Source organism: Aquarana catesbeiana, linkage group LG07 (genome assembly GCF_042186555.1).
Source record: "Aquarana catesbeiana isolate 2022-GZ linkage group LG07, ASM4218655v1, whole genome shotgun sequence".
Taxonomy (NCBI): domain Eukaryota; kingdom Metazoa; phylum Chordata; class Amphibia; order Anura; family Ranidae; genus Aquarana; species Aquarana catesbeiana.
Genome location: NC_133330.1, coordinates 317,532,596 through 317,636,014, shown reverse-complemented (window position 1 = coordinate 317,636,014; position 103,419 = coordinate 317,532,596). Strand labels below are relative to the sequence as shown.

The following is a 103,419-nucleotide window of genomic DNA, read 5'->3' as shown; positions in this document are numbered from 1 at the left end:
CCACTTGAAGACCACGCATTTTACGGCTTTTTTTTTTTTTTTTGCTAGACAATTTCTTAAAACCCTAGAACCCCCCCCCCCCCAGATATTATATATTTTTTCAAAGCAGAGGCCCCAGAGAATAAATTGGTGGGTTTTACAATTTTTGTTGTCACACGGTATTTGTGCAGCGTTTTTTTTTTTTTAAAACGCAATTTTTTGGTGGAAAAAAATACACTTTTTTAAATTTGAATGCAAAAAAAAAAAAAAACAATACATAACCCACTTTTTTTGTATAATGTGAAACAAAATTGACGTCCTTTTTTTCCCACAAATAGAGATTTCTTTTGGTGGTATTTGATCGCTTCTGCGGTTTTTATTTTTTGCACTGTAAACAAAAAATAAGTGCCAATTTCGAAAAAAAAAAAAACAATACTTTTGCTATAATAAATATCCCCCAATTTAAAAAAAAAAAAAATAATTTCTTCCTCAGTTTAGGCCGATATGTATTCTTCTACATATTTTTGGTAAAAAAAATCCCAATAAACATATATTGATTGTTTTGTGCAAAAGTTATAGCGTCTACAAAATAGGGGAAACATTTCTGGCATTTTTTATTCTTTTTATTTTTTTTTTTCACTAGTAATGGCGGTAATCTGCGATTTTTAGCGGTATTGTGGCGGACAGATCGGACACTTTTGACACATTTTTGGGACCATTGACAATTATACAGCGATCAGTGCTATAAATATGCACTGATTACTGTATAAATGTCACTGGTAGGGAAGGGGTTAACACTAGGGGGCGGCCCCTTACCATGTGATCAACTGTCAGCCAATGACAGCTGGTCACATGATGTAAACAAAAGCTCGGTGATCGGTTTCGTTTTCTCCTCACGCTGACAGCGTGAGGAGGAAAAAAAAAGCCGATCACCGGCTTATGTCAAAGGGACATCGGTCCCGAAGAGGAAGGAGGCACAGATGCCTCATCTGTGCCTCCAAGTGCCATCTGCCAGTGCCCACAAGTGCCACCTATCAATGCCCACAAGTGCCACCTATTAGTGCCACCTAGCAGTGCTGCCATCAATCAGTGCCCAATCAGTGCCCAACACTGCCACCCATCAGTGCCCATAACCACCACCCATCAGTGCCCATCACTGCCACCTATCGGTGCCCATCAGTGCCGCCTCATCAGCGTACATCAGCGAAGGAGAAAAATTAACTGTTTGCAAAAACTGATAACAAAATATAAAAAAAATATAATTTTTTTAAAAAAATTCTGTCTTTTTCAATCTTTTTAACAAAAAATAAAAACCGTAGAGGTGATCAAATACCATCAAAAGAAAGCTCTATTTGTGGGAAAAAAATGATAAAAATTTCATTTGGGTACAGTGTTGTATGACCGCGCAATTGTCATTCAAAGTGCGACAGCGCTGAAAGCTGAACATTGGTCTGGACAGGAGGGGGGTTTAAGTGCCCAGTAAGCAAGTGGTTAAATTGTAACCATAGCCAAACTTATCTAAGGCCCCTTCAAATCACCACAGCTGAACGCCATCTGCCAGGGGAAGTCAGAGACTTTGTTACTGTGTATCTCATAGTTATTTCATTAACCTCCCTGGCGGTATGATTATTTCGGATTTTAGGTGCTGAAAGCGGTACAATTATTTTGCATGGAAATTTGGCGTTTTATATTGTAGGCCTGTAATTCTTAACACACTTAAATCTGTCCAAACAAGAGTTTAGTAGATATCCCGGGTATGATGAAGTTTGAAACACAAAAACATAAATTATAATATAATAAATAAATATAAATAATTAAAAAAAATAATAATATAATAATAATAAAATAAATTTCCCCACGATTCACTATCGCTCAATTCTGCAAGTGTTCTAATTTACTATCGCTGTTTTCTAGCTGATCTAAAGCCACTTTTGACGTAAAGGGACACTTTTTGGTTGCTATGGACAATCTCAAGTTTCCAGGCAGAAAGAACAGTATATATAATATAAAACTGCATGCAGGGCATTGGACAAAGCACTGGGGACAAAAGGGATGTGAAATACTTTAATACAGTACTGTAATCTATAAGATTACAGTACTGTACGTGTTATGATTTTTACATTTTTTTGAATTTGCCGCCAGGCTCCGCCCCCGTGCGTCGCGCTGCTCGCAGGGAACTGAGCCTGGCACAGAGAGGCTTGGGAGGAGACAGAGCCCACGGACACAGCGGGGGACATCGCAGGATCCCGGGGACAAGGTACGTAACGACGCACCAGGATCCTGCAATGTAATCCCGAGTGTGGCTCGGGGTTACCGCTAATGGGACTGAAATTTAACCCCGAGCCACACTCGGGATTACCGTCAGGGAGGCTACTGTTTAAGATTGCTGTAAAGACTTTCTATTCTTTAATAAAATAAATCTTTTTGGGGGAAAAAAAAAAATGCCATAAACATATCCCCTATTTCTAGACGCTATAACTTTTGCGCAAACCAATCAATATACGCTTATTGTGATTTTTTTTTACCAAAAACATGTAGAAGAATACGTATCAGCCTAAACTGGTGAAGAATTTTTTTTTTTTTTTACTTGTTTTTTGGATATTTATTATAGCAAAAAGTAAAAAATATTTTTCTTAAAAAAATAAAAACCACAGAGGTGATCAAATACCACCAAATGAAAGCTCTATTTGTGGGAAAAAAAAAGGCGTCAACTTTGGGTACAACGCCGCACGACCGGGCAAGTGTCAGTTAAAGCGACTTGGTGCCGCATCGCAAAAAATGGCCTGGTCAGGAAGGGGGTAAATTCTTCTGGAGCTGAAGTGGTTACAGCCTTTTTTTTTTTTTTCTCTCTTTTTTTTTTTTACAAAAATATTCACTATATTGTCTTATATCTGTACTTTTTTCCAACAGTAGATCACACTTGCCCCCAATAGGAAAACAACAGCAACACAAATTGACAAACAACCGAATGTTCTGACCCCTCTCTACTGCAGCTGAAACAACACAAGGATGTTGGACCATTTTTGTGCTCAGTATACTGTATTATATCCTTCCCCTGTATATGGTGATACGTGGATTGGAGCAGTTTGTGTAACGGGGGACACATGGTTAGATAAACAGCAGGAGAAGGGAGATTAGAGAAGGGGGGGGGGGGATTCACAGTTAGCTTTCACACATGAAACAAACATTCTGCAGAGGCTCCCTGTGCACATCATCCACACCGAAAACAGGTGTCAGGAAAATTCAGAAAAATTCACAAGAGTATTTAAGAAAATCGCACAACAGACGCCAAATACGAAGTGTAAATAAAAATAAGAAATAAAAAAAAAAAGCAGTAGAAATCAAACTAAAAACACGCTCTCTGTACTAACAATGTGACACTTTGTACTAACGACGTGACTTGGTACAAATTTGTGTTTTATGGTGGGGGGATTAGTGCCTCGGCACCGCTTTATCCTAAAATTCTGATTCACGTTGCCCCAGGGGGCCCAGAAACAACGTATTCAGGGGCATAGCTCAATGTGTGTTGGGAGAACTGGGTGCTTCGCTATGTGCTGCACCAACAGGTAATAAAAGAGGCGTTTATGTGTATTATTGCTGCAGCCATCATTTATCTTAAAGCGATATTAACCACTTCAGCCCCGGAAGGTTTAACCCCCCCCCCCCTTCATGACCAGGCCATTTTTTGCAATACGGCACTGCTTTACTTTAACTGACAGTTGCACGGTCATGCAACGCTGTACAGAAATACAATTTAGTCCCTTTTTTCCCCACAAATTGAGCTTTCTTTTGGCGGTATTTGATCACCTCTGCGGTTTTTATTTTATGCGCTATAAACAGACAAGCAAATGACAATTTTGAAAAAAAAAAAATATATATATATATATATATTTTACTTTATGCTATAAAATATATCCAATAAAAAAATTGTAAAAAAATCTAATTTTTTCATCAGTTTAGGCCAATATGTATTCTGCTGCATATTTTTGGTAAAAAAAAAAAAAAAATCGCAAAAAGCATATATTAATTGGTGTGAGCAAAAGTTATAGCGTTCTTTCTTTCTTTCTCCCTTCGTCTTTCTTTCTTTCTTTCTCTTTCTTTCTTTCTCCCTTCGTCTTTCTTTCTTTCTTTCTTTCTTTCTTTCTTTCTCTCTTTCTCTCTTTCTTTTTCTTTCTTTCTTTCTTTCTTTCTCCCTTCGTCTTTCTTTTTCTTTCTTTCTTTCTTTCTTTCTTTCTTTCTTTCTTTCTTTCTTTCTTTCTTTCTTTCTTTCCTTCTCCCTTCGTCTTTCTTTCTTTCTTTCTCTTTCTTTCTTTCTTTCTTTCTTTCTTTCTTTCTTTCTTTCTTTCTTTCTTTCTTTCTTTCTTTCTCTTTCTTTCTTTCTTTCTTTCTTTCTTTCTTTCTTTCTTTCTTTCTTTCTTTCTTTCTTTCTTTCTTTCTTTCTTTCCTTCTCCCTTCGTCTTTCTTTCTTTCTTTCTTTCTTTCTTTCTTTCTTTCTTTCTTTCTTTCTCTCTTTCTTTTTCTTTCTTTCTTTCTCTCTTTCTCTCTTTCTCTCTTTCTTTCTTTCTTTCTTTCTTTCTTTCTTTCTTTCTTTCTTTCTTTCTTTCTTTCTTTCTTTCTTTCTTTCCCGATTGGCCAAAGTGTCAGGCGTTTATTTTGGATGACAAGCGCTCTGGTGGAAGAGGAGACACTGCGGTGGAAGCTGGAAGCTGGAGGAGCGGACACCGGAGCTGCCGTGGCTGCTGCCCCCACTCCAGGAGTGCAGGAGAGGACACCACAGCCCCGCCACATGAGCGGGTAAGTGACAGATGGACCGAACCGCGAGGAGGGGGGTGCTGTTTCAGTGCTGTGCCACGCCGCTGGGGAGGGAGGTGTTGTTTGTTTGCCGCCCCCCCAAAAGAAGAACCCACCAGCCACTACTGGGACACACCCTCTTCACACAGGAACAAAGCTGAGGCTGTCAATCACAGGCTGTGTGCTAGAGATCCCTCCCATGTCACCATTGTCAGGAAAACTTGTGCTGAGACAAGGTGAACGACATGGCTTGCAGTTGATTGGACTAAAAATGGAGCGTGACTTTGATGTTTAGAGCTCTTTCACACTGCCAGTGCGGGGGCATGTCGGTGGTAAAGCGGCGCTTTACTGTCGTTTTTGCGAGGCTTTTCGGGGCGCTTTTAACCCCCGCTAGCAGCTGAATAAAGGGTTAAAGCGCTGCTGCCGAGGCAGTTTTTACAGGTGCTTTGGCGGCGCCTCAAAGAAGCTGCTTGCGGGACTTTTTTTGACGTCCTGCCAGCGCAGCGCCCCAGATGAGGCTTTTTTTTAAGGCACTATTTTTAGCACTAAAGCACCTGAAAAACGCCTCCAGTGTGAAAGGGGTCTTAGATAGAGATGAGTTTGGAGGATGCCCAGAAGTTGCATCACGTGCACCAAATATTATGTGTGGCCCTTTGGTGATGTCAGGTGCCATACCTGAAGGGCCCCTTTATCTAGAAAGTTGTCCACCACTGACCTACACAATGATTTTAAATTAAACTTATGCCACGTACACACGATCTGGATTTTGGTCGGAAAAAGATATGATGGCTTTTCCGACGGGATTCGCTCAAGCTTGTCTTGCATACACACGGCCACACAAAAGTTCGCTGAACTTTTGGCCGCTAAGAAAGCGGTGACGTACAACACTACGACGAGCCGAGAAAATGAAGTTCAATGCTTCCGAGCATGCGTAGGAATTTTGCGCGTCAGAATTGCTACAGACGATCACATTTTCGGGTAGGAACTTTTTCCGACCGAAAAATTGAGAACATGCTCTCAATCTTTTGCTGGCTGGAATTCAGCCAGCAAAAGTCCGATGGAGCATACGCACGGTCACATTTTACGACCAAAAGCTCTCATCTGTCTTTTGCTGGCCGAATTTCCGATCGTGTGTACGCGGCATTAGGAGCAACAACCTTTTTCAGAGACGGTGTAAACAATGCTCACTATAAAAAAAAAAAAAAAAATGCAATACATAGCAATGTAAATACATTTAAACTGATGTCCTGTCTTATCATATAAATGTAGCAAAACTGTTATAGTGTAATAAAAATAAAGTGTGACTTTATTTATTCTATTGTTATCTAATCATTTGCCTTGTTATCAAAGCAGATGGTGACATTGTTAAAAAAAAAAAAAAAAAAAAAAAAAAGGATTTTACAATTTGATAATCTCTGAAGTGTGAACATTCATCTTAACTATTTGCATACTGGTAGAGCAGGGTGAGCCCTGGTGAAGTGTGCGCCGTCAGTCTGGTTGTGTCACTTTAAGGCTGGCGGTTTCCATAGCAGCAGAGTGCAACACATATCATGGATCCGCACAGCCCAGGGAGAGACTAGCAGGCTGTAGAGGAGCCGAGAGCCACAGGTAATTGTAGACAACACTCAGAAAGTGTCACCTGGGAGAGAAAATATATCCGCTCAGCTTTCCTATAATGTAAGGGGGGCTCAGCACAGGGAGATCTTTTCTCTCTTACCGAAAAAGTCCACAATAATTTCTGCAAAGCGACCCCCTGATCTGCCCCCCTCCTGTCTCTGCTTCTCTGCCTCTCCCTGATTGTGTTCTCTCACCCTCCTCTCCGCAACCCTCACCCTCCCCTCTGCCCCCCTCACCCTCCCCTCAGCACCCCTCACCCTCCCCTCTGCCCCCCTCCCCTCAGCACCCCTCACCCTCCCCTCTGCACCCCTCACCCTCCCCTCTGCACCCCTTACCCTCCCCTCCGCACCCCTCACCCTCCCCTCTGCCCCCCTCACCCTCCCCTCCGCACCCCTCACCCTCCCCTCTGCACCCCTCACCCTCCCCTCCGCACCCCTCACCCTCCCCTCTGCACCCCTCACCCTCCCCTCCGCACCCCTCCTATATCCCTCTCTACATGTCAATTTATTCTTGATTCCTTTCCTTTTTTCTTCTATGAGTTTAGTCTCTTTCCTAATCTTTCTTCTTCCTTCCTCCTTGTTTTCTGTCTCTCCATCTAGACTTTCTTTCTTTCTTTTTTTCTCCCTGTCTTATTTATACCTTTCTTACTCTTTCCTTTCCCATTCACTTTTCTCTTTCATGATTTCATCCTTCCTTCTTCTACCTCTCATAATGTATTCCTCTTCCATTGCCTATTTTTATTATCCTTCCTGATCTTATCCTATTCTTCCTCTTTCCTTCCTTCCTTCCATCCTTCTCTCTCTTATCTCTCACAGTGTATTCCTCTCTTCCCCTTATCTATATTTTTGTCTTTTCTGATCTCCTATTTTTTCTTTCCCTTCCTTCTTTTCTTTCTTCCCCACTTCCTTCCTTCGTTTCTCTTGTGTCGATCTCTCATTTATGCCTTTCTTTCTCTTTCCTTCCCCATTGTTATTCTTTTTCCTGATTTCTCTATTCCATTTTCCTTCTCTTGTGCTGTATTCCTCTCTTCCTCTTTCCTTGGCCATCTTTATTATCTTTCTTACTTTTATCACTTCCCTCCTCCCTCTCTCAATGTATTCCTCTATTTCTCTTTCCTCAACTATCTTTATTATCTTTCCTGATCTCTCATTTCCTTCCTTCCTTCCTTCCTTCCTTCCTTCCTTCCTTCCTTCCTTCCTTCCCTCTCTCACAGTGTATTCCTCTCTTCCTCCTTATCTATCTTTTTGTCTTTCCTGATCTTCTCCTATTTTTCTTTCCCTTCCTTCTTTTCTTTCTTCCACACTTCCTTCCTTCGTTTCTCTTGTGTCTATCTCTCATTTATGCCTTTCTTTCTCTTTCCTTTCCCATTTTTATTCTTTTTCCTGATTTCTCCATTCCATTTTCCTTCTCTTGTGCTGTATTCCTCTCTTCCTCTTTCCTTGGCCATCTTTATTATCTTTCTTACTTTTATCTCTTCCTTCCTCTCTCTCTCAATGTATTCCTCTATTTCTCTTTCCTCATCTATCATTATTATCTTTCCTGATCATCTACTATTCTTCCTCTCTCCCTTCATTTTTCCTTCTTTCTGACTTTTCTATCTGTTTATTATTATTATTACAATACGGGATTTATATAACGCCAACAGTGTACGCAGCGCTTTACAATATAAAAGGGAGACAATATAGTTACAATACAATAAAATATAGCAGGATTAAGAGGGGCCTGCTCAGAAGAGCTCACAATCTAATACCTCTCACCTATGTCTCTCTTTCTCTTTCCTTCTCCATCTCTATTCTCTGTCCTGATGTCTTCCTTCCTTCTTGTTCCCCTGTCCTTTCCATTCCTTACTTCCACCATCCACCTCTAACAATACTTTTCTCTCTTTCTCTTTCTGGTCCATCTTTATTAACTTTCCTGATCTCTCATTTATTTGCTTCCTTCCTTCCCTCTTTCCCTTCATTGTCCATCTTTATTATCTTCCCTTATCTCTCATTCTTCTCTCCCTTCCTCTTTTTCATTTCTTCCAGTCAATCTCTTATTTATGCCTTACTAACTCTTTTCTTCCCCATCCCTATTCCTTTTCCCGGTTACCACTTTCCTCTCTTTCAGTTTTTTGGGATATTTATGATCAGCGACAGACTCTATATAAGAGTCCAATCTTTAATGAAAAGCTACACACAGTGCAGACGTGGTCAGGGTCAGGTTTCATATTGTCATAGATTTACTTTAGAGCAGCAGAGGGAGGAATTGATAAATCAAGCTGCAATCCTGGATTCATTCTGTCCCTCTGCTCCTCTACAGCTTTGACTTGCCCAGTGACGGCATGGATAAATGTCCCCCATTGTATTTTACAGGACAAGAAATAGAAATAGACAGCACAGTATTTTTTTTTCCAGAAAAGGGGACATTAAAGCAGGGGTGCCCAACCTATGGAAGAGCGAAGGCCACATTAGTGACTTGGTAACTGGTCGCAGGCCACAATGAGCGAAGCTGGCAGATGACAGGTCCACATGACACGGACACAGCCTGCTCTACTCTATGGGCCCTCCGATCCGCTCAGACAGAAGGAGACTGATCCCCTTCAGTTTTTTTTTAAGTGGATTGGATTGGAGATAGGGGGGTGTAAAAGGACACAAGTCAGTTTATATCTGCCGCTATATAAAGGTGAATGGAGGGTCCAATTGGGTCCACCTGAAAAACAGACAGGCGGACCCGATCGTGTGAAAGTAGGGTTGCCACCTTTTTTTCAAGTTAAACCCGAACACTTTAGCGGCGCACAGCAATTTTTTTATAGTATAAACTATACATATGTTTTGCGATTAATTGATTTACATCTGAATCAAAAGAGTTCCCCTTTTACCTCTGAATCCGCAGAGTCCCCCTTTAAATCTGAACTCGCAGTGTTCCCTTACACTGTAAGGGGGATCTCTGGGGACTCTGACATAATGGATGCTCTGGGAACCCTGATTTAAGGGGAGACACTGGGAACTCTGATGTACGGAGAGGACTCTGATGTGATGGAAACACTGTGGCCTCTGGTGTAAAGGGGAACTCTGATGTAAAGGGGTGCTCTAAGAACCCTGATTTACCTTAGTGTACTCACTCAGAGGCAGGGGAGAGAAGGGGGGAGACTTCACTCACAGACAGGGATGGATGGTGAGCTCACTCACCCCTTGGCAGTCAGCACCTCTCATCCAGATGTATCTGCAGCTGCTGGACTTTAAATATCCGACCCCCACTTTCCTTTTCTGAGGCACAGTGCCGGGGATTGGAGTGTGAGCAGACACAGATGGAGCAAGACGAGCAGATGGAGCCCTTTCTCCTCTCCCGTCAGTGTGGGGAGTTGGGGGGGGGGATTGTTAGTATTGTTATTTCTGGCTTTGGGCAGTGTGATAGAGAGTGTAACAGACACTCTCGGCTTAGACAACCGCAGATAGTAACCCTGCTGGGAAGCCATAGTCCGGTCTAAATAATGTGTCCGGGTTTCAGGCAGTCTGAAACCCGGAAACAGGATTCAAAACCCGAACTGTCCGGGTGAATTCTGGACAGGTGGCAACACTGTTTACCTGCACCTCAACTGACCTCAATCTTCACTTCTTCCTCAGGATTCCTGCAGGTATCACCAACTGCTGCTGTCCCCTAGGCGGGGTATGGCTGGTGGCTGCTGCTGGCTGTCCTCCAGGGCTGGTACTGCTGGTGGGTACTGCTGGCTGGTACTGCTAGCGGGTACTGCTGGCTGGTACTGCTGGTTGGTACTGCTGGCTTGTACTGCTTGTTGGTACAGCTTGCTGGTACTGCTGGTTGGTACTGTTGGTTGTCAAGTCTTCTGGGAGACACACAGGTCCCAGAAGACAGCAGGGACCATTCAGAACACGCAGCGTGACTCGCTCATGCGTAGTAGGGAGCCAGGAGTTAAGCCGAAAGTCTTCACTGCCTGGTTCCTGTACCAGGAATGGCGGCGGCAGCACCCGTGAGTCGATCCAAAGATCAGCTTCGGGTGCTGACATCATGGGCTCCCTGGACTAGACATGTGCAGAACAAAAACTTTTGTTCAGTTTCGATTCGTTATTTACATAAATTCGTTTAGTTAAATTTGTTTTGTTTGTTTAATTCGTTTTCGGAATTCGTTTCATTTATTCGTTTTCAAATTTTTTGAATTTGAATCGATCCAAAAAGTTTTCGAATCAATTTTGAATAGTTTTCAAATTCAAAAATTTTTTGAATTCGAAAAGTTTTCAAATTCGAATCGTTTTCCAATTTCTAAAGAGAATAAAATAGAATATAAAATAAAGGAATAGAATAGAAAAAAAAAGAGGACTAGAAAAGAAACTATAACAGAAAATAAAAAAATATAATATACTAGAGTAAAACAGAACAAAATAGGATAGAAAATAAAAGAACAGAAAAGAATAGAAAGAAATAGACTAGAATAAAAAAAAAGAATAAAATAGAAAGATTATAACCATCTTCTGAAATTTGAATAGAATAAATAGAATAGAATAGAATAAAGAAAGAATAGAATAGAAATAATATAACCATTTTCCAAAATTCAAATAAAATCAATTTGAATTTGAATAGAAAAGAATAGAGTAGAATAGAATAGAAAATAACATAATAGTATAGAAAAAAACAACAGAATAGAATAGAATGAAGCTAACCATCTTCCTATTCCAATCTATTCTTTTCTATTGATTTGAATTGAATTGATTCTTTTTGAATTTTGGGAAATGGTTATATTCTGTCTATGCTATTCTATTCTTTTTTTTTTTAATTCTATTATTTTCTATTCTATTATAGTCTATCCTATTCTTTTTTCTTCTATACTATTCTTTTCTTATGTATTCTAAGTCAAATTTATTCTATTTAAAATTTGAATTTCAGAAGATGGTTATATTCTTTCTATGTTATTCTATTCTATTTGTTTATATTATATTCTAGTCTATTCTGTTCTTTTGTTTTCTATTCTATTTTGTTCTGTTTTACTCTATTATCTTCTATTCTTTTTTTTTCTTTTATTTTCTGCTATATTCTTTTCTAGCCTATTATTTTTTTTCTATTCTATTCCTTTATTTTCTATTCTATTTTATTCTTTTATTCTTTGGAAATTGGAAAGCTATTCGAATTCGAAAACTTTTCGAATTCGAATTTAAAAACTATTTGAATTTGAAAAGTATTCGAAAAGTATTCGAATTTTGTCTGAATTTTTTTTCGTTATTTCTGATTCGTTTAAATTCGATACTATTGTAATTCGGAAATTTGGATACATCCGAATTAGATTTGAGACCTGATCAAAGCTGATTTTGGCTTTGTTCAGGTCTCCGGCCAGCTGGCGGACGTGCCGGCTGGTTGCTCGGGCCTCTGGGTGGGATGGTAGAGCCCGGGAGAGCTGGAAAGGTGGGGGGGGGGGGAGGTCCCTTCCCAATGCTTGTAATAACAGATGGGTGGGATGGTAGAGCCCGGGAGAGCTGCGAATGGCGGCGGGGGGGGCCCTTCCCAATGCTTGTAATAACAGATGGGTGGGATGGTAGAGCCCGGGAGAGCTGCGAATGGCGACGGGGGGGGCCCTTCCCAATGCTTGTAATAACAGATGGGTGGGATGGTAGAGCCCGGGAGAGCTGCGAATGGCGGCGGGGGGGGGCCTTCCCAATGCTTGTAATAACAGATGGGTGGGCTTTTAGCCTCATTGGTTGTTATTACAAGAAAGCCAACTGCCCGCTCTAGAAAACGGTACTGGGGGGGGGATGTTTGCAGCTGCAGGCATCACCCCGGTACAAACCCTTCAAGCCGAAGGCCGCATATTTGCGTTACGTTGGCGTGAAGGGGTTAAGCCTTGATTCACATCAATGCAGTCCCCGACTCGTTCGTAAAATCGTGCTGCATCAAATTAAAGAGGTAATAAACCATTTTCCCATCTATTTTCACCTGGTGATTTGGCCAGCAACATACCTCCTGTCTTAGAATGCCTTCACTCTGGATGAAGGAGCACAGGGGGCACCTTTGAATAGCAGCATTGGTAATCTGGGGTGAGGGGAGTGTTAGATGTATTAGCAGATTTAGATACACTAACAAATTAAAGCTGAACTCCAGCTAACACTTTTTAGGGCCCTTTGGATACTGATCAGTTTTTCAGCTTAAAAAAGCAGAAGAAAAATGCATGAAAAATGCATCCCTCTTAAATTCTCTGGAACTCTTCACACCGGTCACTTGCGTTTCAGTTGCATTTTTAAAAGTCCCACTTGCTGCATTTTCATACCTCCCAACTTTTTGAGATGGGAATGAGGGACACCTACCAGCAAAAGTATGCAGGCATAGGACACACCCCTTGCCACACCCCCTTAAAGGAGAATCATACAAAAAAAAAAAAAACAAGATTGGTTAAACCCACAAGTGCTTTTTTAACACTTCTATTCCTTTATATTGGCTTTTGGAATTTACAAATGCAGAAATGTAGAAATCAGATGAAAGGTTTAGCGCTGGAAAGCACTTTTTGAAAGATAAAAAGTGCATTTTTTATACAACTATATAGATCAGACCAAAATGAGGGACCAATGAGGAGCTATGAGGGACAGAGGGACAATCCCTCCAAATCAGGGAAAGTTGGGAGCTATGCAATTTAGCTGTGCTTTTCAAAACCCCACCAAAAGCACAGCTGTCCATTGAAAAAAACACATCAAAACTGCACCACTTTTACATTTTTGGCACGTTTTTGTTAAAGAGGAACTGCAGTCTGCTGACATAATTTGCAATAAAAACCATTTGCCATTCTGAAGCTTCCCTCCAACCACTATGCATATTATATTATATATACTGTTATTCTGTACTTGCCAAATATGCTGCAGAAATTTCCCTCCACTGAGTCAGCCATTTTAACTGTGGGCAGCTGAAGCTGCTGCCTGTTCACTTCCTGGATTTACACAGACACACAGAGGCACACCTCCAGCTCTGCAGCTCTCATTGGCCCTCTTATGACTCACCCCCCACCTCCCTTTCTGGCAAACTCCCAGGAGAGTGAGAGAGAGAGAGAGCTGTGCATGATATCATAAGCCTAGACTAATGACCAGACAAGAAACAGGAAGTGGGCTGTATAAGGGATTTACTGGCAGAAAAAAAAAAATGTTTTACTATCCAAAGGTAAAACAAGGGCAGAAGATTTAATAGATGGAAAGATAAAAAAAAATGACTGGAGTTCCATTTTAACAAAAGCCTGGGTTTTGGTTTGCATTTTATACGATGGCTGCTTTTGAAATGAATAATCTTGTATTTTTTAGGGCACCAATCAAAGATGGAAGAGAATTATCTGATACCCGCCTCTGAAAGTCTTCTACTGGAACACGGACTGTCTGTGGACAACGGTTGGGGTGAGAAGCTGGAGGAACTTGTGGCTGTACACGTAGTGAAGCTGCTCTTGAAGGACGTGAACCTTCTGCAGTTTTGTACGTCTCTGAAGTTCTGCTCCCTGGCCAATAACTACATCAAAGACATCAGAGCTCTTCAACCATGTGTGCACCTTGTTAAGTTGGACTTACATGGAAATCAGGTACATACAGGGCTTTTATTCAGCAGAATCGTGAGGGAACGCAGTTCCGGCACCTCTAACACTGAATGTATGTAATGCGTAGGGTTGCTGGGGTGCGCTGGAGGGCTTTTTGATGCTGGCTGCTGGGGGGATCTATTTTTGCTGGGGAGGTCTAATGCTGTTGGTTGGGAGATCTATTGTTCCTTGGGGGGGGGGGGGGGTTTGTTGCTGTGGGGTCAATTGTTGACAGGAGAGATCAACTGTTGAGGGAGGGGTCTATTGTTGCTGGTTGCTGGGATATCTATTGTTACTGGCTGCTGGGAGGTCCCCATATTGATGGGGACTAGGGCCTCTTCCCCACAACCCTGGCCGGTGGTTGTGGGAGTCTGCGGGCAGGGGGCTTATCGGAATCTGTCTTCTTTCTCTGCTTCCTCCACTAAGGTCTTCTTTCTCCACTGATGTCTTCTTTCTCTGGTTTTATGGTTTAGAAGGGGGTGGGCACTCGCTTGCCCCCCTTTCCTGACCTGCCAGGCTGCATGCTCAGATAAGGGTCTGGTATGGATTTGGGGGGGCACGCTGTTTTTTTTTGTCATGGGGTTTACCCTCAAAATCCATACCAGACCCTCTGGTCTGGTATGGTCTTGGGGGGTACCCCATGCCATTTTTTTTTAGGGGATTTTACATTGCTAACATTGCATACACTTGATCTCAGAGCACAAGTAGCATGCCACAAGTCGTATCGATTAAGATAATGATCCGACTTGGGTGCGACCTCTATTCAAATCAGTGGGCTGAAATCGTGCCCAATCAGACTAATGTAGCGCAGGAACCTTTTTAAAAGTTGGACCGACACAAGTTGGACCAGTTAAGATGGCTCTCATACAGGGCTGGTGCAAGGATTTTTGACACCCTAGGCGAAACCTAATTTTGCCACCCCCCCCTTGGCTCCACCCCTGACCCCACCCTCTTTACCCTGCCCATGTATACCCCACCTTTTTAACGAAATTCCCATCAAATGCAGCCTCACCAGCGCCCATCAAATGCAGCCTCACCAGCGCCCATCAATGCAGCCTCACCAGCGCACATCAAATGCAGCCTCACCAGCGCCCATCAAATGCAGCCTCACCAGCGCCCATCAATAAATGTTTGCTTGCTTCCGTTAATTCGAGAGTCGGGACACAGACACAGTTCTCCGCCACTGCAGCACCCCTGATGCTATGTGCGAATGGAGCAGTGGCTGCCTGATGCTGAGACTTAGTTGCTTGCTGCAGTGAGAAGAGAGTAGGAACACCAGTGGCCGGGCGCCCTAGGCGGCTGCCTAGTTTGCCTAGTGGTAGCACCGGCCCTGCTCTCATAGGGAACCATTGATTTTGACATGTCATGCGACTTGTGTTCTCAAAGTCGGAGCGCATGTCGGTCCAGTGTGAACCGGCCCCTAGGGAGATTTATCCTCTCTAGTTGTCTCAGTGATGATTATCGTCGGGAAAGATAAAGAAAGAAAACTTAAAATTTTGGGTTGTCACCAGAACAGGAATAGAGGGGAAATCTTCCAATTATTATTATTATTATTATACAGGATTTATATAACGCCAACAGTTTACGCAGCGCTTTACAATATAAAATGCCGACACTGCTACTGGTAACATTAGATCAATTTCCTATCATTTCCTGTTTTGGCTATGGGACTGGAAGTAAAGGGAAATTTCCCCTATGGGACACAGATAGCAAAAAAAACAAAAACATCAGGCGTTTTAACCCTCCCTTACTCTATCCAAAAGAGTTTTGCTTTCAGTTCTACTTTAACCCCTGGAAAGAAGAAAGAAATGGCTGCACATCCAGAACTTCCGATTGCCTTTTATTTTGCTTCACAAAGATAACACCAAAGACACCAAACTGTGGTCACGTAGACGCGTTTCACACATACATCTTGTGCTTAATTAAGCACAAGATGTATGTGTGAAACGCGTCCATGTGACCACAGTTTGGTGTCTTTGGTGTTATCTTTGTGAAGCAAAATAAAAGGCAATCGGAAGTTCTGGATGTGCAGCCATTTCTTTCTTCTTTCCAAGTTTCCCACGGAGGCGGGCCGGGGCTAGCACTCTGCAAGATACTCCAATCAGCCTTATCTTTATACACCGGGAGCAGCAGTTCTTTTTCTTGTATACTACTTTAACCCCTTCTGCCCAGCCTTGGCATTCCTTTAACTGGGGTAATATGCCTAGAGGCAAGAATGCCTGCCCGATCACATGACCATTGTGATTGGCTGTCACAATGGCAGTGGAGGCCCGTCCATACGGTGCGCAGGGGACCCCCTAACCCATACATCCGACCCCCTAATCTACATGCAGGGCGCCGGATACATGGATTCCAATGGGGGGTTTTATTTTTTATTTTTTAGAAGCACGTGATTTGAGCCGGAGGCTCTATTAGGCTTCCAAAAAGAGTGGGCTCAGGGCGCAGGGCACACCCAGTTGTGTGACAATAGCAAATGAATATTCGCCATTGTCTTCCTGTTTCTCCTCCCGGGGCACTCAGGAAGCGGGTCCTGAGACCCGTCACCCGATTGGCTGAGAGGAGAAGTGATCCTATTGGCCGCCGAGGGGGATGAGGGAGGAGACGCATGGGAAGCCGCCGTGAAGCACCAGGAGGAGGAAACGCCGCCCGGTGGAAGGAGGAAGCACTGCCCCCGACCTAGATGGGGTAAGTGCAGGGCTGTTGACTGACTGGGGGGGATGTGCCTGTGACCCGACCGGTGGGGGGGGGGAGGTGACGGCGGGTGGATTTGTGCCACCCCCGCAACCAGCCGCCACTGCGCAGTGGTCACGTGATCGGGAGCTGGTCCCGCTGACTCCCAATCATTACTAAAGACCAGGAGTTATATGTGACTGCTTGGTCACTGTGCTGGGAGCGCACAGTAAGGGCGCTCTCAGCACAGAAACCTTGGCCACCCAAGGACGTGTAGGCGTTAAAGCCCACCCTCTTTGTCACCACACATATGCGTTGCGTGGGTGGAAAAAGGTTAATTGTTGGGATTACATACACTTTAATTATTGTTCTCTCCTAATACTCCTTTATTATAACAGTACTGTATGTCTCATCTGGCTTTTTACAGCCAAAGAGCAGAGCGATGTACAGATGATGCACAAGCACTGTGTAGGCGTTACGGAAAAAAAAAAAAAAAATGAAATGAAAAAAGAAAAAACCTCTGCAATCAGACGGCGGGGTGTGAGGTTATATGGTCTTGAAAGAAGATGAAATTTAGTGCCTTTCCAATAAAGTGGAATTTTCTTTCATGAGGTCAAGCAACTGGCTTATATATATATATAAAGTTTTTATAATTTTAATATTGGCGCCCTTTAATTAGAACCTTTTTTCTCGGGAAGTGGGAGAACTCATAAGGTGACTCTCTAACTTTTTTGGGCATTAGACACATTTAAAGGGAGGATGATGAAAAGAGTTCCCAGCGTCTCATTTATTTTTAGTGAGCCAAGCAGAGAAGCTTCCCGTGGAAGTACAATAGGAACAATTTAATTGCAACGGCATAATTTATCTCCTCTCAACTTTCTCCCAGCTGACAGTACTTTTAATCAGGTCCATGAGCGCGAACAGGTGACCGCGTTGTCCATTGTTGCATGAATGAAGAATGTTTAACATAAAGTCATTTAAATGTATTTTCTTCCTCTAGAGAAAGAACAGTTTTTTTTTTTTTCTGCTTCCTTCTCCAGTGTACCTGTCAGGACCTAAGTACGGCTGAGCTGGCAGTACCAGTGAAGCGTAGCGCATTGCAACGCCCGTGATTACCTGCAGTAATCTTCAGAACAAAGTTATGCCAACTTAGAGCCCCTGGATTCCAGGAGCAGACTGAACTGAACACGGGGTTGGCAGTCAGACCCCCCCCCCTCCGCCTCTTGACGCTATGCTCTGCTCTTGCCAATCAACAGTCCAATGCATAAGCTGCAGTTGGCAAATGAGTTGCCAGTATTGGAATGGTGGCTTGGCGCCAACTTGGGCAGAGATCAAAATCTAGAATATGAGCTGGATCTGGGATCGGTGCATTTCCAGTGAACCTGTCAGGTCCTAAATGCAGTTAAGCTGGCAATACCAGTGATGCATAGTGCAATGCAACATCCGCACGTATCCACGGCAATCTTCAGAATGAAGTTGTGCCAGCTTGGGGTCCCAGGATTCCAGGAGCAGCTTGAACGCGGGGCTGCGGCATCTAAGTTGGCAGTTAGACCCCCTCCACCTCTCAACACTATGCTCTACCCTTGCCAATCAACAGTCCAATACATAAGCTGCAGTTAGCAAGAGAGGTGAGAGTATTGGAGTGGTGGCTTGGTGCCAACTTGGGCAGAGTTCAAAATATAGCGTATGAGCTGAACCTGGAACCGGGGTTCAACCTAAAGAATTTTCAGTGAACCTGTCAGATCCTAAGTATGGCTGATCTGTCTGTACCGCATTGTCTTCATAAAAAAGTTGTGTCAACTTAGAGCCCCAGGATTTCACGAGCAGCTTGAACACAGGGCTGCAGTATCTGAGTTGGCAGTTAGACCCCCTCCATCTCTTGATGCTATGCTCTGCTCTTGCCAATCAACAGTTCAATGCATGAGCTGCAAGTAGCAAATAAGGTGCCAGTATGGGAATGGTAGCACGGTGCTAAACCGGGGTTTAACTGCAAGCATTTCCTGTGAATCTATCAGATCATAAATGCCATTGTGTTGGCAACACCAGTGATGCATAGTGCATTGCAACGTCTGCAAATACCCACAGTAATTTTCAAAACAAAATCGTGCCAACTTAGAGCCCCAGGATTGCAAGAGCAGCCTGAACACAGGGCTGCAGCTTCTGTTGGCAGTTAGACCCCCTCCACCAACCAGCACTAAACTCTGCCCTTGCCAATCAACAGTCCAATACATAAGTTGTAGTTGGCAAATGAGGTGCCAATTTTGAATGGTGGCTTGGTGCCAACTGGGCCTGGAACTGGGGAGCAACCACAGGCATTTCCAGTGAACCTGTCAGGTACTAAATACGGTTGAGATGGCAATACCAGTGATGCATAGTGCAATGCGACATCTGCAAGTGTCCATGGTAATCTTCAGAATGAAGTCTCACCAACTTAGAGCCCCAGGATTCCAGGAGCAGTCTGAACACAGGGCTGCAGCCTCTGATTTGGCAGTTAGACCCCTCCACCTGCCGACGCTAAACTCTGACTTTGCCAATCAACAATCTAACGTATAAGCTGCAGTGGCAACTGAGCTGCCAGTATTGGAATGGTGCCAACTTGGGCAGAGATTAAAATCAAGAATGTGAACTTGATTTGGAGTTCAATCACAAGCATTTTTTGAGGATTTCCTAAGACACTTGCAGGCATTTGAAATTCTGTACAGCCAGTTTTGTGTTTTACATATTTTGTCCACCATGCACAGCCAGACAGGTGACGCACATAGCTCCTGAGCTTTGCCTGTGTAGCAGGTTCAATTTAATGCTGCACATACCTTCTATTTGCTCCCTAACTCCTTTGTTTGGCTTCTGGTTGTAGGACCCTGGCGTAGTCCATAATGGGGACAGGGCTGTTTTCATCTTACAGTGCCTTGAAAAAGTATTCATACCTCTTGAATATTCCATATTTTGTCATGTTACAACCAAAAACGTAAATGTATTTTATTGGGCTTTTATGTGATAGACCAACACAAAGTGGCACATAATTGTGAAGTGAAAGAAAAATTATAAATGGTTTTCCAAAATTTTTACAAATAAATATGAAAAGTGTGGCATGCATTTGTATTCACCGCCTTTACTCTGATAACCCTAACTAAAATATACAATTGCCTTAATAAGTCACCTAATTAGTAAATAGAGTCCACCTGTGTGTAAAATAATCTCAGTAAAAAATACAGCTGTTGTGTGAAGCCCTCAGAGGTTTGTTGGAGAACCTTAGTGAACAAACAGAACCATGAAGGCCAAGCAACACTCCAGACAGGTCAGGGATAACATTGTGAACAAGTTTAAAGTAGTGTTAGGTTATAAAAAAAAAAGGCCGGGCAAGGAGAGCATTAATCAGAGAAGCAGCCAAGAGGCCCATGGTAATTCTAGAAGAGCTGCAGAAATTTGGGAGAATCTGTCCACAGAACAACTATTAGCCGTGTACTCCACAAATCTGGCCTTTATAGAAGAGTGGCAAGAAGAAAGCCATTGTTGAAAGAAAGCCATAAGAAGTCCCGTTTGCAGTTTGTGAGAAGCCATGTGGTGGACACAGCAAACATGTGGAAGAAGGTGCTCTGGTCAGATGGGACCAAAATTAAACTTTTTGGCCTAAAAGCAAAACGCTATGTGTGGCAGAAAACTAGCACTGCACATCACCCTGAACACACCATCCCCACCTTGAAACATGGTGGTGGTAGCATCATGTTGTGGGGATGCTTTTCTTCAGCAGGGACAGGGAAGCTGGTCAGAGTTGATGGGAAGATGAATGGAGCCAAATACAGGGCAATCTTAGACGAAAACCTGTTATGACGCATACACACGATCGGACTTCTCGTCGGAAAAAGATATGACGGCTTTTCTGACGGGATTCCGCTGATGTTTGCCTTGCATACACACGGTCACGCAAAAGTTCGCTGAACTTGCGACCGTCAAGAACGCGGTGACGTACAACACTACGACGAGCTGAGAAAATGAAGTTCAATGCTTCCGAGCATGCGTCGAATTGTTTTAGAATCTTCAAAAGACTTGAGACTGGGGTGGAGGTTCACCTTCCAGCAGGACAACGACCCTAAACATACAGCCAGAGCTACAATGGAATGGTTTAGATCAAAGCATATTCATGTGTTAGAATGGCCCAGTCAAACTCCAGACCTAAATCCAATTGAGAATCTGTGGCTTTGACTTGACTTGAAAATTGCTGCTCATCTGACAGAGCTTGAGCTATTTTGCAAAGAAGAATGTGCAAAAATGTCACTCTCAAAGCTGGTAGAGACATCCCCAAAAAGACTTGCAGCTGTAATTGCAGTGAAAGGCGGTTCTACAAAGTATTGACTCAGGGGGGCTGAATACAAATGTACCCCACACTTTTCACATATTTATTTGTAAAATAATTTCAAAAACCATTTATCATTTTCCTTCCACTTCACAATTATATGCCACTTTGTGTTGGTCTATCACATTAAATCCTAATAAAGTACATTTAAATTTTTGATTGTAACATGACAAAATGTGAAAAATTTCAAGGGGCATGAATATTTTTCAAGGCACTGTAGTTCCCCACTACAGGTCATCACTTCCTGCCTTGGGAGATTAGCATTAAAGCAGGGTGGCATGGAGTTGGAGTGTGCAGCAGGCCAGTGAAGAGTGGCTGGTAAGAACTGCTGTGTGGGTTTTATCCCCTGTGGGAGCCATGGCGCCTACTATTTCTAGAAATATTCACAACATGCAATAAGCTTCCCCTCCAGGCGAATTCCACGTATGTTCCGCATAGTGGGTAGACCCTGGAGTGGGCATAGCACTGTAAAGAACCAAACATGTTTGATGGAACCGTGAAGTAATATGCCCCGTACACACGGTCGGACATTGATCGGACATTCCGACAACAAAATCCATGGATTTTTTCCGACGGATGTTGGCTCAAACTTGTCTTGCATACACACTGTCACACAAAGTTGTCGGAAAATCCGATCGTTCTAAACACGGTGATGTAAAACACGTACGTTGGGACTATAAATGGGGCAGTAGCCAATAGGTTTTGTCTCTTAATTTATTCTGAGCACGCGTGGCACTTTGTGTGTCGGATTTGTCTACACACGATCGGAATTTCCGACAACGGATTTTGTTGTCGGAAAATTTTATAGCAAGCTCTCAAACTTTGTGTGTCGGAAATTCCGATGGAAAATGTGTGATGGAGCCCACACACGGTCGGAATTTCCGACAACAAGGTCCTACCACACATTTTCCGTCGGAAAATCCGACCGTGTGTACAGGGCAATAGACTGTTGCAAGTTACATTGCATTAAATTGCGAAAGACCACTACATATGGAATGTGATGTTGCTAGTTGCATAAGGAAAAATAAAGGTCCATCAAGAAGCAGACTGAGCTTCATCATTCTGGTAGCGTTTACCAGGGGAGGAAGAAGTAATGTGGACACTGGCTTGGGCAGGGGTGGCTGGGAGAAAGGGATCCAACCTACCCAGCAGTGGTGGCAGGCCACATGTCTGGACCATGCACCAGAAAAACTTGTGACCCTATTGCATTTGGGCCTGGTGGGTGGAATGGCCTCTGACTGACCTTGCCTGGCACCAAAGTATTGGGACCCCAACAACTCTGTTGTAAAGTATTTGTTTTGTCCACTTGCCAATGGCTTCCCCACCATGGAAATAGAGCCAGAGCTCAGTAAAAAGGTTTCTAACCCCCCTGGCTGCAAGATATTCATGTTGGCCTCTAGTAAGGGAACTGGATTATCAAGCACCACTTAGGGGCACTACGTAGTAGTGAAGTAAATACCTGATATTTGGGCGGAAGGGTATGTGAATAACTTCTCTTTCTCCCATATAACAGCTCTGATGCTTGGCAATCATGTTTCCTGCTGATTGCTCAGCTCTAGCTGTAACTCCCTGGGGGCAGGGACAACTGCTGAGAAATCGATGCTTTCGTGCACAGAATGGGGGTCCTCTGAAACCTGCAGCCACAGGGAGAGAAGTTTCAACTGGCCTTGTTTTTATGCAGCCTCCATTGAAATCCTTTTTGCTGAGAGTTAAAATGGGCTTTAGAAGCAGTAAAACAAGAAAATGTTCTATGTAAATGTATGTAAATGTTCTATGTAAATGTAAAAGTCAGAGCAGAGGTGTGGTGCTTGGGTGCCAAAGATTGACTGCCTACATGCCCCAGAGGATGGGAGTCCAGGCCATGCATACAGGTCATACTACCTTTGAAAATACAGCAAAATAGGTGTAGCGTCCTCCTAGAATATGTTGCTAGAAAGGCTCAGGTAAATTTAGTCCTTTGGCTCCTCTGTAAACATTGGGACAGTGTGTGATTACTGTTTGAACACTGTTTGCTTTTCTGGGTCTCGCTGCCTGCAGGCTCAACTACTTCTCCCTGCCTTCTAGTGGACTCTAGAATGAAGTGGGTTGGAAGAGCAGACCCTTGGCCTGAATGATTATGTGCCCAGTAGGTGGCTGTGGAGGGCCTAAATAGTTTGGGGCCTGGAGCAGCGGCGTTCTTGTTCAGGAGGAGAAGATCTCAGCCTGATGGTCTGCTGCCCTTCTGGGGAGTGTATCTAAAGTCTGCAGGAAATTATCAAGGTCCCAGCTCAGTAAGGGCTGGGGGGGGGGGGGGGGTTGGAAGTAATTGGGGCCAACTCAAGGGGGTTTACTGAGGACCTGGCCACAGGAGATGTGTCTGACCTATATCGGAGCTCAGGCATCCAAGTATACAAGGACATTGTGAGTATAGGCATGGATGTAGAATCCTAGTAACTGTCCACTGCTTTGACCCCTTGAGCAACTGCTCCAGTGGTGCTGAATTGAGACTTGCCCTTTGCTTGGAGTCCCAGGGTTGCTTGTTCTCATGGTGTCTACTAAGAGGGAGCTTATCCCAAAGAGAGTAGACAAGGCAAAGAGTTTCCTTTGGTTACTTTGTGCGCTGAACTTGGAGTATCCCAAAGCCCATCCTGCATCCCAACCAAGTTTAATGAGCATTAAAGCGCATCTCTTGCTTGGTCATTGAGTTGTGAAAAAAGGAAGGAGGCGCCAGCTAAGTGCAGCATCAATGGCATTATAATGATTAAAAGGCCAAATGCAAACTCACAGAAATATAAAATCAAAAGCTGCTTATCTGCAGCGATGCCACATTGGATGAAAGCCGTCCACCGGAAGAGGTGCTTGTGACAGCAAATGATGTCAGTGAGGAATCAAGTCCAATGTTCCAAAAAGGGTTCCGAAACATGTTACCATAGCAACTAGCCCTCCCCCAGGTGTGATGTTACATCATGCCTTGTGTCCCACAGTGGCTCGCCTCACTTCCTGGAACATTGGACTTGGTTTCCTCACTGACAACAGTTTGATGTTATAGGTGGCTCTTCCGGTGGATGGCTTCCATGTAATGTGGCATGGCTGCAGATAAGCTCTTTGACTTTATATTACTGTGCGTTTGCAATTGGCTTTTTAATCGTAATAACCCCATTGCTGCTGCACTTAGCTAGCGCCCCCTTGTGTTCCATATTTGTAATTTCAGAGATTCGTTACTGTCCCAGGTGAAGCTGCCTATTGAAGTGCAACACCTTTCCTATGGGATTTTTACAAACTTCTTATGAACATTTTATGAACTACCTATGCTACACAAGCGTCTCTTCACATTTATCTAGGGGTCTTAGCGGCTAACTCATGTGAAATGGTGCATTGGCATTTGTTTGCGCCACAATTTCCATTGTTGTTTGTTCATTGAGTTGTACGATTGTCCGAGTTGTCATGTGCCTGGCTACCTGTACATCCACATGGGAAGAGAACCTGGGGCAAATCAGTGGGGCCCGATAGAGGTCTGCACTACATAGGCATCTACAGGACTGAACACACTGCAATATCTATCTATCTATCTATCTATCTATCTATGATATCTGTGTGCATTTTAGATACAAAATCTTCCTGGGATGGAATTCTGGAGACATTTCAAGGACCTGAAACTTCTTTACCTGCACAACAATCGCATCAGAAGTGTGAGCAATGTAGAATCCTTATCCACCTGTCCTGCACTCTTAGGTCTCACCCTCTATGACACGCCACTGAGCTTGCAGAAAAACTACCGCCATATTGTGGTCAACAGTATATGGTCACTAAAAGCCTTAGATCACTTTGTTATCTCCGATGAAGAAATTATCGAGGACTGGACCCTGCAAGGAAGATTCAAAGCGCTAAGCCCGGAACTGCAGCTGAACATGTTGCCTGCTTCCAGCAAGGTAATGCTTTTCTTATATATCACAACTGCTAAAATCAGCAGATTTTTCTTTTATAGTGAATGGATCCAAGTAGCTTATATAACCTTTATCATGCAATAATGGTAATAAAAATGAATTATGGGATAAACTATTATGCCCCGTACACACGATCGGACATTGGTCAGACATTCCGACAACAAAATCCATGGATTTTTTTCCGACGGATGTTGGCTCAAACTTGTCTTGCATACACACGGCCGGACAAAGTTGTCGGAAAATCCAATCGTTCTAAATGCGGTGACGTAAAACACGTAAGTCGGGACTATAAACGGGGCAGTAGCCAATAGCTTTCGTCTCTTCATTTATTCTGAGCATGCGTGGCACTTTGTGCGTCAGATTTGTGTACACACGATCGGAATTTAACCGATCGGATTTTGTTGTCAGAAAATTTTATAGCCTGCTCTCAAACTTTGAGTTTCGGAAATTCCAACGGAAAAAGTCCAATGGAGCCCACACACGATCGGAATTTCCGACAACACGATCGCTCTTTTTCCGTCGGAAAATCCGACCGTGTGTACAGGGCATTAGAGTTACAGATTCTCACAAAAGTGAGTACACCCCTCACATTTTTGTAAATATTTTATTCTACCTTTTCATGTGACAACACTGAAGAAATGACACTTTGCTACAATGTAAAGTAGTGAGTGTACAGCTTGTATAACAGTGTAGATTTTCTGTCCCCTCAAAATAACTCAAAACACAGCCATTAATGTCTAAACCGCTCGCAACAAAAGTGAGTACACCCCTAAGTGAAAATGTCCAAATTGGGCCCAATTAGCCATTTTCCCTCCCCGGTGTCATGTGACTTGTTAGTGTTACAAGGTCTCGGTGTGAATGAGGAGCAGGTGTGTTAAATTTGGTGTTATCGCTCTCACTCTCTCATACTGGTCACTGGAAGTTCAACATGGCACCTCATGGCAAAGAACTCTCTGAGGATCTGAAAAAAGAATTGTTGCTCTACATAAAAATGGCCTAGGCCAGTGATGGCAAACCTTGGCACCCCAGATGTTTTGGAACTATATTTCCCATGATGCTCAACTATACTGCAGAGTGCAGGAGCATCATGGGAAATGTAGTTTCAAAACATCTGGGGTGCCAAGGTTCGCCATCACTGGCCTAGGCTATAAGAAGATTGCCAAGACCCTGAAACTGACCTTCAGCACGGTGGCCAAGACCATACAGCAGTTTAACAGTTCAGGTTCCACTCAGAACAGGCCTCGCCATGGTCAACCAAAGAAGTTGATTGCACGTGGTCCGCGTCATATCCAGAGGTTGTCTTTGGGAAATAGATGTATGAGTGCTGCCAACATTGCTGCAAAGGTTGAAGGGGTGGGGGGGTCAGCCTGTCAGTGCTCAGATCATACGCCACACACTGCAATAAAATTGGTCTGCATGGCTGTCACCCCAGAAGGAAGCCTCTTCTAAAGATGATGCACAAGAAAACCAGCAAACAGTTTGCTGAAGACAAGCAGACTAAGGACATAGATTACTGGAACCATGTCCTGTGGTCTGATGAGACCAAGATAAACTTATTTGGTTCAGATGGTGTCAAGCGTGTGTGGCGGCAACCAGGTGAGGAGTACAAAGACAAGTGTGTCTTGCCTACAGTCAAGCATGGTGGAAGTGTCATGGTCTGAGGCTGCATGAGTGCTGCCGGGACTGGGGAGCTACAGTTCATTGAGGGAACCATGAATGCCGACATGTACTGTGACATACTGAAGCAGAGCATGATCCCCTCCCTTCGTAGACTGGTCCACAGGGCCGTGTTCCAACATGATACTGACTCCAAACACACCTCCAAGACGACCACTGCCTTGCTAAAGAAGCTGAGGGTAAAGGTGATGGACTGGCAAGCATGTCTCTAGACCTAAACCCTATTGAGCATCTGTGGGGCATCCTCAAACGGAAGGTGGAGTAACGCAAGGTCTCTAACATCCACCAGCTCCGTGATGTCGTCATGGAGGAGTGGACGAGGACTCCAGTGGGAACCTGTGAAGCTCTGGTGAACTCCATGCCCAAGAGAGTTAAGGCAGTGCTGGAAAATAATGGTGGCCACACAAAATATTGACACTTTGGGCCCAATTTGGACATTTTCACTTAGGGGTGTACTCACTTTTGTTGCCAGCGGTTTAGACATTAATGGCTGTGTGTTGAGTTATTTTGAGGGGACAGCAAATTTACACTGTTATACAAGCTGTACACTCACTACTTTACATTGTAGCAAAGTGTCATTTCTTCAGTGTTGTCACATGAAAAGATATAATAAAATATTTACAAAAATGTGAGGGGCGTACTTTGTGAGATACTGTAGGTGCCTAGATACATGATGTGCATTTATCTTCACCTTAAGGCATAAAATGCCTTAAGGTGAAAAACGGCGAGGGTTTACCACCCCTTTAAGTGAGTCGACTAAAATATTTTAGTTGACGAAATTTACACTGGGGTTAACACACACAGGACAAAGGTATATGAGTCCACCGTTGTACACAAACTCTGTTACTGGTTTAAGTGCGGTAAAAAAAACCTGCCGGGTTATTTTCCCGTGTTGTCTGGCTCCCAGGCGGCCCTCTTAAGAATGAGACGTTAAATGATACATTAGTGAGCTAGTTATAGACGGGTAAGGTTATGAAATCCCCCGGGGACCTGGGCTATTAAATAGATTGTCCTCTCCGTGATCCTGACTGGCTTTCCTTTAATGCATGTATACTATAGGCCCTCAGCTCTGTGCATTACTTTGTTTCTTAGAAATAAAAAATAAATAAAAATTCAGGCAGTAAGAGCCATTTTTGTACAATTTTCCGGACGTCATGTACAATATAACTCCATCCGTACGTTTTCTGTGATAAATGCAACCAACGTATACTGGAGTTTTATCAGAGCGGTTGTTTATCTTATATTGGCGGTGTGCAATCTGTAAGAACATTCTGCTTTCCCTTCTTTTTCTTCCCTAGTACAGAAAAACTTGTATCTAAACCTAACAGAACTCCAGGCAAACAGCTAGAAACACTGCTGTCATACATATACATGGGCTGTTTTGTCCATCCAGACCTGAGATTTACCCAGCTAGGTTACACAGTGAAGCCCCTATCTGGCAGGGCAGAAGACCTGCTTTTCTCGGCTGAAGTTAAAGCTGAACTCCAGAATACGTGATTTTATATTCCTAGTTGATTCTTGGTGTGCTTTGTGTATTTCTTCCAGATCTGTGCAGTAATCCAGTGTGAGACTTCCTGTAATCAAGACCGGTCACTGCTGCTCTCTCCCCTTGTGCAGGGTGACTGGTCTTGTCTCCGCCCCCTCCTGTAGTTTTCTGCAGGCAGTCTCTAGTGGGTGGAGCCTGCTGGGTCCCTCCCATAGTTCTGTTTCCTCTCCTTGTGCAGGGTGACTGGTCTTGTCTCCGCCCCCCCTCCTGTAGTTTTCTGCAGGCAGTCTCTAGTGGGTGGAGCCTGCTGGGTCCCTCCCATAGTTCTGTTTCCTCTCCTTGTGCAGGGCGACTGGTCCTTTCTCTGCCCCAGTGCTAGGACAAGGTCACCTAGAGCCCAGGGCGAACATGCCAAACTGTGCCCCCCCCCCAAGTAGTATGCGAATGATGTGCCAGCAAAAATCCACCCCCCCAAAAAAATAAAAAAATTGGGGACTAATCTGTATGATTACCTCCTAAGTATATATACAATCCATATACAAATCGCCTCCCCCCTGCTGAAATCCCCCCTCCCAGCACAGATCTTTAGCCCCTCCATCCCCCAAATCCCCCCAGCAATAATGCACCCTCCCCCCCAAAAAAATCACCCCTCCTAGCACAAAGCCTCCACCCCCCCCCTCTTCATACAAATGCCCCCCCCCCAATCATCCCTACTAGCACAAATCCCCCCCCCCCCCCCCAAAAACAAAATTTTCTCCTAGCATAAATCCTCTTCTCCCATCCCCTTCCCAACACAAATCCTCCTGAATCACCACTACTACCACCCCACCCCATATTTCTTCTCCTAGAACAATTATTTTCCCCTATTGTCCCCCAAATTCCTTCTCCCAACTAGGGTTGCCACTTTTTCTTCAAGCCAAACCCGAACACTTTAGCAGCACAAAGTAATTTTTTTTTTTTTTAGTATACACTATAGGATTGTAACAGACCAGGAACACCTTTGGGCAATGCAAAAAAACTAGTAATGTGGCGCACATAGTGCCCCCTCACCCTCCTGTCAAGCCCTATTCCGAGCCACATTCCTGTCTGAATAATGTGTCTGGGTTTCAGGTGGACTAAAACCCGGACACGTGATTTAAAACCCGGACTATCCGGGTGAATCCTGGACAGGTGGCAACCCTACTCCAAACACAAATCCCCTCCCTCCTCAATCTCCCAGTGCCCCCCCCCCCCCACCGCTCACATGATACCACAGTGCCCAGGGCCGTCCCTCCTGCCCATCCCTTGTCCCAGCCCTGCTCCGCCTCCTCCTGTAGTTTTCTGCAGGCAGCCTGTAGTGCGTGGAGCCTGCTGGGTCACTCCCATTGGTTGTTGCTGCTCTCTCTCATAGTGCAGGGTAACTGATCTTGTCTCCGCCCCCCCATCCTATTGTTTTTTGCAGGCAGCCTGTAGTGGGTGGAGCCTGCTGGGTTCCTCCCACAGCTCTGCTCTCTCTCCTTGTGCAGGGTGACTGGTCTTGTCTCCGCCCCCTCCTGTCGTTTTCTGCAGGCAGCCTGTAGTGGGTGGAGCCTGATTCCCCCCTCCCACAGCTCTGCTCCCTGCACAGGCTATGTACAGCACATTGATGATGTCACTGCTACTTTTACAAGGTAATTTCTGGGCTTGCAAAGGGATTTGATGCACATTATATCTTATGTGACCACTGATGAATATATTTAAATTAGAGTTTTTGTGTGCCTGGGGTCTATCTTTAACAAAATTGCTAATATTTTGGCAGACAAATCAATTAACTCATGGATTTCAACTTTGAATTTACATGTTTGCTTACAGTTCTGCTTATCAGCCAATCATATCGATGTGTTTTACTGTATTAAAAACTGTATTTGTGTGTATAGTTTGTAGTCATGTCCAGTAGACAGTATATACATGGGAGGCCTTTGACGCTCTTGTTTCACTGTTGATTAAAGTGGTTGTAAAGACACAAAGTTTTTTAACCTTCATGCATTCTATGCATTCTATGCATGAAGGTAAAAAACCTTCTGTGTGCAGCCCCCCTAATACTTACCTGAGCCCCCTCTTGATCCAGCGATGCCCACAAGAGTCTTGATTGTCCCGGGACTCGCACTCCTGATTGGCCTTTGGCAGCAGCGGGAGCCACTGGCTCCCGTTGCTGTCAATCACAACCAGTGAGCCAATCAGGAGACAAAGGGGGCAGGGCCGAGCTGTGGCTCCATGTGTGAATGGACACAGAGCCGTGGCTCGGGAGCACAACTGCATGGGTGACCCCATTGCAAGCTGCTTGCTGTGGGGGTAATTGGCAGGAGGGAGGGGCCAGGAGCACCGGCAGGGGACCCGAGAAGAGGAGGATCTGGGCTGCTCTGTGCAAAACCACAGCACAAGGCAGGTAAGTATAACATGTTTGTCATTTAACCACTTCACGCGAAACTACGTACCTGTACGTCGCTTTGAGGAAGTGGTTGTAGCTGCAGGCTTCACCCTGGTACCATTTTTTAGAGCTTTTTTTTTTTTTTACCATTTTTTAGAGCTTGCAGTCGGCTTTATAATTAGAATCAGCCATTATCATAAGGATAAGGGAAGTCCCCGCCCGCCGCTCCGCCCGGGTCTCCCATCCCACCGGGAGACCCGAGCGACCAGCCAAGCCGGCTTGCCGGAGTCCCGAACGAAGCCGAAATCTGCTTTGATCGGGTCTCCGATGTAGTAACCCGGAAGCAACGCCACAACGTCACTTCCGGTTTACTCGGCTGCCAATGGCGCCAATTTAAAAAAATTCTTAGTATTCAAAAACAACTATTTTGGCGTTTTGAATACTTTGAAGTGCAGAGGAGGGGTTTGGGGTCTCTTAGACCCCATATCCCTTCATAAAGAGTACCTGTCATGTGCCTATTACTGTCACAAGGGATGTTTACATCCCTTGTGACAGCAATAAAAGTGATCAGATTTTTTTTTTTTTAAAGAGACAGTATAAAAAATAAATGATTAAGAAAAGAAAAAAATAATTTTTAAAGCGCCCCTGTCCCCGCATGCTCACGCACCAAAGAAAACGCATACATAAGTTGCGCCCGCAAATGTAAACGGTGTTCAAATCACACATGTGAGGTATCACCGTAATCGTTAGAGTGAGAGCAATAATTCTAGCAAAAGACCTCCTCTGTAACTCTAAACTGGTAACCGATACATTTTTTTAAAGTGTCGCCTATGGAGATTTTTAAGTGCCGTATTTTTACGCCATTCTACGAGTATGCGCAATTTTAAACCGTAACATGTTAGGTATCTATTTACTCGCATAACATAACCTTTCACACTATACAAAAAAAATAGGGCTAACTTTACTGTTTTCTTATCTTTTAATTTAAAAAAGTGTATTTTTTTTTTAAATGCGTTTTAAAGACTGCTCCACAAATACTGTGTCACATAAAATATTGCAACAACCGTCATTTTATTCTCCAGAGTCTTTGATAAAAAAAATATGTTTAATATTTGGGGGTTCTAAATAATTTTCTAGCAAAAAATACTGATTTTAACTTGTAAACAACAAGTGTCCGAAATAGGCCTGGTCCAGAAGTGGTTAAAAAAACCAAAAAACAAGACTTTACAATCACTTTAATGCTGAATTACAGTAATTCAGCTACTTTGTAAAAAGTAAGGCACAATCTGAGTGAAGTGCAAAGAGGTCCATGACATCTCCTGAACTTATCTCTAATATTTATATCTGACAGGTTTATGGCTCTGCCAGAGCACACACTGGGGCTGTTAGAGGAGAGAGAGGCACACAGTCAAGCTATGCCCCTCCCCTCTGCTGCCCATTCAGAGAAGCCTTTGTACCTTCTGAATGAGTTTGCATAATACAAAGGCTTCTGTGATTGGGCGAGAGAAAGTGAGGGGCAGACATAGCAGCTGCACCGGCTCTAATGTTGAAGATGCTAAAATCTGAACCACCAGCGTTGGGCTCCCAGATATACAGCAATAGTTGTCTTCTGGGAGTGCAATAAAACTGTCAGATATAAATAATAGAGATAAGCCCAGAAGATGTCAAGCACAACCTTGGACCTAAAGTATAACTAAAGGCAAAGCTTTTTTTTTCTTTACTTTTGAATAGAATGCAGAGGTATTTGAACCCCTGTCAGGTTTTTATTGCTGTCTGTGCCCCCATTAGGGATAACTGGTGCTGTTAGAGTAGAGAGAGGCACACAGTCAAGCTATGCCCCTCCCCTCTGCTGCCCATTCAGAGAAGCCTTTGTACCTTCTGAATGAGTTTGCATAATACAAAGGCTTCTGTGATTGGGCGAGAGAAGGTGAGGGGCAGACATAGCAGCTGCACTGGCTCTAATGTTGAAGATGCTAAAACCTGAACCACCAGCGTTGGGCTCCCAGATATACAGCAATAGTTGTCTTCTGGGAGTGCAATAAAACTGTCAGATGTAAATAATAGAGATAAGCCCAGAAGATGTCAATCACCACCTTGGACCTAAAGTATAACTATAGGCAAAGCTTTTTTTTTCTTTAGTTTTGGATAGAATGCAGAGGTATTTGAACCCGTCAGGTTTTTATTGCTGTCTGTGCCCCCATTAGGGAGATTTACCCTCTCTATTTGTCCTGTTTATCATTATCATTGAGTGAAAGAAAATCCTACATTTTGGATTGTCCCCAGAAAAGTAATAGAGGGGAAATCTTCCAATGGGGACACTAGTTCTGGTGACTTGGGGGGTCCAAAGGAATTTCCTTGATTTGCAGGGATTTCCTCTTACTTCCTGTTTGGCTATGGGACAGGAAGTTAAGGGAAATCTCCACAATGGGACACAAATGGCAAAAAAAAAAAAAATCTGACAAGGGTTATAACCGTCCCTTACTCCATCCTAAAAGAAAAAAAAAAGCTTTGTCAATAGTTCTTCTTTAATTCATAGTGTGACTTCACTATTTACAAATGAGCTGAATTCCTGGAGTTTAGCTTTAAAAGCAACAGTAATGATTGGTAAGCAGAAATCATGTGACCTGAGCAGCCTAGGCTGGGAGCTGGGGAACAACAATTTTTATTGATGGCAAGAATTAGATACTTATTTACTCAAAATAATAATGTGATTTGGTAATGCCGACATATACTTTATTGATTCACGTGAAATGCAAGCCTTAATGAAGGGTCCAGGTTAAATAAGCATGCATTTCCATCTCCTATGACCTTCTTGTGTTGTGTTGCAGGAGATCTCCGTGCAAAGCGAGACAAAAGACACCAGCAAAATCATTAAAAAAATCAATTGCCTTCTGGCCGCCTCTTCTCCGGTGCTAATTGTCCAGAAATGGATACGAGGGTATTTAGTGCGGCGGAGGATGGGGTACGTAGAATGCTCTCCGCACGGTTTTATGTTTGTTTGGAGCGGGCCGAGAAAATAAGAAACACATTTCAGAAAGTGGTTTATGTTCCCATAAAGCATATGAGCCCTAGCGTCCCATGAACACACGGCCGTATAACAATAATGGCCTCCTATAAAGAGCCCGCAGCTCCCTGAGCCCCGATCTTTTGGGGGAAATAAACTGTTAAGTAGTCAAATCTGGAGGGCATGAGCGCTATAGAAGGAATCGCTGCATCTGATCTGCGGGATGATAACTGCATGAGACATTGGAGAAAGAACTGTCAGTGTATATATACTGTGTGTGTGTGTGTATCTATATATATATATATATATATATATATATATAGTCGTGGCCCTATGACCGAGACAGATATGGATCACATAAATACGCAACAAGACTTACAACATAAATAGGCCTGAAGTGTGCTCTGGTGGTCTGGTTGGTATGCCAAGAAAAGAGGGCATACCCAAGATAAGTAATGGGCAGTTATGGAGAAGGATGTGCTGATGAGTGCCCTGAAAAAGAGAAGGGAGGGTATCACGCACTGGAACCGGCAAAGAGTATGGGCGAGTGCGCTGCTCCCATAAATCCAGGCCACCATACTGACCTTATATATATATATATATATATATATATATATATATATATATATATATATATATATATATATATATATGTATATATTTATATATATATATATATATATATATATATATATATATATATATATATATATATATGTATATATGTGTGTGTGTGTGTGTGTATATATATATATATATATATATATATATATATATATATATAGTCGTGGCCCTATGACCGAGACAGATATGGATCACATAAATACGCAACAAGATGTGTGTGTATATATATATATAATTTTCTTTTTCTTTTTAACACACACATACAGTATCTCACAAGAGTGAGTACACCCCTCACATTTTTGTAAATATTTTATATATTTTTTATATCTTTTCCTGTGACAACACTGAAGAAATGACACTTTTCTACAATGTAAAGTAGTGAGTGTACAGCTTGTATAACAGTGTAAATTTTCCGTCCCCTCAAAATAACTCAACACACAGCCATTAATGTCTAAACCGCTGGCAACAAAAGTGAGTACACCCCTAAGTGAAAATGTCCAAATTGGGCCCAATTAGCCATTTTCCCTCCCCGGTGTCATGTGACTCATTAGCAGGGGCAGATTAAGAGCAACATGGGCCTGGTGCTAAGGATTTTGGTGGGCCTTTTTATGGAAATAAATAAAATTAAAACGCAAAAATGTTTGTTAAATTTAAATTAAAGAGAGAGAGGGGTGTGAGAGAGGGGGGGGGGGGGTGATAGCGAGATGGGGGTTGAAAAAGAAGGGATGAGAGGGAGGGGGAAAGAGAGAGAAAGGGGGTGAATGAGAGAGAGAGAGAGAGGGTGAGAGAGAGGGGACAAGAGAGAGGGGGTGAGAAAAAGGGGAATAGAGAGAGGGTGAAAGAGAGAGAGGGTGGTAAGGGGTGAAGGGGGTGAGAGAGAGAACAGGGTGAAAGAGAGGGGATGAGAGAGAGAGGGGGTGATGGGGGTGAAAGAGAGAGGGGGGTGGGAGTGAGGGGGTGAGTCTGTGGGGGGCACAGCATAGTACATAACACGGGGGGGGGGGAATAGCACAGTACATTACATGGTTGGCTCAACAGATTACATGGTGGATACATGGATACAGCACATTTAATGGTAAGCAAAGCACAGTACATTACATGGTGGGCACAGCACATTACACAGTTGGCACTGCCTAATACAGCACATTACAAGGTAGGCACAGTTCATTATATGGTGGGCACAGCACATGACATGGTTGGTACTGCACAACACAGCACATTGCATGGTGGGCACAGCACATGCATACGGTGGGCACAGGACCTTATATGATGGGCACAGCACATGACATGGCGGGCACAGCTGAGCACATTACATGGTGGGCACTGCACATTACAAGTGGGCACTGAACAGCACATTATATGGTGGGCACAGCATATTATATGGTGGGCACTGCACATGGCATGGTGGGCACTGCACAGCACATGATAAGGTGGGTACTGCATGACACCACATGACATGGTGGGCACTGCACGACACAGCACAGCACATTACATTGGGAGCACAGCACATTAAATGGTGGACACCACACATGACATGGTGAGCCCTGCACACCACATTCCATTGGGCACATTGGTGGGCACTGCACGACACAGCACATTACATTGTGAGCACAGCCCATTAAATGGTGGACACAGCACATGACATGGTGAGCCCCACACAGCCCATTCCATTGTGGGTACTGCACGGCACATGCCATGGTGGACAATGTACAGCACATTACATGGTAGGCCCTGCATGGTGCAGCACATGACATGGTGGGCACAACACAGCACATGACATGGTGGACACTGCACAGCAATTTACATGGTGGGCACTGCACATGACATGGTGGGCACTGCATGGCACAGCACATTACATGGTGGGTACAGCGCATTACATGGTGGGCACTGCATGGCACAGTACATTACATGGTGGGTACAGCGCATTACATGGTGGGCACTGCATGGCACAGCACATGACGTGGTGGGCACAGCGCATTACATGGTGGGCACAGCACATTACATGGTGGGCACTGCATGGCATAGCAGATTTCATGGTGGGCAATGCAACTGCACATTACATGTTAGGAACTGCACATGACATAATGGGCACTGCTGAACAGCACAGTACATTACACAGTGGGCACAACACACTACATGCTGGCACAACACATGGCAGGGTGGGTCACAGCACATGACATGGTGGGAACTGCACATGACATGGTGGGCACTGCATGGCACAGCGCATTACATGGTGGGCACTGCACATTACATGGTGGGATCACTGCATGGCACAGCGCATTACATGGTGGGCACTGCACATTACATGGTGGGATCACTGCATGGCACAGCACATGACATGGTGGGCACTGCACATTACATGGTGGGCACTGCATGGCACAGCGCATTACATGGTGGGCACTGCACATTACATGGTGGGATCACTGCATGGCACAGCGCATTACATGGTGGGCACTGCACATTACATGGTGGGATCACTGCATGGCACAGCACATGACATGGTGGACACTGCAAATTACATAGCGGCATTGCAAGGCACAGCACATGACATGGTGGGCACTGCACATTACATGTGGGGCACTGAATGGCACAGCACGACATAGGGGCACTGCACATTACATGGTGGGATCACTGCATGGCACAGCACATGACATGGTGGACACTGCAAATTACATAGCGGGCATTGCAAGGCACAGCACATGACATGGTGGACACTGCACGTTACATGGGGGGCACTGAATGGCACAGCCCATGACATGGTGGGCATTGCACATGACATGGTGGGCACTGGATGGCACATCACATGACATGGTAGGCACTGCACATTACATGGCGGGCACAGTGCATGACATGGTGGGCACTGCATGGCACATCACATGACATGGTGGGCACTGCACATTACATGGTGGGCACTTCACATTACATGGTGGGCACTGCAAGGCACAGCACAACATAGGGGGCACTGCACATCACATGAAGGGCAATGCAATGCACAGCACATGACATGGTGGGCACTGCACATTACATAGTGAGCACTGCAATGTACAGCACATGACATGGAGGGCACTGCAATGTACAGCACATGACCTGGTGGGCACAAGAGAGCACATTACATGGGGGGAGCAGCAGTCTGTCCCCCAGCACAATAATTACACAACATCCCCCTAACAAATGTACTGACCTTATCATAACAGCATGGGAGATGTCCTTCCTCCCGGGCTCCTGCTGGTTAGGAGAACATCAGCGCCCCTCCCCCAGACACTGAGGAGGATCTGTGTGAGTGTAACAGATCCTGTGATAGGAGTCAGGCATTGGCAGAGACAGGACTCGGCTGCACTGACTAACTCTTGTCTCCTCCACGTGTGCAGTGCACAGAGGGCTCCTCTTCCTTCAGGAAGGCACACAGATATCAATAAGCCACTGCCATGGGCCTATATTGAGGGATGGGCCTGGAGCTGCAGCTCCACCAGCCCCTATGTTAATCCGGCCCTGCTCATTAGTGTTACAAGGTCTCAGGTGTGAATGGGGAGCAGGTGTGTTAAATTTAGGTGTTATCGCTCTCACTCTCTCATACTGGTCACTGGAAGTTCAACATGGCACCTCATGGTAAAGAACTCTCTGAGGATCTGAAACAAAGAATTGTTGCTCTACATAAAGATGGCCTAGGCTATAAGAAGATTGCCAAGACCCTGAAACTGAGCTGCAGCACGATGGCCAAGACCATACAGGTACCACTCAGAACAGGCCTCGCCATGGTCAACCAAAGAAGTTGAGTGCACATGCTCATGCGATGTATGTCCCTTTTTTGAGGATGGATATCGTTGTTATGGCAACAGCTAGCTGCCATAACCCCGATATCCCCGTTTTCGGCCGGCGGTCGGCTACATGATAAAAGTGGTCTCTGCGGCGAATCGCCGCAAGATCACTTTTATCGGTGGCAGGAAAGGGGCCTCCCGCTGCGATCCGGTGCCCTCCGCCGCTTACCGGAGCCGTTGGCAGCGGCAGTGGCGATCGCATCCGTTCCCTAGCTGTGCAAGGAGACGAGTGAGGGGAAGACTTCCGCCCATAACTCTTAAAGCCACATTTTTTCAATGTCATTTTTTCAAATGACATTTTTTTTTTTTTATTGCATTTAAGTCAAAATATGAGATTGGAGGACTTTTTGACCCCAGATCTCATATTTAAGAGGACCTGTCATGCTTTTTTCTATTACAAGGAATGTTTACATTCCTTGTAATAGGAATAAAAGTGACCCAAAAATTAAAAAAAAAAAAAAACAGTGTAAAAATAAATAAAATCAAATAAAATAAACAAGAAAATTTTTTTTTTTTAAAACACCCCGTTCCGACGAGCTCACGCGCAGAAGCGAACGCATACTTGAGTAGCGCCCGCATATGAAAACAGTGGTAAAACTACACATGTGAGGTATCGCCGCGATCGTTAGAGCGAGAGCAATAATTCTAGTCATAGACCGCCTCTGTAACGCAAAACATGCAACCTGTAGAATTTTTTACACGTCGCCTATGGAGATTTTTGAGGGTAAAAGTTTGACTCCATTCCACGAGCGGGTGCAATTTTGAAGCGTGACATGTTGGGTATCAATTTACTTGGCGTAACATTATATTTTACAATATAAAAAAGAATTGGGCTAACTTTACTGTTGTCTTATTTTTTTATTCAAAAAAGTGTTTTTTTTCCAAAAAAAGTGCGCCTGTAAGACCGCTGCGTAAATACGGTGTGAAAAAAAGTATTGCAATTACCGCCATTTTATTCTCTAGGGTGTTAGAAAAAAAACAATATATAATGTTTGGGGGTTCTAAGTAATTTTCTAGCAAAAAAAACAGTTTTAAACATGTAAACACCTAAATTCCAAAACAAGGCTGGTCTTTAAGTGGTTAATGTACTTATTTTGCAAAAATAAAAGAGCTTTCCATTAATTCTACACCGGTTTACCTCATCCTCTTCATAGCTGTTTAAACACACTGCTCCATTACTTCTGTCTTACTTCCTGGTCAGACTTTAGGTCATGACACAGGAAGGAGTTGACCAGCTGAGGGTAGATGATAATGGGTGTGTGCTAATGAGATCAGCTGGTCAACTCCTTCCCGTGGGATGACCTTTAGTCTGACCAGGATGTAAGGCAGAAGTAATCGAGCAGTGTGTTTAAACAGCTATGAAGAGAGTGAGGTAAGCCTGTTTAGAATTAATGGAAAGCTGTTTTATTTTTGCAAAATAAGTACATTAATGCTATATTGCTACATGGGGGAGCTGGAATTTAGGAAAAAAAAAAAGGTGAACAAAGGTGAACCTTTAAGCCTTTAAGCGTTGGCAATAAAACCTGGAAGCTGACGAAGCTGACGGTCAGACGAAGGAGCTCTTGTGGATTACAGGAAGATACAAACAAGGCCTGGGAATGCCCAGGAAAAAATTCCAAGCCTACTTACCACCAGCTCGCAGACAACCAAATTAACCTGTCTAACAGTATGCGTTAAAAACAGGGGTTTAGTCCGCACGCATTTGCAAATGCATGCGTAAGCCACAGAGCCTCGTCACGGCACCCTGATATCTGTGGTCCTAACACTAAAATATGAGTGTCCCCACAGTGGAGGCACATACATTCTGATGGATAAATGAGAGCAGGTGGACTGAAGGGCAGCCCATCCCTTCTTAAAGGTATAGGAGCACACCAGACACCCAGCAAATAGCACAATGGCTGCAAAGGTGCTGGTGCATTGCTGGACCAATACACACACCAAGGTGATCTCAAAAAACTTGCCACCACCCTCATTTATAGCTGGCTATCGCAGTAAGCGGCATTGGAGGGCTACAAACAGATACAAACAAGGCCTTGTGGATTACAGGAACCATGTCCTGTGGTCTGATGAGACCAAGATAAACTTATTTGGTTTAGATGGTGTCAAGCGTGTGTGGCGGCAACCAGGTGAGGAGTACAAAGACAAGTGTGTCTTGTCTACAGTCAAGCATGGTGGTGGGAGTGTCATGGTCTGGGGCTGCATAAGTGCTGCCGACACAGGGGAGCTACAGTTCATTGAGGGAACCATGAATGCCGACATGTCCTGTGACATACTGAAGCAGAGCACGATCCCCTCCCTTCGGAGACTGGGCCGCAGGGCAGTATTCCAACATGATAACGACCCCAAACACACCTCCAAGATGACCACTGCCTTGCTAAAGAAGCTGAGGGTAAAGGTGATGGACTGGCCAAGCATGTCTCCAGACCTAAACCCTATTGAGCATCTGTGGGGCATCCTTAAACAGAAGGTGGAAGAGCGCAAGGTCTCTAACATCCACCAGCTCTGTGATGTTGTCATGGAGGAGTAGAAGAGGACTCCAGTGGTAACCTGTGAAGCTCTGGTGAACTCCATGCCCAAGAGGGTTAAGGCAGTGCTGGAATGGAGTCCACACAAAATATTGACACTTTGGGCCCAATTTGGACATTTTCACTTAGGGGTGTACTCACGTTTGTTGCCAGCGGTTTAGACATTTATGGCTGTGTGTTGAGTTATTTTGAGGGGACAGCAAATTTACACTGTTATACAAGCTGTACACTCACTACTTTACATTGTAGCAAAGTGTCATTTCTTCAGTGTTGTCACATCAAAAGATAAAATACAATATTTACAAAAATGTGAGGTGTGTACTCAATTTTGTGAGATACTGTATATATATATATATCTATATGTATATATATAGATATATATAGATATGTATAGATATACAGTATATATTACATTTTCAACAATGAAACAAATTACTTTTTTTAAATTACATAAAACATTTTATTATTTAAAATACCAAGTTAAAACTCCTTAAAATGCCTATAGTGTGCATGGACATGTAGGCTAACATGGAGGAGAGTTTAGAGGAAAAGGAAAAGTAAAACAAAATATGTATTATATTTCCTTTTTTTAAAAGCAAAACAAATCAGAACTGGTGACAGGGTCTTTTTAAATGCAAAACGAAAAAAAAAGTTCCCTGGTCTTCAGCGAGTACTCTTCACCTCTGCGGTGTTTTGCCGCTTTGCTGCTGTTGTTTAGCTGACAGCCTGGGCCTGCCTTGTAGTGTCAGCTGAGCCCATGATCTGGATAATACTCCAGCGTCTTCCTCTGGGAGCCGCCTGTCTGAGTGAAGAGTAAGTAGCAGAAGGCGCGGTGGAGGAGCTGGGAGAGAGAGAGGAAGGAAGCCGAGACATAGCTCAAAGCTAAATAGAGCGCTGGGAGTTCGGGAGGAGTGATAGGGGTATAAAAAAGAAAAATGAAGTATCCATATACAAAATAAAATAAGGTAGAGAAAATCCAATCTGCGCTATGGCTGCCATCGGAACTTTTCTTTATGGATGTGGAGGGTCACAGTGTGACTCTTCATCCCCCATCCATTACCCGGGGCTTAGAATATTTGCACGGTATACTAAAAATAATATGTCGCCTGTATATTTGTAGCCTTATTTTTCAGCCGGGGAAGCAGAGGACAAAATTGCATTCCCAGCGGAGGAGAAGTCAGGAGGAGGACGGGAAGAGACTTCTTGTAAAATCCAGATTGATAGATAACGTTTCCGACCTCCCCAACAGCAGAAGAACGGCTCCCATTAAGCAGGTAGGGCATCCAGAAGATGGGGCTTCCCATGTCCCTGGCACTTTACTCGTTTCAGTGTTATGAGATAGGAAAAGAAATGTGTGCATTGCTGACCTGCTTTTGAAATGCTTGTTGCCTGCTTCATCTCAGGCTTCAATGCTGAATGAGCAGCCAATTTGGAGCAAGCATGCAGCCAGTGAAGTCAAAATTCCTGATCTTATACTTGTTCCTGCTCAATGACTCAGTGACGTGTTGAAATAATGCATGCATTGCCTCAACGCTCAGCAAGTGTGTTTTTTTGATCTTTAAGAAAACCAACGATGGTGGCTTCCTTTTACTTATACTTAAGAAAACCAGCAATGGTGGCTTCCTTCTACTTAGACGTAAGAAAACCAACAATGGTGGCTTTCTTCTACTTAGACTTAAGAAAACCAGCAATGGTGGCTTCCTTCTACTTAGACTTAAGAAAACCAACAATGGTGGCTTTCTTCTACTTAGACTTAAGAAAACCAGCAATTGTGGATTCCTTCTAGGTAGACTTAAGAAAACCAACAATGGTGGCTCCCTTCTACTTAGACTTAGGAAAACTAACAATGGTGGCTCCCTTCTACTTAGACTTAAAGCGGAGTTCCACACAAAAATGGAACTTCCGCTTTTCGGAACCCTCCCCCCCTCCGGTGTCACATTTGGCACCTTTCAGGGGGGAGGGGGGTGCAGATACCTGTCTAAGACAGGTATTTGCACCCACTTCCGGCATAGACTCCCATGGGAGTCTACGCCTCTTCCCGTCCCCACCGCGCTGTCTCCTGGGAACACAAAGCTCCCAGGAGAGAGCGGGGACCACTTGGGACGCGCAGCGCGACTCGCGCATGCGCAGTAGGGAACCGGGAAGTGAAGCCGCAACGCTTCACTTCCTGATTCCCTCACCTAGGATGGCGGCGGCAGCTGCCGAGAACCGAGCGGGTTCTCGGTGTCGCCTGCCGACTTCGCTGGACCCTGGGACAGGTAAGTGGCCATGTATTAAAAGTCAGCAGCTGCAGTATTTGTAGCTGCTGGCTTTTAATATTTTTTTTTTTTGGCGGTGTGGGTGGACCCCCGCTTTAAGAAAACCAACAATGGTGGCTTTCTTCTACTTAGACTAAGAAAACCAACAATGGTGGCTTTCTTCTACTTAGACTAAGAAAACCAACAATGGTGGCTCCCTTCTACTTAGACTTAAGAAAACCAACAATGGTGGCTTTTTTCTACTTAGACTTAACAAAACCAAAAATGGTGGCTTACTTCCACTTATACTTAGACTTAAGAAAAGTCAATGGTGGCTTCCTTCTACTTAGACTTAAGAAAACCAACAATGGTGGCTTTCTTCTACTTAGACTTAAAAAAACAACCATGGTGGCTTCCTTCTACTTAGACTTAAAGTGGTTGCATTATATGCATGAAGGTAAAAAACCTTCTGTGTGTAGCAGCCCCCCTAATACTTACCCAATGCTGAATGAGCAGCCAAATTGGAGCAAGCATGCAGCCAATAAAGTCAAAATTCCTGATCTTATACTTGTTCCTGCTCAATGACTCAGTGACGTGTTGAAATAATGCATGCATTGCCTCAACGCTCAGCAAGTGTGTTTTTTTGATCTTTAAGAAAACCAACAATGGTGGCTTCCTTTTACTTAGACTTAAGAAAACCAACAATGGTGGCTTTCTTTTACTTAGACTTAAGAAAACCAGCAATGGTGGCTTCCTTCTACTTAGACTTAAGAAAACCAACAATGGTGGCTTTCTTCTACTTAGATTTAAGAAAACCAGCAATGGTGGCTTCCTTCTAGGTAGACTTAAGAAAACCAACAATGATGGCTCCCTTGTACTTAGACTTAAGAAAACCAACAATGGTGGCTTCTTCTACTTAGACTTAAAAAAACAAACAATGGTGGCTTTCTTCTACTTAGACTAAGAAAACCAACAATGGTGGCTCCCTTCTACTTAGACTTAAGAAAACCAACAATGGTGGCTTTCTTCTACTTAGACTTAACAAAACCAAAAATGGTGGCTTACTTCCACTTATACTTATACTTAAGAAAAGTCAATGGTGGCTTACTCCTACTTAGATTTAAGAAAACCAACAATTGTGGCTTACTTCTACTTAGACTTAAGAAAACCAACAATGGTGGCTTTCTTCTACTTAGACTTAAAAAAACCACCATGGTGGCTTTCTTCTACTTAGACTTAAAGTGGTTGTATAATATGCATGAAGGTAAAAAAACTTCTGTGTGCAGCAGCCCCCCTATTACTTACCTGAGCCCCCCTCTCGATCCAGTGATGTCCACGAGAGCCTTGCTTCTCTGGGGACTCACACTCCTGATTGGCTTTTGGCAGCAGTGGGGGCCATTAGCTCTCATCACAGCCAGTGTGCCAATCAGGAGACAGAGGGGGCTGAGCTGCGGCTCCGTGTAAATTGACACACAGAGCCGGGGCCCGGGAGCGCGTCTGCTAGGGTGCCACCAGTACAAGCTACTTGCTATGAGGGCACCCGGCAAGAGGGAGGAGCCAGGAGTGCCAGCGTGGGACCCGAGAAGAGGAGGATCTGGGCTGCTCTGTACAAAACCACTACACAGAGCATGTAAGTACTGCATAACATGTTTCTTATTTTTAAAAGAAAAAAAAAAAAAAAACAAGGCTTTAATATCGCTTTAAAAAAAACAACAATGGTGGCTTCCTTCTACTTCGACAGGTTTAAAGGGTAACTCCACTTTCGTGGGGAAAAAATAGCAAATAAAAAAACAATAATATAGTAATAATAATAATAATATATAATATATACAATTGCAACACAAGTCATATTGTAATTGAATGTTATTAAAAATCAGCTTTCCATTTCTGCATTGCTGTCATTTTCTGTAAAATGCAATATGGCTTCCTTGAGGCTTTCTGTACACAGGTGGAGTACAGAACGCCCTCCAGAAATGTCATGTCCTGCTAGTGTGATTGGCTCCCTGATTTTACAAGAAGTCTGCACTAAGATACAAGTCAGATTTCAGGCATCCGCTGTTATTTTTGATGAGATTCTTCCAATAGTAAATCACGCCTAAAGGGGTGCAAACCCCCGCCACTTCCCTCAATAGAACCTTGCAAGTAGAGATGCACCAAAATTTCGGGGGCTGAAACATATTGGCCAAAAATGGTGCTTTTCGGCATTTTGCCAATAGAGAAAAAGTGCCGATAATGACGCTGAAAATGCCCGTGGCTTGCGATTTCACAGTAAATTTGCCTCGATTTTGCCACAATTTTACCACAATTTTACTGTGCCTATGGTGTGTTTTTATTAGGTCACGTGACTCAAACACTGCATCAAAAAACATAACAGGGGAGCATTATTGAATCATTGTTGCTGCATATTCAATGCATTTCAACAGGGAGGTTTAACTGACCAAAAATGCAGCAAGCAAGATATTTAACACCACAATGGAAGTGCAGCGTACCAGTGTGATGACATACATAGAATTTACAGTGATGCATGTTGCTTGATTTTTTTTTTTTTGCGCTAAAGTGCTGATAATGGCCGACAATAAATTCATATTCATTTAAATTCATGATATTATTTAAAAATATATATATAATACAATTATATATAAAAATATATATATTTTTAAAAAGCTGTTATTTTCAGTTTTGGTTTTGGCCAGTTGCATCCTGAATTTTCGGTTTCGGCACCAAAATTTCAGTTGGGGCGCACCTCTACTTGCAAGTGCAGCAACTGATTGATAATTATAAAGTCACTGCCATACAAATTAATTTTGCACAGAGACACAGACAAACCAATAGCTATTTTGTCAGAATAACAAAAAGGTAGGAATCTGTTAAAATTCATGCCATATACACTATATTACCAAAAGTATTGGGACGCCTGCCTTAACACACACATGAACTTTAATGGCATCCCAATCTTACTCCATAGGGTTCAATATTGAGTCGGCCCTCCCTTTGCAGCTATAACAGCTTCAACTCTTCTGGGAAGGCGGTCCACAAGGTTTAGGAGTGTGTCTATGGGAATGTTTGACCATTCTTCCAAATACGCATATATGAGGTCAGGCACTGATGTGATCGAGAAGGCCTGGCTGGCAGTCTCCACTCTATGGGCACTTTTACACTGGGGTGGGGGGCGCTTTACCATCATTTTAGCAGCGCTTTTTGGCCGCTAGTGGGGCACTTTTAACCCCCCGCTAGTGGCTGATGAAGGGGTTAATAGCTTCCGCAAAATGCTTTGCAGGCGCTTCGGTGGCGCTGCCCATTGATTTAAATGGGCAGGGGCACTTTAGGAGTGGTGTGTACAAAGACATGGATGAGCGAGTTTGGGGTGGAGGAACTTGACTGGCCTGTACAGAGTCCTGAACTCAACCCGATAGAACACCTTTGGGATGAATTAGAGCGGAGAGTACGAACCAGGCCTTCTCATCCAACATCAGTGCCTGACCTCACAAATGCTCTTCTGGAAGAATGGTCAAACATTCCCATAGACACACTCCTAAACCTTGTGGACAGCCTTCCCAGAAGAGTTGAAGCTGTTGTAGCTGCAAAGGGTGGGCCAACTCAATATTGAACTCTACGGACTAAAGCCTCGTACACACAATCAGATTTTCAGTCAGGAATTGTGTGATGACAGGCTGTTGGCGGAAAATCCGACCGTTTGTACACTTCATCAGACAATTGTTGTCTGATTTTCCGCGAGCAAATGTTGGATGGCAGGCTTTAAAATTTTACGTGGGCAATGGTCTGTTGTTGGCTTTTCCGAGCATGTGTACACAAGTCCGTCGGACAAAAGTCCAAAGTACAAACACGCATGCTCGGAATCAATGCTCATCAGGTACGAAATTAGCAGAAGGTGCCGAAAGGGTGGCGCTCAAGAGCTGAAAATCTACGTAATACGTCACTACATTCGTGTTTGTTGGCAGACAATTGTGTGCCGTTTGCATGCAAGGCAAGTTTTTGGCCAACGCCCTTTGGTCAAAAGTCCGAGGCTTTGTCTGCAGAAAATCCGACCGTGTGTACGAGGCTTAAGACTGGGATGCCATTAAAGTTCATGTGTGTGTAAAGGCAGGTGTCACAATACTTTTGGCAATATAGCATTCATAGATCACCCAGAGGAGACGTTTTTTTTTTTTTTTTTTTTTTTGCGCAATAAAAGTGGAGTTACTCTGTAAGCACTTGCCGCCCACCATATAGCAGAATGACAGCGGCAAAGTGGTTTCAATAACCTGACTGGGCGTCATATGATGTCCTCAGGATATTGAGCCGCTGTGCGCCCCCGGGGGCGCGCATCACGGCGATCGTTGTTGCGGTGTGTCAGTCTGACACCCCGCAACACCGATCTAGGTAAAGAGTCTCTGACGGAGGCTCTTTACCATGTGATCAACCGTGTCCAATCACGGCTGATCACAATGTAAATAGGAAGAGCCGGTGATCGGCTTTTCCTCACTTGCGTCAGACAGACGCAAGTAGAGGAGAGCAGATCGGCGGCTCTCCTGACGGGGGGGGGTCTGCACTGATTGTTTATCAGCACAGCCCCCCCTCGGATCCCACCCAGGACCACCAGGGAAGCCGCCTAGGATCACCAGGATCGCCATCCACCAGGTATGTCCCCTAGACCCCCAGGGAAATACTAATCTGTGCCCAGGCAGCTGCCAATCAGTACCCACTCACAATGCCTACCACTGCCAGTGCCACCAGGGATGCCTATCAGTGCCGTGTATCAGTGCCCATCAGTGCCACGTATCAGTGCCCATCAGTGCCGCCTATCAGTGACCAGCAGTGTCGCCCATCAGTGCTACCCATAAGAACCCATCCTAGCAGCCTTTCAGTGCCCATCAGTTTTGCCCATCAGTTTCGCCCATCAGTGCCCATCAGTGTCCACCAGTGCCACGCAGTGCCACTCATGAGTGCCCATCAGTGCTGCCTATCAGTGCCTATCAGTGCTGCATATCAGTGCCCATCGTCAGTGCCTGCTCATTGGTGCCACCTCATCGGTGCCACCTTATCAGTGCCTGTCAGTGCCACCTTATCAGTGGCCATCAGTGAAAGAGAAAACTTACTTATTTGCAAAATTTTATAACAGAAACAAAAGCAAAACTTTAATTTTTTTCAAAATTTTCGGTCTTTTTTTATTTGTTTCGCAAAAAATAAAAACCGCAGAGGTGATCAAATACCACCAAAATAAAGCTCTATTTGTGGGAACAAAATGATAAAAATGTAGTTTGGGTGCAGTGTTGTATGACCGCACAATTGTTATTCAAATTGCGACAGCGCTGAAAGCTGAAAATTGTCCTGGGCAGGAAGGTGTATAAGTGCCCGGTATTGAAGTGGTTAAATAGAGCCGCATGTAGTAACTTTTTTTTTTTTTTTTTCAGAGAAAACTGAAAAAAAAAAAAAAAAGATTAATCAGAGTTAATCATTATTTTGCAATATATTGATTACCAAAAATGTAATTTAGGTAAATAATCTCTCAATGCGGACAGGTTTGGCTGATGTGCTGCTTTCAGCATCCATGGAAGTTTGTGAAGTGTTGTGACCTTGGTACAGCCATGGCCATTAGACTCTGTGACATTGCTGGGTGTAAGGACGCTGCTTCATGAGGCCTTTTTTTTTCTATCATAAACATTTAACAGCCCATGAGACAAGTAAACAGCACTCCGGATACAACGCCAGTGAAGCGTATTACGGTTGATTTGTGGAAGATACAGCGGGACGTACGACAGGTGAGATGCAATACTTGTTTGTGTGTTTTATCTTCATCCTAAAAAAAAAAAGTCAACGACTTTCCATCCAGCTTCATCCAGCCCGGCCTCCATCCTTAAAAATGAAAGTGTATGAAGACCCAATCACTAAAATATCATGTAAGCTTTAACACGTTAATGTCATTTCAAAGGGCATTTTCAATGGTTTAAAGGGTAAGTCCATTTATCCTTTTTGCCCCCCTTCCCATGACCTACCGTATATACTGGAGTATAAGCCGAGTTTTTCAGCACATTTTTTTGTGCTATAAGCTATCGGCTTATACTTGAGTCAAGCACTTTTCTGGTGCAAAGAATGACATTTTCCGAACTGACTTTGGGGCCCAGTATCTCGGGACCACTTGGGAGCTGGGATTCCTAGCTCCAAGTGGCCCCGAGATACGGGGCCCCAAAATCGGTTCGGAAAATGTCATTCTCTGCTGCAGAAAAGTGCTTGACATTTTCCGAACAGGCTTTGGGGCCCCGTATCTCGGGGCCACTTGGTGCTAGGAACTCCAAATTTGGTGAGCAAACCCAGTGGAACTAGCACTACAACATATATACTTGGTGCTAGGAACCCCAGCTTTGGATATGTTGTAGTGCTAGTCCCACTGGGTTTGCACACCAAATTTGGGGTTCCTAGTATCAAGTGGCCCCGAGGTACGGGACCCCAAAGTCGGTCAACTGTGTCCATTTGCAGCAATGTCATTTCGGGACCCTTTGGGTCCAGAGACCCCAAATTTTGGCCACAGCTAGGGGGGCATCTAGGAACCCTTAACTACCAAGTTTGAAGTTCGGGGGATCTATGGCTGCAAATGGGCACAGTGAGGCTGCAAAGGAGCACAGTGAGGCTGCAAATGGGCATTGTTGACCCTCTTTTCCACTTACAGTAGCTGCGCATTTCTCACCCTAGGCTTATACTCAAATCAATAAGTTTTCCTAGTTTTTTGTGTTAAAATTAGCTGCCTCGGCTTATATTCGGGTCGGGTTATACTCGAGTATATATGGTAACTAACCTAACCTAACCTAACCCAACCCAACCTAACCTAACTCACCTTCCTCCTCCAGAGATCCATACTTGCCTTGATCTGTGAGCTGCTATTTGTTTGCATCAAATAGTGCACTGCCGAAAAAAATGTGTTCGTTTTCGTTTTGTAAGAAAGATAATCTGAAACATAACGAATTAAAAAAAATTAATTAACAAAAATAATAATAAAAACTTTTTATTATTTTTTTTTTTTTTTTTTCGTTTTTCGGATCATATAATAAATGACCCGAAAAACGAAAAAAAAAAAAAAATAATAATAAAAAGTTTTTATTATTATTTTTTTTCGTAAATACGTAAGTTCGAAAATTCAAAAATCACGAAAATAAAGAAAATCTGAAAGTTTCAAAGAATAACTAACTAATAATAACTTTTTTTCGAAATTCTAAAATTCGGAAAATTGAAAATTCGAATATTTGGAGATACAGAAATTCAAAAACCCGGGAATTCTAAAATTCTAAAATCTGAAAATTCAAGAATCCGAAAACCCAAAAGAACGAAAATCCGAAAATAAGAACGAAAATTGGAAAATCTGAAATAATGATTAACAAACAAAATCTACCTATTCCTAGCTATTAAATTATAGGTATTGGAATTTCCCTTCAAATTTGCCGGTTAGAGAACGTAACGAATACAAATTTATGCGAAGTTACAAATTATCCAAAATAGCGAATGCCGTATCTAAATGAATGGAACGTAACAAAATAATAATAAGTAATAATACTAAATAAAATGTTTATAGTATTATTATTGTTATTTATTATTATTAATTTGTTACGTTCCAGATTTTTTTTTTTTGGGATTTTTTAATTTACGGATTTTCGAATTTACGTATTTCCAAATTTACGAATTACAATCTTAATGGATGAACCAAAAAATGAAAAAAAAAAAAAAGAATAAAACGTTTTTATTATTATTATTATTGTTGTTTATTATTATTAATTCATAACATTCCAGATTTTCTTTCTTATTTTCGGATTTTCGAATTTACAATTTTTCAAATTACGTATTTACGAATTGCGATCATAACGGATGACCCGAAAAAAAAAAATAATAATAAAACATTTTTATTATTATTATTATTATTTATTATTATTAATTTGTTACGTTCCAGATTTTCTTTCTTATTTTTGGATTTTGGAATTTACAAATTTTTTAATTTACGTATTGATGAATTTACAAATTTATGAATTGCGATCATAACGGATGACCCGAAAAATGAAACAAAAAATGAAAATAATAAAACGTTTTTATTATTATCGTTATATATTATTATTAATTCGTTACATTCCAGATTTTCTTTCTTATTTTCGAATTTAAGAATTTTCGAATTTACGTATTGACGAATTTACAAATTTATGAATTGCGATCATAACGAATGACCCAAAAAATTAAAAACAAATTAAAATAATAAATTGTTTTTATTATTATTGTTTTTTTATTATTATTAATTTGTTACGTTCCAGATTTTCTTTCTTACTTTCAGATTTTCGAATTTATGAATTTTCCAATTTTTCATATTTACGAATTTACAAATTGCGATCATAACGGATGACCTGAAAAATGAAAAAAAAAAAATAATAATAAAGCGTTTTTATTATTATTATTGCTATTTACCATTATTAATTCGTTACGTTTCAGATTTTCTTTCTTATTTTCGGATTTTCAAATTTACGAATTTTCGAATTGTGATCATATTGTATATACTGAAAAAACAAAAAACAAAAAAAACAAAAAAGAATGAAACGGGAACGAACACATTTTTCGGCAGTTCACATTTCTAGTAAAGATCAAGGTAAGTATGCATCGGTGGAGGAGGAAGGTGAATTAGGTCAGCCAAATTTGAAAGCAACTTCCAATTCCTATAATTTAATAGTTAGTAATAATTAAGTTATTAGTTACTATTTCAAATTTTTGAATTTTCGAGTTTATGAATTTACGAATTTTCGAATATTCGAATTTACGAATATTCGGAAAAATTTGTTAAACAGGTTTCGTTAATTCGGAAATATCCGAATTAATGAAAACCCGTTTAACAAATTTTTCCGAATATTCGTAAATTCGAATATTCCAAAATTTGTAAACCCGAAAATTAGAAAATCTGAAATAATAACTAATAACTTAATTATTACTAACTATTGAAGTAGTCGAAATTCGTTAAAAAACTAATTCGGAACAAAACTAATTGCACATGTCTAGTCTTTACTGTCCTTCTGTCCTGGCCATGACTGCACATGACAGCCCCATAGACATCTATGGGACCATCTCCAATCATCCCCGTCCTCGGGACACAGACCATAGATGACCGTAGGGGTTTCTTTATGTCCCTTGGCTTGCTGGGAGAGCCTATTTATTTGGGTGGAGTCAGGTGATCGGGGTTCTGTGCCACCTGGATGGCTGTCTGGGTGGACGTTTGTTATGCTGCCCCCGGGCTGCTAGGCTATAAGCCTGAGGCCTATCCCAGGACATCTGGCTGCTAGGCTGTCTGAAGGCCAATCCAGAAGCAGGAAAGCAGTGCAGGGCTGGGACTGCAGGCTTGTAGTCCAACCAGAAGCAGCGTTTCAGCCGGACGGAGAACCAACTGTGGTCGCAGGTAAAGGGGAAGCTGACGCCACTAAGGGGCCGACCACCTTGTTACAGGAGACCACTGTGAGTAAGCTGAAGCCAGTACCAGAGCAGTCTTCTCACCAGCCGGGGACGGTGAAGAAGTGGGAAAACTTCAGCAAGTGCCAAGTCAGGGACCCAGTGGGACAGCGGAGGTGACGCTTGAGTATCTGTGAGTGCCGAGCCAGGAACCCAGCAGTGAAGCAGGGGTGACACTTGAGGAAGATACTGAGTGCTACAAGTGAAAGAGCTCAGGGGATCCAGTGGCTATTGGATCCGAAGTCTAGTGAAAGACTGGGAGTTCGTTGACTAAAGACCCACAGTGAGTGATTGTGGAGTAAGCTGAGAACTGTTCATGTTGCAAATGGTTGAATACAATTGCCGTTAGTAACTACTACAAGACTGTTGCCATAGGAGATCGCGGTCCTACCTATACAGAAGTGGTGTCCGGCTGGAGGCCTTCACCTGTATAGCTGTCTTTCTATAGAAGTCTCACAGTCTGCTAATTATCATTGCATCTACTTAAGGGTGTCCTGGCCCTAACCCTCTCTCCCCCAGTTCTGTTCAAAAGACAATAAATCTCTTTGCATTCAAAAAGTGTCTGGCGCCCACCATTTCTTCTTGCATTACACCCACCATGCCTTGTAGCCCACTCTACACAGAAGGATGTCAGCTGTCCCTGACTCATTAGGCCTCTGGGGCCCTGGGACTTTGCTACATAATATATATATATATATATATATATATATATATATATATATATATATATATATATATATATATATACACACACGCGCGCTTTTTTTTCCCAAACTTTTTTCCCAGGACCTGACCCCTGCTGTAATGTATAATGAATAATAAATATACAGTATCTCACAAAAGTCAGTACACCCCTCACATTTTTGTAAATATTTTATTCTATCTTTTCATGTGACAACACTGAAGAAATGACACTTGTCTACAATGTAAAGTAGTGATTGTACAGCTTGTATAACAGTGTAAATTTGCTGTCCCCTCAAAATAACTCAACAAACAGCCATTAATGTCTAAACCGCTGGCAACAAAAGTGAGTACACCCCTAAGTGAAAATGTCCAAATTGGGCCCAAAGTGTCAATATTTTGTGTGGCCACCATTATTTACCAGCATTGCCTTAACCCTCTTGGGCATGGAGTTCACCAGAGCTTCACAGGTTGCCACTGGAGTCCTCTTCCACTCCTCCTTGACGACATCATGGAGCTGGTGGGTGTTAGAGACCCTGTGCTCCTCCACCTTCCTTTTGAGGATGCCCCACAGATGCTCAATAGAGTTTAGGTCTGGAGACATGCTTGGCCAGTCCATCGCCTTTACCCTCAGCTACTTTAGCAAGGCAGTGGTCGTCCTGGAGGTGTGTTTGGGGTCGTTATCATGTTGGAATACTGCCCTGCGGCCCAGTCTCCGAAGGGAGGGGATCATGCTCTGCTTCAGTATGTCACAGTACATGTTGGCATTCATGGTTCCCTCAATGAACTGTAGCTCCCCAGTGCCGGCAACACTCATGCAGCCCCAGACCATGACACTCCCACCACCATGCTTGACTGTAAGCAAGACACACTTTTCTTTGTACTCCTCCTGGTTGCCGCCACACACGCTTGACACCATCTGAACCAAATAAGTTCATCTTGGTCTCATCAGACCACAGGACATGGTTCCAGTAATTCATGTCTTTAGTCTGCTTCTTTTCAGCAAGATGTTTGCGGGCTTTCAATGCATCATCTATAGAAGAGGCTTCCTTCTGGGATGACAGCCATGCAGACCAATTTGATGCAGTGTGCGGTGTATGGTCTGAGCACTGACAGGCTGACCCCCCCACCCCTTCAACCTCTGCAGCAATGCTGGCAACACTCATACATCTATTTTCCAAAGACAACCTCTGTATATGATGCTGAGCACGTGCACTCAACTTCTTTGGTCGACCATGGCGAGTCCTGTTCTTAGTGGATCCTGTTCTGTTAAACCGCTGTATGGTTTTGGCCACCGTGATGTTGCTCAGTTTCAGGGTCTTGGCAATCTTTTTATAGCCTAGGCCATCTTTATGTAGAGCAACAATTCTTTTTTTCAGATCCTCAGAGAGTTCTTTGCCATGAGGTGCCATGTTGAACTTCCAGTGACCAGTATGAGAGAGTGAGAGCGATAACACCAAATTTAACACACCTGCTCCCCATTCACACCTGAGACCTTGTAACACTAACGAGTAACGAGACACTTGGGAGGGAAAATGGCTAATTGGGCCCAATTTGGACAGTTTCACTTAGGGGTGTAATCACTTTTGTTGCCAGCGGTTTAGACATTAATGGCTGTGTGTTGAGTTATTTTGAGGGGACAGAAAATTTACACTGTTATACAAGCTGTACACTCACTACTTTACATTGTAGCAAAGTGTCATTTCTTCAGTGTTGTCACATGAAAAGATAGAATAAAATATTTACAAAAATGTGAGGGGTGTACTCACTTTTGTCAGATACTGTATGTGCACTCTTCTACCATCCTGTCCTTCAATGGTGGTCATGTTATACATTCATCTACATAATTCTGTGTATTTCAATCACTGATTTGTTACTAATATATATTTGCTTGAAGATTTTTTTTTCCCTTCCTCTCGTATCTGTAGACGTTTTATAAGGCAATGACTGGCTTAAAAGCATGCAGAATTCATTTGAAGAAAGCTATTTAAGCTGCTTGGATTTATCAGCTTAAGTTTAAATACTCATTCCGCCTCCTCAAGCGGAACCTGGTTCCAATCTATAAACAATAAAACTATGATGAGAGCAAGACTCATAAATTCTCCATTGTACACTAAAACGAAAAATTAATGTGTGCCTTTGCATATGTGTAAACGATCTGCTGTGATCGCTTCCTCCGCCTAGCAGGCGGTATGCGGTAATTCTGGATATTGACACAGGCTTATGTACATACAGTATATCCTGTGCATTTACTTAAAGGGTATCTGTAAGACAAACCCCCAGTGTTATATTATATTTTGTATATTGTTGTGCATTCTTCATTTTTTACATTTTTTTAAAATTAATTTATTATTTATTTGCAGCTTATTTATTTTATTTGGCATATAATGCCAATGTATGCAGTGCTCTATAAAGCTAAGTTAAGTTAAAGTGTAAGTAAACCCTCCTATCGTTTTCAGCCAAGGAAGCTGCCATCTTTGCCTCTGTTTAATCTACAACTGCCATGATGCTGCACATGTGATCAGTTATGACACCAGCCATTGGATGGTTTGACAGTTTGGTTGAGAGCACAACCAATGGGAGTGTTACATTTCCAGCACGTGCCGGAAATGAAGCTGTTTTATGGATGAGTTTACTTCCACTTTAAGTTCAGAAATATTTATCCCCCGTTCAGTCGATCAGTCAAACCCCCATGACCCCCCCCCCAGTCGCTCCCTCACTCTCTCTTCCGCCCACCAGCCCCGCGCTTACCCCATCTAGGATGCGGGCAGCTTCGGCTCCTTCCTGCATCTCCTCCTCCTCGGCGGCTTCACCCTGCGTTTCCTCTCATCGGCGGCCAATACGATCGCTTCTCCTCTCAGCCAATCGGGTCGTAAGACCCGCTTCCTGATTGGAGAATCAGAAAGACAATAGTGAATATTAATTCGCTATTGTCACACAACTGGGTGGGTTCAGGGCGCAGTGCTCTGCGCTCCAAGCCCACCATTTTTTAAAGCCCATTAGAGCCTTGCCTCTAATCATGTGCTTGTGCTTAAAAAAAAAAAAAATAAGATTGAAATCCATGTGTCCGGCACCCTGCATGCAGATTAGAGGATTAGGGGGGCGGCGCCCATGCGCCCCACATGAGCAGCCATCACTGCATCCAAAGGTATCAAATATCCAAGAGAAATAAAGGGCAAAGGTAGTGGGGTGGTATTGCAAACTTAATATAGATTGCAGGCTCATATGGACATCATAGGGTTCAAATAGATAATGCCAGTTAGATGCATGTAAATCCTGAGGTGCAAGACAAGCATTCCCTTTAATTTAGATTAGGGGCTGGGTGCATGGATTAGGGGGGCGGCGCCCCTTATGGACAGGGCTCCACTGACTACATGTTCACATGGTGGCCAAGGTTGGGAATATTTCAGGCTGCCTGGTAACAGGGTGCAGTGGACAGTGGAGCTGGACCCTTGTATATTGGTATCCTTCATTAGCTTCTCACACGCTTCCCCTTCCAGACACTGCAGCTCCCAGTGGAAGGGTTTCAGTAACAGAGGCAGTGCTGCCAATCCAGATAGCAGTGGGCAGGGTTAGGTGTAGCCAGGTGATGATTGACAAGCTATAGGCTTATAAATCAGCAGTGACAATGCTGATAAACACGCCTCCTGCAGCACCATCCCATTCCACTGGAGCAGTGCTGCATTGTTGCCACACCATCACAAAAGGCTACCTTAGATGGATTTCACTAGCAGGCTCCACAGCTACAGTATTTGTGCGACTCTGCACCCCTTATGGACAGGGCTCCACTGACTACATATTCACATGGTGGCCAAGGTTGGGAATATTTCAGGCTACCTGGTAACAGGGTGCAGTGGACAGTGGAGCTGGACACTTGTATATTGGTATCCTTCATTTGCGTCTCACACACTTCCCCTTCCAGACACTGCAGCTCCCAGTGGGAGTGTTTCAGTAACAGAGGCAGTGCTGCCAATCCAGATAGCAGTGGGCAGGGTTAGGTGTAGCCAGGTGATGATTGGCAAGCTATAGGCTTAAAAATCAGCAGTGACAATGCTGATAAACACGCCTCCTGCAGCACCATCCCATTCCACTGGAGCAGTGCAGCATTGTTGCCACACCATCACAGGAAGCTGCCTTAGATGGACTTCACTAGCAGGCTCCACAGCTACAGTATTTGTGTGACTCTGCAGAGGGACTAAAAGAAAACTGTAAGTGTAAACACCCTTATGTAGCACCCTCTAGTGTGTGCAACTAGAAGTGTAGTGCAGGTAAAACATAGTCTGGCTCTGGGATAAACCTGAGTCACTGAATCTGGGTCAGGGTTATTAGAAGCCAGGGCTGGATGACTCATTCTGGAAGCTCTCTGATGCCCCCCCCCCCCCCCCCCCCGTTTCTAGGATGTTGAGGAAACGTTCTAGAAAATAGTAGGAGGGGGCTAGGAGGGGTTGTCTTGAATATTTAGGGGCCTTTGGTGAATCCCCACATTGGGGGCCTGGCAGATAACCAAAGAATCCCTTAAATAGACATGAGTCATGCCAGCAAGGGCATTGGGTGGAAGTTGGAGAAGGAGTGCTAAGGGAGGCTGTCTGTAGCCATTGAGGGATCCCTGCCAGGGATGGGTTTTACCACAGGCTGGGAGCTCAGGAAAGCTGGCCTGGAAGGATCCTACCACAGGAGGCAGTTAGAAGGATTCATGCCGGAGAGGCAACGGGAAGGAGCAAGGAGAGACAATGAGTAGATTAGCACAGTGCAGGGACAATACAAGTCAAGAGACTGTCAGCTGTAACAGTGCTCTCCTGAAGATGGCGATGTGCCAAGTCTTTATCTAACCTTGCCCTGGGAAATCTCCATGTGTGTGTGTGTGTCAGTCGGGCAGGACTGGTGCAGAGAGAAAGTTGGGCAGGACTGGCTGGTGGCAGCCAGGTGGGCTAATATTCTGCGGGCAAGTGGAACTGGGATTAGTGGCCACAGGGAAGCAGAAGGAGAGATGTTATGCTGTTCATTCCATTTTTGCTACTTTTGTCAAGAGACTGAGAGTTCCTGCCTGTAATGGGCCTTTTCTGAGCTAGCAATATACTGCTAGTTCCACCAGGAGTGAGCAGCAGGTGCTGTACAGAAGAACCACGTTTGTGCAGGAGGAAGGAAGGAGAAGATCATGTAAATAGGGAGGAAGTTGTCCCTCTGTTCTGTGTTTGGACATTTTTCAAGTTGGCCATCCCATAAATTCCCTACCCCATCCAAGGTATCACCCCCTAATGAAAACAGAAAAACAAGCCAAGGACTGATCTTTTTGTGATAGAGTGAATGAAGGAAATGCTAAGTAACTGGCTGTGAAGCAGTGGGGAACCCTTACTCAGCAGGTCTTACGAGGGGTGTGTTACACTTATAATTAGAAATGTTAAGCAGCCTGTAGATTATGCAATTTTCTTTCCTTCTACTTCAGTGCAACCAGCCTGCCCATAGGTGACCTGAATTTCAGCTGGTTCCTGCTGAACCATCCGAGAGTCGATCCATCCATGGCTGGCTTTAGTATGTGCTATGTTGACAATAATCCTATGACTAATTTGTCTACCTAAATGATTTTTAAAGCGGTTGTATACCCGCAAATTTTTTTATTTTTTTTTTTTTTAACCCTGTAAAGCAAAAGGCATAATGAGCTAGTATGCACCGCATACTAGCTCATTATGAAATACTTACCTAAGAACGAGGCGTCGGTATCTTACCTGGTCCACGCCGAGGGAGCTGTCATGTTGCCTCGGCGTGTCTTCCGGGTATCGCGGTTCCAGCGCTGTGAGTGGCTGAAACCGCGATGTCGTCACTCCCGCACATGCGCGCGGGAGATTTCTTACTCGGCAAGGTCCGGCAGTTGCCGGCCTTCAGCCGAGAATCCCCTGTGCGCATGCGCCGCTGCAGTCAGCGGCTCATAGCAAGGGGAATATCTCCTAAACCGTAAAGGTTTAGGAGATATTTTTTTTACCTACAGGTAAGCCTTATTATAGGCTTACCTGTAGGTAAAAGTAAAAAAAAGACTATACAACCACTTTAAGGAAACATATAAGGCTTTGTATGCTGTTTTAATAATTACCATGCTCACAGGTTCTTTATTTTAGGTTGACAAATGCATTGAAAAAAAACGTTCATTTGTAAATACATTTTTCTACAATAATTAATTCAGTTTTTTAACACCATAATTGCATCTGACAATTATAGTATTAAGCAGAAGTACACTGCCATCTTTAGGCTGCAGTGGCACCTATAAAATGAAGTGGTAAATTTTATTAATGAACCTCAAGTCTTATGTGATCACCATGATTGGCTGTCATGTTGATTGGGAACTGCGCTGACATGGAAGTTGGCAGAAACACTAAGCTCTCTGTAGAACACAGGAGATCGACACTCCCCAGAAGTGATTGTTTCCCAGCAGACCTTGGGGCACAGTTCCTCTTCAATGAAGCAGTGTTCAGTGGCATAGGCAGCAGGAGAAGTAGGTATTTACATTCTTATTTCAATAAGGGATCGAAAACTGGGTTACTTTAAAGAGACAATCTAAAGGTTTTGACTGCATTTTTTTTAAATTTATGGTTGACGCAAAACCATTACAATCTCCGCTTTAAACTAGAATGTCTTCCTAAAGCAGCAGGTAGCTATGAGCCCCACATTCCAAGCTCTCCTAATTGTATGTCTCTTTATTGGCCCTTTATCCACAGGGGCCCATATTATCCTTTTTTTAAAATATCTCTATTAATATGCAGGTCATATCTGAAGCAGAAACTATTCCTGATCTCAGAAAGCAAAATCAACAGCAGCCGGCTCAAAGTGTGACTGAATGTGGACAAGAGAAGTACACGAGTGAATTAAAAACACATAAAGATCAGGGTATGCTGTTACCCAGATTATGTTTTCATTTTCCTTTTGCTTTTCCTTTCCTTCTTTCTTCCCAATCATTTTCCTTCCCTCCATTCTTTATTCCTTCTTTCCTTTTTTCCTTCTTTCCATTCTTCATTTCTTCTTGCCTATCTTTTTCCCTTCTTTCACTTTTTCATTTCTTCTTTCCTACCACACAAAGATCAGGGTATGTTGTTACCCAGATTGTTTACATTTTCCTTTTTCTTTTTCTTTATTTCTTTCCTCTATTCTATTCCTTCTTTTCTATCTTTTTTCCTTCCTTCCCTTCTTCGTTTCTTCTTTCCTGTCTTTTTTCCTTCTGTCCATTCTTCATTTCTTCTTTCCTATCTTTTTCCTCTTCTTCCCTTCTTCATTTCTTCTTCCCTATCTTTTTCCCTTCCTTCCTTTCCTAATGTCTTCTTTTCTATCTTTTTCCTACCTTCCCGTCTTCTTTCCTATCTTCTTCATTTCTTCTTCTGTCCCTTTTCGCCTCCTTCCCTTCTTCATTTCTTCTTTCCTACTGTATCTTTTTCCTTCTTTCCCTTCTTCATTTCTTTTTTCTTTCTTCCCATTCCTCATTTCTTCTTTCCAATTTTTTTCCTTCCCTTCTTCTTTCCTATCTTTTTTTCCTTATTTCCACTCTTCAACTCTTCTTTTCTTTTTCCTTCTTTCTCGTCTTCATGTCTTCTTCTGTCCATTTTTTCCTTACTTTTCCTTCCCTCCCTTCTTAATTTCTTCTTTCCTAACTTTTTTCCTTCCTACCCTTCTTCATCTCCTCTTCTGTCCCCTTTTCCCTTCCTTCCCTTACTTCATTTCTTCTTTCCTATCTTTTTCCTTCATTCCCTTCTTCATTTCCTCTTTCCTTTTTCCCTTCCTTCCCTTCCTTCCCTTCTTCATTTCTTCTTCTCTCCCTTATCCCTTCCCTCCCTTCTTTGCTGCTTCTCTCCTTTTTCCCTTCCTTCCCTTCTTCATTTCTCCTTCTCTCCCTTACCTCCTTCTTCATTTCCTCTATTCTATTTTTTTCATTCTTCTCGACTTTATTTCTTCTATCCTATCTATTTCCCTTCCTTTCCCTCTTCATTTCTTCTTCCCTCACCTTTTCTCTTCCTTCTCTTCTTCGTTTCTTCTTCCTTCCTTCCTTTTTCTTCTTCCTCCCTTTCTACGTTACTTTTTTCCCTTCCTTCCCTCCTTCCTTTTTTTCTTCTCTTTATTTTTATGGATCAGAACACATGCCTGCTGTTGTCTATGGAACAATGCACACAGCTCGACCAGTTTCTAGAGAAAGATGAAGAATTGTACACACATACATACTTTAAGTGTTAGTATGCATGTATACCTGAGGTCATTACAGAACATAGCTTGTGTTTTTTACCCAGGTTTTTTCTGCCAGCAAAATCCTGCACATGACCATCATTAAATTATTACGTCCAAGTGGAAGAGGTCTTTTTCCTTCCCTTCCTTCTTCCTTTATTCATCTCTAAATTTTTTTCTTCCATTCCCTTCTTACCTTTTTATTCTCTTCCTTTCCTTCTTCTCACCTTTTTTCCTTCTCTTGTTCCTTCTTTCTTCTCCAAATACAAAAGCCAGTATGGTAAAGAATATATTATCCCAGCATTTCATATTATTGATATGTACCAGCTGTACCATGTTCTTGTATGAAAAAGTATCCTGTTCTCTTTGTATTACTTTCTTCGTGTTAACAATTCCTAGTGTTTCTGCCAGTCCCTCTGCTTTCCTATTAAAAACTGGCCACCCTAGGCATGAGAACACAGCCTGGTCAGTTTTCTGGCTGTGCTGAGAACTCAGCCTTCTCTCCTCTAGACATATGCAATTTGTTTCATTCCAAATACATTTTTTGACGAAATTCAACAAATTCGTTAATTCGGAAATATTCGAATTAACGAAAAACCCGGTTAACAAATTTTTCCGAAATGCGGAAAATTTGAATATTCGAAAATACAGAAATTCAAGAATCCGAAAATTCAGGAAATTCTAAAATTCTAAAATCCGAGAATTCAAGAAACCGAAAACTCAAAAGAACGAAAATCTGAAAATAGGAACGGAAATTAGAAAAGCTGAAAATGAGAAAATCTGAAATTATAACTAACGAACTAATTATACCAATTACTAACTATTAAATTATAGGTATTGGAATTTCCTTTCAAATTTGGCTGTTGGTGAACGTAATAAATACAAATTTCTCCGATGTTACAAATTATCCGAAATAATGAATACTGCATCTAAACGAATGGAACTTAACGAATTAATAATAATAAATAATAATAATAATAATTTTAAAAAGTATTATTATTATTAATTTGTTACGTTCCATTTGTTTAGATGCAACCATCGTTATTTCGGATAATTCATAATCTTCAGATAAAATCCTACTAATTACCTTCACTAACAGCCAAATTTAAAAGGAAATTCCAATACCTATAATTTAATAGTTAGCTATTATTAGTTAGTTTAGTTATTCATTATTTCAGATTTTTGAATTTTCGTTCATATTTTCGGATTTTTATTCTTTCGAATTTCTGGATTTTCTTTCTTATTTTCTTATTTTTGAATTATTGAATTTTCGGATTTCCAAATTTTTTAGAAATAATGAATTTCGATCATAACGAATGACCCGAAAAACAAAAAAACAAAAAAAAAAACAAAATTAAACGAAAACGAACATATTTTTTGGCAGTGCACATGTCTACTTTCCTCCAATGATCACACACACATGTCTACTTTCCTCCAATGATCACACACACACACAGCTATTTACTGGGAAGACCAGTGTGCTGCTGTTTCTCCTCCCTCAACCCTCTGAGCTCCTTATGCAGCTGAGAACAGAGGGTATGTGATCACTTATAAAGTTTTAAAAAATATTAATAATGTTTTTTTATATTTATACACACGTTTTACCTTTTATTTCTGTTTTAAACTTAATGTGTGTTTTTTTTTTTAACAAAGTGAGGGCTTACATATACTTTAATACTATTTTTATTATATAGATTTAATACAGGGAGAACAAGTAAATGAGAAGCAATTTAGCCTTTCCGGGCTAAAAGCCTTTTTCCACCAATCAGACACTTCCAAAGACCTTCTGTTATCCAATGGAAAGTCAGCAAAAGACATCCGCTCCTCCATTCAACAAATCCATTCAATTATAGAAGCAAAGTGGGATCTGGCAAGGCCGGTGAAATGTTCAATGTCTAAGAGGCATTCCATGCAGGAAGGCCAACTAGTTACCCTCTTACCTCTACACACTATAGACGAGGCTTATGAGAAGCAGAAGAAATATAATATACTAATACAAAAAAGAAATGTGGTTGTTCAGATGCAGGCTGATAGAAAACAAGCAAAATATCACACGGAAGAGTTTTTGGAGGCAAGAAAAAAACAAACCATAGCGCAACATCAGACAGACGGCATGAAGCTAGAGCAAAGCGCACAGTACAACCTCCTGGATAAAGCCAACTTTATTGACAACGTCAAGTATAGACATAAACAGTTTCTTTATGAAAAGGAGGCCAGAAGATTAGAAAATGCATCAGCCAGGGAATTCAACTCCCAGCACACTTCTGTTACAAAAACTTTAATGAGGCACGATCGATTAATCAGATCCCAGGAAGAAGCGCAAAGGAAAATGACATTTGTGCAAGGTTTAAAAGACGACCAGGAAAGGCAGAAACAGTTCATTAAATGTCTCCAGGGACACAGGTATGATATGCAGGGCACATGCAACACTATAGATGTGCGCCCCCTAGTGGGCGCTCCAGGCTGTTCAAATTGCATGTACGGGCAGTGCGCTCTCTTCTCTTCTGAGCGGCTGAGCGCATGCACACAGCTTGAATGGCCTGGAGAGGTCGCTACTGAGCTCAGCACAGCTCTCTCCACAGCACAGTCCTGTCTGGCAGGATGAGAGACTCAGTTTGCCTCTGCTGCATTTCTGTAGCACTTTAACCACTTCAGCCCCGGAAGGATTTACCCCCTTCCTGACCAAGGCATTTTTTGTGATACGCAATGGTCCCCGTTCTAGTTGCAGTGACTCAAAAAAGGTTTTTGTACTTATTTGTTCCGATTTTGGTGCGACTTGTTCTCCCATGGTCCAAAAGTTGCATGCAATTGCATAAAAAATCGCATTGCAAAGTCGTACTGTAAATCGCGCGACTTTGGGGTCGCAATAGTGGAAACCTAGCCCAATAGTATTCATGATAAGACCAAACAAATGAATGAATGAATTCAATGATTATAGTTTATAGTTCAAAGTGTCAAAACCTAATGAGAACCTAATGGATTTTATATATATAATTATAATATATGTAAAGATGTAATAAAAAAAAAAAAAAGGATAATAAGTATTTGGAAGCCATGTGGAAATGGACAGATGATGCCCAATGCATAACGCCATGTGATATATATATATATATATATATATATATATAGTATATAGTATGTATATGTATATGTATATATATATATATATATATATATATATACTTTAATTCCCTCAGTATGTAACATATGGTGGGTACACACTGAGGGTTTACCATATATAGAATGATGGTAGCAAAACAATGAGGAACAATAACGGAGGGGATCTAGATGATACTATGAATCTCTAGACCTTCGTTCAACCCATTGGAAGATAGAGAGGCCAGTTTGTAGATCCAGAATGATTCTCATTTACATAATAAGGAGAACCTCTCATTATGAGTCAGGGAACCACCTGGGATACATTCAATGTAAAAGGAAACAAGGTGCACCAATCTAAGTGCAGTATCAAATGCAACTTTATTGGATAAATATAAAAATAGGAACGACCAAATGGCTACTCACAAACACTCAGTAGAAATCAAGCATGTATTAACATGTAGGTAGTACATAGGCAAAACCGCGGCTGCTCACAGTGAGTGGCCCCAAGGATGTGCAATGCGCTGTCTGGAAGGTGTTCAGAGGCTATCCATGGTCTGCTGTCCTCGACCGGTGGAGACTCTACCATAGGGGGAACAGAAGATGTCAGCAAGGCAGTAGGCTGTTCGTCTCGGACACCGGAAGCCGGAAAGGACGAGGACCAGCGTGAAGCGCACGGTTCATTGGAGTGAAGGCAGCGGAAATGACGTCTGGACGTCATTTCCGAAGTAATTTTTGAAGTGGGAAAGCTGTGTTTATGAAGTCCCTTTTGTATGAAAACTTCGGTGCTCCCCTACACGTTTTCGTAGGGTCCGCATCGTATGGCCCACATATAACAAGTTACACGGTACATAAGTACATATGAAAGTGCATTATTATTATTATTATTATACAGGATTTATATAGCGCCAACAGTTTGCGCAGCGCTTTACAACATGGGGCAGACAGTACACTTACAATACAAATCAATACAGGAGGGATCAGAGGGCCCTGCTCGTTAGAGCTTACAATCTAGAAGGGAGGGTCAAGTGGAGACAAAATGTAATAACTGTGGGGGATGAGCTGATGGAAAAAAAAAATGAAAGTACAGTTGTTAGGTGTGGGTAGGATAGGCTTCTCTGAAGAGAAGGGTTTTCAGGGATCTTCTGAAAGCTAATAAAGTAGGAGATAAGCGGACAGATTGGGGTAAGGAGTTCCATAGGATTGGAGAGGCTTTGGAAAAGGCCTGGAGGTGAGCATGGGAGGAGGTGACAAGGGAGCTAGAGAGCAGGAGGTCTTGAGAGGAACGAAGAGAGTGAGTAGGTTGGTATTTAGAGACCAAGCTAGTGATGTAGCTGGGGGCGAAATTGTGGATGGCTTTGTACGTAGTTGTTAGAATTTTGAATTTAATTCTTTGGCCAGTGGGGGGATTGACAGAGAGGAGTGGCAGACACAGAGCGATTGGTAAGGTGGATGAGTCTGGCAGCGTCATTCATAATGGGTTGAAGAGGTGATAGACTATGTAGAGTTAAGCCAATGAGAAGGGAGTTGCAGTAGTCAAGGCGAGAGATGACCAGCGAGTGAATTAAGAGCTTTGTTATGTCATTGGTTAGAAAGGGGCGTATTTTGGAGATGTTGCGGAGGTTGAGGCGGCAGGATTTGGACAGTGATTGGATGTGTTGCTTGAAGGAGAGTTCAGAGTCTAGGACTACACCTAGAACCTTGGCATGTGGGGATGGGCTTATAGTTGTGCCATCGATTTTGACAGAGAGATCAGGGGAAGAGGCATAGGGGGGAGGAAAAATTAGAAGTTCGGTTTTGGCTAGATTGAGTTTAAGGAAGTGGTGAGACATCCAGACTGATATATCTGAGAGTAAATTACTGATACGTGAGGAGACAGAGGGAGTGAGCTGAGGGGTAGAGAAATAGATTTGGGTGTCATCAGCGTAGAGGTGGTATTGGAAGCCATGGGAGGCTATCAGTTGACCCAGGGAGGCAGTGTAGATTGAAAATAGTGGAGGTCCAAGAACAGAACCCTGAGGGACCCCAACAGAGAAAGGAAGAGGAGAGGAGGAAGTAGAGTTATAAGAAACGCTAAAGGTGCGGTTGGATAAGTAGGAAGAGAACCAGCGAAGTGTACAGTCACGGAGACCAAAGGCGTGTAGTTTTTTTTGAGGAGGGGGTGGTCAACCGTATCAAAGGCAGCAGAGAAGTCCCGGAGTAGGAGTACAGAATAGTGTTGATTGGTTTTGGCCGTTAGTAGATCGTTTGTTAGTTTTAGGAGAGCAGTTTCTGTGGAGTGTTGAGGACGAAATCCAGACTGAAGGGGATCGAGAAGGCCATTATCAGCAAGGTGGACGCTCAGTCGGTTGTAGACCAGAAGTTCGAGGAGTTTGGATAAGAAGGGGAGCAAGGAGAAGGGGCGTAGGTTGTTAAGATTGGATGGGTCCAGTGAGGGCTTTTTAAGTATGGGTCTGACAAGTGCATGTTTTAGAGAGTTAGGGAAGATGCCAGAAGAGAGGGAGAGATTGAAGATGTGGGTTAGAGAGTGTAGTATAGGGCCAGAGGGTGAACGTAGCATTTGTGAGGGAACAGGATCCAGAGGGCAGGTGGTAAGGTGGACATTAGCAAGTAGTTTAGCAACTTCATCTGTAGTGGTGGGGTTGAAAGAGGGAAATAATGATTGTGCCTGTGGGCATGAAGTGTAAAGCGTGGAGGGTGTCGGCACAGTAGAGATCTCAGCGCGAATAGTATCAATCTTCTGTTTGAAGTGATTGGCGATCTCCTGGGCAGTGAGTGAGTTGGCGGGTGGAGGCGGTGGAGGACGAAGTAGAGAGTTGAAGGTGGAGAAGAGTTGACGGGGACAGGATGATAAGTTGCTAATGAGAGTGGTAAAATAGGTCTGCTTGGCAGAGAGGAGGCTGGAGTTGTATTTTTGGAGGGCAGATTTATATTGGTAGAAATCTCTCTGGGACTTAGTCTTATGCCACAGGCGCTCCAGAGCACGACTACGTTTTTTCAGACTTCTAGTATCATCTGTTTGCCAAGGTTGAAGGGGTCTGGGCTTGATTCTGTGTGTAGTGAGGGGGGCAAGTGAGTTCAGTGAGGCTAGAAGTGAAGCGTTGTACACAGAAGTGGCTAGGTTGGTGCAGGATAGGGGTGAGATTTTGTTGTAGAGGTTGTTGATAGCAGAGTAGAGAAGAGAAGGGTTGAGATGACGTAGGTTTCTGCGGGTAACTTTAAGGTGGTTGGAGGGAGAGGAGGTGAAGGAGAGGGAGAGAGTGAAACTAATAAGGTGGTGATCAGAGAGAGGGGATGGATAGTTAGAGAGGTTGCATGGAGTGCAAAGGTGAGAGAACACGAGGTCACGAATATTGCCTTCTGAGTGAGTTGGAGCATGTATCCACTGCTTCAGGTCAAAGGAGGATGTTAGGCTGAGAAGTTTGGAAGTGGAAGGAGTGTTAGTATTAATAGGGATGTTGAAGTCCCCGAGAATGATAGTGGGGATTTCAGAAGAAAGAAAGTAGGGTAGCCAGGCAGAGAAGTCTTCAAGAAAGGTTGATACTGGTCCAGGGGGCCTGTAGATCACAGCTATCCTTAGGGAAATTGGAGTGAAAAGGCGAATACAGTGTGCTTCAAAAGAGGAGAGTGACAGAGAGGGAGGTGGCTGAAGTACCTGAAAGGTGCTATGTAGGGCTAGAAGGATTCTGACACCTCCTCCCTTACGTCCGCTGGATCTGGGGGAGTGAGTCCAGAGAAGACCACCATGGGATAGGGCAGCAGAAGATGCAGTGTCGGATTCGTGGAGCCAGGTTCGGTAATGGCGAGTAGGTTAAATGAGTTGCAATAAAGAGATCATGGAGAGAGGTGAGCTTGTTGCAGACAGAGCGCGAGTTCCAAAGGGCACAAGAGAAAGGGAGTCTGGATTTGGGAAGAATAGAAATGGGAATTAAATTGTGTTGATTGTGGCGGCTGCTGCCAGAGGGTGCAGGGTGATGGGTGCATGGAGTACAGTTAAATGATGGAGGCCCAGGGTTTGGGGATATATATCCAGAGGTTAGGAGAAGCAAGAGGGTGAGGGAGGTAATATGGGAGTGGGATTTATATGAAGTGACATGCCCCAGGGTCTTGGAGATTTTTAGTGTACTGTATGTGGATTTACAATTAGCAGGAGTTGATGGGTGCAGTAATAAGGACAGGACAAGAGTGAGGGTGATATTTATATGCTGTGGGGGGGAGAAGAGGGGTGAAGGAGAGATAGTTTTAGGATGGAGGACAGAGTTGTCAAAAGCAGTGGTAGAGAAAGAGAAAGCATGTTCCAAGGAAAAAGAGCTAAAGGAGTAAACAAGTTCACCTGATGTCTGTGTGCTGGTTTTCAAAGTGTTTATCTCGTGTCCTTTCGATTTGTGCCTTCGCTGAAGTGCAGAGTCAGAAGTGCATTTCACTTGTAGAAATCGCCACTTTGAGAAAGAGCCAGGTTGCAAATGTGTCCCCCCTGCAAATGCTTCCCCCAAGAGAAGCTTAAATATATACTGATAAGGGTAGGGTGTGGGCGGATTTCAATTAGCAATCAAGAGGTTATAAAGCTTGGCTGGTTAATAGGGCAAAATTCTTAAGTCACAAACAGACTAGCAAGAGGGCACTAAAGTTAAGAGAGCCATAATTTTGGGTAAGACAAGGGAGATAATAAAGCATTGTAATGTGGACAGGTCTACAGACAGTTAAGTAAAAATAACATACCAGCATTATTAGAGACACATAAGAAAAAAAGATAGCAGTGTTTCAGTTTTTAGCTGGAGTTGTAGCAGTAGGAGCATACCAGAGTTAAGAGACATAGGAGACAGATTTCACTAATGCGATTCTGGCTGGAATTGTAGCAGTAGGAGCATACCAGAGTTAAGAGACATAGGAGACAGATTTCACTAATGCGATTCTGGCTGGAGTTGTAGCAGTAGGAGCATACCTGTGGGAGGACAAAGATGATATTTTCAGATCAGACAGTCAGATGATGAGTGATAAGTGCAGAGTCAGAAGTGCATTTCACTTGTAGAAATCGCCACTTTGAGAAAGAGCCAAGTTGCAAATGTGTCCCCCCTAAAGTGGGAACGCTGTGTTTATGAAGTCCCTTTTGTATGAAAACTTCGGTGCTCCCCTACACGTTTTGGTAGGGTTCACATCGTATGGCCCACATATAACAAGTTACACGGTACATAAGTACATATGAAAGTACATAAGTACATATATCACATACTCAGTAGAGCAGGTAATAGAGAAGGTAATAAATTGTTTTATTTTATACTTATTACTGGCCCTATCAGAAAAGGAGGATTGTTGGATAAACTGGCAAGTCAAGCATCCCCTTTCCTTACACTGGAAAATACCAGTTCTGTTGTCGAAATAGGACCTAATGACCATGACTCTCCCCTTTAGAGAATCTTTACGTTTGCTCGGGGCAATGATGATCTTCAGAGTACGTATTCTTTTAAACGTTATCTGTGGCACTGGGGGTAGAATGGGTCCTAGTTTCGGATCCATATGCAGAATATGCCTATGTTTTTTGATGATACTCTGGATCTATATTTGCTGTTATATTCGGTGACAAACCTGATGGTGTTAACATCTGGCTTTTCACAAATCTTGGGAGGTGGTACAGTTTTCAAAAACTTATCATGAGCCATTTGCACTAATTCTGCTGGGTATCCCTTTTGCAAAAACTTGTTTTTTAGGGACACATTATGTGATTCATACTCTACACAGTTGGTACAGTTTCTTCTTAGCCGTTGAAACTGTCCACTTGTAATGTTGTTTATCCAAGAGGGATGGTGGCAACTTGTATAATGTAAGTACGAGTTGCCACTAGTGGGTTTGCAATAGTTTTTAGTGCAAATGGACCCGCCTTATGGTATAATACCAAGTCTAGAAACACTAGGTTGGTGGAATCTATCACATGTGTAAAACTGAGACCCAAAGTATTGTCATTACAATGAGTACAAAATTACTCAAATAACTCAATACTCCCATTCCAGATAATCAAAATATCATCAATATAACGCCCTAGGAACACTATATGTCTGGCGAAAGGGTTATGTGTCCATATATATCGCTCTTCCCAATAGCCCATGACGATGTTGGCATATGAGGGAGTAAAGTTTGCTCCCATAACTGTTCCATGTTTCTGAATGTAGAACTTTTCCTGGAACACAAAATAATTGTGCTCCAAGCAAAAACCTGTAGCATCAATCAAAAACTGTGCCTGTCTATAATTCATATTGGGATCTTTGGAAAGAAAATGTTGGAGTGTGTGAAATTATGTGTGAAATCGAGGTGTAGAGGGAGACCACATCCAAAGAGGCCCACAGGTAGTCTGTCTCCCATTCATAGTTCAGGAGGGTCTCAATCACATGACCTGAATCCTTGATGTATGACGGTAAACCTGAGACTATGGGTTGTGAAAAGAAGTCAATATAATGAGATAGTCCAGAGGTAAAGCTATCGGTACTAGCTACGCTGGGTCTGCCTGGAGGACATACGGTGGACTTGTGAATCTTCGCCAGGTGGCAGAAGTAAGGGGTATTGCATATGAGGGGCAGGAAGAACTGTTTCTCCCTTTTACATAATACCCCATCATCTGCAGCTCCCCCAACCAAAGATTTCAGTTCCACTTCGAACCCTGGCAAGGAGTCTCCTTTTAAGCCACTTTAAGTCTTCTGATCGGATAGTAAGCGATAAGCTTCTTTCTCATAATCCGTTCTATCTTGGATAACAAGGCTTCCCCCCTTGTTGGCCTGTTTGATGACCAACCGGTTGTTATTCTTTAGGGTACTTAGAGCTGTGCGTTCAGCACTAGACAAGTTTTAGGGACTCGAGGACTTGGTGTTGCACAAGTTTAATAGATCTCTATAGGTAGCCTGATAACAAGTCTCAACATAGGGACCTTTACAAGCTGAAGGAAAGAACGTGGACTTAGGTTTGAACCCTGTGTGAGCCACCTCAGGAATACCATAGTTTTCACATGGAAAGCTGTCAGGCAACCCATCATCCCATAGCTCCATGAGTGTTGCCAGAGCATCTTGCTCAATTAGTTTTTCAGCGTTATCAACATTCAGCGCTTCCAGTTGTGGTTGCCCGTGAATGTTTTTTATCTGTCAATGTTAACAGACAGATCTTTGTTCTGTCAGAGGAGGAGAGACAGATCTGCTGTTCCTAGTGATTAGGAACAGCGATCTCTCTCCATCTCCAGCCACTACACTCCCCCCACAGTTAGAAACACCTCCCTAGGGAACACTCAACCCATTGATCGCCCCCTAGTGTTAAACCCTTCCCTGCCAGTGACATTTATATAGTAATCAGTGGCTATTTTTAGCAAAGTGTCAAAAGTCTCCGATCTGTCCGCCGCAATGACGCAGTCCCGCTAAAAATCGCAGATCGTCGCCATTACTAGTAAAAAAAAAATGTATAATAAAAATGCCATAAATATATCCCCTATTTTGCAGACGCTATAACTTTGGCGCAGACCCATCAATATACGCTTATTGCGATTTTTTTTTTACCAAAAATATGTAGAAGAATACATATTATCCTAAACCAATGAAGAAATTATTTTTTTACATTTTTTTGGGGATATTTATTATAGCAAAAAGTAAAAAATATTGTGTTTTTTTTTTTCAAAATTGTCGGTCTTTTTTTGTTTATAGCGCAAAAAAACAAAAAATGCAAAGGTGATCAAATACCACCAAAAGAAAGCTCTATTTGTGGGAAAAAAAGGACATAAATTTTGTTTGGGTACAACATCGCATGATCGTGCAATTGTCAGTTAAAGCAACGCAGTGCCGTATCGCAAAAAATGGCCTGGTCATTAAGGGGGCAAATCCTTCTGGTTCTTAACTAGTTAAAAAAAACATGCTTTCAAGATCTCCCCAAGCCTCAAGCACATGTTGAAGAACTTAACAAAATGATGACCTATGTTCGAACATTCCACCATCTTAGTCTTAGATGAGCAAATCATGATTCCGTATTTTGATCTACATCAGATGTACTTAGCTAATGGGGTGGATTTATTAAAGGACTACAGTCAGATTTAAAGCAGACCCCCACCCCCATCTGATGATACCCCCAGTATGGTATTGTATATACACAGATGGTAAACATTTAAAGCTCAAATCTTGCCTTCTCTTTTGCTGTATCCCTCATGCTAATGCACTGCTCTTTCCCCTCCTTCTATCCCATTCCACCATTTTCATGGCTGGCTTCTCCTTTTTTGTTTTTCGCTGGCCTATTGATGATGATATGCTTTAAATCTGACTGTAGTCTTTTTATAATTCCATCCCATTAGCTGAGTACATCTAATATAGATCAGACTCAGAATACGGGAACCATGATTTGCTCACTTAAGACTAAGATGGTGGAATGGTCGTAATTTTGTTAAAATCTTCAACATGTGCTTGAGGCTTGGGGACGTCGTAAATGCATGTTTTTTAAAATATTTTTACCGCTAGGGTTGTTCTTTTCCAGAAATTGACTCGAGTTCCTGTTACATGGCCAGAATAGATGCAGATCATGCTTAATATGGTTATTTAATTGATTGTTTCTCCTAGTATGTTGTTCGCCAATTCCACACTCCTAGACCGGGAATCTTGAGATGTGACCATGTGCATTAGTCTGTTTAGAAACATCGACAAGGCAATTATAGTCCTGTTTAGACCTAACGATTTCTTGTTAGGCCATAGGACATCACACACTTCTTCCATTCACCAATAATGGCATAACGTATTATTTTTGAACTCGGGGTCAGTGCATTTGTCTCTGCCTCTCTCTGTTTATTGTTGTCTGAAGGTAGATTTGCAGCTAGTGTAAGGACTTCTTTCCAGAAAAAAAATAAATAAAAAGATTTTTCTTTAGAAAATTACTTTTAAATTTTAGGTCCCATTCACACTCCATCATTGCAGAAATGCGTGCATTACCGCTCACTGCTGTAACACTTGGCATGTGTTTCTGCACTACAGTTCTTTTCATTTTAAATGACACCCCAATACACCTAGGCAGAGGCCTCCAACATTTTCTGTATAAGAGCCACATTGTATTTTTTTATAAATATTCATAAGCTTAAAAAAATACATTTTACATACCTTCAAAAAGTGCCCATAAGTGTCCCCTCTGACATTCAGGAGTGCGCAGCAAAGTTACCACTTATATCCATGTGTGCCCAGCAGAGTCCCCATTTATATCCATTTGTGCCAGCAGTGTCCCCTCTTACATCCATGTGTGCCAGCGGTCTCCCCCCTTAATTTGCATGTGTGCCAGCAGTGTCCCCTTACTTCCATGTGTGCCAGCAGTGTCCCCACTTACTCCCATGTGTGCCAGCAGTGTCCCCCTTACTTCCATGTGTGTCAGCTGTGTCTCCCCTTACTTGCATGTGTGTCAGCAGTGTCTCCCCTTACTTCCATGTGTGCCATCAGTATCCCCCTTAATTCCATGTGTGCCAGCAGTGACCCCCCTTACATCCATGTGTGCCAGCAGTCCCCCCCTCCATATTTGCCAGTAGAGTCCCCCCTTACATTCATGTGTTCCCAGCAGAGTCCCCCTTTCCTGTCAGGCAGAGAGCAGCCAGAAGGTGGAGAAAACCTGGAGAGAGTCAATTCTAGCGCCAGGCCAGTAGTACTAGCAACTGACCACAGTGGAGGCAAGGATGGGGTGGATCTACGCTGGAGACTGCGGGAGGGTGCCGGCTGCCTGCCTGGCAGTGCATGCATTATGGCCCGCATTAATATGTATTGCATAAAGGGAGCCCATTTATTTTATGAATGGGCTGCCACCGCAGCACAACTAGTTGCCAGCAGTATCCCCCCTTACATAAATGTGTGCCATCAGTGTCCCCCCCATATTGCCAGCAGAGCCCCCCTTACATTCATATGTGCCCCAGCAGTGTGTCCCCTTACATCCATGTGTACCAGCAGTTTCCCCCCCTTAAATCCATGTGTGCCAGCAGTGTCCCCCTCACATCTTGTGTGCTAGCAGTGTCCCCCCTTACATCCATATGTACCGGCAGTGCCCCCCCTTTCATCCAAGTGTGCCAACAGTGTCCCCCCTTACCCCTTTGTGTACCAGCAGTGTCCCCCCTTACATCCATGTGTGCCCTCAGTCCCCCCCCCCCCACATTTGCCAGCAGAGTCCCCCCCTTACATTCATGTGTGCCCAGCAGAGTCCCCCCTTACCTGTCAGGCAAAGAGCAGCCAGAAGGTGGAGAAAGCCTGGAGAGAGTCAATTCTAGGACCAGGCCATCAGTACTAGCAACTGACCACAGTGGAGGCAAGGATGGAGTGGATCTGCGCTGGAGACTGTGGGAGGGTGCCGGCTGCCTGGCTGGCAGTGCATGCATTATGGCACAAATTAACATGTGTTGCATAAAGGGAGCCCATTTATTATGAATGATCTGCCACCGCAGCACAACTAGTTGAGAAAATATACATGACCCTTTTTAGCAATGCAGTATACCACAGCACATGGTGTATGAGTTATGGTGCACTGTAGTGCTATGGTCTCTACTGTACAATGTGTTGGGGTACCAGTCACAATGAACAGCACTGTGCCACATATAGAGGACACAATATTAATCGAGAGGTTGGGGGCAGAACCACAGTGCATGGTGAAGGACCCAGTGTTCAAAACATCCAGAGGTATCGGATACGGATGGCTGGTCAGTGATTCAAAAAGTACTGATGCCGGCAGGTCAGCATTAAAGTCAGGCAAGTAGTGTAGAAGATCAGCAATGGTAGCCTCCATATTTCTCTTTGCAAAGGTTTACTTTAAGGGCCTAAAATGCTAATGTTAAATTCAATGTTGTAACGTACTATTAAAGTGATGATCTACTGAAACTGATACTTCCATATTTTGCAGGCAGTTGGTGCTCCAGGTTGAAAACGCTTCCGAAAAGTTTGCTGTGGACTCTCTCATTCTTCAGAAAAGCAATGACCGGTTGCAGGAAGCCCAGGTTCATGTCACAGCCATAAAGGGTCAGCATGTTAAAGCGCAACCCATGGAGAAAGTCCTCGTCAAGCAGCCTGTTTCCAAAGAGACACTTCTAAGACATTGATGCCATAAAACAAATTTTGTAATGTTGTTACATTTTCTGTAGTAATCCTAAAAGTGTATCTAAAGCCAAAACTTTTTTTGGTTTCAGATAAAGTGTAGAAGGGTTGGAACCCCCAGCAGGTTTTTATTTCTGTCTGTGTCCTTGCTGGGTAGATTCGCCCTCTCTGTTTGTCCTGTTGGCTATGATCACTGGGAAGATTTTGAGATGTCTCCAGAATAGGGATAGGGAGGGAATCTTCCAATGGGGACTCAATTATGTGGATGTCAAAATACATTTTCTCTCACTTCCACTTCTGTGGACAGGAAGGGAAGGAAGATCTCCCCAACCCCTTGACAGGGGTTTTAACTTACCCTACTCCATCCAAAAATAAAAACTGCTTTGTCTTTAGATACTCTTTAGTAAACCACCAACATGTTAAATGTAACCGCAAAGTGCTCAGTTCAGCCCACTGAATGAACTGCAGGGGTATTACTCTCTTTTGCAACATAATTGAAAATTACAAAAAAAAAAATTACAAATAAAAAAAAAAACAAAAAAGAGAAAAATCCTGGAAGCCTTCTAAGTTTTGTAATTCAGTTGTCTGTTATAAATGATTGTGTCCAAGCCAGTAAATTATTTTTTTTAACAATGCATAATTTGTACATTATTTTTTGTTTTTTTTTGTTTTCTGCTCAATTTAAGGGTTTTTCCTCCCATTTGTAGATGTATCCAGTTCTCTTGTTTGCCTGTACATTTGTCCAAAATGCAGTTGGGTGCTAGTAGTTTTCGGTTTTGTGGATATTTTTTTTGGCATGGCTACTGTTGGTGGGACATAAGGTGTTTATAAGGCAGAAGAGGATTATCTTAGTATTAGGGGTTACTTTAGGGGTTTAAAGTAGGGGTGTCCAACCTGCAGCCCACAATGGCTATGAATGCAGCCCAACCCAAAATCATAAACTTACTTAAAAATGTTGATTTAAAAAAAATTTTTTTTTTTTTGTGTTTACACTTTGTGAACACATGCGTCCAAAGAAAATTGTTACAGTGGGGGTTATTTACGAAAGGCAAATCCACTTTGCACTGCAAGTGCACTTGGAAGTGCAGTCGCTCTAAATCTAAGGGGTAGATCTGAAATGAGGAGAAGCTCTGTTGATTTTATCATCCAATCATGTACAAGGTAAAATGCTGTTTTTTATTTTCTTTGCATGTCCCCCTCGGATCTACAGCGACTGCACTTTCAAGTGCACTTGCAATGCAAAGTGGATTTTCCTTTAGTAAATAATTCATAGTGTCTCCTTACTGGGCTTTTATACATTTCATCTTCCTGAAAAAAAAAAATCCCACTGCTCACAATCATGCCTTATTCACGTCATCAGTTTTTCTGCAGCACCTATATTTGTGAGCAACTATTTTCAAGGATGAAGCACATGAAGGGCAAAATTAGAACCAAAATATCTGATGGGTACCTTGAGAATTTATTGAGAATTGCTTCTAAATCCATCCAACCAGATATTGGTGCTTTCGTTTTTTTAAAACAGATGTCAGATATCGCACTAGTTTTATGTTCCCCTCTTTTACTTTTAGAATAAGAAATATTACAAAAAAAAATGAACTTTTATTACTCAGATAGGTACATTATCTATGTCAGTGACAGGGGCAGACTGACAACTCATGGGGCCCCCGGGCAATAGGAGATTATGGGCCCCCCGGGCAATAGGAGAAGATTATGGGGCCCCCGGGCAATAGGAGATTATGGAGCCCCCAGGCAATAGGAGATTATGGGGTCCCCAGGCAATAGATTATGAGGCCACACAGTATACACACACAGACACACAATATACACACACAGTATACACACGCAGAATACACATACACACACTGAAAAGGTACTGGAGAGGCGGGGCAGTTATAATCTTGGGATTTTTAAAAAAAAACACAGATTTTTACATACTGTCCCTGGTTTTATTGAAGCTGGCAACCCTGATGGGGCCCCTTAGTGGCATGGGGCCCTCGGGCAGTGCCCGAATGGTCAGTCCGCCCCTGGTCAGTGATTGTTAACCTATGATCTGCCCCTCTTTTTCTGCTCATCAGCTCTCCTTATTGTGAGTGTATTTTATGTGCGGCCCAAGACAATTCCTCTTCTTTCAATGTGGCCCAGGAAGGTCAAAAGGTTGGACACTCCTACATTAAAGTAAGCCTCTACATTACTTATGCAGGCCAAGCACCAGCCCTGTCCTGTGGTAGGAAAGGTGGTGAGCTGTCACATGTTCCCCTGTATATGGGAGTATGTCGCATCACTTCCTTGGAGTTAAAGGGGGGGTGGTTTAGAAGATGAAGTATACACATTTCTCAACTTCTGGCCTGCCGTTGAGCTAAAATGGTTGTTTGGCCCCACAGTGGGAAAGCCAAGGTTCACTTCAACCCATAAGGTAACCTCCAATATTAAAGTGTATCTAAAGAAAGACAATTTTTGTCAGGGTGGGGGGGTTGACTAAACAAGGGTAGGGTTAGAACACCCCTCAGGTTCACATTGTCTCTGTGCCCATTATGGATATTTATTTTCTCTTTTTGTTCTGACCACTGTCCCCAGGACTGGAAGTGGAGGCAAATCCAACATTTTGAGTTGTTAGCAAAACAGGAATAGAGGAGAAATCTCCCAATGTGGACACTTGTTCCAGTTACAACTGTCTTCAAGGGGTTTCCTCTAAATTTCTGTTGTGTCTTTGTAACAGGAAGTGAAAGGGAATCTCTCTAATGGGATACAGATAGAAAAAGGCAGAGGTTTTAACCATTCCCTACTCTATTTAAAATGAAAATAAACATCTTTTGGTTTTAGATTAATTTTAAATTAACCACATTTTGATGTATAAATACATTAAACCCCATTACCATCAAGCGTTCCGGGAGTCAACACTACAAGGTTCTCCTTTCATCTGGGCTGAAGAAAATACAAACATTGTACATGCAACAAATATATATAAGATCTGAAGACCGGTTAGGCCACTCCATGACTTCCATGTGCTTCTTCTTGAGCCACTCTTTTGTTGCCCTGGCAGTATGTTTTGGTTCATTGTCATGCTGGAAGACCCATCCATAGTATTCTGGCTGATGACAGAAGAAGGTTCTCATCCAAGATTTTACAATACATGGCCCAGTCCAGTACCAAAGTTGGCCTGTACCTTTAGCAGATAAACAGCCCCAAAGCATAACGTTTCCACGTCTGTGCTTGACTGTAGGGATGGTGTTCTTAGGGTCATAGTCAGCATTTTCCTTCCTCCAAACATTCAAAGAACTCAATTTTGGTCTCATTTTCATTCGAGCTTCACTCCCTGCATTCTCCCCTTTTCTGTATTGTGAAAATGGAGGTGACTTTTTTTTTTTGTTTCTTAAGTTTTTTAAATTTTTTTTGCCATGGCCCCACCCCTGTTGCCATTTTCATCTAGGTGAGAATGACATGTCTCTGCTCCCGCAGCCTCCTGTAATATCCCTGTAATCAGGGCCCTAAATTCGCCCCCAGTAATAGCCATGCTGGCCAAGAGTACCTCCTCTCAACCTCCTGCAACAGAAGCGATATAGAACACCACCCACAGTAGACATGGAGGAACTCTGCCATCTTGGTTACTCACATTCTCCTTGCCCAAGTCCAGCCTCCAGAAATAAAGAAATGCCCACATGCTCTGTCTTTTTAATGTTTTAATGCAGTAAGAACAGAATGTACAGTTCTTTACCAAAATACAACTTTACCTCTGCATCTTTACCCTTGACATCATTAACACTGCACAATTCAAATTAAAGTTTAACATAGGATTGCCAATGAGCCTTCCAGTTCCCTCCTTGTAGGTTCACTTCTGTGAGTTCTCCAACCCTTATACTGTGCCTACCCTGAAGGGTTCACTTCATGAGCCTACAAGCTTACATGGTACAGTAGTATACTGGGGGTAGCCTTTTCTCATCAACCCCTGCTCCAAGCTCTTCCAGCTCTAGATTAGGATTAAGGACTAAGGTTACCGCACCCAAAATATCCACCCAGGGGGAGGTCCTAAAAGGGGTACCAACCACTGCTTACACCCCCATGACAACCACCCCCCGTCATAACCCAGGAGGCTGCAGGGAATCACAGTGGCCAGTGGACAGGCCTGGCACATGTCATCTGAAGCCATCTGCAAAAACCTATAAGAGGCAGCTGAGTTCCCAATAGGCCAGAGGGAAAAATGGGACCCATGTTTTAGCACCTGAGCTGTGGATCCCAGCAGGACAAAGCTGGATTTCTTGGGCAAATGAGTATGAGTATTGAGGACAACCCAACATTACAGGTGAGAGGGTAAAAAAATGAAGGGGGAAGGGTGTCTGGTGTTGAGGTTAAAGTTCATTTTTTAATGCTTGGAACAGACTTCCAGAAGAGGTAGGGTGGCAATCAATGGTAGGTAAATTTGAACACATTTACTCTTAATCATAAACAACCCTTCCTCCAACCCAATGGACCACTTCTGGCATCACACTACTGTGTTGCTATATACTGTAAATACACATGGGGGTTATTTACTAAAACTGGAAAGTGCAAAATCTGGTGCAACTCTGCATAGAACCCAATCAGCTTCCATGTTTTATTGGCAAATCTTCATTGAACAAGCTGAAATAGAAGCTGATTGGCCACCATGCACAGCTGTACCAGATTCTGTGTTCACCAGTTTTAGTAAATCTGTCCCATAGACTCCTAAACCTTGGGAGTAGTACTCCTGTTCTCCTTATACTTTCAGAAAATGCTGAAGCCACTGGCTGAGCACAATAGCCAGGCAGCTAGCATTTTTAGACAAAGAACAACAATAGCAGCGTTTGCATTTTCTTGAGAATTTTGAAGCATTCTTTTACTAAATATTAATAGATACTGTCTACCACATGGAGCTCAATCCACGATTATGCTCAGCTTCTAATATTCCTTATTGTTTTCCTCCAGCCTAGGGAAGTGTATCCTGTGATTGTCAGCGAATGAACCGTCCTCTCCTGGGATTCCCACATCTTGTCATTCTTGTGATGTTCAGTGCTAATTTTTTCCGTGCGGCTTTCAGTTGTCAGACCCCCCGTTGTCTATGAAAATCACACAGACACACTTTCAGGAGGCATGCTTTCATTCCACACGCACGATTAATTCATTGACAATGTGAGACAACAGCTTATTCATCAAAGTCATGCAGGTATGTGTCCTCACACTCACAATGTTGGAGACACTCTACCAGGCAAATTAAGGGTAGGAGGATGGGCGAGCCCCTATAAGAGCTGACCTCTGCATCCATTCTGCCTATTTACATATTGAAAAGGAGGAAACAACTATCAGAAATTGACCGTTTTGTTGTAGCAGAAATATCACTGAAAATCTTGCTGAACTGCATTGGAGTCATTAAAAAAAAGGTGAAATTGAAAGTGTTACTAAACCCACAACAGTAAAATCAGTGTGTATATGCAGCAAAGCATGCTTGTTATTCTCACTGTGGAATCTAAGTGGTTAATCCTCCACATTGTATAAAAAAGGCTGTTTGTTCCGGTCTTCTCTGATCCTCCCCTTCTTCCACTGTCCCCAATCCAACTCCTTATAAGACAGATCCTTTGGAGTCACTCTGCACATGCTCAATTTGGTGTGTAATAATAAAGAGTTTTTTTTTCTTGGGACAGTGTATGTGGTCAGCACAGGGCCAATCAGCACTATCCAGACAAAGGGTCAGGATTCCTGAAGCATTATTGGACAGTCAGAGAACAAGGTTTAACCAGACACTCATATAAGTCACAACACTGCTACATACTGCTGATGAGAAAAGGTATTTAGCAGTTTATATTTACTTAAATAATTGCCTTTCCTTGTTCTGTGTACTATAAGAGGCCAAATATAGTGAATGCAGGGTCCTGGGTTTAGTAACACTTAAATATATGTTAACAGATGTAGCACCCTCCTAGATAGACTGCTTGGATGTTGGGTAAACTTTTTTCTTTTTTTGGCTCATCTATAATCATTGTAGTGGCTATTGATGTATTTTAGGCTGTTCTGGTTCTCACAGTTTGCAGGTTTGACTATCCCCCTGCTTTCTAGTGGGTTCAGGGAGGGGAGAGTCAAGTAGTTAGTTCAATATCTATTGAACTCCAGTCAATCCCTGGGATAGGATGGCCCAGTAGGTGGCTGGAGAGGCTGATAAATAGTGTGAACTCCACAACAGCAAGGTCTTTCTGTTGAAGAGATTTTTACCCCCCTCCCCAGTAGAAAATTCAACTCATGTTGCTGCTCTTCAAGGTCCCAGCTGTAGCAGAACTGGGGGCCTAAACCTAAAGTTATCTTCAACACCCCAAGACTTTCCCTAACAGATCAGACAGATCGGCAAAGCCTCACTAGAAGTCATCTGGAGGCAGCTGAATGGGCACAGCTGCTCCCTGGCCTGAGTAATGACTGTTCTCCAAGATCCTGGTGGCTATGCACTTTTGGGATATCTGAGCCAAGTAATTATTATTTATAGGGTACCTATCTCTGGCTTTCCTTCAGCCTGTTGCGGGGAACTGTATCCTGAGGTTTCACGGAAAATCAATCTTTGAGGAGTGTAGCACAGACGAGAATGTCCTCTTATTGAACTTTTTAGTCTGCACCATCTCCCATTGTTCAAGTTCTATCAATAAATCATAAAAAAAAAAAAAAAAAAAAAAACATTCCCCCAGATGGCTTTCTTGCGTCAGTGTGCTTTGGAATGTGCTCTGGTGTGCTGGCAGCCTCTGTACAAGTGGGTGAGAACTCAAGTTATCATCATCTCTTCAGTGGGCCCCATATGGGGGTCCTGCTACACCTCAAAGTGAACATTTAATATATTGCAGCTTACCAGTCCTTGGATATGTTGACTGCATTCATTTTCTTTTTTTTACCGTTATTTTCACCTGGTGGTCCTGCCAGAAACACAATTCCAGTCCCAGGGTGACAACACTCACTGAACATACAGTATCTTTCAAGAAACAGCGTTGTCACCCTAGACCAGCATTTCTCCACCTGGGTTCTGTCGAAACCTAGGGTTCCTCCAGTGGTTGTTTGGGGTTCCTTGAGTAATCAGTAATTTCTGTTTTTCAGATAAGTGTCCACTGACATGATGATATTTTACCTATCTGTAAAAGAGCATTCTTCCGACTAACCACTATAGTAAGCAGAATTCTTCCCACTGACCACCAATGTAGGGAGAGCGTTCTTCCCACTGACCACCAATGTAAGTGACATTCTTCACACTGACCAGTTTAAGGATGCATTTCCTCCCGCTGACCACCTTGGACTCTACAGAGTGGCCAACGAGTAAAAACAAAGGTAGTCTTTATCCCACTATCCATCAATGTGAAGGGTTCTTCACTGACCACCAGTGCAAGGGAACATTTCTCCATTGATCACCAATGTTAGGGGTACATTATCAATGTCTGCATTTCTTTTCTAACCATTATTATTGTTTTTTTCTTCTATTTTCACCAGGCAATCCAGCCTGTAAGTCCATTGTTTTTCAAAAGAACAATATATCTTCCAGATATATCAATTTACAGGGATGGGACAAACCATTTACCATTGACAGAGAAGCTTACAATGATCAGCTTTTATTTATTTAGGTAAAAACTTTATTCCAAAAGGGAAAAAAACTGCTGCTGTAACTGCTTAAAGAGTATTAGCTAGAATTTTGCTTCAATTTGTTCATTTATCTAAATCTGCTAGTACATTTAACACTCTTCCACTTATCAGACTGACAATTCTGCTGTCCAAAGGTGGCCCCTGTGCTCCTTCATCCAGAGTGGGGGTACTCCATACCTCACAACATTTTGAAATGGGAATGAGGGACACCTACTAGCAAATGTATGTAAGCATAGGACACACCCCCTGCCACACCCCCTTAAAGGAGAATTAACCCCCAAAAAATAAAAATAATAAATCCACATGGGCTTTTTTTACCACTACTATTTCTTTATATTGGCTTTTAAAATTTACAGATGCACCAATTTATAATTTAGATGAAAGGTTTAGCACTGGGAAACACTTTTTGAAAGAAAAAAGTGCATATTATATACAACTATATGGATCAGACCAAAATGAGGGACAAATGAGGGGGAAAGAGGGACAGAGGGACATTGAATTGAATGCAGCCACCACATTTAACGATTGGTAAGCTGCATTATATTATTTATTTATTTCAGGTACTTACATAGCGCTGTCAATTTACGCAGCGCTTATTACATTTTCGATTGTGGGTTTAATACCACTTTAAGGGTACAATGGGCTTTAAATGGCTCCTGAGGTTTATTGAAGCTCCTTTCAACTAACCCAGAGCTCTTCTTATGCCATAAACAGATGCCTTATTGGGTTATAATTTTACTTTTTTTAGTATAAAAAGATGAAAATAGGCAAACAGTGGAAAAAAAAAAAATGAAATTGAAGCAAATTGAAGCAACAGTATATGCAAATGAAGGGTAAAAATCACAAATACATAGAAAACAAAAAATAAAATGAAATAAGTAAAAATAAAACTAACTTCAATACAGAACAAAAAAAAGAGAAAACACTTTTTAAATGAAGAATAAAGAGTAAATCTGAGTCAAATGAGAATTTTGTTGAAATTTGTTAGATAGACTTTGCTCATCCCTTATTATAATTATGGCCAAGCCAAGCATTTTCAGGGAGACATCAGCAGTGGCAGCCCACATATTTCTATCCTGACAGGTTTCCTTTAATAAACGAAGCCCTATTAAACAAAGCCCTACTAGTCTATAGAGTGGCGCTGGGTAGCAGTTGGCTTTCTGAACACGCAATGAATAAATTATTCAGTTGAAGTTTAATTTACTTTTTTTTTCTTGCAGTTGTGAAATCCCAATCATTTGCGCTTGCTGTGAGAGACATTTATTATGCAAAAAAATCTCACGCGGACATGTAAATGTAAATCATATACTGTATGTTGTACATACATATGACTGGCGATTTCACGCTCGTTACGGATGAAAACATACACTGCTGAGTATGTCTTTTGCAATGCTGACACTATATCATGCTGATGAGGTTCCACTCTTTAGTTTAATATGTATATACACATTTTCCAGTCCTGAACCAGAAGGGGAACTAAACATTCCTCTCGGGAACCTAAAATAGAAATGTATTTATGTCAAATAAACACTTTGAAGATTTGCATGATTTCGGTTTGGAGTTCATTATCATTTTAGTGGCTCTAAACATAAGACAATCTGCGTTACTGTTCCAAAATCTAATTTCTTGTTTTGTGGGCATATTTTTTAAAGCAGTCAATGTGACTAATGGGGCATACACACGGTCGGACTTTTCGTCTACAAAAGTCCAACAGCCTGTCCGACAGACTTCCGGCGGACTTTCGGCGGACTTGCGGCAGACTTGCGGCAGACTTTCTAACGAACGGACTTGCCTACACACGACCACACAAAAGTCCTACACACGACCACATCACGTACGGATTCGTACGTGATGAAGTACACCGGACTAAAATAAGGAAGTTCATAGCCAGTAGCCAATAGCTGCCCTAGCGTGGGTTTTTGTCCGTCGGACTAGCACACAGACGAGCGGATTTCGGGGTCCGTCGTAGTTACGACGTAAAGATTTGAAGCATGTTTCAAATCTAAAGTCCGTCGGATTTGAGGCTGAAAAAGTCCGCTGAAAGTCCGGGGAAGCCCACACACGATCGGATTACCAGCCAGCTTTAGTCCGTCGGCGTCCGTTGGACTTTTGTAGACGAAAAGTCCGACCGTGTGTACGCCCCATTACTCTAAATATTCACTGGTGGTGAATCAATCACTGTTATGAGTTTACATGCACTAGGAAGATTTACTTACATCCAATGTTTGTACAGGTAGATGGCAGATTTCTACCTTGTACAGGTAGATGGCATAACTCTCCTTCCTGCCCAACTTTCATTTGTTACCGTCCTTCTCCTGGCTCTTGGTCATGGCTTTCTTGGGGGCCCTTCTTGGTCGATGAGGTGGACTCAGTTGGTTCAGACATGATAGGGACAATGTCTCCTCTCTTCAGATTCACTGCTTTATAAATACGTCCTTAGTGACCATTTTATTGAATGTACTTGCAGTGGTCTACCCAAGGCTGTGCAACCCATGCGGCCAATTGAGGCAGGTGGCAAAGGTGGCACTCACAGAGATATAATACAACGACGGGACAGAACTGAGGCTAGAGTGTCCATACCGGTGCAGCTCCTTAATGCTGACCCTGGTAAAATTGCAGGCTCTGCGTCACAGCAATGCACCAACACCTTTGCAGCCATTGTGCTACCTGCTGGGTGTTTGGTGTGCTCCTGTACCTTTAGGAAAAGGGTGGGCTCCCCTTCAGTCCACCTGCCCTCATTTATCCATCAGAATGCATGTGCCTCCACTGTGGGGACACTTATATTTTAGTGTTAGGACCACAGATATCAGGGTGCCATGACGAGGCTCTGGGGCTTACGCATGCGTTTGCAAATGCGTGCGGACTAAACCCCTGTTTTTAACGCATACTGCTAGACAGGTTAATTGGTTGTCTGCGAGCTGGTGGTAAGTAGGCTTGAATTTTTTCCTGGGCATTCCCCAGGCTTTGTTGATATCAGCGTCACTATACTCTGGCTGGCCACTGTGTCTATCAAGCAGGCTGCAGGGGTGGCACAAATGGCCAACTTGGGTGATATCTGCCTCTGGCACAGCCCTGGTTCAATCCGTTCAGGTGAACTGAATACCTGCTTCTCCTCTGTATGCTGTGGTTTTCCCACCCCTGCTACTATATCACTACAGGACATACAAGCCGGCAGAAGGAAACACATTTAGTGGGGGAGTAGGTGTTGTACACACCTAAAATTACGAGCAATCAGGAATCCGATTATACATTGGAGTTTTAAGACAGCAGCCAAGGTACGTATGTGTAAGGGATGTCAAAATCAGGTACCCCATAAAAAAGAATTATAGTTCTGCTAATGGAGGAAGTAAAACTCATGGCAATTCTATTAAATCACCAGTAGATGGCAGCATAGAGCGAAAAGCCTGAATGACATAGAGCACATTTTAATGAATACTACTAAATAGCAGGGGGAACCAAAAAGACTGGCCTTTGTTTCTGGTGGGAACGGAATAGCAGTTGTTACCCGATCTATCGGTCTGAAGGTCACGTGTTTGTGTCATTGCAGGTAAGAGGGAGCATATTTAAGGCTATAAACAGGGCGAAATTGATTTAATTTACATCCCCGTGATCAGTAAAGGCTGCTGTCGCTGAGTGTGATTAAGAACATATCCGCACATGTGCAATTGTTTATTATTTTCTATGTGGACGTTATTCCTGTATATGAGAATGTTATTATTATAGATATAGATGTGTAGTATTATGTATAAACGGAATAGCAGTTGCTACCCGGTCTATCAGTCTGAAGGTCATGTGTTTGTGTCATTGCAGAAACTTTTCAATAAAAGTTTTCTGGTTTCACCTGGCCGGCTCCCTTCGCACATTGGAATTATTGACCATACTTTCAGCATATGTGCAACATATACAGCATCTCCTTTTACAGGGTGGCTTTACTTCAGTTTAAAGTCCAAAGTGACAGGGTCACATTAAGGTTTGATGTATTGCGTGTTCAGAGATCACTAAATCTTGCCCCAAAAACCCTTCCCAGGGTCAAAGTTGCTTTGTTGGTTAATTTGGATGTTCAGCAGCCATACTCAATTGTAGCATGGTGTTGTCGTAAAATACAAACATATTAAAGCTACTGTATTGAAATGTTATTGCTGTCTGCAGCTCTGAGACCAACCTGGTTAAGTTTGCCAGCACCCTTTGATGTTCTAAACCTATTAAAGCTACTTCTATTTATACATACCTCCCAACTTTTTGAGACGGGAATAAGGGGCACCTACTAGCAAAAGTAGGTAGGCATAGGACACGCCCCCCTGCCACACCCCTTAAAGGAGAATTAACAAAAAAAAAAATGATTCGTTAAACCCACAAGTGCTTTTTTTACCACTACTATTCCTTTATATTGGCTTTGGAAATTTACAAATGCAGCAATTTAGACATTGGATGAAAGGTTTAGCACTGGGAAACACTTTTTGAAAGATAAATAGTGCATTTTATATACAACTATATAGATCAGACCAAAATGAGGGACAAATGAGGGGGAACAAGGGACAGAGGGACATTGCTCCAAATCAGGGACAGTTGGGAGCTATGGTTATACCTCCCAGGATACAGAGACACTGTGATTGGCTGCAGTGAAGCCTGTGAAAGGAAGAACCCACCTAGGGAACTATAAAGGACTTCTGGGAGTTAGCTAGAACTATGAGGGATGTAGTCCCCAGGCAAACTGCTTGCTGTGGGGGCACTCGACAGAAGGGAGGGGCCAGGAGCACTGAAGGGGGACCTGAGAAGAGGAGGATCAGGGCTGCTCAGTGCAAAACCAACTGTACAGAGCAGGTAAGTATAACATGTTTATTTGTTTTTTGTTTTTTTAAACAAGACTTTACAATTACTTAGTGCTGTTTTAGCGCCATTGCAGTGTGAAAGGGGTCTTAATGTAGCAGTGCTCCTTCATGTGCCCATTGGCAGGGATGCCCATCAGGGGTAACAAAGAATAAAGATTTTCTCTTCTAAGTTATGACTCTCCTCCCTGGCAATGCTCTTCCCATCAGCCACAAAAGACCCTAAGCTAAGCTCTACCCAGATATTTAAATGATCCTGCGGGAAGGAAATTAACTCATTCTCCCATAGCTCCCAACTGTCCCTGATTTGGAGCAATGTCCCTCTGTCCCCCATTCCTCCTCAATTGTCCCTCATTTTGGTCTGATCTATATAGTTGGATATAAAATGCACTTTTTATCTATTAAAAAGTGTTTTCCAGCGCTAAACCTTTCATCTGATTTCTAAATTGCTTGTAAATTCCAAAAGCCAATATAAAGGAATAGTTGTGGTAAAAAAAAAAGCACTTATGGGTTTAACCAATCTTGTTTTTTTGTACAATTCTCCTTTAAGGGGGCGTGGCAAGGGGTGTGTCCTATGCCTGCATACTTTTGCTGATAAGTGTCCATCATTCCCATCTCAAAAAGTTGGGAGGTATGTTCTCCTTCCTGGAAGGGTTTTAAAGGAGCAATTAGTTAAAAGGGGCAAGATGTGCTTCCACTGTGGAGGCTCTCAAAATTTAGAGTCAGGACTACAGAAAATACTGGGGTGGCTTGACGGGTCTCTGTTTCTTACGCATGTATTTGCAAATGTGCAAATACACCCCTGCTTTTAACGCATGCTGTTAGACAGGATAATTCGGTTGGTTGCAGGCTGGTCAGTAAATTGAGCTGGGAATTTCTTTGTTTTTTTTTTTCGCATGCGTATCCCTTCCATGTGCTTCACCAAAGAACAGGAGGAGGCTTCAAAACAGACTGCACAGTGGTGAGAGTCTGCTGGTTGCAGCCTCATTACCCTCCTCTTATTGAGACAGTGCCACTATAGCTTGAGACTTAGTTTAGAGACCTTTACTCCTTCCCGTTGCATCGCAAAATTACTTGAGCGCTCCAATGCAGGCCTCTAACATTAAGTACCGCACTGGCCAGTGGGAGGGGTTTTGAAGAGACTCTAGGACCTTTCAGCCTCTAGGCATGTATCAACTCTAGGACCCCAAGATTTAGAAATTCAGGTACATGGAGGGGATTTGGTCCAGAAATACTTGGTCCTTGCTTTATCCTTGTTGTATTGTTCAAATGTATTTTATTTTGTTTATTGCTGTTTTTTGTTTTTGTTGTTGCCTTGTTGGGTGTATAGCTCAAACAAATCCTCCTTCTTCAGCCTTGGTGTGCCAAAGGTTATGGCATTGCCGGAAGGATCTTTGTCATCTGCAATCAGGGGACCTAAATATTAGTCTACATATTAGAGTCATGTGTATTTTTCCTTGAATGTTAGCGTGCTTTGTGTATTTCTTACAGATCTGTGCTGTAATCCAGTGTGAAACTTTGCCCCTGTGCAGGAACTTCCTGTAAAAAAGACCGCTCACTGCTGCCCCCCCTCCTTATGCAGGCTGACTGGTCTTGTCTCCGCCCACTTCTGTAGTGGGTGGAGCCTGCTGGGTCCCTCCTACAGCTCTGTACTCTGCACAGGCTATGTACAGTACAGCACAATGATGATGTCATTGCTACTTTTACAAGGTAATAACTGCATTTGCAAAGGGATTTGGTGCACACAAAGTTGATTTACTGTGTATCCTTTGCGGCTACTGAGGATTATATTTAAAAAAAAAAGTTGTTGGAGTTCAGCTTTAAGAATATTTATTGAATAAATTAAATAGAACACTATTTCCTTATACGTTACAGCATGCTTTTGTGTTTTTACACTTCTCACATTGCATTATTTAAACAGGCCATATTTCTTTATATAATAAATGATCCACAAATGCAACCAGATATAGTAGGCTGCCGAATTAAGATATATTTTTAAATATGATGTGAAGAGGTTTAATGGGCATTCTAATGAGAATCTGAGAAATTGCAAAAATAATTTATATGGCAATTATACGCTAATCATCTGGGTTGCTAATTAAATTTATATCCTCTTTGCTCGCCGGTAATGTCTACTTCCCTGTCACCCCTAAATCTCACCGTTGAGTGCAATCTATACGTGACTGTCTCTGAACCTAATTAGTGTTTATTTACATTGTCGTGAACTTTTTTCCGTCTAAGGAAAGTTTTGTCAGCGGTTAAAGGATCCTGTGTCAGAATTAACAAATTAGAAATACATTTTAATTTACCATAAGACAACATCTGCCAGACTAAAAGAAACAGTATTTTCTGTTAGCGGAGAAAAAAGTAAATTAAACAAACAACATCACATAAAATAAAACCTATTCTAACTGGTACAAAGAAAAAAGCTTGTTCTTTTTTTGGATACATGGCAACTATCTTGGGGCAGTCACGTCTCTTGGCTCTTTGTCCTGGGATTGCAGAATTCGTCTAATTTAATATTATTAGTTTTGTTTGAACTACACATGCGTGGTAACTCTAAAAGGCATTCATTCTTGGTAATAGGGCAGCAAGTGGGTGCTCTTAACATATTTAGAGGTGGGGACTGGAGAGGACCAAACATCAGACATGTGCACACTGAAATATTTTGTTACGGAATTTCGTTTTCGTCCGAAAAATAAATTAATTTAGTTACTCCCGAAATTCGTTTTTATTTATTTTGTTTCGTTAAAAAATGCATTCGCCCGAAAATCCGAAATAATTAAGGTCGAATCTCTCATTGAAGGCTGATGGTGTCTGTCGAATGTTCTAAGAAGATTCGACGGAGCAGCTAAACTCTACGACGCCGCAATTGTACATTTCCGGTCGAATGTTCCGCCTACAAGCTATAGTAGAATTCTAATGTTGTATGACACTAGTAATAATTATATTTATTAATTATTATTACTAGTCAACCAACATTAGAATTCTTCTATAGCCTATGGGCGGAGCATTTGACCATAAATGTCCACTCGCGGCAACTGCTTTGTCGAATCTTCATGTCGAATCTTTTCTCTCTATGTAGAATAATCTTGGACTAATAGAGTTAGGTTAGGCACATTCAACCTTTTTTTTGCTATTATCTCTATAATGTCGAATCTTTTCTCTCTATGTAGAATAATTTTGCACTAATAGAACTAAGGTTAGGCACGTTCGACCACAGGTTCGATGAACACAGATCGCTATTGTCAGCGTCATGTCGAATCTCCTATCTATATCGAACTGTTGTCACAACGAAAACGAAGATAAAGCATTTGTTTATGTCGGATCTTTCGGTTTTCGGATTCTGCACGTTCGTTAACAAACGATAACGAAAATACCAAAATTCGGATGAAAATGCATTCGGATGAAAACGAATGCACATGTCTATCAAACAATAAAGTGGTTGTAATGGGCAGCCCCACATATTTAGAGGCTGAGTCTGGATGGGACCAATATGTAAAGTGGGGAGGAAAATGGACAGACTAAATGCAGACTGTGGGTTGGGGTTATCAGTGTCCACCATAATGTGGGACCATAATGTTGGCAAGTATGCTTTTGCCACCAACAACACAGTGGGGTTAGGGTTGCCAGCTGTATGGGATTCACCCGGACAGCCCGGGTTTTGAATCATGTGTCCAGTTTTTAACTCACCTAAAAACTGGACACATTATTCAGACCGGATTGTGGCTCATAGCTGTGTTCTCCTCCCTCCAGCCTGCAGGGGGCAATACAGAAAAGGCACAAACTGAAAAGTCTCGCACTGCAGAGGAAGGAACAGGGAGTGTGTGGCGCCTAGAAAGAGATGTGAGGAACTTCTTTGCCGTTAATGATCAGTACAGGGGGTGAGGACTCTGGTGGACACATGTGATGTAAGGGGCACTCTGATGGGGACTCCAGATGTAAGGAGCACTCTGATGGGGACTCCAGATGTAAGGGGGCCGCTCTGACGGGGACTCCAGATATAAGGGGGCCGCTCTGATGGGGACTCCAGATGTAAGGGGGCCGCTCTGATGGGGACTCCAGATGTAAGGGGGCACTCTGATGGGGACTCCAGATGTAAGGGGGCACTCTGATGGGGACTCCAGATGTAAGGGGGCACTCTGATGGGGACTCCAGATGTAAGGGGGCACTCTGATGGGGACTCCAGATGTAAGGGGGCCGCTCTGATGGGGACTCCAGATGTAAGGGGGCCGCTCAGATGGGGACTCCAGATGTAAGGGGACACTCTGATGGGGACTCCAGATGTCCGGTTTTTAACTCACCTGAAAACCGGACACATTATTCAGACCGAATCGTGGCTCATAGCTGGAGCGAGGATTACGTGTTCTCCTCCCTCCAGCCTGCAGGGGGCAATAGAGAAACAGTGACTTCAGATGTAAGGGGAACTCTGATAGAGACACCATATTTAACTTGGTTATATTTTCTTTTACTTACTTTATTTACTTACTTTACATTCAACTGGACTTGTTCTATACTGTTAAAGATGTCAATGTTACTATTGCATTCTATATTAGTGATCTTACATTAGGGTATATTCAACGTTAGGGCCACATTAAGTATTCTGGTCCTACTGTTAGGGTTATATTTAGTGCTGGAGTCATATTGTGTTTTATGATCCTATTCTTAGGGTTATATTTAGTGTTGGAATAGTGTTATGGCCTCCCTGTTAGTGTTATATTCACTGTTAGGGTCATAATAAGTGTTAGGGTCCTACTTTTAGGGTTGTAGTCATTGCTCAGTTTATATTCAGTGTTAGGATCATATTTTGTGTTATGATCCTACTGTTTGGGTTATAGTCAGTGTTAGGGTCATATTAGGTATTCTGATCCTACTGGTAAGGCTATAGTCGGTGTTAGGGTCATATTAAGTGTTATGATCCTACAGCTAAGGTTATATGCAGCTTTAGGATCATAATAAGTGTTATAATCCTACTGTTAGGGTTATAGTCAGTGTTAGGGTCAATTAGGTGTTATGATCATACTGTTAGGGTTATAGTCAGCGTTAGGGTCATATTAGGTGTTATGATCCTACAGTTAGGTTTATATTCAGTGTTAGGGTCATATTAGGTGTTATGATCCTACTGTTAGGGTTACAGTCAGTGTTAAAGTCATATTAAGTGTTATGATCCTACTGTTAGGGTTATATGCAGTGTATGTAAGGTCCTTCTGTTATTGTTATATTCAGTGTTAGGGTCATTTTACGAGTTAGGATCCTACTTTTAGGGTTTTATTCAGTGTTCTGTTTGTATTAAGTGTTAGGGTCTTATTAAGTATTAATGGTTAATTTTTGTGTGGGGGTAAAGAATAAGGGCATAATAATAAAGCAACATATCCTACATTCACCAACCATTTACTGCAGGTACATTTTCCAGGTGCATGTGCTTTAAATGACAGTAATCGATTCACCCCCAGTGATTGCTAAAAGTCACATCCACTACATTATAAATATGTGTTAGGGTTTGATGAAGTGTAAATGGTTGGGTTACATGGTAGGGTAAGTGTATACGATAATCCCACGTACACACGGTCGGAATTTCCGACAGAAAAAGTCAGATGCATTTGGTCGGATAATCTGACCGTGTGTATGCCCCATCGGACTTTTTCTGTCGGCATTTCCGACGGACTTAGAGAACATGCTCTAAATTTTCCCGTCGGAAATGCCGACGGAGCTTGTCCCGTTGACAAGTCCGACCGTGTGTACGCGGCATAAGGGTTAACTGTTAAAGTCACATGAACAGGAATAGGTTGGCATTGAGAGATATTTAGGAAGTCTGGGTAATTTGACACATTTTCACCACTGGAAGTCCCTAATTGATAAGTAGCTCCTGGCCCTGACACTTAGTGCACCAAGGAAGCAGACCACTTACCTAATGTCTTAGTAATTGGGGGTCACACTGCGGGATTATAACTGAGCCTTAGAACTCTATATAATAAGAATTGGTTTGTCCATCGTTTATGTAAAACATTCTACAAATCAGACATAACCTTTTCATAGAAGTCACTGGCTCAGAAATAATTTAATGTTTCCAGTATGATGATTCTTCTCATATATTGGTCGTATGTTCCAATGATTACAGGCGTGAATAAAATACTTTATTTGGGATCTAGTAACTGTTACAGTTATCTTTTAATAAAACTATTAAACCTTTAATCAGTATAAATCCACCCTCCCATTAGACTGCAATGTCCTTCTTCTACTATAGCTACTAAACTTGCTCTGTTTAGGAGATATTTACCTTGTAGTGCGCTGATGATGTCATCGGCACATGCGCTGCAGACCTCTGTGACGCTTCTTCACTCGCAAGTGTCATGACTGAGGGCACCTGCGCACATGCGCAGGAGTGGCGTCACGCCGCTCCGGTCAGTCACAGAGCCGGCCAGTCAGTCACAGAGCCGGAGTCCGCGGCCCCCGGAAGGAAGAGGGGCAAAGATGGATGCGGCCATCAGCGGGGAGAGCGCGGGCTTCGTTTGCAGGTAAGTACCACAGAATGGGCTAGTATGCAATGCATACTAGCCCATTATGCTTTTACTTTGCAGGATAACAAAGAGGAAGTAAAACCCATCAGGGCTCTTTAAGTGGCTGTCACATTTGTTTCTCCCCTTCTGCCTGCCGTGCCAGCATTGGAGCTGTCTGCTGTGATCGCTCATTTCTCCCCACCCCTCTAAAAAAAGGACAAAAAATTCATATGGGTACAGTGTTGCATGACTGAGTAATTGTCATTCAAAGTGTGAGAGCACCGAAAGCTGAAAATTGGTCTGGTTAAGAAGGGGGTTTAAGTGCCCAGTGCTCAAGTGGTTAATGCACTTTTTATCTTTCAGAAATTCTTTCCCAGTGCTAAACCTTTCATCCAAATTCTAAATGGCTGCATGTGTACATTTTAAAAGCCAAAATAAAGGAATAGTAGTGGTAAAATAAAGCTCTTGTGGATCTAATTAACCTTTTTTGGGGGGTTAATTCTCCTTTAAGGGGGTGTGGCAAGGGGGCGTGTCCTATTCCTACATATGTTTTTCATCACCTCCCTCTGCTACAGACAGCCATATGACCATGGAAAGTCTCATGAGATTTTAGAGGCAGTGAGGCAACATGAAACAAGAAGGAAGGCTCCCTATATGTGTTCTATGTAAATGAAGCATCTCCAGAATGTAATTTACACAAGAAAAACAGTCTATGTACGGAGTATAACAGTATATAAATATTACATTTCGATTAGATAGACATTATTTCCAAATATTATTTGTTACACGATGATAATCAAGGTCCTTTTTTAAAGAGGTTAAGGACTTGTTCCTCCTGATGATAAATTATATATATCCCCCATGTTTGTGTAACCAGAGCTAAATAATGGGATCCCGAAATGCATTTCCCTGTATTAATGTCCGCTGTCTTCCAAGAGGCTGAGAAATCTTCACTCATATAGATATCTGCAACCTACTTCCACTCCCCCGTCTATATCGGAGTGTTACACCGGCCATTAATATCCCGCTAATTAGCATAGATCACACATTGTATACACGCCATTTATTTTCTGACCCACTTTCATTCGTTTATTATTTTACCGCAGCTATTTGTATCCCGATCATTAACATACCTACATTTCCTGGACTGCGGATGGTACAAATGCTGTGCTAAAACACATTTAATGCTGAAAGAATAAAAAAAGAAGCCAAAAAAGTCTTTTGATGGAGTGTCTGCAAAAGCTGAAAGCCGACTGAGAGATGTTTATGTAGAACTTCAGAGTATACTATATCAGTAGATCTAAACTCAGGATGACTTTGAGGGTCGGTACACATCACAAGGCACGCGTTAGCGCTTGGATGGGTTTGCACATTCCCGCGCGCTGCGTTTTTGACAGTCCATTCATTTTAGTGGGGTGCCAAATGTGCGGGAAAGTGCAAAAAAGTCTGTCAGGAGCCTAAAATTGCACTGCAATCAACCTGGTAGTCGCAAATGTGTGCGCTTTACTAGCTGTGTCTTGAGTGCCATTAAAAATTACACATGTCTAACAGAGGACAGCAAGTTCCTATGCGGTGCAGGAAACGCATGTTTCCCGCACCTAAAGTGGTGTGAATAGGTCCTGAGATGACAACCATGGCACTCGCCATCTGAGGCCCATGTGACAGGATGTCAACACAGGAGCACATTTCAGAAACAGTTCTCAACCTATAATAAAAAGTGCCTGAACAAGGACCTTCAAGCATGGGTCGCCAGGTATTATTTGGAAAAAATCTGCAGATTTAAATAGAATAAAAAAAGACCTTTAAAAATTACATTTCCTTGTTAAAGTGGAGTTCCACCCACTTTTACAACTCTTCAGCATCCCTCACTAAACTGTGCACTGTAAACGAATTGGATATTTTTACATTTTTTTTCTCAGCACCTACTTTATATCTGCTGTATTCATTTCTCACTTCCTCCTCCCTGGCCGCGGCCCATCGCATCATTTCCTGTTTGCAATGCCTTCTGGGAAGGGGCGGCAAATTCCTCTGACACTGCCGTTTCTATGGAAACCTGACCTGAAACCTATTACACTGCTTGTGCTGCACTGAGCATGTGTGGGATCTGCAAGGATGAGATCCAGGAAGAAATACAGTCTGGCTTCAGATGCCCACACTGAAGATGGCCACGGCCTGCTGTAAGTTTATAAAATAACAAACTACTGCTATAAACTAACAAAACAGACCTTAGTTTACAGAGTAACTTTACTAGAATACATTAAGCTTGTGTATTATAGGGGTATTTTTATTTAAAAAGTATAATTTTGTCCGGAACACCACTTTTAATTCAAATTGAAACCTCACTTTGTATTGCCATAAAGCAGTTAGGCTGTGTAAACTTGCCAACATCTTCATCCCAGTTCCTGGAACCTTGTAACCCCCATCCATGGCCCATGCATATCACACCCAAATTACAGCCACTTTCTGGGTGGCCCTGCCCAGATCATGGGTTGTGAGCACAATTACTACTTGGTTGCAAGCACAGTTACTTCTGGGTTTCTGGTGCAGTTACTTCTGGGTTGCTTGCACAAATACATATTGGTTGCCATCACAGTAACTTCTAGGTTGCTAGCACTTCTGGGTTGCTAGCACAGTTACTTCTGGGCTGCCAGCAGAGTTATTTCTGGGCTGCCAGCACAGTTACTTCTGGATTCCTGGCACATTTACTTCTGGGTTTCTGGTGCAGTTGCTTCTGGGTTGCCATCACAGTTACATCTTGGTTGCCATCACAGTTACTTCTGGGTTGCCATCACAGTTACTTTTCGGTTGCCATCACAGTTACATCTTGGTTGCCATCACAGTTACTTCTGGGTTGCCATCACAGTTACTTTTGGGTTGCTAGCACGTATGGGTTTGCCAGCGCAGCTACATTTTGATTGCCAGCACAGTTACTTCTGCGTTGCTAGCACTTCTGGGTTGCATATTGCCCTGTGTCATCCAAACTCTTTCTGTGAGCCAAGGCTATCAAAGACACACCTTCTGGGATCAGCGTCACCACTCAACCTGCGTATTTAGTAGAAGAAAAAAGAGTAAAGGAGCGCCCGGTATCCAATAAGGTAAGTATAACTGTATTTTATTTGGAGTTTCAGCAATGTAAAAAAGCCAACGCCTGTCGGGGGACTAGAGACTCCCCCTTCATCAGGGCTGATAGTAGAAATTATTGTGGTATGGTCCTTTTGAAGGGTGTCTTTGGCACATAAATCTGGACTGTTAGATGTCCACAGTACTGGCTGTCATGACCTAAAGTCTGACCAGGAAGTAAGGCAGAAGTAATGGAGCAGTGTGTTTAAACCGCTATGAAGAGAGTTAGGTAAGCCTGTGTAGAATTAATGAAATTCTGTTTTATTTTTGCTAAATAAGTACATTAATGCTATATTGGTACATAGGGGGGCTGGAATTTAGAAAAAAAAAAAGGTGAAAAATGTTTAGGCTTTACAACCACTTTAAGTAACAATGTTTGCTTATCCTAGAGTTCAGCTTTAAGAGAAAAAGGAAAAAATTGGGGTTAATTTACTAATATTGGACAGTGCTAAACCTGGTGCATGGTAGCCAATCAGCTTCTAACTTAAGCATGCTTAATTAAGCTTTGGCAATAAAATCTGGAAGCTGATTGGTTTCTATGCAGAGCTGTACCTGATTTTGCACGCTCCGGTTTTAGTAAATCAACCCCTTTTTTATCTTTAACTTCTACTGGTCCTTCATCCATTATCCTTATCTCACCTCTCCTCCCCTTACTATACTTTGAAATTGCATACTCCCTATGCTTGGCCTTACACAGGATAGTTATGTGACTTTGGTTTTGAACTGTTAGGTAGAGTTGCCACCTGTCCTGATTCACCTGGACAGTTCGGGTTTTGAATCATGTGTCCGGGTTTCAGTCCACCTGAAACCCGGACACATTATTCAGATAGGAATGTGGCTCGGAACAGGGCTTGACAGGAGTGTGAGGGGACACTATGTGCGCCACATTACTATTCTCTTTAGAGTGCCCAAAGGTGTCCCCCAGGTCTGTTACAATCCTATAGTGTATACTAAAACAAAACAAAAATGTACTCTAAGAACCCTTAACTACCGAGTTTGAAGTTCGGGGGATCTATGGCTGCAAATGGGCACAGTGAGGCTGCAAATGGACACAGTGAGGCTGCAAATGGGCATTGATGACCCTCTTTTCCACTTACAGTAGCTGCGCATTTCTCACCCTAGGCTTATACTCGAGTCAATACGTTTTCCCAGTTTTTTGTGGCAAAATGAGGGGCCTTGGCTTAAATTCGGGTCGACTTATACTTGAGTATATACGGTATATAGTATATGCGAGCACACAAAATACATCTATATACTTTAACGTATACTCCATTAGGAGATAGCGACAACCAGGGCTTTTTTTCAGGGGGAACTTGGTGGAACTCAGTTCCACCACCTCTGGCTCAGACCCTTTGGTGCCTGCTCACTACAATCACTTGTAAACACAGAAGTCTGGTTTCTGTGTTTACAAGTGACAGCTCTGCACTCTGGATGTAATGCAATCCTGGTATTTAATGCCCCTTTAAGACCCTCCTACTGTTTTCGTGATATTTGACTGAACACACCCACTATTTAATGTGATTTGGAGGGTGTGTGTAGGGGGAGGGGTTTTGTGGGGCCGTGGTTAAGTTCCAGCACCTATTGCTTGAGAAAAAAAGCCCTGGCGACAACATTAGAGTCTTAAACATAGCCCCTAAACATGAAACAAACAGTTGAACAAGTAGGTTCCGGAACCTATCCTAGACTGTCGAAGACAGTTCAATGTTATGCTCAATAACAATGCGGTCCTGCAGGCCTTGCTGCTGAGGAAGGGGCAGTGTTGCCAACCGTCCATTAATTTATACGGGCAGCCTGTAAATTTCAGCCCATTTTTAGGCTGCCAGTAAATGCCCCTTACGGGGCTACAGGCCGACCATGCAACTGCGCATGCGCCGTTCCGAAGCCTGCCTGGCTCGGAAAAAGCTTGTATACGCTCAACCGGGCAGCACATGTGCAGTAATGTAATGGTGCCATCCAGCGCCATTTTTCAATGGAAGGCACTCATTCTTGGCGGTGCCGCAGCGGCTCCTCGCCAGTTGCCACAGCAGAGGAGGAGCCAAAGGGGAGTGAAGACAGTCATACTCGTTAGGGGATGATAAAAAGGGGGAATGGGAGGACATTGATGTGCCTGTGGAGAGGTGAAAAGAGCACAGCGGGAGGACACTGATGTGGAGAGGTGAAAGGGGCACAGGAGGAGGATACTGATGTGGAGAGGTAATATGAAGGGGGACAGAGGAGGAAACTACTGTGAGGGGGTGAGGAGGACACCATCATGTACAGTGCATCTGGAAAGTATTCACAGCGCTTCACTTTTTCCACATTTTGTTATGCTACAGCCTTATAACCAAAATGGATTAAATTCATTATTTTCCTCAAATTTCAATACAATACCTCATAATAACAACTTGAAAGAAGCTTGTTTGAAATCTTTACAAATTTATTGAAAATAAACCACGAAAAAAAAATTACATGTACATAAGTATTCACAAACTTTGCTCAATACTTTGGTGAAGCACCTTTAGCACCAATTACAGCCTCAAGTTTTTTTGAGTATGATGCTACAAGCTTGGCACACCTATTTTTGGGCAGTTTCGGAGATGGTTAATCTTCTGGAAGGTTCTCCTCTCTCCACAGAGAAATGCTGGAGCTCTGTCAGAGTGACCATCGGGTTCTTGGTCACCTCCCTGACTAAGTCCCTTCTCCCCTGATCTCTAAGTTTGGCCGGGAGGCCTGCTCTAGGAAGAGTCCTGGTGGTTCCAAACGTCTTCCATTTACAGATCATGGAGATCACTGTGCTTACTGGGACCTTCGATGCCGCAGAAATTTTTCTGTACCCTTCCGCAGATCTGTGCCCTGATACAATCCTGTCTCGGAGGTCTACAGACAAGTCCTTGGACTTCATGGCTTGGTTTGTGCTCTGACATGCACTGTTAAAGGTAGGACTTTATATAGACCGGTGTGTGCCTTTCCAAATCATGTAAAATCAACTGAAGTTACCAGGTGGACTCCAATCAAGTTGTGGAAACATCTCAAGGATGGTCAGTGGAAACAGGATACACCTGAGCTCAGTTTTGATTGTCTCGGCAAAGGCTGTGAATACTTATGTACATGGGATTTTTTTTCATTTTTTATTTATAATAAATTTGCAAAGATTTCGAACAAACTTCATTCACGTTGTCATTATGGGGTATTGTTTGTAGAATTTTAAGGAAAATGAAAAAATGAAAAAAAAAAAATGAATGAATTTAATCCATTTTGGAATAAGGCTGTAACATAACAAAATGTGGAAAAATTCAAACGCTGTGAATACCTCCTGTCCGTTTTCAGCCGATCCCATCCAATCCCAATCCGACAGATGGATGGAAAATAGGGTTTCCATCCGTTTGGATTTCACGGACATGATCGGATAGCACTGGATGTCAGCGGACATGTCACCACTGACATCCGCTGCTCCATAGGGCTGAATGGAGCATCTGATTAGGTCCGTCTGAGAAACTGACAGGCAGACCTGATCGGAAAGCGTGTGTGAAAGGGGCCTAAGTGTGAGGGTCTGATGAAATGTAAATGGTTGGGCTACATGGTAGGGTAAGGGTTAAGTGTATAGGGTAAGGATTAAAGTGATACTAAAGTCTCAGTTTTTTTTCTTTAAAAAATAATGAACATGTTATACTTACATGCTCTGTGAAATGGTTTTGCACAGAGCATCCCAAATCCACCTGTTTTTGGGTCCCTTGATGGTGCTTCTGGCCCCTCCCTCCTGCCGAGGGCCCCCACAGCAAGCAGCTTGCTATGGGGTACCTGACCCAAGCTGCAGCTGTGTGTGTCTATTCAGACACGGAGCCGCATTCAGCCCCACCCCCTCTCTCTCCTCATTGGCTCATTGACTTTGATTGACAGCAGCGGGAGCCAAAGGCGCAGTGCTGCCATCTCAGCCAATGAAGAGGGAGAGGCAGCCGAGACACTCTTGCAGCATCGCTGGATCGAGATGGGGCTCAGGTAAGTAAGAGGGGGGCTGAGGGCGGACACAGAAGGTTTTTTATCTTAAAGTGGTTGTAAACCCTGTTACACCATTTGTACTACCACACTACCGCAGATATGTTTCAGCTCCCTATCTGCTTGTTTACGGCTCTCAGGAGACTCCCTGCAAAGTTGCACACTGGTACTGGTAAAGCATAGTTTGCGGATATAGTTGGTGCATGTGTGTGATGTGTATGAAGCATATAGGCTCAGGTCCTATTAAACGTTACCCATTTAAGCCATTCCCACTGTGAGCACAATGTGGCCATACCCTCTGTTCATCACGGCACACATACTGTATTGACAGTGCCCAAGGTCTGTTATAATCCTACAATCCTAGCATGTTCCTGGTGCCCTCCTTATTCTCTGCCACTGGCTGGTCTGGTGCTTTTCCAGAAGAGACTGGCAGAGGCAAAGAACACACAGAGAAAGGTCCATCGATGTCTCTGTACACTTCCAGCAGTGCCGGGACAAGGGGTGGGCAGGAGGAACGGCTGCCCTGGGCGCAGCCCAGGGGGGGATTTGGGGGGTTGTGCTAGAAAGGGGGGTTTGGAGGTGGATTTGTACTAGGAGGATGGATTTCTGTTAGAAAGGGGATTTGGGTGGGAGGAGTTGTGCTAGTAGGGATGATTGTGAGGATTTGTGCTAGGAGGGGAAATTTGGGGAGGTAGAAATAGTGCTAGGAGAGGGGATTTTGGTGGGGGGGAGTTGGGCTGAGAATGGGGGATTTGGAGGAGGAGGGGAGAGGATTTATGCTCAGAGGGGAAATTTGAGGGGTAGAGGATTTGTGCACGGAGGGTTGATTTGGGAAGGGAGAGGATTTGAGCTGGGAAGTGGCATTTCTACTGTAAGAGGGGACATTTTTGTTTGGGGAGAAATTTGCTTTGCAAAGGGAATTTATGGGGTAAGTGTCAAGATTAGTGCTCACATTTTTTTGGGGGGGGGGGGGATGTTTGCTGGCACATAATGCTATTACATTTTGGGGGGGAGGGGGCGCCCTTTGACATCTTTGCCCTGGGTACTAGATGACCTTGTCCCGGTACTAGGTACTGAATGATCTTGTCCTGGCTTAATATGGGTCTTTTGCAAGGAATGGCATAGCTATGAAGTAGTCCCTGGAGGGATTTTCAGGTCTCAGTTTTTGCCTATGGGGCATGAAGGACCCCTAATATTAATTGCTTTTGTTATGAAAGGGTTTTGCTACCTTCAAGGAATGCTCTCCATCTGACCTCTATCCCTTTCGGAAATGAACCCTCCTTCTCCATCTGTTGGTTTTTTGTTAAGTCGTTGTGGATTTCCTGTATATCAATAGTGGACAGAGCTCATGTTCTGCTACTTGCTTCCTACTTCACAGGGGTGGAATCCATACTAACTACATACAGTAAGTCGTCAGAGTCTAGATCACTGAGAGTGATCTCTCTATCTACAGTTTCCCACCAAATCTGTCTCCGCTGGGGGGCCTGATGGCATCTCTCCTCTGTTGGAGATGGATAGGTTGTGTCCAAGACCAAAGCATACATCCAGCATACAAAACAAGAGTAGAACTGTCTGTACATGCAGGGTCCAGTCATAATGAATAAGAAGAGATGCTGAGCATTACTCCCAGCACACGGGACAAGAGCACTGCTACTATGCATGGTCCATACACATAGCTCCCAACTGTCCCTGATTTGGAGCAATGTCCCTCTGTCCCTCATTCCTCCTCATTTGTCCCTCATTTTGGTCTGATCTCTATAGTTGTATATAAAATGCACTTTTTATCTATCAAAAATTGTTTCCCAGTGCTAAACCCTTCATCTGATTTCTAAATTGCTGCATTTGTAAATTTCAAAAGCCAAAATAAAGGAATAGTAGTGGTAAGAAAAAGCACTTGTGGGTTTAACTAATCTTGTTTTTCTGTACAATTCTCCTTTAAGTGGGCGTGGCAAGGGGTGTGTCCTATGCCTGCATACTTTTGCTGATAGGTGTCCCTCATTGCCATCTCAAAAAGTTGGGAGGTATGCATACATACAGGATAAGAGGAGATACTGAGAATTACAGGAGAAGTGCTACTGTGCAAGGCCCATATATACAGAATAGCAAACTGGTTGATTTCTGTGACTTTCTAATAAACTGCTTTATTCATGTAAATTTCAGGAGGACACAGAACACAAACTATACTGTGGCACACAGATTACAGCACATTAGATTTCATGGAGTGGAATGATAAACAAGATTTGTGAGAGAGCGGAATGTAGGATAACTAACAGGCC

At 42.9% G+C, this 103,419-nt stretch overlaps 1 protein-coding gene across 2 annotated transcripts; it reads left to right on the top strand.

The window, feature by feature from the left end:
• The first annotated feature begins 6,010 nt into the window (after nucleotides 1-6,010).
• Nucleotides 6,011-75,740, top strand: LRRIQ3 (leucine rich repeats and IQ motif containing 3). Of its 2 annotated transcripts, XM_073593740.1 has the most exons (9): nucleotides 6,012-6,378; nucleotides 13,656-13,924; nucleotides 24,524-24,847; nucleotides 33,240-33,373; nucleotides 41,500-41,653; nucleotides 48,286-48,375; nucleotides 59,512-59,635; nucleotides 62,650-63,358; nucleotides 74,924-75,740. In XM_073593740.1, the coding sequence occupies exons 2-9, from the start codon at nucleotides 13,670-13,672 to the stop codon at nucleotides 75,117-75,119; spliced, it is 1,986 nt and encodes a 661-aa protein (XP_073449841.1). In that variant the 5' UTR covers nucleotides 6,012-6,378; nucleotides 13,656-13,669; the 3' UTR covers nucleotides 75,120-75,740. The 2 variants fall into 2 exon arrangements, with proteins under 2 accessions (XP_073449842.1, XP_073449841.1); XM_073593741.1 differs by lacking the exon at nucleotides 24,524-24,847 and having other exon boundaries at nucleotides 6,011-6,378.
• Nucleotides 75,741-103,419: the final 27,679 nt, after the last annotated feature.

Bases quoted from the DNA above. Each gene is read 5' to 3' on its own strand.
- LRRIQ3 (XM_073593740.1), top strand. From the start codon at position 13,670: ATGGAAGAGAATTATCTGATACCCGCCTCTGAAAGTCTTCTACTGGAA. The intron at 41,654-48,285 runs GTAGGGCATCCA...AACATTTAACAG, and splicing joins GAACGGCTCCCATTAAGCAG to CCCATGAGACAAGTAAACAG. The intron at 63,359-74,923 runs GTATGATATGCA...CATATTTTGCAG, and splicing joins AAATGTCTCCAGGGACACAG to GCAGTTGGTGCTCCAGGTTG.